This window comes from Anomaloglossus baeobatrachus, chromosome 1 (assembly GCF_048569485.1).
Source record: "Anomaloglossus baeobatrachus isolate aAnoBae1 chromosome 1, aAnoBae1.hap1, whole genome shotgun sequence".
NCBI classification, from domain to species: Eukaryota; Metazoa; Chordata; class Amphibia; order Anura; family Aromobatidae; genus Anomaloglossus; species Anomaloglossus baeobatrachus.
Genome location: NC_134353.1, coordinates 476235969 through 476380147, shown reverse-complemented (window position 1 = coordinate 476380147; position 144179 = coordinate 476235969). Strand labels below are relative to the sequence as shown.

The window sequence follows — 144179 nt, the reverse complement described above, 5'->3', positions numbered from 1 at the left end:
CTTAACGTTGCAATTAAATAAACATTTCAATCAACAAACACTTCTTAAAGGTGTCTCTACTCTGGTCATAAGTGCAGTAGGCCTCACGGCCCTCGGGCCACCAACAATGTGATCAAGTTGTAACTCTCCGGGCTGCCACCTTACACCACTCTTCTCTCACCTTTTCTGTACACTAAACTGTTACGGTTTTTCATATAAACATTATAACATATGTACATTTTATATGCAATTCCACGTTAGTCTTTATATCTTGCTGGTATCTGACCCTGAGTACTACGCTGTGACCTGCGTACTGCTGGTGTACTGGGTGTACTTAGCATAATGGTGTGGGTGGAAGTGTACCTATTTGGTGTTTCTGGTACTTGTGAGGATGGGGTACTGACTGTAGGACTGGCAAGCCCACTGGGACCAGGAATCTGTTCTTCCTCTACGGTTTCAACTTCCAGTTCTTCATGTCTTGGGACTTCTTGTGGTATGGATTCTGATGTTGGTTCCACCACTTGAGGGAAGGCGATCATTGGGACTACTACTGCTCCATGGTAATTTGGCCATGTTTTTGGGAAATCTCCTAAGACTGTATGGAATACATCTTCTTCCTTCTTGACAGGTTGTACCTGTATGGGTAAGGTGACTTCTGGTGTCTTCAGGGTTTCAGGACACGGTTTGAGTTGATCTCTTGACACGACAGCTGATGTCCTTCCTTCATCCTTACTGATGAGACACACTTTGGGATTATCCATACTGGATGGTAAGACTGTATATGGGGTGGTTTCCCACTGATTATCCAATTTGTTTGTGCGCCGTTTCCTCTTGAGAACTTGGTCACCAGGTTGCAATGGGGTTGCTAGAGCATGCTGGTTGAAGGTTCTCTCCTGTCTTCCCCTAGCTTGTTGGAGACTTTTCTCTACGCACTCTTGTACTTGGCGATACTGCTGCTGACGTAGGGTATCCCAATTGGATTCTTGAAGTTCTGCATCTGGCTTCAGAATTCCCATATCTAAATCAATTGGCAGTTTACCGGGCCTTGCACGCATGAGGTAAGCGGGGGTGCAGTTTGTAGAACTCACCGGGACATGATTGTACAAGTCCACTAAGTCTGGCAATTTCTCTGGCCATTGATTTCTTTCTGACTCTGGTAAGGTCTTCAACAGGTCAATCACAATATGGTTCATCTTCTCGCATAAGCCATTTGTTTGGGGATGGTATGCTGTTGTGCGGATCTTTTTACAGCCATACATGTTGCAGAATTCTTGGAAGATCTGTGATTCGAAAGCTGGACCTTGATCTGCAAGGACTTGTTCTGGGTAACCATGGGGTCTGCAAAAGTACGTCTGGAATGCTTTAGCTGCTGTTCTAGCTGTAAGGTCTTTCACGGGTACCACCACTAAGAAGCGTGAGTAATGGTCCACGATGGTTAAGGCATAGACATAGCCGGACCGGCTTGGTGACAACTTGACGTGGTCTAATGCGACTAGCTCGAGTGGTTGCTTGGTTACTATGGACTGGAGTGGAGCTCTCTGGTTCTGTTGATCCTTTCTTCTGAGGTTGCACGGTCCGCATTTTCTACACCAATCTTCAATTGATTTTCTCATGCCAACCCAGTAGAATCTTTCTCTTAAGAGCACTTCCAACTTTTTCCAACCAAAATGACCAGCACCGTTGTGGTAAGCTTCCAGAACCATCTTGACGTCTCTCTTGGGCACGATGATCTGCCAGACCAACTCATGTGTTTTTGGATTGGTGTGCCTTCTACAGAGCTTCCCTTGGTACAGGAACAATTTACCTCTCTCTTTCCAGAGATGTTGCGTCTCAGCTGGGGCATTCTGATTAGGGTAAGCACCTTGTTGTGTAAGCAGTTCTTTCACTAGCTTCACAGCTGGATCACTGTCTTGTGTGTCAGCCCATCCGTGGTGTGCTAATGGGTTGAGAGTTGCCTGCTGTTGTTTTTGGTAGACACTCGGTTGATACTGTCCCACCTTAGGACGGTGAAAGGCCGGCAGCTCAATTTCTTCCAGTCCCTCCGTTTCCTCTTCCACGTCCCCCGAGTGTGGCATCCGGGATAAGGCATCTGCATTCCCATTCTTGTGGCCTGCCCTGTACTTGATGACAAAGTTGTAGTTTGACAGTCGGGCTATCCATCGCTGTTCCAGCGCACCTAGTTTTGCAGAGTCCAGGTGGGTCAACGGATTGTTGTCAGTAAAGATGGTAAATTCTGCAGCTGCCAGGTAGTGTTTGAAACGCTCTGTTACAGCCCAAACTACTGCCAGTAGTTCTAACTTGAAGGAGCTGTAATTCTCTGGGTTTCTTTCTGTAGGCCGGAGCTTCCTGCTTGCAAAGGCAATAACTTTCTCCTTGCCTTCCTGCTTTTGAGACAATACTGCTCCCAGTCCTACGTTGCTGGCATCGGTGTACAAAATGAAGGGTTGATGGTAATCTGGATATGCCAGGATCTCTTCTCCTGTCAGTGCCCACTTCAACTTCTTAAAGGACTCTTCTCTCTCATCACTCCACTGGAAAGGAGGATTTCGGGCTGCAGACTTCTTTGACTGTCCTACCAGGATGTCTTGTAGGGGAGCTGCTAGCTTCGTGAACCCTTTTATAAATCTTCTATAGTAGCCTACCAGTCCCAGGAATTGCCTCACCTCTTTCACGCTGGTGGGTCTCGGCCAATCTCTGATCACGGTAACTTTTTCAGGATCTGGTGCTACCCCTTCTGAGCTCACGACATGTCCCAGGTACTGTACCCTTGGCTTTAGAAGGTGACACTTGGATGGCTTGATTTTCATGCCGTATCCGGATAAGGCTTCAAACACTTCTGCCAGGTCTTGTAGATGCTGTTCATAGGTCTTGGAGTAGACTATGACGTCATCCAGGTACAGGAGGACAGTTTCAAAGTTCTTATGTCCTAGGCAGCACTCCATCATTCGCTGGAAGGTACCAGGCGCGTTGCAGAGTCCAAACGGCATACAATTGAACTCACAGAGGCCCATCGGCGTGGTGAACGCTGTCTTCTCCTTGTCAGCCTCTGCCACAGGAACTTGCCAATACCCACTAGTCAGATCTAGGGTGGAAAAGTAAGTGGCGGATTTTAATGCAGCCAATGACTCTTCTATCCTAGGTAATGGGTATGCATCCTTGTGTGTAATGCGGTTGATCCGTCTGTAGTCTACGCACATCCTCATGGTCCCATCCTTTTTCTTAACTAGCACTAGTGGGGCTGCCCAGGGGCTACAACTGTCTCTTATTACCCCTGCTTCTTTCATTTCTTTGAGCATGTCTTTGGCGCATTGGTAGTGAGCCGGTGGTACTGGTCTATACCTCTCCTTTATGGGTGGATGGTTACAAGTGGGTATAGTATGCTCTACCCCTTTGATCTGCCCAAAGTCTAATGGGTGTTTGCTGAATATTTGTTCATATTCTTTCACTACCCTGTATACTCCATGCTTTTGATGGGAGGGTGTAGAATCGGTGCCTACATGTAGCTTTTGGCACCAATCCTCCAGCTTTCCCTCTGAGCCATTGTCTTCCGCCTGACTTGACGGCTTCAAGGGCTCAACGGTGGTGATGGCGTTGTTATCAACCGTATATAGCTTAGCCATGGTAGCATACTTTGGTAGGGTGACCTCATCTTCCCCACAATTTAGAAGGCGTATTGGCACTCTTCCCCTGTGTACCTCAACTATTCCTCTGGCCGTCAATACAGTGGGCCTACTGTCTGAGTACACAGGTTCTACCAGGGCCTGATAGTCTCGCCCTCTGATGCCTATTGCGGCTCTACACCAGACCAGCATTTCCGTTTTGGGAGGAATTACAATAGGTATTGGGTCACTTACCCTTGCACTGCCAATTTCACCTCCTGACATTTCTACCTGCTGCTTCAGCATCAAGGCTTTAATTTCCTTCTGCAGGAGTCTCTGTTGCCCAGGTTTGGCAGTCTCGACGATCTGCTGCAAGACAGTAATTACCTCTGCAAAACAATTTTCAATTACATTCATTCCTAGCAGCATAGTTGGTTCACGTTCTCGTCGGTCAACATCAACAATGATAATACCCTGATTCTGCAATTCTACTCTCCCAATCTTAATGGTCATTTCTCTGAAACCAACCTGTGGTACTAATTCACCATTGCTAGCCCATATATTCAATGCAACATTAGATGGACCACTGGTAACGTCTGAATGAGCCCAGTACCTCTTATAAAGGACATGCGGAATTGATGATATTTGGGAACCAGTGTCCAGCAAGGCGTTGAGCGGAATGCCATCCAGCACGATGGGGATGACTGGACGTCCCCCCACATACTTGTCGTGCCAGGGTGAAGGACCTTGAGAGTTCATTCCTGAGGAGCGGCCCGCCTCCCCAGGGGATCCCCATTTAAAGCACATTCACGGGCAAAGTGACCTGGCTCATTGCAACGGCGGCAAATGGGCTGTCCATCCGGCTGGTAGCGGTCGCTGGGTCGTCCTCTCGTCGCTTGGTATCTCCTAGGCCTCATCCATGGGACATCCTCCTTGCTGGTCGCCAGCTCAATCTTGGGTGCAGACTTGGATCCACGCAGCTCCTGGACGATTCTAGCCATGGAAGCAACAGTGTCTGTAAGGGCTTCAAGCTTTTGATGGAGAGCCTCATTAGTGATCGGCTCCAGGTGGTTAGCAGCAGCCGCTGACATGGCCGATGTCACCGGCACTACTGGCTGCTGGGGTGCCACTGTAAGGTGTTGAACAGAGTCTATATCCTGCGGCTCCTCCACCTGCTGGAGGCGGATGGCTCTATCCTTTAGCTGGGCAAATGTTAGCCCTGGATCCTGGATCACCATCATGCTCAGTTGTCCCCGGTGGGAAGGGGATGAGAGTCCATCCAGGAATTGGTCTATCAGCAGCTTATCTGCTCCAGGGGCTAAGGCAGGTTCTGCTAATTTAAGTGCTCTGAGCGCCTCCTGCAAGTTTAAGGCAAAGTCTCTTGCGCTCTCTCTAGGTTTTTGCTTGCATCCAAAGAACCTCATTTTAGCCCGGCTGCCAGCAGTGGATTCAAAAGCTGCTTTTAGTCCAGCTATTATATGCTCTACAGTGTCCTTTGCATCGTCCGGCCAGGATGTAGCCTCCCGCTGGGCATTGCCAGTTAACTGTCCCATAAGCATACCAACACGCTGAGCTTCTGTCAGGGGGTACATGCTGTAGTAGATTTTTAGCTTTCCGATAAAGTCATTAAGTGTGTTGGGCTCACCTGAGTACTGCGGCAGCCACACTGCACCCGGGGTGTACGGCATCAGGAACGGCATGATAGGTGCCGCTGCACCGCCGGGTACAACAGCGTCTCCCTGCTGCGACATCTTTGCGCCCCCTTAGTTAATTTCACCAGTCTTCTTGACAGCAAGCCTGGGACACTTTTCTGCGTTTTCGTTCAGGTCGCAGCACCGAGCGCACCTCCTCTGCAAGCGGTGGGCGGAGTCTTAGTCTAGGCGCGATGTTTTCCCGCGCGTAGCAGCTAATGGCGCGATTAAAGATGGCGCCTGGAAAATTTTACCAATGATGTTTTTGGATTTTTCCAGGTATCTTTGCAAAGTTTAAAGTCCGTCCTTTGTTGCAACAATTCACAGGGCAAGTCTTTTATGCGATGCAATAAGTCTTTACAGGCACACGTCACCCGGGTTGCAGCCGGGTCCAGTCCGCATCCTGTTCGTGACGCCAAAGTTGTGTCGCCAGGGGTTAAGGGGATACCCAGAACCGGGCCAAGGGGTTGCTTCTGGAAAGGGGATCACGGTGTCGTGACCCGGTCCGTGCTCCCTGGTTCCACAATAAAAGGGGGGGGGTTATGTTCGTGACGCCACCCGTGGAATGTGATCAGAGATGACCACCGCTGCTGCAGAACCTCCGGGGTGATGGAAGGCAGCTTGAGATGGGACGGCTCCCCACGGGTAGAGCCTTTTCCCCGGGGCAGTGTGTTAGTTTATGGGGGGAGTGCAGGACACGAGCACAATAAACAGGCAGACTCACGGTTTTGCAGTTTCTTTGTCCTTTACTGATGATGGTATTCAGCAGAGTACTGTCCACGGAGTCTGTGAGGGGTTCAGGGCTTCTCCCACCCAGCCGGGCCGTTTTGGCTTCCTTGCCTGCACTGTGTGTCTGTGGCCCTGCCGCTGTGTGAACTATGCAGCCGGCCCTGTGCTCCTCGGTACCGACATGACAGGCAACTCGAGTCCTTACTAGTATGTTCCTGAACTCTGCGCTTGTTGCTTGTGTCTGTGGTACAGGTGAAAGATCTGGAATCTTCACTTCTTTGGTGGTAACTGTGCAGTATGTAACTTGCAGTCTCGGATCCAGCATCCGTTCTGTGTGCTCCACTGGGGTGAGCTCTGCAATGCTCTGTCTCCCAGGAATGTTCCTCTGTGTACGCTTTCTCCTTTCCTCAGACCCTCAGCTAGGCCTGGAATTGGTCAGTGGATCCTGAGGTGAGCTAAAGCCAGCTTCCAACCTACAGATCCTGTCTCCTCAGTGCTCTGCACTGAACTACCAAACTGAAACTACTTCTGACCATTTCCTCCCCCCCAGCAGAATGTACAGGGAAGCAGCTTGGTCTCCCCCTTCTGGCCAGGAGGTCTTGGTGTTGTGTGTGGGGAGTTAACCCTTTGTGTTGTTACTGTGGCAACCCTGGGGTGCCACAAATACGTGGACCAGTAAGCATGGGCAGGATTTTATATCTCCCTAACTGTACACTGCGTAAATGTAATGGTGGCTGAGCCTAAGGCCCCCTTCACACGTCCGTGAAAATCACGCACGTGTTTCACGGACGTGTCAAAGGTGCGTTTTCCCCTCCGTGTGCCGTCTTTATGGCACTACGTGTGTTCTCCGTGTGTTAGCCGTGATAACACACGGAGAACGAGAACTTTAAATTCACCTGTCCCTGGCGTCGCTGTCCGTGGTGCTGAACTTCGGTCTCCAGCCCTGCCGACTCCCCGCTGCTGCTGCTTCCGCCGCAGTGAAGTGAATATTAAATGAGCATAATCAGCGGCGGTCGGCAGCAAGTGACAGCAGCGGCAGAGACAGCAGGGCTGGAGAAGGTGAGTAAAGATTTGTTATTTTTTTCTCTGACACGTGTGTTTCTCCGTGAAAAATATATATATATATATATATATATATACATATATATGAGAATCGGGTTTTAGCCGCGCTAAGAAACCACTGTTGCCAGGATGTAGTTTATATTAAAAATCTCTTTCTTTATTACAGCATCCAACGCGTTTCAGAGACATAAACCGTCTCCTTCTTCAGGGAAAAAGAGATTCTCATATCTCAGGCTAAAACCCGATTCTCATATATATGTATATATATATATATTTTTTTCACTAAGTCTTCACGGGGCTGCTGCTGGAACCACGCGGACACTCATATGCTTTACAAGGGGTTGTGACTGGCACAACCGCTCCAGGTGAGTGTATCTTTCTACATTCTTAGGCTATGTGCGCACGTTGCGTACAAGCCCTGCAGAAATTTCTGCAGCGATCTGAAGAGCACATGTGCGCTTTAGATCGCTGCAGAAATGTCCGTAGTGAGCGCCGATTCCATGCGCTCTGCCTGCAGCTCCTGCCATAGACCGTGCAGGAGCTGCCGGCAAAGCGCAGGAAAGAAGTGACATGTCACTTCTTTTTGCGCAGCGCTTCGGCAGTAGCCGAAGCGCTGCGCTCTTAAACGCCACGTGCGCACGGCCCCTGCACAGTCTCCATAGACTGTGCAGGGGACGCAGGACGCATGCAGTTACGCTGCGCTACAAAGCGCAGCGTAACTGCATGTTTTTACACGACGTGCGCACATAGCCTAACACGGTTAATACCGGGTAAAACCCTATTTGCGCCTTTGTTTCCCCCCCTTTTCAGCCACGTGTGTTTCTCCGGCGCATGTCACATGGGACCGCATCCACACTACACCCGTGTGGTACGTGTGCGGGCCGTGTGACACCCGTGCTGCCGGAGGAACACGGACATGCATCCGTGTGGCGCACACAGGCTCACGTCTGCTCCACTCTGAGGCACGGGCCAATGGCTAAACACGTGCGTGCACATAAACCCATTGATTTTAATGGGTTTACGTGTGCCCGTGTCTCCGGTACATGCGGGCACGGACCTAGCACGTACCGGAGACACGTGCATGTGAAGGGGGCCTAAGGCAGAAGGTGTTCTGGTGAATGTCCTACCACCACTGAGGATTGCTAGACATTTCTCTGTCCATGTTGCTGTGCCGCCCCTGCAGCAGTCAAACTGCTCAGATCCGGGGGTCGCTGTGGCTCGAGGGTCTCCGGACCCGGGGGCTTGCAGCCACTTCGAAGTATAAAGGGGGAATACTTACTAAGGAGTTTGTGCTGCCACCGTGGTTCGCGGTAAGGGGAATACCGCCGCTGCCGGTGGGAGTACCCGGGAAGCTGGAGCGTGGCAGCCAGATGATGTTCCCTCCACGGGTAGGGGAGACCCCGGGACTCTAGAGAATAAGTGGAGGATAACGTGGTGCAGGCTGCATGGGCAGACAGGACACAGGGAGAGCAGTGTACTCACTCAGGCCGTGTGGATGTTGTTGCGACCATTAAACAGACTCTGACACAGAAGTAAACCATGTCTCTGGGTGCCGCTGCCACTCTGGGAAGCTCGTCCGGGAATTCATCCCTGCTAGTATTGTTTGGTGGACTGGAGCCTGCCTCCATACACATGTAGATAGATGTTTCTGAGTGACCCCTTGGCTTGAAGCGGTTGGTGTCCCGCTTCCTATATTTAAATAGGGAAGCCTTGCTCTCGATGGCTGACACTTGGGATTTCAGTGGGCCGCATAGGCTGGAAAGCCCTACCCCCCTCGTTGTGTTGATGCCTTTGACCTCTGAGCTCTTGGGGAAGTTCATAAAGAGACTATCCTCCACAGGTAAATTACCAGGTTGCGTGAAGCTACTCCCTGATCAAGGGTCCTGTACCCCGCCGTGCTCGGTACCGGTCCAGTTACTGGACTTTCCGGTGCCAACCATTCTCCCAAACTAAATCTGGCCACCTTTCTCTAATACTCTGCGACCGGATCTACGACTCCTCCGGTCTCAGACCACCGTCTGCGACCTAACCAAAAGGGAGCTACAACTCCCTCAGCTCCTCACTCTTTGAGGGCTACTCTAAACACTCCGACTTCCTCCCTCCCACCAGTCTGCCTGACCCCTAGGCGGGTGGCCCTTTTCCAGCTAGACCACCCACTGGTGTGTCTGACAGGGTGTGGTTAGGATTTGTGTGCTGATGGAAAACAATACCAGAGTTAGAATCTCAGAACCATGGAGGATGAGTTCTGCACCATAAGAGAAAGAAGCTCCCTGTGACACCCCGATAAGATCACATTGCCACCTCCTCCTACTCCGCTGCCTCCACCACCTCATCATCCAGTTAAGCTTAACACCTTCACCCCCAACTTCAGCACAGCCAGGGGGAAACTATAGCAGGCTGTTGTGAAACTCATCTGCCTGGGGGACAAAGCCCACAACCTGCAGAAGCTGTGGAAGAGTATCAAACAGACAGATGAGTGGTTGGTGCTGCTGAACCTCAAGCCCAGCCAGGTGGTATGCAATAACAGGCGAAATCTTGTAACAGCTCTGGGCCTAGGCAGTTTGATGTACATCCCTTGGCTGGCGCATGTGCTGAATTTGGTGATGCAGAGCTTTCTTAAGAATTACCCATATATGAGAACTACTTCTGAAAGTGCGTACTGTCTGTATATGCTTTCAGCATTCTTACCCTTCTGCTGCTCTCCTGTCTGTGCTGCAGCATCACTTCTGTCTTCGCAATCAGTGCCTTATATGGGACGTACCAAGGTTTAACTCCGCCTTGCATATGTGAAGCCCCTCCAGTGTTGTGTCAGTGCATTACCTTCAGGGACTCCACGCAGCTGGATCCTGTCACAGGTAGGAAATCTTCTATCTAGGATTGTCGTGACGCCACTCTCAGAATTGCGGTCAGTGGGGACCGCCACTGCAGGTTAAGGGATGCCTGGGGCTGATGGTGGGTGCAGCCAGTTGTAATAGCCTCCTGAGAGTGAGGCAAGCCCCAGGGCCCTGTGTAGGTGTGTAGAACCACAAGGCGCAGAATAACTCCACACAAGCAGAATGTCTTTCAGGGGTTTTACTCACAGAAGGTGGCAGAGTGAGTAACCCGGGCGTAGCTGGGATGAACCAGGCTGGAACCAGGTGTCCTTCAGGCTGACTGATGAGGGTGGCTACCGACTCGCCTTCCTTAGCCCTTCTGTGGTTTGTGGTAACCCCGACTTTTAGTCCCTATGGGGGTCACCCAGGGAAGTAGCTGCTCCCCTCGTTTGTTTGCCGTTTGCTTGTCGCCTGGACCAGATCACTCCAGCTGCTTGCCTCCTGTGAACTATGGGCCCTAACTGTGGCTACGTGGCTGCGGCCTTTGGGGTGTTGTGGCGTGGGCTTTGAGGGCCCCACACCGGCAGGTTTAGCAAGGAAAGGTGGATCTATCCCCGCACCGGGATCTGCCGCCCGTTTGGGCCTGGTACTCCCTGACAGTCTCCGTACTTTCCACTACGCTGCTCTCTCTAGCTGTGTGTGGGGTTCGGGCAGCACTACCAGGTGACCGTTCTCCCCCGTCGGTAGTCACTGCGCGGACGCTGTTAGACTGCAACAGCTCCAGGGTCTGCTCCTCACGTCTGCTCTCCCTGGACTGCACACTAAACCGACTCACTGTTCCCTCCTCTCCTGTTCTTGCCTACGTCACCTAGCAACCAGGCTCTCTACCACACCCCTTGAGTGGAGATGGAGGCTTTGCACCGGCTTCACCCCCTCCTGGGATCCCCAGGGGTCCTCCCAAAGGTACATGTGTGAGACCTGATCACTATGCGCCTGTGTAGTCACACCTCGGTCAGCCTTCTGGATTACCTGTATTGTACTGTCCCCAGCATGGGTGCAGTACTCAGTGGTGCCTGACCAGGTCAGGGGCGCCACATTCCCCCTTAGTTATCACCAGCACGTCCTCGGGCTGCAAGACAACATTTTAAAATGCATAAAACATTAAAACATGGTAAAACTTTTAAAACCACCAGGTACCATACATCACCACCCTCCACCCACAAGTCCGTTAACCCACCCAAAACCCTCTCAGGAGGCAGGTCACCGGTTTCTTTTGGTAACCAGGTCTGGGCCATCCGTTTCCCCAGACCTTTCCTCCAATCTGCCTCTCCCGTTGGCCGCGCCTTCAGCCACTTCTGGCAGGATGTAGAGGCGGCTTTCATGGTCTGGTGGTCTTCAGGGCATACCTGGCCTGGTGAAGCCGCGCCTTCAGCCACTTCTGGCAGGATCCAGAGGCGGCCTTCACGGTTGGTGCTGACCAGGTACCCTCTTTGTGGTGGAGAGCCAGGCCCCATAAACAGGCGTGCTCCCTGGTTGCAGGTGAGCCAGGCCCCATAAACAGGCTGGCTCTGGTGGTGGTACCTCTGGGGTAACCATTTACACTGCGAGAGTTTGTGGCTATAGCCAGTTCATAGCCTTAAGGTTCATGGGTTTCTCACACTAGTTTATGTGGGCACATTTCTTAAACATTAACGTTGCAAACTTTTCAAAACTTGTCAAACTGGTAACTTCTGTACTTCTTTCTTTACTTTATGCAGATTCCTCCTCACCAGGGCTTGGGCCTGTAGGGCTGCGGCACCTGTTGTTTTCTTCATTTCTCTCATCATCGGAGGTAGTCTCATCAGTGGGTCCTTTATCTTTCCTTTCTTCTTCTGTATCTGTTTCTTTTTCTTGTGGTATGGAGACAACTGGGTTGCTATAGGAATCTCTGGTACATGGCGTAACGTCAAGTGCATACCATCCTCTTTCTCCTTGATGCATTGTGAATTCCACTGTATCTCCCATCTGTAAGTTCCTTCCCGGATGTCCTCTGGGCAAATGGGCTCTAACGTCTCTTCTATTAACAAAGATGCCTTCCTTCATACCAGGAGCTACTATGAAACCATATCCACTCTTCAAACTGAAATCCTCTACTACACCATGACAAAGTGGACCTCTAACCTGGGATTTGGCCCTTCTCAGGAACCGTTTCTCTTCCAAGTCTCTGGCCATGACTTCGTCTTTCTGCTCTGGAGACTGCGGTGCAGGGGAAAACCTTGTTCTGCTGCGGCGCCGTGTCCTACGGGCTGGATTCTGCTGGGCTGTTACTTCACTGCCTGCAGGCCCCCAGGTGAGGTTTCTAGGCAACTCTTCCTCTTCATCCCAGCGGGAATACGGCAGCATCTCTGGCTCTGGGCATGGATCCACTGCTGATGGTTCCGGGGTCAGCTCCTCAGCTTCCTGGCCTCCCCTCCCCCTTAGTTCTTCTGAGCACTCCTGTTGTGGCAGCGCCGGGGATGGGTGGTCATCAGCAGGCCCTGGCGGAGGGAGCAGGTACCGATCCACCATCTCCTGTGGGAACTGGGCCTCTAGGTCAGCCTTCAGCTTCCAGTATTCGGGGTCCTCTCCTATCAGGGACTTCCTAGCAGGGACTTCCTTAGACTGGGGAGCGGTGTCTGCTCTGGCCTTGCAGGCTGGGGTAAACAGAGGTACATTCTTGTCTTGGCGGGCCGCGCCTGACATGGCGGCGGCCTGGTCTTGGCGGGCCGCGCCCTGCATGGCGGCGGCCTGGTCTTGGCGGGCCGCGCCTTGCATGGCGGCGGCCTGGATCAGCGTTGCAGTTGCAATCAGGGTCGCAGCTGGAGTCTTAGCGGGCGTCGCTACTGTGGCCGGTTCTTGGCGGGCCGGGCAGGGCATCGCTGCGGCGGCCTGAATTGGCGTCGCAGCTACGATGGGATCTGTGCAGGCTGGGCTGGGCGTCGCTGCAGCGATCGGAGCTTGGCGGACCGCACCTGGCGTGGCTGCGGCCTGGTTCAGCACCTCGCCTGCGGCGTGGATGAGCGTCGCTGCTGCGGTGGGGTCTTGGCGGGCCGGGCCTAGCAAGGCGGCGGCCTGGGTCAGCGTCACACCCGCGGCATGGATGAGGGTCGCGGTGGCAGCCGGATCTTTGCGGGCCGGGCAAGGCATCGCTGCGGCGGCCTGAGCTTGGCGGGCCGGGTAGGGCATCGCTGCTGCGGCCTGGTCCAGCGTCGCCGCGCCGGGCGCCTCTTCAGGGACCGCGGGCGTGGCAGCAGGGGTCGGGGCACTCGCGCTGGCAGGGGCAACACTGGACTTACCCATCGGTGGCACCATCGGGGTCTGAGTCGTCGCCGTCCGGTCTGGCACTCGTCGCGCAGCTTTTTCCTCATAGGCCTGCACCGCGGCAGCCATCTCCAGAAGCTCCATGCGTTCCTCTCTGATCTGCTCCACGACCCGGGTCTCCAGTCGGTCGCAGAACTGGGCAAGCTCCCGATACCACCAGGCAGCGGAGCCTGGTTCTGGGTCTCTGCGTTCAGACGCCATTTCCTCTGCGCCTTCTTCTGCACGATTTCCCAGCAGTGGACTCGTCGCTGCCTCCAGTTGCAGGCTCTTCAGTTTCTGCTCTGCCTCTTCCAGCAGCAGGCTTCTGGCTCCCTTTCTGTCCCGACGTCTCTGAACGCCTCCGCTCTCATCACTTGCGAGGTCAGGACTCTGCAGGGGATCTCTGGGTAGCCACACCTCTTCGTGGGCGGTAACTTCTCCCAGCGCGGGCTGCTGTTGTTTTTCAGCGCGCTTTTCATGGTGGCAATATGGCGGCGCTTCCAATTTTCCAAGCGGACCGCCCAGGCACATGGTCACCTGTCTGAACAGGTCTAGTCCTTATCCTGTTCGTGACGCCAGATGTGAAGCCCCTCCAGTGTTGTGTCAGTGCATTACCTTCAGGGACTCCACGCAGCTGGATCCTGTCACAGGTAGGAAATCTTCTATCTAGGATTGTCGTGACGCCACTCTCAGAATTGCGGTCAGTGGGGACCGCCACTGCAGGTTAAGGGATGCCTGGGGCTGATGGTGGGTGCAGCCAGTTGTAATAGCCTCCTGAGAGTGAGGCAAGCCCCAGGGCCCTGTGTAGGTGTGTAGAACCACAAGGCGCAGAATAACTCCACACAAGCAGAATGTCTTTCAGGGGTTTTACTCACAGAAGGTGGCAGAGTGAGTAACCCGGGCGTAGCTGGGATGAACCAGGCTGGAACCAGGTGTCCTTCAGGCTGACTGATGAGGGTGGCTACCGACTCGCCTTCCTTAGCCCTTCTGTGGTTTGTGGTAACCCCGACTTTTAGTCCCTATGGGGGTCACCCAGGGAAGTAGCTGCTCCCCTCGTTTGTTTGCCGTTTGCTTGTCGCCTGGACCAGATCACTCCAGCTGCTTGCCTCCTGTGAACTATGGGCCCTAACTGTGGCTACGTGGCTGCGGCCTTTGGGGTGTTGTGGCGTGGGCTTTGAGGGCCCCACACCGGCAGGTTTAGCAAGGAAAGGTGGATCTATCCCCGCACCGGGATCTGCCGCCCGTTTGGGCCTGGTACTCCCTGACAGTCTCCGTACTTTCCACTACGCTGCTCTCTCTTGTTGTGTGTGGGGTTCGGGCAGCACTACCAGGTGACCGTTCTCCCCCGTCGGTAGTCACTGCGCGGACGCTGTTAGACTGCAACAGCTCCAGGGTCTGCTCCTCACGTCTGCTCTCCCTGGACTGCACACTAAACCGACTCACTGTTCCCTCCTCTCCTGTTCTTGCCTACGTCACCTAGCAACCAGGCTCTCTACCACACCCCTTGAGTGGAGATGGAGGCTTTGCACCGGCTTCACCCCCTCCTGGGATCCCCAGGGGTCCTCCCAAAGGTACATGTGTGAGACCTGATCACTATGCGCCTGTGTAGTCACACCTCGGTCAGCCTTCTGGATTACCTGTATTGTACTGTCCCCAGCATGGGTGCAGTACTCAGTGGTGCCTGACCAGGTCAGGGGCGCCACATTCCCCCTTAGTTATCACCAGCACGTCCTCGGGCTGCAAGACAACATTTTAAAATGCATAAAACATTAAAACATGGTAAAACTTTTAAAACCACCAGGTACCATACATCACCACCCTCCACCCACAAGTCCGTTAACCCACCCAAAACCCTCTCAGGAGGCAGGTCACCGGTTTCTTTTGGTAACCAGGTCTGGGCCATCCGTTTCCCCAGACCTTTCCTCCAATCTGCCTCTCCCGTTGGCCGCGCCTTCAGCCACTTCTGGCAGGATGTAGAGACGGCTTTCATGGTCTGGTGGTCTTCAGGGCATACCTGGCCTGGTGAAGCCGCGCCTTCAGCCACTTCTGGCAGGATCCAGAGGCGGCCTTCACGGTTGGTGCTGACCAGGTACCCTCTTTGTGGTGGAGAGCCAGGCCCCATAAACAGGCGTGCTCCCTGGTTGCAGGTGAGCCAGGCCCCATAAACAGGCTGGCTCTGGTGGTGGTACCTCTGGGGTAACCATTTACACTGCGAGAGTTTGTGGCTATAGCCAGTTCATAGCCTTAAGGTTCATGGGTTTCTCACACTAGTTTATGTGGGCACATTTCTTAAACATTAACGTTGCAAACTTTTCAAAACTTGTCAAACTGGTAACTTCTGTACTTCTTTCTTTACTTTATGCAGATTCCTCCTCACCAGGGCTTGGGCCTGTAGGGCTGCGGCACCTGTTGTTTTCTTCATTTCTCTCATCATCGGAGGTAGTCTCATCAGTGGGTCCTTTATCTTTCCTTTCTTCTTCTGTATCTGTTTCTTTTTCTTGTGGTATGGAGACAACTGGGTTGCTATAGGAATCTCTGGTACATGGCGTAACGTCAAGTGCATACCATCCTCTTTCTCCTTGATGCATTGTGAATTCCACTGTATCTCCCATCTGTAAGTTCCTTCCCGGATGTCCTCTGGGCAAATGGGCTCTAACGTCTGTTCTATTAACAAAGATGCCTTCCTTCATACCAGGAGCTACTATGAAACCATATCCACTCTTCAAACTGAAATCCTCTACTACACCATGACAAAGTGGACCTCTAACCTGGGATTTGGCCCTTCTCAGGAACCGTTTCTCTTCCAAGTCTCTGGCCATGACTTCGTCTTTCTGCTCTGGAGACTGCGGTGCAGGGGAAAACCTTGTTCTGCTGCGGCGCCGTGTCCTACGGGCTGGATTCTGCTGGGCTGTTACTTCACTGCCTGCAGGCCCCCAGGTGAGGTTTCTAGGCAACTCTTCCTCTTCATCCCAGCGGGAATACGGCAGCATCTCTGGCTCTGGGCATGGATCCACTGCTGATGGTTCCGGGGTCAGCTCCTCAGCTTCCTGGCCTCCCCTCCCCCTTAGTTCTTCTGAGCACTCCTGTTGTGGCAGCGCCGGGGATGGGTGGTCATCAGCAGGCCCTGGCGGAGGGAGCAGGTACCGATCCACCATCTCCTGTGGGAACTGGGCCTCTAGGTCAGCCTTCAGCTTCCAGTATTCGGGGTCCTCTCCTATCAGGGACTTCCTAGCAGGGACTTCCTTAGACTGGGGAGCGGTGTCTGCTCTGGCCTTGCAGGCCGGGGTAAACAGAGGTACATTCTTGTCTTGGCGGGCCGCGCCTGACATGGCGGCGGCCTGGTCTTGGCGGGCCGCGCCCTGCATGGCGGCGGCCTGGTCTTGGCGGGCCGCGCCTTGCATGGCGGCGGCCTGGATCAGCGTTGCAGTTGCAATCAGGGTCGCAGCTGGAGTCTTAGCGGGCGTCGCTACTGTGGCCGGTTCTTGGCGGGCCGGGCAGGGCATCGCTGCGGCGGCCTGAATTGGCGTCGCAGCTACGATGGGATCTGTGCAGGCTGGGCTGGGCGTCGCTGCAGCGATCGGAGCTTGGCGGACCGCACCTGGCGTGGCTGCGGCCTGGTTCAGCACCTCGCCTGCGGCGTGGATGAGCGTCGCTGCTGCGGTGGGGTCTTGGCGGGCCGGGCCTAGCAAGGCGGCGGCCTGGGTCAGCGTCACACCCGCGGCATGGATGAGGGTCGCGGTGGCAGCCGGATCTTTGCGGGCCGGGCAAGGCATCGCTGCGGCGGCCTGAGCTTGGCGGGCCGGGTAGGGCATCGCTGCTGCGGCCTGGTCCAGCGTCGCCGCGCCGGGCGCCTCTTCAGGGACCGCGGGCGTGGCAGCAGGGGTCGGGGCACTCGCGCTGGCAGGGGCAACACTGGACTTACCCATCGGTGGCACCATCGGGGTCTGAGTCGTCGCCGTCCGGTCTGGCACTCGTCGCGCAGCTTTTTCCTCATAGGCCTGCACCGCGGCAGCCATCTCCAGAAGCTCCATGCGTTCCTCTCTGATCTGCTCCACGACCCGGGTCTCCAGTCGGTCGCAGAACTGGGCAAGCTCCCGATACCACCAGGCAGCGGAGCCTGGTTCTGGGTCTCTGCGTTCAGACGCCATTTCCTCTGCGCCTTCTTCTGCACGATTTCCCAGCAGTGGACTCGTCGCTGCCTCCAGTTGCAGGCTCTTCAGTTTCTGCTCTGCCTCTTCCAGCAGCAGGCTTCTGGCTCCCTTTCTGTCCCGACGTCTCTGAACGCCTCCGCTCTCATCACTTGCGAGGTCAGGACTCTGCAGGGGATCTCTGGGTAGCCACACCTCTTCGTGGGCGGTAACTTCTCCCAGCGCGGGCTGCTGTTGTTTTTCAGCGCGCTTTTCATGGTGGCAATATGGCAGCGCTTCCAATTTTCCAAGCGGACCGCCCAGGCACATGGTCACCTGTCTGAACAGGTCTAGTCCTTATCCTGTTCGTGACGCCAGATGTGAAGCCCCTCCAGTGTTGTGTCAGTGCATTACCTTCAGGGACTCCACGCAGCTGGATCCTGTCACAGGTAGGAAATCTTCTATCTAGGATTGTCGTGACGCCACTCTCAGAATTGCGGTCAGTGGGGACCGCCACTGCAGGTTAAGGGATGCCTGGGGCTGATGGTGGGTGCAGCCAGTTGTAATAGCCTCCTGAGAGTGAGGCAAGCCCCAGGGCCCTGTGTAGGTGTGTAGAACCACAAGGCGCAGAATAACTCCACACAAGCAGAATGTCTTTCAGGGGTTTTACTCACAGAAGGTGGCAGAGTGAGTAACCCGGGCGTAGCTGGGATGAACCAGGCTGGAACCAGGTGTCCTTCAGGCTGACTGATGAGGGTGGCTACCGACTCGCCTTCCTTAGCCCTTCTGTGGTTTGTGGTAACCCCGACTTTTAGTCCCTATGGGGGTCACCCAGGGAAGTAGCTGCTCCCCTCGTTTGTTTGCCGTTTGCTTGTCGCCTGGACCAGATCACTCCAGCTGCTTGCCTCCTGTGAACTATGGGCCCTAACTGTGGCTACGTGGCTGCGGCCTTTGGGGTGTTGTGGCGTGGGCTTTGAGGGCCCCACACCGGCAGGTTTAGCAAGGAAAGGTGGATCTATCCCCGCACCGGGATCTGCCGCCCGTTTGGGCCTGGTACTCCCTGACAGTCTCCGTACTTTCCACTACGCTGCTCTCTCTAGCTGTGTGTGGGGTTCGGGCAGCACTACCAGGTGACCGTTCTCCCCCGTCGGTCGTCACTGCGCGGACGCTGTTAGACTGCAACAGCTCCAGGGTCTGCTCCTCACGTCTGCTCTCCCTGGACTGCACACTAAACCGACTCACTGTTCCCTCCTCTCCTGTTCTTGCCTACGTCACCTAGCAACCAGGCTCTCTACCACACCCCTTGAGTGGAGATGGAGGCTTTGCACCGGCTTCACCCCCTCCTGGGATCCCCAGGGGTCCTCCCAAAGGTACATGTGTGAGACCTGATCACTATGCGCCTGTGTAGTCACACCTCGGTCAGCCTTCTGGATTACCTATATTGTACTGTCCCCAGCATGGGTGCAGTACTCAGTGGTGCCTGACCAGGTCAGGGGCGCCACACATATGCTGGAGAGACTATTCAAGCATCAGCAGATGATAGTGGAGTTTCAGCTGCAGCACCCACAAGTTGGCCTCTATGCGGGATCTGTGTGCCATGTTGCGCAGCTTCAAATACTATACGAATATGGCCAGAGCGGATAACGTCATCATCAGTGTTACTATCCCACTTCTATGCATGCTTGAAAAATGCTTCAAGCGATGATGGATGAGGTGGTGGCACAGGAGCAAGAGAAGAAGGAACATGACTAGGGTATTGTAAAGTTTCCCCCATGCACAAATAACAACAAAACGCTGAGTGACGATGGAAATATACGGCCACAGCAGCCTTTATTAATAACAATTAATAACATATTAAAACTGTTAACACCATCCTAACTCTAACTTTTCCTTGAGGAGATCCTGGATGGCCTAAACCACTTAAAAAACAGCACCAGAAACCATCTCCAGTCGCACCACACCGACTCGGGGCTGACCATTGTCACAGTGCTGTCCCTTCCAACTTTTAACCTGTTCCCCGGGAACCGTCCCGGCCAGAACTTAACGAAAACCAAAAATGAAGGGTCAGCATACCTCCAATGTGAGCCCTTACCCCATTAACCAAGGCCATCCCTGACCTCCTCACCTCCACAGCGATCGGACGCGAAAACTTGTGGCCGAGAGTCCCACCACACCTTTACCGCTTTTTGCACGCCTTCCATCCGAGATCCACAAATCCATGCCTATATCATTTAGGTGGACCCCATCCTCCCATAGGAAATCCGGATCAGGAACCTCCAAATCCCTATGTCGTACGACCACTCCCCCTTGTCTTCTCACAAATTGTGAAACCGCTCTGTTGACTCTCCTTCTGGCCCTGTTGAGCCTATCAACCGAGAGAGCATACCGGCAATTAAGTCGCGCCAGTATTTCCGACCAGACGATGAGAACCTTAGGACACAACTCCCGAATCCGCAAAAGATCTAACTTGATATCCCTCACCAAGTCCCTCGATGAACGGACGCCTAGATCATTGCCCCCTCCATGTAAAATCAAAACATCCGGCAAACGATCCAACCGCTCATAATGATGAATCTGTAGTAGGACCCCGTTCCATAACATGCCCCTTATTCCGATCCAGCGGACGCTCGCCTCTCCTCTCCCAAGACCCAGAAATCTCCCGTCGGGCCTTTTGTCCGTTCGCCGTGCGCCCCTATAGACGAACGAGTGCACCAAAATCCACACTAGGCATGCGCTCGTATCTGTGAAAAAATAAAATCAGCCTTTCCTACGGATGATGCAATAAACAAAATTGAGCAAGACAACCGACTTACACTTAGACACACTACAGACGCACACATGACTTGTACCTCTTAGATTTCCATCAACGAATTTGCTTGACCACACTCTCAGTCAGTCCCCACTGGGCTGCTTCTGTAGCCGCCCCAATTCTGAATGAATGGGACGCAAATTCCGTACGATTCAATTCTAAAGCCCTTAACACCTTGCGAAAAACAGCCACAAACTGAAATCTGGAAAGAGCCTATCCATCTTGATGGATTAACAAAGATCCTTCCCTCCTATCAGGCCTTCGCGCCAAATACTTACCAACTTGTTGTACCGGACACGCCGGGGATCCCACCACTCCAAACAAGACCACTTTCTTCCCTTTTCCAGCTGGATCAGTTTTGGACTGTCGCAATGAACAAATCACCTGGTCCCCAAATAGGTCAAAGTCTCCAACTAACATCCCATCCTGTGACTGCACTGTTCTACTGATTAGCTCGCTAATTCTAAACGCCCCAAAAAATGTCAAGGAGAATGCAACCTGAAACAACTGCACCTCATACTCATCAATGCAGATCCTTGTAAGGACGTCCAACATAGAACCTAACAATTCGAACGACACTGGCTTCCTGCGATCCCTACTCAGAAAATGCCTCTTGTAGCCTCTCAAGGCCATTTGTACCAAAAAATCCTTCGAGACATCCTCCATCCGTCTCAACCTAAACCAAAACGACAAACCCGCCATCTTTTTTAACATGCTGGATCCCGATACTCCTTTACCAAAACAATGGCCAATAAAATATAACAATGCCGGCAAAAGATCACCACTCACCCCGTCTCTATCCACCGACCTAGAAAACTCCAGCCACTCCTTCCAGATGGCCTTGTAAGCTGCTCTCGTCCCTGCTCCTACCGACTGCAACATCAAATCCACAGCTACCTGGATACCAGCTTCCATAGATGCTCCGGGCAAGGGGTGGCCCGTTGCTCTGCCTAAAGGAGCCAATGAGCGAAAACGGTCCCACTGAAAACAAGAAATGGCATCCGCTAAGCAATTCCGAACACCCGGCATAGGTGTACCGCCCCGGGCTCGGCTGTGACCGAGCCGCTCGGATCCAGACTTGCTGGTGGGTGGCTCGAGCGTCTCCGGACCCGGGGGCCCCGTGGTCACTTTGATCTGAAAGGAGCTGGCGGTTTAGGGAACGTAGGTGTACGGCCAGAGCCGTGTTTGAGTTCGTGACGCCACCCACGGGTTGTGGTGAAGGTGGACACCACCACTGCTATTGCGGGACACCCGGGGGAGATGTTATGCAGCAATTTGTTAACACCTCCATGGGCAGGGATGGTGGCCCCGGGACCTGTTGGGAGTTGTTTGGTTGGGCGGTGCAGGGAGGTGCGCGGCCGGAAGGCACTGTTGTACTCACGATTAGAAACACACACAAGTCTCTGGTAAACCAAGTTGATGGTGGTCGGTGCCCTCAGCCGGCTGCATCTGGTCCCCCATCCGGTTGGTGATCTCTGCCTTTCTCCTGCATCGTGTAGTGTAGCTGTGGACTGCCTGCGCTTCTGCGACAGGGTCCGCTCCCCGGCTTTGTGAATGTCGGGAGAGCCCTTTTGCCCGCAGACGCTGGCCCGTGGGATCTCTCTGCCTATGCAGTGGCTTTCTATCCCCCACGTTGGGCTGTTGTCTTCAGTCGGGACTTTGGGTGGGAAAGGACCTATAGTCCAGACCGCAATCAGTTAATTAACACCATCCAGTGGCTTCTGGACCTCGTTTCAGGGTCTGAGTACCCCCCTTTGTGCTCTGGTTTCTGATTCGGTTCCCCGGGTCAGTACTGGCAGGCCACTACCCTGTTCCGATCCACCACGGTTCCACCGAGCCATCTTCCCGGCTCCTGCAGGCTGAGGCCACCGCTTGCCTCCTAGCCAAAGGTGCCCGGGCTCCAACCCTGGCACCTGTCAGATTGTTGCAGACCTGACACACAGGCCTGCTTCCACTTTTCTCCACCTCCTGAGCTAATCTGCATTCTGTCCCGCCTCAGGCCCCCTGAACTCCTCAGTGGGCGTGGCCAACCGCTTGGACCCCCCCCCTGGTGTGCCCATTGTGACGACATGGAGACCCAATGCCTAGCATGGGTTAAAGTTTCTTAAAATTCAGCCAGACGTATTGTTCTTCTGTGTTAACTCATGTTTGCTAAACCATTGTGTCTGCCAGGCTCCTCTGAGCATTCATTGTAATGTAGTTGTGTATTGCTAATCTAATGTAAATTACCTTAGTAGCCATTGTCTAGTCTGTGACTTGCAGATTTCATGTAAAAACCCTCAGTCTTTCATCCACATCATTTAAATGAACATTATCCATGCAGCTTGAAATTCATCCAATAAGAGAAGCAACCTTGTACAACCAATCCGATAAGGGCACAGTATAGCCAAAGGAAAGGCTATGGCTATAAAAAGGGGACTTCCTTAAGTCACCAGTTGATGGATGTGCATGATCCAGTCTAAGCTCTTAGGAGCTTGCTAGAGGATCAGGATACCTTGTGGCTTCAATCTAGGGACTCCGGTTCCGATTGGAGTCCATATCCACAGTCTAGGGATTTCGACTCCGGCTGCCAGGATTATATCATCAAACCAGAGACTACTTAAGGAGGAAACCCAGGTTGGGACAATCCAGTCACCTGGTACAGACTTTGCAGACCTCAGCCAGCTTCCTAAATCTGGTGTTATTCCTTTCTCGGTGGGTGCCCATCAAAAGCGGGGTGCTGCTGGATTGGAGTAAATAGCCCTGTAACCTCTGAGGCATGGACATTCTAAATCCCTGGTGAGCCAGAGGAAGGGTGAGACTCTGTTGCCTGTTACATTTGTGTGTTTTGCTGGTTATGTGTTATGTGTCGTTAATATTTTGGGGATCCAATAAAGTCTTAATATTGTGATTCCCTCATCCTGTATTGTCTGAGTAGTGTTCCGCCCACGGTTAAGGAGGTCGTGCGTTGAGTTGGGATGAGCCCTGAGCCACGCTGTCTTTCTAAAGGCGGCTGGGCCAGCGGACAAGAGCACCCACTGAGCCCCGTGTCTCCACACCCATCAAGCCCTGAGAGGGGTGACTAGAGTTTAATGGTTGGCTGATGACACCTTTTTAGGGGACAGGTGTTGTGCGGGGCGCTAACTGTGACTACCTGGCTAGTCCAGGGTCAGACATGCTTAGCCGACAACCATGCATTGAGCTCTAAGCCCCTCAACACAAAATGTCGCATAAGCTTCACCAAAGGTGGAGACGAAGCTGTCAAACTGTTAATCACCTGCATGACCGCCATATTGTTGCAAACAAACTTAACTCTCCTGTTGCGGAATGCCTCCCCCCACACCTCAATGGCGGAGACTATTGGGAACAATTCCAAAAGTGCCAAGTTCCGCACTAAACCGCTTTCCCTCCATGCCTCTGGCCATGCACCGGCAAACCATTTTCCCTGGAAGTACGCCCCAAAATCATACGCCCCTGAAGCATCTGTAAACAACTCCAACTCTGAGTTGCCCACCCAATCCTCCATTAACACTGATCACCCATTAAACTTTTCCAAAAAGGTAGCCCACATCTGCAGATTGGCCTTAAGGGGTACTTTGCACACTGTGACATCGCTACTGCGATATCGTCGGGGTCAAATCGAAAGTGGCGCACATCCGGCGCCGGTAATGACGTTGCAACATTTAAAGCCTAGATGCGCCGATAAACGATCGCAAAAGCGTCGAAAATCGGTGATCTGTGTAGCGTTGGTCATTTTCATAATGTCGCACCAATAGGAGATACAATGTTGTTCCTCGTTCCCGAGGCAGCACACATCGCTGTGTGTGAAGCCGCAGGAGCGAGGAATATCTCCTTACCTGCCTCCACCGGCTATGTGGAAGGAAGGAGATGGGCGGGATGTTTACATCCCACTCATCTCTGCCCCTCTGCTTCTAATGGCCGCCTGCCGTGTGACGTCGCTGTGACACTGCACGACCGCCTGCCGGCCAGAGCGACGTCGCAGGGCAGGTAAGTGCGTGTGAAGCTGCCGAAGCGATAATGTTAGCTACGGCAGCTATCACAAGATATCGCATGTGCGACGGGGACGGGTACTATCGCGTTCGGCATCGCTAGCCGATGCTAGCGATGTCGCAGCATGCAAAGTACCCCTTAGACCGGCCGACAGGCGGACAAAATGACTCGGGTGTTGCACTCCTGCGGTGGCCGCTGCTAACCGCCGACAAAATATCCGCCCCATAGGCATAATGTGACAGGCAAAATTCAATTTGCCTAGTAACGACTGGATCTGACGCAAACGCAATTTTCTTCTTAACAAAGCAGTCTGAACCTGTGAACTCAAATCTTGAATTTTAGCCTCTGGCAACTGACATTCCATGGCAATTGAATCCAATTCAATTCCCAAAAAACAGATAGTTGTAGCTGGGCCCTCCGTCTTGTTAGGTGCCAAAGGAATTCCAAACCTTTCCGCCACCTGCTCAATGGTGTGTAGTATCAACGAACAACAATCCGAACCCGCCGTACCCAAACAGAAACAATCATCTAGATAGTGTATCACTGCCTTCTGACCCGACTCCTGCTTAATCACCCATTCCACGAAAGTACTGAAGCACTCGAATAACGAACAAGAGATCGAACACCCCATTGGCAAACAACGATCTACAAAAAATGTACCGTTCCACTCACATCCTAACAAATGAAAACATTCAGGGTAGACCGGTAACAGCCAAAATGCTGGCTCTGTATCAGTTTTTGCCATTTGGGCACCTTGCCCGCAACTCCACAGCTACCCCAGAGCTTTATCAAAGGACACATAGGAAACTGCACTCACCTCGTCACTAATTCCATCATTTACCGACTGACCCGGTGGATATGATAAATGATGGATCAGCCTGAACTTATTTGGTTCTTTTTTGGGTACCACCCCCTAAAGGAGAGACCCGTAGGTGGGGCCATGTGGGCTCCTGAAATGGTCCCACCATCCTCCCCAGGGGCACTCCTTAAGAAGTTTATCCGACACCACCTCCGGGTGGAGCAGTGCAGACTTCAGGTTGGCCGGGCGAAAAACTTAAGCATCACATATGGAATTTTAAAATAAACGGAAAAACCCTTTTCTAACAACTCTGCCGCGTCCCTATCTACCCCCTTAGATAAGGTCGCATCGCCTCGATTTTCACTGGCGACACTCCCTTTTTGGTTAGCATCTCTGGCACGCCCTCTTGCTTTCTTGAAACACTTTGACTGTGCATGATTTCGACCGCAGAAAGCACATTCGTGTTTAAAACGACAGTTTACACCGTATCGGCATTGACTGTCGTTAAACTGCCTGCAACAACCTGGTCGCTGGTGGGCCGAGGACGTCAAACTAGATGCCGACCCCCTCGACCCCAGGCCGAAACGGCTGTGGGTTAGAACGTGGAGCCCCCGTAAGGCGCGTCCACAATGCGATGTCCTTATGGTCCTATCGAAGACCTGGTCTAAACGCTTTTCTTTGCCTAAACTGCTCGTCATAACGAATCCAAGCAGTGCTATCATAGACCTTATAGGCCTCCCCTATAGAATCCATGTAGCAGAATAACGCCGAACAATTCTGCGGCACTTTTTCCCCGATCACACTGGCCAAAATGGCGAACACCTGCAGCCAGTTGGAAAATGTCCGAGGTATAAAACGATACCGCCGCTTTTCTTTCTCCTCTTTCTTGCTCTCATCCGGCTTCACCTTATCTAAATTAAATTTAGCCAATGGGAGTAGTGAAAAAATTTCAACGTACTCATCCTTCCATATTTTTTCGCGCGTATCCTGCTTTAGGTGAGCCCCCAAGGGCCCATCAAAGCAAACGTACACTTACCCCCGCGCTGCATCGTCCAACCTAATACCCGGGTCTGCCGACCTGAAGTTGAACCCATCCCTGACACCGTGCCCTGCACCGCTACATTACCCATAGATTCCGCAGACCCCACCAATGACCCCGCGCCTAACACTGGAGGCCTTACTGCAGAAAACAATGCAGTACTATCCCTGTTACCCGTCCATGCACTAACTGGCGACATCTGACTAACCCCTTGTGGGGCCAGATTAGCCATAAGACCACACACACCTGCTAAGAACTGACCTACAAAGTCAACGAAACCCTGCATCTGTGCTGCACTCCCAGCACCACCCACAACCTGCCTATTCTCATTAAAGCCAGAAAACAGAGACGACACAGGAGACACACAAGACATGGACAAACATAAATGGGGGTTCTCACCAGGCTGACTCTGGACCGGTGCCGGAACAGCCGTGATGCTGGATCGGAGCTGGGGACTGTCGTCCGGGATTCCGTCCTCCTCCCCTGTAGTGTCGCCCTCATCTGCCGATCCACCCTCCTCGCGACGAAATCAATCTCTGTGTGAGGCAGAGGCCTGCGGGGGCTCCAGCCCCCCGGCCGTTGCGGGCCCTGTCCTGCTGCTCCCACAGCTGCGATTTGGCCGTTGTGCCTTGCCCTGATGACGTGCAGCCGACCCAGGGCAAGCACTGCTGTTGGCTCCCGACACTCCAGCCATGATGAAAGGGGGCGGAGCTATCTACTGGAGCTGCGACGCCGCATAGCCGCGCCTGCTGCTCCTAGGCCGCACCTGCGGCCTCACAGCCCCTGCCTCCCCTCCGCTCTGTAGTCTGTCCGCGCCCCCAGCGGTCTCGCTCGAGGCCCCGCGGGCACCGCTCCGGACTCCTCAGGGGGCCTCAGGGGTCTCCTAAGCCGAGCGGGCGCTGCTGCAGCCAGCTTAGGGGGCCTGACCGCCGACCAGCACGGAGGCCCCGCAGACGCCGCTGCAGACACCTCTGGGGACCTCACCGCTGCAGACTCCGGCTCCCTGCGCCCTCCGACTGCGGTCTCTCACCGGCCTGGTCCGGGTCCTGGACGTCCTCCCAGCCGCGCGACGCTGCGGCTCCCTCGGTGCTGGAGGAGTCACAGACGGGCTCCTCATCCTCCTCTGCTGCCTGGGGACCTCGGGGCTCAAGCACTCTGGCGGGCGCCGCCGGCGGGGAGATAGCTGCTCCGGATCCACGCTCTGTCCTAGCAGTGAGTTCAGCTGCTCCTGCAGCCACTCACGGCCTCTCTCCTCCTTCATTGTCCTCAGCACCGGCTCCATCGCGGGGTCCATCTTCCTCTGTTCCTGGCTCCACACAAAAGGATATTCAAATGGCTCCTCCTCTTCATATAAGGTACCCTTCTCTTCCTTTTCCACACCTCTTCCACAAACTTCCCTCCAATCCTATATCAGACCCCTTTACCACATGACCTATTCAATTCCTTAATACTCCCCTAACTAGATGCTGAGCCCCAACCCCCCTCCTTGCTAACCCCCGCCCCCTTCTTCTCCAAAGTCCCAATTAACCCCATATGTGCCTGGCCTTACAAACCCCTGTCATGTCCGTTCTTCCGCTAAGGCTGCGCCCTCGCTCCAGCCTTTTTCTAGAACACCATTCACACCATTATCAGGCTAGTAGTTCATACATAGATTGGAGGGTGGGTTCCTGTATCAACAGCAGCCAGGTACATATGTTTCCAGCCAGGGGACAGTTTTGGAGGATGAGGAGGGAATATCTTCACAGCAGAGTGGGACGCAAAGCAGCTCATGGGCATCACTGCAGCATGGCTAGGAGGATAAATAGGACTTAAGAAGACCATACACCTCCCACTAAGGACAGTTTGTAATTACCTCTGGGTTGCCTGGCACATATGAACTGCAGTGCCTAAGCAATGACTGGCGAGTTGCCTGAATTTTTGTAGAGCTGATTACTGGGTGGCCACCCTAGTGTATCCCTGCTACAAGGACAACATACCAACCTCACTTCTGTCACTGGAGCATGATTGGAAAATGCGGGAATACAAACGCTTGCTAGACTCACTACTGAAAGCATTCCCACCTGACAGCGGGAGGGTGGGGGTCAGTGGAAGAATAAGGCAGAGGAGGAGGACGAATAGCCAATACATCTGGGGCACCAGCACCCTCTCAAAAGGGAGGCTTAGCATGGTTGGAATGTGGAAGAACGTTATCAGCACTGCAAAACATCTGGCATTCCCATCTGTCCATATCAGCAGGAAGCAGCATTTCAACAACATGGTGGAAGAGTATGTATCACACGTCTGCACGTAATGAGTGATGGGTCTGCCCCATTTAACTTCTGGGTCCCCAAATTGGACACAAGTATACTGTTGGAACATGTGTTTAGCACGTCAGGGGCTGTGATCACAGACAGGTACATCCACCTGTCCACAGCCAACCTGGACAAGCTCACATTCATTAAAATGAACCAGGTGTGGATCACACAGGAACTGTCCTTATCTTTGGCTGACTGGAGAACTATACCAGCCACATCCAGCCATTGTTTTACTCCACTGCAGTTTGTTCATTCTATTTGCACTTGCCAATGTTTTGGAGCTTCCCCAAATGAAAAAAAAAGAAAGAAAAAAATCCCACAACATATAAATAAAGAAAATGTATTGCTACCTTCTCTTCCTCCATTCTTCTACCTACGCAACCACGTCCACTTCCTACTCCACTTGATCTTCCAACTACTGGTTCAAGACCATTATTTTTTATTCTATGTTATTCTATCCAGATTAAAGGCCACTTTACATGCAAAGACATCGCTAACGAGATGTCGTTGGGGTCACGGAATTCGTGACGCACATCCAGCCTCGTTAGCGACGTCGTTGCGTGTGAAGGTAGTCACAAATAGGCCCTCGCATAACACCTTCCCTCACTAGGAAACATACAGCCAACCAGAAACCCTAGTCACCCCCCCTAGGGAAAGATAGACACACCAGTGGGTGTGACCAGGCGATTGGCACACTCCCACCCAGGGGTCCAGACAGCCCAGGGCAGGAAAAACAGTAGTGAGTGAGAGAGTTCAGTTTGGAGAGGAGTGTGGGCTGGAGCCAAGTGTAGCTCCAGCAGGAAAGTTCAAGTTGAACGGTACCAGGGTAGGAGCCCTGGTGTCACTGGCTAGGAGACAATAAGGATAATGTTTGGAACACCATTCTAAGTCTGAACTGGGTGCAAAAACCTAAAAAAACATCACTATGGGGAGATAAGGTATGCACACCAGTGACTATGTAAGGGGAATACATGGAATAGCAGAAACTGCTGTGTGAATACTGACTTGAAAAATCCAATAGCTATATGTAAAGTGAAAATGTGAAAAATGGAATCTGCATTACTGCCATGAACATATGAATCAAGAGAAATTTAGCTACTGAATTGATCAATGCAATAGAGCCCCAACACTACGCCAAAGTATTTCTCTACGTTGGGGTCCCTAGCTTGTGTGTGTCCTCTCATGCAGTTAAAAAACTTACCGTGTATGGGAAGCTGAGACCCAGGCTATATATGCGTATGATATGGATTGGCAATAGGTGTGGTTGGGGAGGGTTCCCAAACGAAAAAATACTAACAATAAGGATAATGTTTGGAACACCATTCTAAGTCTGAACTGGGTGCAAAAACCTAAAAAAACATCACTATGGGGAGATAAGGTATGCACACCAATGACTATGTAAGGGGAATACATGGAATAGCAGAAACTGCTGTGTGAATACTGACTTGAAAAATCCAATAGCTATATGTAAAGTGAAAATGTGAAAAATGGAATCTGCATTACTGCCATGAACATATGAATCAAGAGAAATTTAGCTACTGAATTGATCAATGCAATAGAGCCCCAACACTACGCCAAAGTATTTCTCTACGTTGGGGTCCCTAGCTTGTGTGTCCTCTCATGCAGTTAAAAAACTTACCGTGTATGGGAAGCTGAGACCCAGGCTATATATGCGTATGATATGGATTGGCAATAGGTGTGGTTGGGGAGGGTTCCCAAACGAAAAAATACTAACAATAAGGATAATTTTTGGAACACCATTCTAAGTCTGAACTGGGTGCAAAAACCTAAAAAAACATCACTATGGGGAGATAAGGTATGCACACCAGTGACTATGTAAGGGGAATACATGGAATAGCAGAAACTGCTGTGTGAATACTGACTTGAAAAATCCAATAGCTATATGTAAAGTGAAAATGTGAAAAATGGAATCTGCATTACTGCCATGAACATATGAATCAAGAGAAATTTAGCTACTGAATTGATCAATGCAATAGAGCCCCAACACTACGCCAAAGTATTTCTCTACGTTGGGGTCCCTAGCTTGTGTGTGTCCTCTCATGCAGTTAAAAAACTTACCGTGTATGGGAAGCTGAGACCCAGGCTATATATGCGTATGATATGGATTGGCAATAGGTGTGGTTGGGGAGGGTTCCCAAACGAAAAAATACTAACAATAAGGATAATTTTTGGAACACCATTCTAAGTCTGAACTGGGTGCAAAAACCTAAAAAAACATCACTATGGGGAGATAAGGTATGCACACCAGTGACTATGTAAGGGGAATACATGGAATAGCAGAAACTGCTGTGTGAATACTGACTTGAAAAATCCAATAGCTATATGTAAAGTGAAAATGTGAAAAATGGAATCTGCATTACTGCCATGAACATATGAATCAAGAGAAATTTAGCTACTGAATTGATCAATGCAATAGAGCCCCAACACTACGCCAAAGTATTTCTCTACGTTGGGGTCCCTAGCTTGTGTGTGTCCTCTCATGCAGTTAAAAAACTTACCGTGTATGGGAAGCTGAGACCCAGGCTATATATGCGTATGATATGGATTGGCAATAGGTGTGGTTGGGGAGGGTTCCCAAACGAAAAAATACTAACAATAAGGATAATGTTTGGAACACCATTCTAAGTCTGAACTGGGTGCAAAAACCTAAAAAAACATCACTATGGGGAGATAAGGTATGCACACCAGTGACTATGTAAGGGGAATACATGGAATAGCAGAAACTGCTGTGTGAATACTGACTTGAAAAATCCAATAGCTATATGTAAAGTGAAAATGTGAAAAATGGAATCTGCATTACTGCCATGAACATATGAATCAAGAGAAATTTAGCTACTGAATTGATCAATGCAATAGAGCCCCAACACTACGCCAAAGTATTTCTCTACGTTGGGGTCCCTAGCTTGTGTGTGTCCTCTCATGCAGTTAAAAAACTTACCGTGTATGGGAAGCTGAGACCCAGGCTATATATGCGTATGATATGGATTGGCAATAGGTGTGGTTGGGGAGGGTTCCCAAACGAAAAAATACTAACAATAAGGATAATGTTTGGAACACCATTCTAAGTCTGAACTGGGTGCAAAAACCTAAAAAAACATCACTATGGGGAGATAAGGTATGCACACCAATGACTATGTAAGGGGAATACATGGAATAGCAGAAACTGCTGTGTGAATACTGACTTGAAAAATCCAATAGCTATATGTAAAGTGAAAATGTGAAAAATGGAATCTGCATTACTGCCATGAACATATGAATCAAGAGAAATTTAGCTACTGAATTGATCAATGCAATAGAGCCCCAACACTACGCCAAAGTAATTCTCTACGTTGGGGTCCCTAGCTTGTGTGTGTCCTCTCATGCAGTTAAAAAACTTACCGTGTATGGGAAGCTGAGACCCAGGCTATATATGCGTATGATATGGATTGGCAATAGGTGTGGTTGGGGAGGGTTCCCAAACGAAAAAATACTAACAATAAGGATAATTTTTGGAACACCATTCTAAGTCTGAACTGGGTGCAAAAACCTAAAAAAACATCACTATGGGGAGATAAGGTATGCACACCAGTGACTATGTAAGGGGAATACATGGAATAGCAGAAACTGCTGTGTGAATACTGACTTGAAAAATCCAATAGCTATATGTAAAGTGAAAATGTGAAAAATGGAATCTGCATTACTGCCATGAACATATGAATCAAGAGAAATTTAGCTACTGAATTGATCAATGCAATAGAGCCCCAACACTACGCCAAAGTATTTCTCTACGTTGGGGTCCCTAGCTTGTGTGTGTCCTCTCATGCAGTTAAAAAACTTACCGTGTATGGGAAGCTGAGACCCAGGCTATATATGCGTATGATATGGATTGGCAATAGGTGTGGTTGGGGAGGGTTCCCAAACGAAAAAATACTAACAATAAGGATAATGTTTGGAACACCATTCTAAGTCTGAACTGGGTGCAAAAACCTAAAAAAACATCACTATGGGGAGATAAGGTATGCACACCAGTGACTATGTAAGGGGAATACATGGAATAGCAGAAACTGCTGTGTGAATACTGACTTGAAAAATCCAATAGCTATATGTAAAGTGAAAATGTGAAAAATGGAATCTGCATTACTGCCATGAACATATGAATCAAGAGAAATTTAGCTACTGAATTGATCAATGCAAGTCACCCCCCCTAGGGAAAGATAGACACACCAGTGGGTGTGACCAGGCGATTGGCACACTCCCACCCAGGGGTCCAAACAGCCCAGGGCAGGAAAAACAGTAGTGAGTGAGAGAGTTCAGTTTGGAGAGGAGTGTGGGCTGGAGCCAAGTGTAGCTCCAGCAGGAAAGTTCAAGTTGAACGGTACCAGGGTAGGAGCCCTGGTGTCACTGGCTAGGAGACAGACGGTGGTCTCCGTCAGCAGGAGACGGGAAGACAGCTCGGCAGAACCGAGGTGGACCGGGACGGGGTTGTAGCCCGCCGGTACCGACACAGGGAACCAACCCGTAAACCGGAGCACAAAGGGGGGTACTCAGACCCTGAAGCCAGAACTGGAAACAAGCGGACTGGTTAATTCACCAATAGAGGCCAGGACTAGAGGTTCTGTCCCACCCAAAATCCCTCCTAGAAGACAACATCCCACCGATAGGGATAAGAGGTCACTGCCAGGGCCCATAGACCCCACGGGCCAGCGTCTGTGGGCACGGCTCCTTAGGCCACATCCAGCTGGTAGCGGTCTCCTGAGTTTCATGCTAGGAAGTCCACCTTACACAAAACTGCAGAGAAAAGGATAGAGACCACCAGCCGGCTGGGGGACCCGAATGCAACCGGCCGCGGCACCGGCCACCATCACCTTGGTTTACCAGAGACTTGTGTGGTTTATTAACTGTGAGTACACAAACACTCCCTGCGGTCGCTATCCCCTGCACAGAATCACCGGGTCCCAGGGCTACCATCCCTACCCACGGAGGGGTTAACAACTGGATGCACAACATCTCCCCCGGGTGCCCTGCAACAGCAGCGGTGGTGTCCCACTTCACCACACACCGTGGGTGGCGTCACGAAGTTACTACGGCCTAGCTCGTACATCTACGTCCCCCCCATTTATTCGGCATGTCCGCGAGACCTCCTCCCTCAAGCCACTACCCCAGCAGGCCCGGATCCGAGCAGCACCGGCTGCTGGCACGGGGGCGGCACACCCCTATTTCGGCAGCATCCAAGAACTTCCAGCTGGCACCAGCTGACCGGTCGTGTGCTGAATGTCACACCCCACCGATCAATTAGTGATGGCCTATCCTAAAGTTAGGCCATCAATAAAGAGTAGTGGCCAACCTATATGATACTAAAATTAATAATTTACTATTATTATTATGCTCACTATTACCAATTGCGACATAATCCATGGAAAGGCTGCGGTTCTAAACAGACTTCTAACACAACCTTCTTCCTTTCTGAGATTTGTGTTCTAGTTAATGGATAACTCGATATGACGTAGTGCATGCAGATAACAGTACAGGAGAGTGTGTCTCTCGTCTCTCAAAATATGATTAAAACTTTTACCAGGAAGTGAAGATATTGGCCTAAGAAGCCTAAAGAGTAAGGTAAGATTCTAATAGAGGGATATTTATATCTATTCTTAGGAGACAATGCAGAAAATGAGGTCACGAGGTTGCACTGTCTGTTCTGTGCCTTAATTGTGTGTTGTCTATCATTTATATTATGGGATGAGACTGAACATTCCTCCTTGGTTTCTGATGTATAAGGAAAGCTCTGTAGGTTTTGTTATATTGTTTACATTCTTAAACTTTTCTTGCCACCTTGAGCTTTTAAATCCTTTGTAACATGGTCCGTCAGTACATATACTAGAAAGTACTGAGTAAAGAGCACATTTCTGCGTTGTGTATGTTTCGTTTTTGTTTCCCATAACCCAAATCAAATGACTGATATGGTATTGTGGTTATCATTTTATTGTTACCCTAGTTGTTATACGAGTTAATATCATATATTTTATTTTACTAATGATTTTCATACCATGGAGCACTATGCAGCACATAATTCAGTCATTCAAAAAAGTTCTTGTAAAACTCACACCTATGTTATCTAACAACCCTAACACCTTCCCAAATAGGACATATGTATATAAACATCCTGGGCAATGGTCCACAAGTTTGAAGGGGGCTCAGGAGCTCACGTTGCTTGCACGCACCTGCTGATATCGATCCCCTACAATGTAATTGCAGGGAACAGGTGGGTTACCTAAGCAGCCAGAGCCCTCTTTCTTGGTACTTGCCGCCACATGCTGTGCTCCATATGACACCATGATTTTTCTGTATCTAAATGTTTCCAGTAATTGTTGAATAGTCTTGCACATCGGCTTGGAGAAATCTTAGCCCATTCCTCCCTACAAAACAATTTTGATTCTGTTATATTAGTAGGTTTTCTCCAAGGAACTGCTCACTCTAGGTCCTTCCATAACATTCTTATAGGAATAAGGTCATAACTTGGCCATTCAATAACTTTACCGCTATTCTGCTTTACACACTATTTAGTAGAGCGTATTTTGTTCTTTGGGTCACTGCACTGTAAGGCCCACATTCTCTTGAGAGTCAGCTCATTCTTTCAGAATTTGATGGTATAATCTTTCCATCAATGATGGCAAATCACCTAGTCCAGACGCTGCAAAATATGCACAAGGCATGAAACGGCCATCATCGTACGGTAAGAGGTACTTATTACCATAGTATACATATACAAAACATAACCCTTCTCATTTAAACCAAAATGCTCTATTTTAGTCTCATTCGTCTACAAATTAATATTCCAATAATTTTCTGGTTTGTCCAGGTGAGATTTAGCAACCTACAGTTGGATAACAATGTTCTTTTTTGAGAAGTGGCCTTCTGCTTGCAATCTTTATATGCACACCATTGTTGTTAAGTGAGCTACTGTTGGTGGACTCATAAACGTTAATATTAGCTAATGTGAGACAGGCCTGTAGGTGCTTAGAGGTTACCTTGGGTTCAGGGGCATAATGCATCAATGCGGAAGACCTAGCTGCCAAAATGGGGCCCATAAGCCACGGATCCAGTGCTGCTCAACCAAAGGCCCTTCCACTGTATCAATTTTAGCAGTCTCTGCATCCTCAGGCAGGGAATTTCAGGGCCCCATACTGGCAAAAAAAGCTCCGCCTCCACCCCTCAAACCTCCCACATTCTCACCGGCATTGTTGGAAAATTGGAAAAACGTGTTTTGTTTTATATATATATATATATGTATATATATATACTGTATGTATATATATATATATATATATATATATATATATATATACATATATGTATGTATACATATATATATATACATATATATACAGTCAGGGCCAGAAACATCCTGAGGCTGAAAGAAAAGAAAAAATCCATCAGAGAGATAGCAGACATGCTTGGAGTAGCAAAATCAACAGTCGGGTACATTCTGAGAAAAAAGGAATTCACTGGTGAGCTAGGGAACTCAAAAAGGCCTGGGCATCCACGGATGACAACAGTGGTGGATGATCGCCGCATACTTTCTTTGGTGAAGAAGAACCCGTTCACAACATCAACTGAAGTCCAGAACACTCTCAGTAAAGTAGGTATATCTGTCTCTAAGTCAACAGTAAAGAGAAGACTCCATGAAAGTAAATACAAAGGGTTCACAACTAGATGCAAACCATTCATCAATTCCAAAAATAGACAGGCCAGAGTTAAATTTGCTGAAAAACACCTCATGAAGCCAGCTTAGTTCTGGAAAAGTATTCTATGGACAGATGAGACAAAGATCAACCTGTACCAGAATGATGGGAAGAAAAAAGTTTGGAGAAGAAAGGGAACGGCACATGATCCAAGGCACACCACATCCTCTGTAAAACATGGTGGAGGCAATGTGATGGCATGTGCATGCATGGCTTTCAATGGCACTGGGTCACTTGTGTTTATTGATGACATAACAGCACACAAGAGTAGCCGGATGAATTCTGAAGTGTACCGGGATATACTTTCAGCCCAGATTCAGCCAAATGCCACAAAGTTGATCGGACAGCGCTTCATAGTACAGATGGACAATGACCCCAAGCATACAGCCAAAGCTACCCAGTAGTTCATGAGTGCAAAAAAGTGGAACATTCTGCAATGGCCAAGTCAATCACCAGATCTTAACCCAATTGAGCATGCATTTCACTTGCTCAAATCCAGACTTAAGACGGAAAGACCCACAAACAAGCAAGACCTGAAGGCTGCGGCTGTAAAGGCCTGGCAAAGCATTAAGAAGGAGGAAACCCAGCGTTTGGTGATGTCCATGGGTTCCAGACTTAAGGCAGTGGTTGCCTCCAAAGGATTCGCAACAAAATATTGAAAATAAAAATATTTTGTTTGGGTTTGGTTTATTTGTCCAATTACTTTTGACCTCCTAAAATGTGGAGTGTTTGTAAAGAAATGTGTACAATTCCTACAATTTCTATCAGATATTTTTGTTCAAACCTTCAAATTAAACGTTACAATCTGCACTTGAATTCTGTTGTAGAAGTTTCATTTCAAATCCAATGTGGTGGCATGCAGAGTCATTTCAAATCCAATGTGGTGGCATGCAGAGCCCAACTCGCGAAAATTGTGCCACTGTCCAAATATTTCTGGACCTAACTGTAGATATATTTCTCTCTGTCTCTCTCTCCTTCTCTCTCTCTCTCTCTCTCTCTCTCTATGTATATATATATATATATAGCTATATCTATATATATATATATATATATATATATATATATATATACACACACAGTCATCGTCAAAAGTGTTAGCACCCTGTGGTTCCAGAAAATGAAGTATTTGTCTCAGAAAATTAATAATACAGCCCCTACACCACTCTTCTCCATAGAACACCCTCCACACTGACCCTCTCCATAATATCTCTCCCACACTGCCCCCTATATAATATCCCACACACACACACCCCCTCTGCATAATATACCCACACAATGACCTGTGTATAATATTCACACACAAACTGCCACTCTGTATAATATCTCTCTCACACAGACTGCTCCTCTGTATAATATCCCCCCACACACACTGCTCCTCTGTATACTATCCACACACTGCTCCTCTGTATAATATCCCACACACACACTGCACCTCTGTTTAATATTACCCCACACACTGCTGCCACTCTGTATAATATCCCCACATACACTGGCCCCCGGTATAAAATTTCTCAAGTATGCTGCCCCTTTGTATACTATCCCCCCCACACAAGCTGCCCTCTTTTATATATATATACTAGCTGTACTACCCGGCTTTGCCCGGGTTAGTAACTGCTGTTAACAAAATAGAATGTATTACCATTAACCAAAGTGTATTCTGCACACAAAAACCACAAAACAAATAGATAGAAATGTAATTATTAAAAGGCTAAAACTAAGCTAATAGAAGCATTTCACAACATATATTTCAACACCACAGATATTCCACACAGATTTAACTAAATTGGCCAAGTAATCTGCTCCGTCTGTCTTTTTCCAGATCTGTCTCTTTCCAGATCTGTCTCTTTCCCCGTCTGTCTCTTTCCCCGTCTGTCTCTTTCCCTGTTTGTCTATGTCTGTCTCTTTCACCGTCTGTCTCTTTCTACGTCTGTCTCGTTCCCCGTCTGCCTGTCTCTGTCTGTCTCTTTCTTTGTCTGTCTCTATCTCTCTGTTTCTTTACCCATCTGTCTCTTTCCAGGTCTGTCTCTTTCCCAGGTCTGTCTCTTTCCCCGTCTGTCTCCCCGTCTCTTTGTCTGTGTCTTTTCCTGTCTGTCTCTTTCCCTGTCTGCCTGTCTTTGTCTGTCTCTATTTCTCTGTCTCTTTCCCCGTCTGTCTCTATCAAGGTCTGTGTCTTTCCCCATCTATCTTTGTCTGTCTCTCTGGCTGTCTCCTCCTTCCCTGTCTCTGTCCCTGTCTGCATGTCTGTCTGTCTCTTTCCCCATCTGTCTCTTTCCAGGTCTTTCTCTGTCTGTCTCTTTCACTGTCTGTCTCTGTCTGTCTTTTTCACCATCTGTCTCTTTCACCGTTTGTCACTGTCTGTCTCTTTCCCTGTCTGTCTCTGTCTGTCTCTCTCTCTCTGTCTGTCTCTCTCTGTCTCTCTCTATCTGTCTCCCCACCGACATCTTATTACCTCACATATAAGCTTCTTATACTATGAATGTCTTATGTTTCTATAGCAACCACTCACAGCTCCTACTAATAACCTGTATTTCCAGGCTCCATTTACTTTAATGAAGGGATGTTTTTTGGAGAGTAACTGTAAAGCGCAGGGTTAAATTTTCCTGTCAAAACATAGTCTACGACGTTCCCTGGGTCACATGAGGTGTCTGTGCAAAATTTTGTGATTGTAAATGTGACAGTGCGGATACATTTTTCGTTTCACTTTTTCCCCATTATGTAGATAGGGGCAAAATTGATTGGTAAATTGGAACACGCGGGGTTAAAATTTCGCCTCACAACATAGCCTATGACGCTCTCGGGATCCAGACGTGTGAGTGTACAACATTTTGTGGCTGTAGCTGCGGCGGTGCAGATGCCAATCCCGGACATACACACATACATATATACACACATTCAGCTTTATATATTAGATGTCTTCCTTCTTGTATATGTCCCCTTTCTGTGCCCCTCCTGGTGTAAATATATCCCACTTCTGGGCACATTCTGGTATAATTTCCCCATCTTGGTTTTTGCCCTCTTCCTGGTATATATGTACTCCTTCTTGTATATATGTCCTCTTCCTGGGTCCCTCCTGATGTATATATATCCCCTTCCTCGGAACATTCTGGTATAATGTCCCCATCCTGGTTTTTGTCTCCTACCTGATATATATGTCCTCCTTCTTATACAGTGTGTGCAAAATTATTAGGCAAATGAGTATTTTGATCACATGATAAGTTTTATACATGTTGTCCTACTCCAAGCTGTATAGGCTTGAGAGCTAACTACCAATTAAGTGAATCAGGTGATGTGCATCTCTGTAATGAGGAGGGGTGTGGTGTAATGACATCAACAACCTATATAAGGCGTGCTTAATTATTAGGCAAAATGGGTCAGAAGAGAGATTTGACAGGCTCTGAAAAGTCCAAAATTGTGAGATGTCTTGCAGAGGGATGCAGCAATTTTGAAATTGCCAAACTTTTGAAGCATGATCACCGAACAATCAAGTGTTTCATGGCAAATAGCCAACAGGGTCGGCAGAAGCGTGTTGGGCAAAAAGGGCGCAAAATAACTGCCCATGAATTTAGGAAAATCTAGCATGAAGCTGCCAAGATGCCATTTGCCACCAGTTTGGCCATATTTCAGAGCTGCAACGTTACTGGAGTATCAAAAAGCACAAGGTGTGCCATACTCAGGGACATGGCCAAGGTAAGGAAGGCTAAAAAATGACCACCTTTGAACAAGAAACATAAGATAAAACGTCAAGACTGGGCCAAGAAATATCTTAAGACTGATTTTTGAAAGGTTTTATAGACTGGTGAAATGAGAGTGACTCTTGATGGGCCAGATGCTGGATCAGTAAAGGGCAGAGAGCTCCATTCCGACTCAGACGCCAGCAAGGTGGAGGTGTGGTACTGGTATCGGCTAGTATCATCAAAGATGAACTTGTGGGACCTTTTCGGGTTGAAGATGGAGTGAAGCTCAACTCCCAGACCTACTGCCAGTTTCTTGAAGACAACTTCTTCAAGCAGTGGTACAGGAAGAAGTCGGTATCGTTCAAGAAAAACATGATTTTCATACAGGAAAATGCTCCATCACATGCATCCAACTACTCCACAGTGTGGCTGGCCAGTAAAGGTCTAAAAGATGAAAAAATAATGACATTGCCCCCTTGTTCACCTGATCTGAACCCCATAGAGAACCTGTGGTCCCTCATAAAATGTGAGATCTACAGGGAGGGAAAACAGTACACCTCTCGGAACAGTGTTTGGGAGGCGTGGTGGCTGCTGCACGCAATGTTGATCGTAAACAGATCAAGCAACTGACAGAATCTATGGATGGTAGGCTGTTGAGTGTCATCATAAAGAAAGATGGATATATTGGTCACTAATTTTTTGGGGTTTTGTTTTTGCATGTCAGAAATGTTTATTTCTATGTTTTGTGCAGTTACATTGGCTTACCTGGTGAAAATAAACAAGTGAGATGGGAATATATTTGATTTTTATTAAATTGCCTAATAATTCTGCACAGTAATAGTTACCTGCACAAACAGAAATCATCCTAAAATAGCCAAATCTAAAAAAAAACACTCCAACTTCCAAAAATATTAAGCTTTGATATTTATGAGTCTTTTGGGTTGATAGAGAACATAGTTGTTGATCAATAATAAAAAAAAATCCTCTAAAATACAACTTGCCTAATAATTCTGCACACGGTGTATATGTCCCCTTCCTGGGCCTCTTCTCATATATTTGTCTGCCACAAAAATAAAAAAAGCATTTTACTCACTCTTCCTGGCTCCCACATCATGCGGCATCCTCTCTGAGCCGCGACGCATTTCAGCTGGATGTGCACTGTCCGACGCACATCCAGCTGAAGCAAGGTAGGAACTGGGCACGGCAGAGCCCTACCACCACCCCCGGTGATCTTCAGCTCACGGAGTGCCTACTTTTCCCTATCAGATGATGTGTCCTCGCCACCTCCGTATAGCCTTCAGTAGCGTGATGAGGTGGCAGAGTGATGACCTCATCACGCTGCTGCATGCTGCTCTGCTCCACTCACCTTGCTTCCGGCCACATGGCTAATTTGCATGTGATGCCCTAGAAGGGCTTCACATGCAATTTAGCCATATGTGCATGGCTGAAGAGACACAGCCAGGCCCATCTGTTGCAGCTGTTACTGGAGCCCGGTGAAGAGAGGGGAGCGGCCAGGACCCGGGGCTTAATAAAGCTAAGTAATTACCTCAGGCCCCATACACCAGTCATGGTTGTAATGCCCTGATGGCGGCCATTTCTTCAGGATATGGATACCATTGAATTTAATGATGGACCAGGAAACCAACGGCTCCATTCTACGCTATTCAGCCTGCGCCTGTGAATCTGAGACTTTGTGGGTACTGCAGGTGTGATTATGTCACTTCATCATGCCTGCTGTGTGGAGCCTCCGTACGCCCACTGCCAAAAAGTAGAAAAACGTTTCCCACAAGGGTAACATTTGTTTCACTGATCTATAATTGTTGGTCTGTTAAAATACAACCTTTATTAATTAATTCTAAGAAAGAGGAGCATAGAGTTGATTTAAAATTAGTGTAAATAACATACAAGTAATGGTAGCATGTGGTTATGCCTACCAAAGGATACATTCCACTATAACATTCAGTCTGCATATATATTACAATATCTTTTTTCCTGAAAAATTTCCCTACAGGAATGAACTTACTGCTGAAAATGTTATACAGTTAGGTCCAGAAATATTTGGACAGTGACACAATGTTCGCAAGTTGGGCTCTGCATGCCACCACATTGGATTTGAAATGAAACCTCTACAACAGAATTCAAGTGCAGATTGTAACGTTTAATTTGAAGAAAAAAGCAGCAAATTTCCAGCGCCAGGAGAAGCTTAATTAAAAATCCACTTTATTATGAAAAATAAAATAAAAAACAGCAGGTACAGCATATGTCGGATGGCTTACAGAACAACGCGTTTCGACGCTCAGGTCTTAATCATGTTCTGACATTGAATGCGACCATCTTCCTTTTGTCGGATCTCTCCACCATTGATAATCCTAAACACATGTGTGGGTCGTAATAGGCAACTCCCAAAATGGTGGTGGAGAGAGTTTAATTTGAAGGTTTGAACAAAAATATCTGATAGGAATTGTACACATTTCTTTACAAACACTCCACATTTTAGGAGGTCAAAAGTAATTGGACAAATAAACCAAACCCAAACAAAATATTTTTAATTTCAATATTTTGTTGCGAATCCTTTGGAGGCAATCACTGCCTTAAGTCTGGAACCCATGGACATCACCAAACGCTGGGTTTCCTCCTTCTTAATGCTTTGCCAGGCCTTTACAGCCGCAGCCTTCAGGTCTTGCTTGTTTGTGGGTCTTTCCGTCTTAAGTCTGGATTTGAGCAAGTGAAATGCATGCTCAATTGGGTTAAGATCTGGTGATTGACTTGGCCATTGCAGAATGTTCCACTTTTTTGCACTCATGAACTCCTGGGTAGCTTTGGCTGTATGTTTGGGGTCATTGTCCATCTGTACTATGAAGCGCCGTCCGATCAACTTTGTGGCATTTGGCTGAATCTGGGCTGAAAGTATATCCCGGTACACTTCAGAATTCATCCGACTACTCTTGTCTGCTGTTATGTCATCAATAAACACAAGTGACCCAGTGCCATTGAAAGCCATGCATGCACATGCCATCATATTGCCTCCACCATGTTTTACAGAGGATGTGGTGTGCCTTGGATCATGTGCCGTTCCCTTTCTTCTCCAAACTTTTTTCTTCCCATCATTCTGGTACAGGTTGATCTTTGTCTCATCTGTCCATAGAATACTTTTCCAGAACTGAGCTGGCTTCATGAGGTGTTTTTCAGCAAATTTAACTCTGGTCTGTCTATTTTTGGAATTGATGAATGGTTTGCATCTAGATGTGAACCCTTTGTATTTACTTTCATGGAGTCTTCTCTTTACTGTTGACTTAGAGACAGATACACCTACTTCACTGAGAGTGTTCTGGACTTCAGTTGATGTTGTGAACGGGTTCTTCTTCACCAAAGAAAGTATGCGGCGATCATCCACCACTGTTGTCATCCGTGGACGCCCAGGCCTTTTTGAGTTCCCAAACTCACCAGTCAATTCCTTTTTTCTCAGAATGTACCCGACTGTTGATTTTGCTACTCCAAGCATGTCTGTTATCTCTCTGATGGATTTTTTCTTTCTTTTCAGCCTCAGGATGTTCTGCTTCACCTCAATTGAGAGTTCCTTAGACCGCATGTTGTCTGGTCACAGCAACAGCTTCCAAATGCAAAACCACACACCTGTAATCAACCCCAGACCTTTTAACTACTTCATTGATTACAGGTTAACGAGGAGACGCCTTCAGAGTTAATTGCAGCCCTTAGAGTCCCTTGTCCAATTACTTTTGGTCCCTTGAAAAAGAGGAGGCAATGCATTACAGAGCTATGATTCCTAAACCCTTTCTCCGATTTGGATGTGAAAACTCTCATATTGCAGCTGAGAGTGTGCACTTTCAGCCTATATTATATATATAATTGTATTTCTGACTTGTGTCACTGTCCAAATATTTCTGGACCTAACTGTATATTCCTAAGTAGCTTCTGCCTTCTCCCCAAATATTTCCTTGAGGAAATACTAGTAGAAAAAACAAAATAAAATAAAAAAAAACAACCCTAAAGAAAGATAGGATTGCACCTTTCCCATTTAAATAAATTTGCTAACTCTTTCATCAATAGATCCTAGGTGGTTCCAGCATCTATTAAGAGATAATGTCATGCCAATGATATAACTGCTGACAAACCTATTCATTCAGCCTCTATAGCAGACCTGAGCAAGGGGTGGCCCGCGGGCCGGATCCGGCCCACCTACTGTCTGTGACCGGCCCGCCCGTCTTAGCTCAGAATTGGAGGCATGGCCTGATCTATGCCTCAGCCCCGCTCTCACTGCCAGGAGCTATGTATTCCGTAGTGCAGTGAAAAGCCACTGAAACATCCCCGCACTCTGCCGGCCACGCCCCCTCTTGCTGCCAGTCACGCCTCCTTTGGATGCTGGCCACAGTCTCTGGATGACTTCCTTGGCATTTATGCTGCTGGCCACGACCCTTTAGCTGTCGTCCACACCCCCTCTCAATGCTGGACACACACACTCCTTGATGCCTTCCTTGTCTTCCTCTCTGCTCTCTCGATGCTGGCCATGCCCCCTCTGCATGCCCCTTCTACCCAGTAACCTCCCATGTGACAGGCTTCATCTCCACAGCGGCTGTTTCAAAAACATTTATTCTGCAATGAGGTAATAATGTGCACCAGTAGCAGCAGGGAGAATGCAGTGTGAGTGCAGGAGGGCAGAGCAGTGTGCTTGTAGGAGAGAGAGCAGTGTGAGTGCAGGAGGGGAGAGTCCAACACTTGTGTCTTCTCAGGTCCCCCTGTGCCTGCAATAAAAGAAACAGACACACACGGGACTCAGAGAAGGCAGCCAGAAGAGCCCTCAGGCTCTGCTGCTGCAATACTGCCAGCGTTCTGTCAGCCTGTGCCCCCAGCGTCCTGCCAGCCTGTGCCCCCAGCGTTCTGCCAGCCTGTGCCTCCAGCATCCTGTCAGCCTGGGCCCCCAGCATCCTGCCAGCCTTTGCCCCCAGCATCCTGCCAGCCTGTGCCCCCAGCGTCCTTCCAGCCTGTGCCCCAGCGTCCTGCCAACCTGTGCCCCCAGCGTCCTGCCAGCCTGTGCCCCAGCGTCCTGCCAGCCTGTGCCCCCAGCGTCCTGCCAGCCTGGGCCCCCAGCGTCCTGCCAGCCTGGGCCCTCAGCATCTATGCCCCACATGCCACCACTGTCAGTATGTATGCTCCACAGGCCCCAGTAATGTGTATTCCCCCTACTGACCCCAGAAATGTCTATGCCACTTACTGATCTCCGTAATGTGTATGCCCCCACTGACCCCAGTAATGTATGCCACTTAAGCTACTTTCACACATCTGGTTTTTGCAGTCAGGCACAATCCGGTTTGTGCCTGATGCAACGGATCAGTCGCAGATTGTGGTAAAACTGATGCGACGGATCCGGTAAAAAAACAAAACCGTTGTAGCAGTTTGTACCGAGAATCCAGCTGTGGCAGTGGGTAACCTGAATGACGTCCCCGCTGACAGCGCAATTCACTTCAGTTGGCCTGTGGAACTCACAGTGAGTGTCGGTGTTCTACTGCCGCTCCTGTCCGCTTCATGTAGCAGAGCTGAAGGCATCATGGGACCTCGTGTGTATTACGCCAGACCTGCAGAGTGTTTGGGGATTAATAAAGTGGTGAAAGAGGGTGTTTTTTGTCTTTTATTTCAAATAAAGGATTTTTCAGTATTTGTGTTTATTTACTTTCACTACAGTTTAGTGATGGGGGGGTGTCTCATAGAGACATGCCATCACTAAGCTAGGACTTAGTGGTAGCTATGGGCTGCTGCCATTAACTCCTTATAACCCCGATTGCCACCGCACCAGGGAAATTCGGGATGAGCCGGGTTGAGTCCCGGAACTGTCACATCTAATAAATGCGGCATTTCCGGGCGGCTGCTGGCTGATATTTTTAGGCTGGGTGGCTCCCCATAACGTGGGGCTCCCCATCCTGAGAATACCAGCCCTTTGTGACAGCCGTACAGCGCCACGCTGGTGATCAGTGAGTACTAGAGAGGGGGTGAGAGAGAGTCCAACACCGACACAGAGAGAGAGAGATTATCTAACCAGAAAGGAATTTACACATCTGAGCATGCTCAGTTAAAAAAAACCTTGATCTGTCCGTGAAATCTGTTTTTTGCTGCATTACGACGGATCCGGCACCCATAGGCTTTCATTTTACAACACGCCGGTGACAAAAAACGTTCCCTTGTGTGTCCTTTCCAGCAGCCGGACACAGAAATTTTGCTGGATCCGACGCACGCTGGATGAAACGCAAGGGCATCAGGCACTATCCGGCACTAATACAATTCAATAAGGATAAAAACACATCCGGCGCCGGATCAGTTTTATCCAGTATTCGCCGGATTGTGCCTGACGACAAAAAACGGATGTGTGAAAGCAGCCTTACTGACCTCAGCAATGTCTATGCCACTTACTGACCTCAGTAATGTGTATGCCCTCCACTGACTCCAGTAATGTGTATGATCCCCACTGATCCCAGTAATGTTTATGCCCCCCATTGACCGCAGTTATGTCTATGCCACTTACTGACCTCCATATTTTCATTGAATCTTTGTATTGTTTAACTTACTGTTTGTTTATGAAGGGATAGTATATACAGTATTGGGTAGAACTGAGTTAATTAGTCCGACTCTCTAAAACCATCCCAATTTCTCATGCGGCCCCATGGGAAAATTAATTGCCCATCCCTGCTCTATAGGTATTACACAATCCCCTAATTGGTTATCTGTAGGGATTAGTGAACCTGAACAGTAAAGTTTGGGGTTTCTGCAGAACACAGACATTTAAATGTATATCCGATTCCTGTTCAGGTTTGTCATCTGAATAAAGATTGTTAAAAGGATGCAGAGCAACCAATCAACAAGGTTTTCCAGTGTGGGCACTTCCAGCCCCATCACAGCTATGTCAACTATTGGCATAGCTGTGATTGGCCGGCACACCACTAAGAATTAAAAAAATGATGTGGGCTCCCACCCTATTTTTGATAAGCAGTGCGGGTAAAGCGGCAGCTACAGGCTGCAACCTACAGCATTCAGCTTTACCGTGGCTGGTTATCAAAAATAGAGAGGATCCCACACATTTTCGATAACAGCCCAGGTAAAGCTGAACACTGGGGGCCGGTATTATCAGAGTTGGAATAGCCATGGTTATTGGCACCTCCCAGCCTGAAAATAGCAGCCCACAGCCGTCCAGAATTGGTGCATCCATCAAAACGTCTTGCGCAACCACACGTGAACAAATAGATCACCCCCTTAGTCTTGAAATTTTCAAATTCTCATAACTCAAACTAGTGGAAGCACTACTAAAAGAGTTGGATTTGGTCAAAAAGTTACATACTTTACTATTACCACATTTAAAGGTGCCCTTGATCTGATGACTTAATCAATTACAATTTTCCAAACAAACTGACAAACTGGGTGAACCTTGTGGAGGTTAGGACCATGTCTGACCCTGGGACTTCAAACGTGCTACAGCGCAAATAATTGCAGGCTCTAGTTCCATCAAGGTTTCCTCCACCTCCTCCACTGTTTCTTGCACCCCCTCCTTCTCATCCTCCATCTCTAAATTGTCATCTTGGAGCATGTTGTCCATATCAGTCGCAAGCATATCAGTCTCAAGCTAAAAGCACTGCAGCATACACCGCCTTAGTGAAACAACAATAGGCTCTAATGAAACTAATTTGTCTAGGTGACAAACAGCATACTGCCGCAGAGTTGTGGAAAGCTGTAAAACACCAGACTGATCTGTGGCTCTCAGCGTTGAACCTACAACCAGGCAAGTTGGTGTGTGATAATGACCATAACTTGGTTGCAGTCATGAAGCTTGGCAAGTTCCCACATGCCTGGTCAACGTAGTGGTTCAGCAATTTCTGAAAACCTACCCCAATTTCCCTGAGCTTTTTGTGAAGGCATGCCATGTGTACGCCAATTTCCACAAGTCAGCTACAGCTGCCGTCAGTCTGGCAGTGCTGTAGCAGTGCTTGTGTGCCGCCCCCGTGCCAGCAGCCAGAGCTGCTCGGATCCGGATTTACGGTACGGCTCAAGGGGTTCTCCGGACCTGGGGGTCTCGCGGACACTCGGAATAAAAGGGGGACGTTTTTGTACGGGATTGGTTGTAAAATTTCTGTTACCCCACCCACGGTGTGTGGTGAGATGCGGCATCACCGCTGCCGTTGCGGGGCTCCCGGGGACATTGGGCTGGCAGCTGGATGTTAACCCCTCCATGGGTAGGGATGGATGTCCCGGGGCCCAGTGTCTCTATGCTAAGGATGGTGATTGCAGGGGCTGGCGCACCCGGCCAGGCCGGGGATGTTACTCACGGTCGAATAAAGCACACAAGTCTTGTGGTAAACCAAGGTGATGGTGGCCGGCTGCCACAGAAGGGTGTATCTGATCCCACACCCGGGCTGGTAGTCAAAGTCTCTCTCCTCTTCACTGTAGGATTTCCCAGTTTGAAACACGGGACTCCGCTCCCAGTCCTTTGGTTGGGAGCCGTGCCCATCTGACGCTGACCCTTGGGATCTACAGGCCCTGGCGGTTGCCCTATCCCTCTCGGTCGGTGGTTGTCTACTTTTCGGGACTTAGGTTGGGACAGGACCTAAAATCCTGCCCTCAATTGGTTAATTAGCTAGGCCATCGGTGCCGGTCCTGGCTGCAGGGTTCAAGTACCCCCTCTGTGCACACGGTTTCCAGGTCGGTTCTCCGGTTTCGGTACCAGCAGGCTACAACCCTGTCCCGGTCCACCGGATCTCTGGCAGCCGTCTTCCCGTCTCCTGCAGACTCTGGCTACCGTCTTCCACCAAGCCAAGGTGTCAGGGCTCCGACCCTGGCACCTGTCAGCTTGGCACCTCCACTCCAACTTGAACTTGCACGTAACTGTAACTGACTGTTTTCCTGCCCCGGGCTCTCCAGACCCCTAGGTGGGCGTTTCCTAATCGCCTGGTCCCGTACACTGGTGTGTCCGTCCTTCCCTGGGGGGGGTGACTAGGGTTTCAGGTCGGCTGATTTAACCCTTTGTGGGATAGGTGTTATGCGGGGGCCTATGTTTACATCTACCTGGTTTTCCAGGGTGTTACACTTGCAAAGTGCCAGCTCAGCGACTTCTATGCAAAGTGTCCACACCCTCGAATATCACGTTGCACATAATGGCAAGGCTTTGTGAGAAGTAGGGGGCAGTAGTTGGATACCAGCTACAACATGCTCATCGGTGTTCCATTCAGCTTCCTCACATAAGAACCAACAAGTGGCCCTGGATGTCTGACATCTGTGAGGTTCTACAAAACTTTGAGGAATCAACCAAGATGGTGAGTGGCGATGATGACAAAATCAGCATAACCATCCTGCTTCTGTGTCTACTCAAGCGCTTGTTCCTCCCAATTAAAGAGAAAGCTTTGCTCGTGGACCAGGTGGAGATGGAGGAAGAAAGTACATAGGGTTGATACAACCAACCCAGCCTCACCTAATCTAATTGTGGATGAAGTGATAATGAGGAGGAAGAGTCTGAGGAGGTGGATGAGGAATAGGAGATGGTTGCCTGCGCAACAAGGTTACTATCCACACCATCTTCATCCCCTCTGTTCAATGTGGATGGGCTGAGGAGGAGGAAGAGAGAGAGGAGTAGGAGATGGAGACTCATCCTCCTGGTAGGGACAGGGAAGTCTTGCCAGTTGAGAGTCTGACATATTTGGCTAACTTTATGTCTTTACTCTCACGCTATAATCATTTTGGCCAATAATGAATACTAGTTGTTCACCCTATTTGACCTACACTACAAGGAGAACTTTCCATTTCTTCTTTCTGCAGTGGAGAGAGCTAGTAAAATGATGCAATACCAGAAGACCCTAGTCAAAAAATCAAAAAAGTAGTACAACCCTGCTGACAGAGTTTCTAGTGCAACCAAGGAGGAGAGATGAGAAAGACACATACCAAGTGGAACAGAGGCAGGGGAACACTATCAAAGATCTGGGACATTTTCATTACACTCTCACAGCGCCCAAGCCCTAAAGCACAGGGTAGTCTAATGTAGCGTCCCTGAGACCATCAGGGTGCTACAAGGTTCTGCATCTGTGACGCCCTGGCAAAACCAGGTATTCACAAATAGGCCCCCGCATAACACCTTCCCTCACCTAGGTAACACACAGGCGACTTGAAACCCTAGTCACCCCACCTAGGAAAAGATAGGCACACCAGTGGGCGGGACCAGGCGGTTGGACACACCCACCCAGGGGTCTAGACAGCCCGGGCCGGGAAAGCAAGCAGTCTAAGAGAGAGAAGTTTCTAGTTCAAGTGGAGAGGAGTGTGGGCTGGAGCTAGGGGTAGCTCCAGCAAAGGAATTTCAAGTTGAATGGTGCCAGGGTAGGAGCCCTGGTACCTTGGCTAGGTGGCAGATGGTGGTCTCCGTCAGCAGGAGACGGGAAGATAGCTCAGCAGATCCGAGGTGGATCGGGACAGAGTTGTAGCCCGCCGGTACCGACACGGAGAACTGACCTGGAAACCGTAGCACAGAGGGGGTACTCAGACCCTGAAGCCAGGACCGAAACCAGCGGCCTAGCTAATTAACCGATTGAGAGCAGGATTATAGGTCCTGTCCCACCCAAAGTCCCTAAAGAAGACAACAGCCCACCGATAGGGATAAGGCCACACCAGGGCCTATAGATCCTATGGGCCAGCGTCTGCGGGCACGGCTCCTTAGGCCACAGCCAGCCAGGAGCGGACTCCTGTGTTCCAGACCAGGCAGTCCACCATTCACAAAACAAGTGCAGAGGGAAAAGGAAAGCGACCACCAGCTCGGGTGGGGGACCTGAATGCAACCTGCCACGGCGGCCGGCCACTAGCACCTTGGTTTAGCAAAAGACTCATGTGATTCATTTACTGTGAGTAACCAAACATCCCCCCCCACTTGTTCGGGTGCGCCGGCCCTTGCCATCGCTATACCCTGCACAAAGACACTGGGTCCCGGGGCAACCATCACTACCCATGGAGGGGTTAACATCCAGCTGCCACTACATCTCCCCCGGGTGCCCCACAACAGCAGCGGTGGTGTCCCACCTCACCACACACCGTGGCTGTCGTCACGAACTTAATGCGGCCTAGCTCATACATCTACGTGCCCCCTTTTTATTCGGCGTGCCCGCGTGACCCCCGGGTCCGGAGGATCCCTCGAGCCACAGACACACACAGCGATTCCGGACCCGAGCAGCGGCGGCTGCTGGCACGGGGGCGGCACACAACCGCACCAGGATGCAGGGCCTACTCCCTTAGGTACCCAGAACCCCAGTGCCGGTACCACCAAAAACCCTCGTAATCCCAGTTTTTCCCCACAATCCCCCATACAATAATACTTAGCTAGGGTGGGACCATGGATGGCCTAGAGGTAGAGCCACTCCAGTCCACTAGTTGACCAGGTGGGAAGGGCAGACTGTGGAGAGTAGTCAGGACACAGGTAGTCAGTTGTCAGTCTAACTAAGACAGAACATGTGTGATGGTAGTCTAGAGTTGACAGCAGAGGTGTAAAGGTGGAAGTGAAGTGACACCCTGAATCGGGTTAAGGGTGACCTGGTACCCAGGAGAGGTGGTTTCAAGTGGAGTACGATGGAGTACTCCCGGAACTACACACCGACGGGGTACAGGACCCTAGGACAGGAAAGAGCTTCAAGCCAACCTGTTTAACACCTGCACAGCAAAGGGGACCATCAAGGACCTTGCTGACCCTAAAGAATCTGAAGACTCAGTAGCAAAGAGAGAGCCGGGGACAGGACCAGAGACTCCCACCCAACAGGGTTCACGTTCACGCTACCGTCAGGCGGACAGAGGTCTACAAACCACAAACCGGGGACCCCCAGTGTTCTATACCACGGAGACCCACTTACCAGAGACAGGTGCAGGAGAAGAAGGTACAGAGAATCAGACTGGCACTGGAACGAAGGGGACCTGTAGGCGAAACCAGCCGGCCTCGGACAACCAGCTAACACCTCAAGGAATAGTGAGTAAAACCCGTTGCACTGAATACCTGTCTGGACTCCTTCCGACGCCCACTGCACCATACACCTGCTGGGGCAATATCCTACTTGCGGAGGGACTAACATACTAGTTGCTATACCATCAGCCCCAGTAGAGACATTCTACAGCGGCGGCTCCCTACACTTAGCCGCAACATCGCAAGTGGTGTCACGAATAACTTTATTCACAAATCCCCTGTAAATATCCCCATTACAAAAAGGGCCCAGGGCACGGAACCGGGTAACGGCCACCATTGTGACATTCCCAATTGAGACACTGCCCGGAACTGAGTACCCCATATCCCTGGGTGCTACACTAACATGGAAGACTTTTTTTTTTGAAGATGTAAAAGATTACCTAGCCGACCGTACCAGCATTCTCAATTATTTCTCTGTGCCGTACAACTTTTCGGATAAGTAGCATGAGCTGTCCCTCTATGCCTTGGAGGTGCTGGCCTGTCTTAGAGAGAGCGTTTTGTCAGAGCACGTTTTTAGTGCCGCAAAGGGGGCATAATAACTGATAGGCACATCGATCTGTCAACTGAAAATGCTGATAGGCTGACTCATCAAAATGAACAAGGCCTGGATTGTCCCAGAATTCTCAAGCCCATGGGATTACAGCAGCAGAGCATAAAGCCAATTCAAATGTTCCTTTTATTCTGGACTGTTTCCATGCACCCCTTCCCACCAAAAAAGGGTAAATGGTTCATGGTTTCTAATTTTTCTTGTCCTTTGCTCCAAATTTTTAGATGGTAATCAGGTGACCTTTGCTCCAAAGTTTTTTCTTGACCAAATAATTTTCTTGATCTTTGCTTGAAATTTTTAGATGGTCATCAGGCGACCCTTGCTCCAAATGTTAAGAGGGTAAACAGGAGGGCCTCAGTCAAAATCTTTAGAGGGTCATCAGGTGACCCTTGCTCAAAATCTTTTGAGGATTATCAGGAAATTCTCACTTAAAATATTTAGAGGATCATCAGGCAGCCCGTGCTCCAAATTTTTGATGGGTCATCAGACAGCCCTTATTCCAAATTTTTAGAAGATCATCAGGTGTCCCTCAATCAAACTCTTTTGAGGGTCATCAGGAAGTTTTTGCTCAAAATCTTTCAGGATTATCAGGAGGCCTGCCTCAACATTTTTGAAAGGTCATCAGGCGGCTCTCACTCAAACTGTTTTGAGGGTCATCAGGCAGTCCTCGCTTAAAATTTTTAGAGAGTCATAAGGCCATACTTGCTCCAAACTTTTAAAGGGTCATTAGATGTCCCTCCTTCCAAATTTTTAGAGGGTCATCAGGTGGCCCTTGATCAAAGTCTTTGAGGATCATCTGAAGGCGCCCTTACCCAAAATTTTTATACGGTCGTCAGGGAACCCTCACTCAAAATTTTAAGACCGTAAACAGGTGGTTCTCGCTCCAAATTTTTAGAAAGTTATCAGGCGGCCTTTGCTCCAAGTTTTTAGATGATCATCAGGAAGCCCTTGCTCCAAATTTTAAGAGGGTAAACAGGCGGATGTTGGTCAATATCTTTAAAATGTCATCAGGTGGCCCTTGCTCTAAATCTTTTGATGGTCATCAGGCAGTCAACGCTTAAAATTTTTAGAGGGTCCTCAGACAGCCGTGATTCCAAATTTTTACAGTGTCATCAGGCGGCCCTTGATCAAAATCTTTGAGGTTTATCAGGAGGCCCTTACTCAAAATTTTTAAAAGGTCATCAGGCGGCCCTCGTTCAAAATCTTTTCAGGGTCATCAGACAGTCCTGGCTTAAAATTTATAAAGAATCATTAGTCAGCATTTGCTGCAAACTTTTAGAGGGTCATCTGCCGGCCCTCGATCAAAATCTTTTGAGGGTCATCAGGAGGCCCTTACTCAAAATCTTTGAAGATCATTAGGAGGCCCTTACTTAAAATTTTTAGAAGGTGATCAGGTGGCCCTCACTCATAATTTTAAGAAGGTCATCAGGCCTATCTCTCCAATTCTCCTACATATACTGTATAGATGTACAGTATACCCTCCATGGATACATGTTTTTCAACCCTTGAAATAAGTGCATCGGGTTTACCAGTCTAGGAGTCCCACTCTTTAAAAATGGGAAAAAAAATGTTTGCTGAAGCCCTCCTCTACACATCTTCTAGGGTGTATTGCAGTCCCTAATTTTTGTCAGCCCTTGCATTTAGTCCATAGGCTTTATCACTCTAGGAGTCACATTGGCTAAGAGTTTTAACAGAAAGCCCTCCTTTATGTCTAATACAGGGTGTATCGAAGTCCCTCTTCCATCTAATATTTGGCAGTTCTTGCAGTTTCCGCAGGAACTTTGTGAGTTTCAGAGTTCCTCCTTCATAAATTAAACAGGATGTGTCTGACTATGTCACACACACTACATGCCCAGATAAGGTATTAAAATGTTAAAATTATATTTACCGGTGACTACCAGTGTGTTTAGTTATATTTCCCCCCTCTACTATGTTATCTACTGTAGTCATAGCCGATGGGAAAATACGGTGAGTTATGGCCCGACCATTAAGGGTTGGAGGAGGCTTTTTTTTATTCCAATTTAAAGTTTTATTGAATTTTTGAAAAAAGAATACATTAAGAAAACAAAGGTCCATGTTATAACAAATGATGCGAATCAAAAGTCTATGTGATGCAACATCCTCGCAGACTTCGTAGTAGTATACAGATGGTTGATACATGGGCAGTCAATTTAAGCCACAAAAAATGTACATATACATATTTGGACAGTGACAAATTTTCGCGAGTTGGGCTCTGCATGCCACCACATTGGATTTGAAATGAAACCTCTACAACAGAATTCAAGTGCAGATTGTAACGTTTAATTTGAAGGTTTGAACAAAAATATCTGATAGAAATTGTAGGAATTGTACACATTTCTTTACAAACACTCCACATTTTAGGAGGTCAAAAGTAATTGGACAAATAAACCAAACCCAAACAAAATATTTTTATTTTCAATATTTTGTTGCGAATCCTTTGGAGGCAATCACTGCCTTAAGTCTGGAACCCATGGACATCACCAAACGCTGGGTTTCCTCCTTCTTAATGCTTTGCCAGGCCTTTACAGCCGCAGCCTTCAGGTCTTGCTTGTTTGTGGGTCTTTCCGTCTTAAGTCTGGATTTGAGCAAGTGAAATGCATGCTCAATTGGGTTAAGATCTGGTGATTGACTTGGCCATTGCAGAATGTTCCACTTTTTTGCACTCATGAACTCCTGGGTAGCTTTGGCTGTATGCTTGGGGTCATTGTCCATCTGTACTATGAAGCGCCGTCCGATCAACTTTGCGGCATTTGGCTGAATCTGGGCTGAAAGTATATCCTGGTACACTTCAGAATTCATCCGGCTACTCTTGTCTGCTGTTATGTCATCAATAAACACAAGTGACCCAGTGCCATTGAAAGCCATGCATGCCCATGCCATCACGTTGCCTCCACCATGTTTTACAGAGGATGTGGTGTGCCTTGGATCATGTGCCGTTCCCTTTCTTCTCCAAACTTTTTTCTTCCCATCATTCTGGTACAGGTTGATCTTGGTCTCATCTGTCCATAGAATACTTTTCCAGAACTGAGCTGGCTTCATGAGGTGTTTTTCAGCAAATTTAACTCTGGCCTGTCTATTTTTGGAATTGATGAATGGTTTGCATCTAGATGTGAACCCTTTGTATTTACTTTCATGGAGTCTTCTCTTTACTGTTGACTTAGAGACAGATACACCTACTTCACTGAGAGTGTTCTGGACTTCAGTTGATGTTGTGAACGGGTTCTTCTTCACCAAAGAAAGTATGCGGCGATCATCCACCACTGTTGTCATCCGTGGACGCCCAGGCCTTTTTGAGTTCCCAAGCTCACCAGTCAATTCCTTTTTTTCTCAGAATGTACCCGACTGTTGATTTTGCTACTCCAAGCATGTCTGTTATCTCTCTGATGGATTTTTTCTTTTTTTTCAGCCTCAGGATGTCCTGCTTCACCTCAATTGAGAGTTCCTTAGACCGCATGTTGTCTGGTCACAGCAACAGCTTCCAAATGCAAAACCACACACCTGTAATCAACCCCAGACCTTTTAACTACTTCATTGATTACAGGTTAACGAGGGAGACGCCTTCAGAGTTAATTGCAGCCCTTAGAGTCCCTTGTCCAATTACTTTTGGTCCCTTGAAAAAGAGGAGGCTATGCATTACAGAGCTATGATTCCTAAACCCTTTCTCCGATTTGGATGTGAAAACTCTCATATTGCAGCTGGGAGTGTGCACTTTCAGCCCATATTATATATATAATTTTATTTCTGAACATGTTTTTGTAAACAGCTAAAATAACAAAACTTGTGTCACTGTCCAAATATTTCTGGACCTAACTGTACATATATATAAAAACAAAAAAGGAGAGATTGAGGAGAGTGGCTGTCAAACTATGTAGAGAAAGGAAAAAAAAAGTCAGAGAGAAAGAGAAAAGGAAAAAGAGATGAAGAATAGGACGCGTCGGCAGGGTCTGAAACAATGTCCGTTGGATCATGACGTATCGGGAAAGTGAAGTGTGTTGTCTGAGGGGGGCTAGGGCCAAGGTACCTAATTTCCGGAGAATAGATTAATTCAAGAAATTTCGTACCAGACAGGAATGATTCCCATGCGACTGGGGAGGAGGCTTTTTATTCCAAAAGAAAAAGGTCAGCTTACCCCATCAAGAAATTGTTTATCACGGAAGTGCCCAGTCTAGAGCCACTGCCTGAGGCTGCACTGTAAAAGGATTTGAAGAAGTCCAACGATAGTTCATAAAGCATCACTTTTATTTGGAAATGTTAAAAAACAGTTACAGACAAAACATTGTGGTAAGATTTACCTATGTAAATGATTAAGGATCTATGCTGAAATGCGTCGGTTAGTCTACCACGTTGTGGTGTCTGTAACTATGTTTTTTAACATTTCCAAATAAAAGTGAAGTTTTGTGGACTTTATGAACTTTATGGACTGGACTTATTTCAATCTTTTTTTTTTAACCCTAGAACGCATACCTGGGGCCTCAAAGGCCTGCTAGGTTACTTGTTTTCTATGTAGATTTCTATGGTTGCGCGTTCTAGGGTTAAACATTAAATTTTATTAGAATATAAAATCATATATTACATCCAATCTTTTTACAATTGTTTTTTCTCTTTTTAATTTTGCCTTATGTACAAGTCAATATTCAGGAAAGAATGTTTCCTAAAATGTTTTCCTGTACAATCATTTTATTTTGTTTTTATGTTTGTACAGTTTTGTGTGTTTAATTGTCAGTCCGTAAAAGTGGAGTAATACACTGACAACATTGTTCCCAGCAGTGACCTGGGAGTCAGAGATATGTCCAAATGTCTTCCCCATACTGCTCCCATTCCATTTGCGAGCTGTTTATGTGACGCCACAGGGCTGTGGGGTACTCGGTCCCGGGTGCGTGATTTGCAGTGGGGAACAGTTGTAGTCGCGGCCGATGCCCGGTTTCATGACCCTGGGGGTTGGTCTGATAAAAAGGGGATGAAAAATGGGATAAAAAAAATAATAGTTTTTCGACTATGCCACTTGCGGTGTGCGGCCAGGTTATTGAAGCCGGCGCTGCAGGGTCCTGCTGGGGCTGGTGGAGTAATGCAACTTAGGTGTTTTGGGCCCTCTGCATACAGGGCTAGGCCCCAGCAGTGGATGACGGGGGTTATAGTAAGAAACAGTCAGTGTATGTGTACGGAGGCGAGAAGGAAACAGTCCACACCGGTATTGCAGTTTCAACTTGCCTTTTTACTTTGGGCTTTGTACCTGGACCCGATGGTGCCGGTTTCAGGTGTTCCCGCTCCCTTGTTCTCCATGTCAGCTGTGACCTGGGGTAGCTGTCCTCCGTGCACTCTCATTGGTATTGCGCTCCCGTGGCTTAGGGCTTCTGGGGGAGCCCCTCTATTTCAGTCTTGGTCCTATTGCAGGCAGCCTGGACTATTTAAGGGGTTCAATCTCCAGTCCCCTCTTTGCGGCTGATGCTTCAGAGTCTTTGGTTGGTGAGGGACCTTGGACATCCCCTCACCTGGCAGATTTAACAGTTGACAATAAAGTGTCCCGCTGTCCTAGGATCTGCACCCCGCCTCGTGCTGAGTCCTGTGAGCCTAGGTTTCAGACTTCCACAGGCACCCCACGGTTCCTGGAGTATTACACTTCCACAGGTAAGCCACGGTTCCTGCAGTCTTGGTTCCTTACTCCACAGACCCTCACTCCTGTTACAGCGTTCCGTTGTTACGTCAGGTCTTTACACTTCTCCTTTCTTTACTTCATTCCTCACTCTCTTAACTCCTCTCTTCTTCCTTCTTCCACCGACTACTTCCTTCCGCCAACTTCCCAACTGACCACTCGCCCCTTCCCTTGCTGGGTCTCTCCCTACAGATTGGGTGGCAACTATCCAATCAGTACCCATCCCTTTTACCTGTTGCTAGGCAGTCTCCCAGTCTGGAATTGAGGTTATGTATGTGGCCTGAGGATGCTGGAATGTTGACTGGAATGGATATTCTGGGGTTTGAGTTTCAACATTTTGCATTTTGTGGCACTTGATCCTGCAGGGGTGCTACATTTAAATCCATTTCAGTGATTTTCCTGCTTCCCCAGCCCTTTTAGTATGGACTTCCAGAAAAATGTTGGAATTTCCATTTGACTTCCATTAATTTCATTACTCGAATCAAACCCGTCCGAGCGTCCAACCTGTTTGATTCGAGGACCAAGTACTTGAGCATTGTAATAATCGCTCATCACTACGTTACCTACAATGCATAAAGAAGGAATTCCAGGGAAACCAATCATCTCTGATTTTGGGACATTAACTGAGAATATCTGAGGCTGGGCGAGAACATTCTGAAACCCATGGTGACAGTGACAGCAGCTGAGGATCAGATAATAGCTGGGTGGGGTATTCATAGTTATTCCCTCCCCCTAGTAGAATTAGCATGAATATTATACAATTGATTTAATTTTTGACTTGCAGGACCTGTGCTGGGGTCTTACACATGTGACCAGAAGGGGCGGGGCCTCAGCCAACAAAGCTGATACAAGGAAGCAACATTTTTCTGTTGGCCGAGGCCCCACCCTTTCTGGTCACATGGGTATGACCTCAGCACAGGTCCTTCAAGTCAAAACTTAAATCAATTGTATAATACTTATGCTAATTCTAACAGGGGGAGGGGATAACTATAAATACCCCCCATGTTATTATCTGATCCTCAGCTGCTGTCACCCAAGAAGCTGATGATTTTATAAACTTTACTTTCTTGGATTTCAAAACCTAAACATCCAAACTGACCACTCATGGTATGTATAGAATCAGCCTGATAGTGTCAGTATAGCACTGGCTTTAGGTTATATACGAAAATCCTGGTGATTGGTTCCCTAAATAATTTCCTTGTCAGACATGTCCACAAATCACCATCAGAAAAAAGCATGTTTCCCTTTAACAGTAAAAAAAATGCAGAAACTGTACCTACATTTTACCAACAAATACAGTCTGCATACCCAACCCAAATCAGGACTACAAGATTGTGAATTTCTTTTCATGTATATCCTCCAATGTGGTGTACATGATACAGTGTAAAAGGTGCCCAGGAGGTACCTATATTGGGGAAACTAACCAACAACTACAAACGAGGATGAATCTTCACAGGTACACGATAAGGAAAGAACTGGATACGCCTTTGGGAAAACATTGGTCTGGACCTGGTAGATTAAAAGTCTTAATACTGACATTGTATGAATGACAGAGAGAGAAGTATCTGGGAATTCAACCTGATAAGAAAGTTCTTGTTTTTTTCAAAATGGCTTAATCTAACACCTGGATTTGTGGTCAACTACATGGACACCTCACATCTCCATATAACTGACTCCAGATCACCAAATTCCTATGCTAGCACTCCTGCCACCTCTCCATTTGTAATAAAAACCTTAGTTTTTAACCTTGGCTTATTTTAGGAGGTATCATCCATTCCATCTCAAGCACAATTGTCCTGTTTTAACATCTCTTAAATGTTGTGCCTTTGTCTCAGTAATTAATTTGTAAATTGCCTGATGAAGGAGCCTTTGTGCTCTAAGAGCTTCTTTCTGGTTAGCCAATCCTAGAATACTTTTATCTTTTTTTGGGTATAAGTATTTATATATATATTTTTTTTTGGGCTAGCATGGTAACACAATATGAGGCCGGGGCCACACGGGGCACTACTGCGATGCTCACATGACACTCGGCTCTCGCTGGCAGCACAGCGGGAGCCGAGTGTCATGTGACTGTCCCTGCGACTGAGGTCCAACTGTGCGAGCGGACCTCAGCTGTGGGGGGGCGGGCAGGCCTTGAGGAGGGGCGGGCTGGCGTTGCGGAGGGGCGAGGCGGCATGGAGGAGGGGAGGGAGGGATTTATCTCCCTCTCTCCTCCGTAGCCGGCTATTGTGATTCTCGCTCTGCACGCGCGGTACACCGGTGTACCGCGAGTGCAGTGCGATTTTTCTCTCGCCCCATTCACTTGAATGGGTGCGAGAGAAATTAGTCTTGCATTACACTGCAGCATGCTGCGATTGTTTTCTCGGTCCGATTAGGGCTGAGAAAATAATCGCTCATGTGTACTGACACACAGGCTAAAATTGGTCCGAGTGGAATGCGATGTTTTATCGCACTCCACTCGCACCGATTTTCTCGCCGTGTGGCTTAGGCCTAATAGTTTAATCTACATCATGTTCAGAGGTTGAAAACTTGTTCTGAATGGGTGATAATGTTAGGCCGGAGCCACACGGGGCACTACTGCGATGCTCGCATGAGACTCGGCTCATGCTGGCAGCACAGCAGGAGCCGACTGTCATACGAGTATGCCTGCATCTGAGGTCCGACCCTGCGAGCAGACCTCAGCTGCGGGGGGCGGGCTGGCTCTCAGGAGGGGAGGGATTTCTCTCCCTCTCTCCTCCGTAGTCTGCTATTGCCATTCTCGCTCTGCACTGGCAGTACACCGGTGTACCGCGAGTGCAGTGCGATTTTTCTCTCGCCCCATTCACTTGAATAGGTGCGAGAGAAAGAGTCTCGGCTTACAATCGCAGCATGCTGCGATTGTTTTCTCGGTCCGATTAGGGCTGAGAAAATAATCGCTCATGTGTGCTGACACACAGGCTAGAATTGGTCCGAGGGTAATGCGATGTTTTATCACATTCCACTCACACCAATTTTCTCGCCGTGTGGCTTAGGCCTAATAGTTTAATCTACATCATGTTCAGAGGTTGAAAACTTGTTCTGAATGGGTGATAATGTTATATTGAGACTGTGTTGTATTGTTTATGTCATTGTACACACAGTCTAGACATATCCTAGTGCATATGTGACGCCCTGGGCAAGCCAGGGGTCACAGGTCACAACACCACACGCACCCCACATTCCCTGTAGGTACATCAAGCTAACCCAAAAATCCTTGTTGCCTTTCTCCAGGGGCTGATGTCCACACCAGGGGGTGGGCCAGGCGGTTGGCTCCGCCCACCGAGGAGTTCACAGCCCTGGAGGCGGGAAGAACCAGGCAGATAGAGTTTGGAGGAGGAAGTGGAAGGAGTTGAAGTTGAAGTCTAGCTGAGGGCTAGAGTGGAGTGGAGTGAGGGAAGTGAAAGTAGAAGGAAGTGGTAGAGGAGCTTAGGAGAGAAGCTGAAGTAAAGTGAAAAGAAACAGTTTGTAAAGCCTGAAGTTGGTCCGGGTGTGTGCCCCGGACAGTGACAGCAAGGTCAGCAGACGGTGGTGATAGTCTGCAGGGGGACTGCTCGGAGGTTGCTGGAAGGACCGCGGATGGGTGGTGACCCGGCGGTACCGGAGCAGTATACGAAGAACAGTCAGCACCAGGGCAGGGGCCTTTCGGATCCCGGCAAGGCTAGGAGTCGCCATAATTTGCTAAATCTGTCAGTGAAGGGGACGTCTGTCTCCTAACAACCAAGTCCTGATTGAAGGCAACAGCCCGACCGTGAAGGGGAGACACCGCCACCGCCAGGGCACCAGTTTCCCAGGGCCAGCACCTGCGGGCAAGAGTAGAGCTCCTTTGGCCCAGCTTGAAGCCGAGGAGTGGGTAACCGGTGGGAACCCATCGCTACCAAGACTTTACATAGGTGCAGGGAAGAGACCGTCACCGCTAACTGCAGGGAACATCAGCACCGTGAACCGTCCGAGGGACCCGTCCAACCAGCCGTTTGTTTACCGAGAATTGTGTCGTGTTTACTGGCTGAGTACCTCCGTGCCGTGCGGCACAGCGCTGTCCCTGCGCCCCTGCACCTCCACAGGCCCCAGACCCGCCTGTCCACCATCCCAATCCCATCACCGGGCCCCGGGAGCACCACAACCCCTACCCACGGAGGGCACATCAACAACTGGCTGCTCCATACCATCACTCCCGGGCTCCCCATACAGAGCAGCGGTGGTGTTAACAAATCACCACAACCGTGAGTGGCGTCACGGACAATAAACTATCCCAAAACACCAATTCCCCTTTTCACTCACGGGCGAGGAGCGCCGCTCGAGTCCCCGGGATCTGGCCCATCGCTCGAGCCACCGAGCAGCGGCAGGCCGCAGCAGCCGCGGCGGCCGGACCCGAGCAGTGGGAGAGCGTGGCGTCCCCTCCTCCGCCCGCGACACATAAAATAGGACTGGCAAATATTTTTTCAATGGTTCCCCCATTCCTGTGTTAGTTCCTGATGGTATTCCTGGATGTCCTTCTGTAAGAGGAATAGAAGGTGTCAGGCTTGTACTATTACTGATGACCTGCTTCTTACTTTACAATAGTCGTTGTAGCAATCCTAACCATTTATAATAATTTAACACTAACTAGTTCATGTGTCAAAAGACCCAAAGGAAAAAAGAAATGTGGATTATTTAATAATATTTACTTTTCTTTTTTGTTGCAGACTTTTTTTTTTCTTTTGAAAGAAAAGTTAAATATACCACGTGGTTCATAAACTAGAGCAATTTCTCCTTCGGGACATGGGAAAAGAACTGATGCCCACAGATATCTTTTCAGCAGCGTTTAATGTGAAGTTACATGGATAGAACTGAAATGTCTTCCTCCTCTTTTCCTGTTGAGAAGAATAGAAGCCGAAAACCAGTGGTGTGGCCGACAGAGACTCCAAAGTGGGGGGATGCTCCAAGTTTCTCATTTGATTATTACGATCATGGTACACGCAAAGAACCTGGAACATCTCATTTCCATCATTTTGAGGTGAAGGAAAGAAGTGGATTAAAACCTGTTCACCATTTCATCCCTGACTCTTGGAAAAGGTTTTTTAGGAAAGGCAACGCAAAAGGAGAATGCTTAACCTTGACAAATCTAGAAGATATCCATAATTTGTCATCAACAATTTCATCGCTCAAAGATATTAGCAGGGAAACTAGTATTGGTCACAAAAGTGGAGATTTTACCAAGTCATCTTCAGCCAGCATCACTGCCATTCATAATGTTGAGGAAAAGAATACTCCAGATTCTATTGAAAGGAAGAGTCAATTGTGCACCGTTTATGGAGAAAAGGTAGCAGCATACAATTTAAAATATTCCTACATGAAGTCCTGGCCTGGATTATTAAGAATCATGGCTGTAGTACAGTTAATTTTTGGTGGTATGATATTTGCCTGTACCTGTGCCTATTTACAGAAGGATTACCAGTGGTATAATCTCTTTGGCACTGAACTTCAAAGAACAATGCCAGGCGGCTATAATTATTATGGGCCAATGACTCCATTTGTGATGCTTATTTCCAGCTTGGTTTGGTTTGTCACTTTAATCCTTTTAGGATTGGGGCTGACTCTATACTATCGGACCATTCTCCTTGACTCACACTGGTGGCCTCTCACAGAGTTTGCCATTAATATTGTCATGTGTCTCTTATACATGGCAGCAAGTATTGCTTATGTCAACGATATAAACCGTGGTGGTCTCTGCTACTCTATTTTTGCTCTAAACCCACTGATTGTAGCATTCTGTAGGGTGGAAGGAGGTCAGGTGGCTGCAATATCTTTTCTCTTCTTCAACATGCTTTTGTATATGGTCAGTTCTTTGGTGTGCCTAAAAATGTGGCGGCATGAAGAAAGTCGCAAGCAGGCTGGAAATATTCAGGTGAGGGGGATTCAAGCCATGAAATCTCACTCATGTTGTGACACCCACCCATTTCAGTATGTATGTCTTTTCACTTTACCTTTCTCTGCTTTTACTGTAGTTGAATCTGTGATTGTAATTCTTTTCTTGCTCATCTTCCTGTCTTTTCACATAGCTATTTTTTTTGTCTTAAGGTCTAATTTACTAAACATTTTGTAAATGCCTTAAAATGTTCTACGCATAGCAGTATTTCATACTGTATAAAATATGCAGTCCCAATCAGTTTGTCACGACTTAATTGCTTCATGCAACACAAAGCAGACTTTCGTCAAAGCTGATGGATGTTTGTGGACGAGATGTAGTTTTATTGGCGGCAATTTCAGTTTGCCATTTCAGAAGTTATTTTTTTTTTTCATTTTTTTTTCACATATACAGTGGATATACAAAGTCTTCACATCCCTGTTAACATTTGAGGGTTTTGTCATGTAAAAAATTCCTACCCAGAAGAATCATTTCAGAATTTTTTCCACCTTTAATGCCTAAAATATTGATGCTACCAGACCTACTTTCTTCTTGTCTTTTCATCAATGTTTGAGGTATGTCCAGTTTTAGGTAATGCTATTGTTGTGCCAAATTTAAGCCACTTCTAAATGACAGTCTTAACAGTGTTTCATGGTTTATTTAATGTTTTGAAACTTTTTTTGCACTGTTCTCCTGACTGATAAAGTTCAACAATGAGATGCCTTTGCTGTATTGTTTGCTGTTTATAGACCTTGGCTTTTGCTGCAAAATTTAACTAAGAAAATGTCAGGAAACTCCTACTGGAACAGCTAAACTTGTTATGGCATTAATCAGATTCAGTTTAAATAATGGTAGCTGTGTACTAACTAGTATTTAACATGAGTTTAAAAGTGATTGGCTAACTCTAAACCCAACCACATCCCCAATTACAAGAGGGTGTTGACACTTATGTCCCCATATTATTGTATTCTCCCACTCAAACTTACTTCAGTTTATTTGTGAAGATTATAAGTAACATTAAATATAAAAAAAGTTCTGAATTGACTCTTCTTGGTGTTATTTCTTTTACATGACAAAGAGCTAACATTTTATTCGGGGTGTGCAGACAGTTTATATCTACTTTATGCAATTTACGTGATAATAATTTTAAAGCAATTACCGTTCAGTGGAAAAATCATAAAGTTTTGTCTTTTAGTCTTGTGATGCCATTTTACAGTACATATAATCTAGTATTTGACTTTGATGAATTTTCTTTATAGAGGAAAGGAAGAAATGCTATTTATCCATTATTTTTTTGTACTTTTCATGCCACGTGTGATGTGATATATTGTTATTTTTTTTTCAACATACTATTACAACTGCATTTCCATATACAGTATCTATTTTTTTTTCAATTAAACATTACTATTTGTTTATCTCACTAAGCAAAAAAAGTGACAAAATGACTAAAAGCTGCAGTTATTTAAGTGTGGTTATAATACTTTCAAATATTTTATGCTATTCTACAGCAATATACCAGTCAGTGGTACAGTGAGAAAAAGTACTATGAAAAAATAGGACTTCACTTATAGCAGACGTGAGTGATAGTCATTAATATCCTGAAATCGCAAATACAGTGCTAATCTCCTGGGTTTAAACAGATAGGATTGGAGAAAATAACACAGCCATTACCTGGTGCTCATGTCACAAGAAGTGCTGCTGTGACCACAGCAGGCTGCTGCTGCTGGCTCTATATACAATGGTACCTGCTACTGCTGGCTGTATACAAAATAGAAGCTGCTGCTATTTGCTATATACACAATAGAGGCTACTGCTGGCTCTATACTTAATAGAGGCTGCTGGCTGAATGCATAATAGAGCCTGCTGCTGCTGGCTGTATACAGAATAGAAGCTGCTTCTGGCTATATATAGAATAGAGGCTGCTGGCTGTTTATGAAAGAAAGGCTGAGGGCTGTATATAAAACAGAGGCTAAGGGCTGTATATAAAACAGGCTGCAGGCTGTAAATAAAACAGGTTGCGGGCGGTATAGAATGTATACACAGCACTATACTGTACAGACATCCACACTATAGTAGTGTAACGTGGCACAGCGTGGTAGTCATGGGCGAGGTAATTGTCTGCCGCACCCTGACATGCTACATGGAAATGGGGGTCCTGGCTGGGTGTGTGGTGTACTACAGTAGCGATACACCTTTGCAGGCCACATGTTGCAGATGGCTTCGGCCGGCCAGGACCAGATGGGTACACAGTTCCAGAGAGGAAACCACAATTTCTTTATAAACACAAAATCTTTACTGAGCAGATGGCTGATGATAACACACGAAAGTGGGCACATTGCTTCTCGGGCATTTCATATGCATTAAAGAGTAACTCCAGACATATTCCTGCAGCGTGTTCATTCTCATATGTCCTTACACTTCCACATAAGCCTGAGCAATTCACCACCCGGCTCCACCTGACATCACAGTCCTCTAGAGTTGCTCCATCCTCTCTGCGGCTTCGCGTCATATTCCTCCCCTGTAGAGATTGTGCCAATATGGCCGGACCAGGTTAATCGCCTCCTGACGCTCCTGGATCTGCCACCCAGGATTATCTATTCGATTCGCACTCTGTTTCTTCTAGGCCTGTCCCTTCTTAAGCTATAAGCTATTAAGGGCCATACTGCTGAGCGTCTCCCTTAGAGATCAGTCTTTCGGTCACTCACTTACTCAGTGAATTCAGACTCGACTCCAATCACTCTGTATTGTAGATGGCTCTTTTCTCTGCTCAGAATCTCATTTTCGTGGCTCTTGGTCTCCTCTCCTGTTACAGGTCACCCATATCATGCGGCTCTGCTGCTCCTCAGACCTGACGTCTGTCTCTGTCACAGGCTGGGCCCTAACTGACATTCCCACAGCAACCGTTTCTCTCCCTCAGCAGTACCTCCTCCCCTATTGGCTAATCCTAGAATCCCAACTGTCACCTGTCTGTCACCGGGCAGATTTAACTTTTCACCTGCAGACCTACAGTTAGGTCCAGAAATATTTGGACAGTGACACAAGTTTTGTTATTTTAGCTGTTTACAAAAACATGTTCAGAAATACAATTATATATATAATATGGGCTGAAAGTGCACACTCCCAGCTGCAATATGAGAGTTTTCACATCCAAATCGGAGAAAGGGTTTAGGAATCATAGCTCTGTAATGCATAGCCTCCTCTTTTTCAAGGGACCAAAAGTAATTGGACAAGGGACTCTAAGGGCTGCAATTAACTCTGAAGGCGTCTCCCTCGTTAACCTGTAATCAATGAAGTAGTTAAAAGGTCTGGGGTTGATTACAGGTGTGTGGTTTTGCATTTGGAAGCTGTTGCTGTGACCAGACAACATGCGGTCTAAGGAACTCTCAATTGAGGTGAAGCAGAACATCCTGAGGCTGAAAAAAAAGAAAAAATCCATCAGAGAGATAGCAGACATGCTTGGAGTAGCAAAATCAACAGTCGGGTACATTCTGAGAAAAAAGGAATTGACTGGTGAGCTTGGGAACTCAAAAAGGCCTGGGCGTCCACGGATGACAACAGTGGTGGATGATCGCCGCATACTTTCTTTGGTGAAGAAGAACCCGTTCACAACATCAACTGAAGTCCAGAACACTCTCAGTGAAGTAGGTGTATCTGTCTCTAAGTCAACAGTAAAGAGAAGACTCCATGAAAGTAAATACAAAGGGTTCACATCTAGATGCAAACCATTCATCAATTCCAAAAATAGACAGGCCAGAGTTAAATTTGCTGAAAAACACCTCATGAAGCCAGCTCAGTTCTGGAAAAGTATTCTATGGACAGATGAGACAAAGATCAACCTGTACCAGAAAGATGGGAAGAAAAAAGTTTGGAGAAGAAAGGGAACGGCACATGATCCAAGGCACACCACATCCTCTGTAAAACATGGTGGAGGCAACGTGATGGCATGGGCATGCATGGCTTTCAATGGCACTGGGTCACTTGTGTTTATTGATGACATAACAGCAGACAAGAGTAGCCGGATGAATTCTGAAGTGTACCGGGATATACTTTCAGCCCAGATTCAGCCAAATGCCGCAAAGTTGATCGGACAGCGCTTCATAGTACAGATGGACAATGACCCCAAGCATACAGCCAAAGCTACCCAGGAGTTCATGAGTGCAAAAAAGTGGAACATTCTGCAATGGCCAAGTCAATCACCAGATCTTAACCCAATTGAGCATGCATTTCACTTGCTCAAATCCAGACTTAAGACGGAAAGACCCACAAACAAGCAAGACCTGAAGGCTGCGGCTGTAAAGGCCTGGCAAAGCATTAAGAAGGAGGAAACCCAGCGTTTGGTGATGTCCATGGGTTCCAGACTTAAGGCAGTGATTGCCCCCAAAGGATTCGCAACAAAATATTGAAATTAAAAATATTTTGTTTGGGTTTGGTTTATTTGTCCAATTACTTTTGACCTCCTAAAATGTGGAGTGTTTGTAAAGAAATGTGTACAATTCCTACAATTTCTATCAGATATTTTTGTTCAAACCTTCAAATTAAACGTTACAATCTGCACTTGAATTCTGTTGTAGAGGTTTCATTTCAAATCCAATGTGGTGGCATGCAGAGCCCAACTCGCGAAAATTGTGTCACTGTCCAAATATTTCTGGACCTAACTGTATAACACTAATAATACCTTATTAAGCATCCTACATTATATACTTCATAACACTACACCTTACACCAGTACAGTACATTACATCATCAATACCGCTACACCTCTACATAGTAACATTCTCAACTCTGCTACATCTTATACATTACAATACCTTACAATACCTTACACTATACATTCTTGCATAATATCACTTTATATCTTATCACATATATATATATTTAAGAACATATGTGGTGTCTTCAGGGGTAGGAACTCGACCATCATCTTAAAGTATATACAGACACACTGTAAAGGGTACTTTACACGCTGCGATATCGGTAGTGAACGTACCCACCCCCATCGGTTGTGCGTCACGGGCAAATCGCTGCCCATGGCGCACAACATTGCTAACACCTGTCACATGGACTTACCTTCCCTACGACGTCGCTCTGGCCGGCAAACCGCCTCCTTTCTAAGGGGTCGGTTAGTACGGCGTCACAGCGACATCACACGGCAGCCGTCCAATAGCAGAGGAGGGGGGAAAATGAGCGGTCGGAACATCCCGCCCACCTCCTTCCTTCCTCATTGCCGGTGGACGCAGGTAAGGAGATGTTCGTCGTTCCTGCGGTGTCACACATAGCAATGTGTGCTGCCGCAGGAACGCCGAACAACATCGTACCTGCAGCAGCAACGATATTTTGAAAAGGAGCGACGTGTCAACGAGCAAAGATTTTTCACGTTTTTGCGCTCGTTGATCGTCGCTCCTTGGTGTCACATGCTGCGATGTCGCTAACGGCGCCGAATGTGCGTCATTAACAACGTGACCCCGACAATATATCGTTAGTGATGTCGCAGCGTGTAAAGCACCCTTTAAACAGGATATAGTGTTGATCTTTATATACAGTATGGTGTTGTGTATGAGCCAGGAACAGAATCCAGAAGACAGACACACACTTATCATACTCACCAACTCCTGGCAGCTCTATAGCTCAAATTCTAGTGTGCTCTGTGGTGACATCTGGTTTGTATTGCACAGGGCAGCCTATTTAGCGCATGCACAGTACAAACCTCATGAGGAACAGAGGGTGGGTCGGCAGTGTTTGACATCACTGAAGATGTCAGATTTGTCTGGCCCCCTCTGCTTTGTGTGGCCACGGCAGTGGCTGGAGTGAGGTCCAGTGAAGAGGCGAGGGGTGGAGTGAGACCCAGTGAAGCAGTGGGAGAGTGGGACCCGGGCGCTAAAATAAAGTGTAAACCACTTACCCCATGGCCTGGGCCTTCATCTTTCCCAGGCCCCATACAGCAGTAAGGGTAGTAATGCTCTGATGGCTGCCCTGTGTGCCCATGCCATCCACAGGATGTCCTATTGCAGTAAGAAAACAATACTTCAATAAGAACATAACAGTACATTCATTTGTGGGGTTAGGGAGAACCTGTTAGCATTATTTTGTAGGGTAAAGTAAAGATCTTTATGCATTTTGTAGAAGCCATCCTCTTTTCAACTTTCAACAATAGTTGTTACAGGAGTTGTAGTCACACAAGGTCACTGGATCCCAGCAAGGCCCCAAATTTCCCATTGGCCCATATGAGAAGAGCAATATTATTAAAGATCAGAGATGGTAAGGGGCTCTGTAAGATATTTTGGATTGGGGCCCTGAAACTCCAAGTTACACAAGTTGCCTTGCTTTGTTCATTTTTTTTTCCTTTCTTTCCTTCTTATTTTGCATTTTAACTGGACACAGGATTTGGCAGTCACATACTGTATATCTTAAAACTGTTATAGCTGTTCTGCTCTGAACCCAACATCAGATTACGGCGGGATCACAAGTGATGTCCAAATTCAATTGGTCCTTTTAGATTACAAGCAATCGGAGGAAGGATATGCGCACTTGTGAGCAAAATCAGTTTCCTGTTCATTTACCTGTGCACGCATAACTTATACAATTTACAAACCAAGGTACCACCACATGAAATGATTCGATTGGAAGTTCACCAGTTACCCCTCTCCCCTCAGACGTGTGTCAAATATGACCAAGAAGTCTCAAAGATTGAGAGACTTGGAGTCTTGCATATGAGATAAGAAAATATTTAAACAAAAATGAAACCTTGAATATGAGACTGGTATACACTATACTAAAGGAAATGTACTAAATGTACTAATAAGGTACTAAAAATATAGAATATAGAAAAATATTAGCCCTTCTGTATCAAAAGTGAGTACACGCCTCACATTTTTGTAAATATTTTATATTTTCATGGGACACTGAAGATTGCACAGCTTGTACAACAGTGTGAACTTGGTGTGCTCCCTAAATAACTCAACACATAGCCATTAATATCTAAACCGCTGTCTACAAAAGTGAGTACACCCCTGAGTGAATATGAACAAATTATGCCCAAAGTGTGGATATTTTGTGTGGCCACCATTATTTTCAAGCACTACTTTAACTCTTTTGGGCATGGAGTTCACAAAAGCTTCACAGGAGCCACTTGAATATTCATCCACTCCTTCATGATGACATCATAGAGCTGGTGAATGTCAGAGACTTTGCGCTCCTCTGCCTTCCGTTTGAGGATGACCAAGTGAGACTCAGTAGAGTTTAGGTCTGGAGACATTCTTAGCCAGTCCAGCACCTTTACCCTCATTTTTATTTATCAAGGCAGTGGTTGTCTCGGGGGTGTTTGGGGTTGTTATCATGTTAGAATATGAAGATCATACTTTACTTCAGTATGTCACACTAGATGTTGGTATTCATTTTTCCCTCAATGAACTATAGCTTCCCACAGCTGCCAGCACTCATGCAGCCTCAAACCATGACACTCCCACCACCATGCTTCATTGTAGGCAAGACACACTTGTCTTTGTACTCCTCACTTGGTTGCCTCCACACACGCTTGACACCATCTGAACCAAATACGTTTACCTTGGTCGCATGAGACGACAGGATATGGTTCCAGTAATCCATGTCTTTAGTCTGCTTGTTTTCAGCAAACTGTTTGCACACTTTTTTATGCATCATCATTAGGAGAGGCTTCCTTCTGGGATGACAGACATGCAGACCAAGTTGATGCAGTGTGCGGTTTATGGTCTGAGCACTGACAGGCTGATCCCGAATCCTTCAACTTCTGCAGCAATGCTGGCAGCTCTCATAGGTCTGTTTGGAAAAGACAACCTCTGGATATGACTGAGCACTGAACATCTTTGGTAGACTAGGGTGAAGCCTGTTCTGAGTGGAACCTGTCTTGTTAAACTGCTATATGGTCTCTTGGCCACAGAGCTGCAGCTCATTTTCAGGGTGTTAGCAATCTTCTTAGAACCTGAGCCATCTTTATGTAGAGCAACAATGCTTCTTTTTCAGATGCTCAGAGAATTCTTTACCATGAGGTGCCATGTTGAATTTCCAGTGACCAGAATGAGAGAATGTGTGAGCAATAACACCAGATTTAGCACACCTGCTCCCAATTCACACCTAAGACCTTGTAACACTAGTGAGTTGGATGACACGTGGGAGGGAAAATGGCTGATGGGGACAAGTTGGCCATTCCCACTTAGGGGTGTACTCACTTTTGTTGCCAGTGAGACATTAATGGCTGTGTGTTGGGTTATTTAGAGGGCACCAAATTTACACAGTAATACAAACTGTACACTGACACCTCTACATTGTATTAAACTGTCATATCTTCAGTGTTGTCCCATGAAAAGATATAACAAAATATTTACACCTTCAGGATGTACTCACTTTTATGATATACTGTATAATAACCTCAGCTGTGCTGGGCATTCATTTGTATTGTATTTCTATATGGCTAAAGTAATTTCTTTAAATGTATGTAGTGGTAATTGCTCTTGTTGTGTAAGATTTCTTTTATATAGTTATTAGTAGTGTTAGTAGTGTTGAGCGGATTTGAACTGTAAAAATCCGGATCCGCGCGGTTTCAGAGTCCAATCCAGATCCGACCCGGTCGCGGGAATCCGGCTGCACGATCCGTAACCGGATTTTTTTTTTCTCCTCCCTATCTCTGTCTCTCTCTCTGTCTCTCTCTCTCTGTCTCTCTCTCTCTGTCTCTGTCTCTCTCTCTGTCTCTCTCTCTGTCTCTCTCTCTGTCTCTATCTCTCTCTCTCTGTCTCTCTCTCGTCCCGGATCCGCTTCCCATTCACATACATGGGTCCGGATTACGGATCGGATCCGGACTTATTTTCCAACCCGCGATGGATCCAACTCTAATTATTGGTTATCTTTGCTGAGTCTTCTTGTCTGAAAAATATAGATCATTATTCCACTCTGAGGCCAAAACAAACACCATATTTTATTATAGGGTACAAAATTAATGGAATTTATACTGACATAAATACTGGGATATTAAGCAATCAGTCTTGACAATGGATACTCCTTTGTCTATGTTAAATAGATTGCTCATTGTTCACCTATGCCATACTAGGAGCATTAGGGCTATTCATTTCAACATCTGTGTAAACCTCTGACACCATTTACAATGCCGTACTTCATATGTAGAAATGTAGAAAGCAGAATCCTGCAAACATGAACGCATTTAGTAAATGTACAACCCATGATATCACATCATCATGGTTAGCATGGAAATCCACCATTTTTGACTGCATATTGTAATTTGAATATTTGTTTTTTACCTCTGTACAGAGAACCACCAAACCAAAGAGGATAGTTTTTCAAGATGAAGTTCAACAATTAGAAGATGTAAAAGGGAAAGTCACCAAGACCATCCATTTCTCAGAGAAAGTCAGAGATGCTGCTGATTTAAGTCGTTCTATACCTATTGGGTACCGTCAAAAACCCTATGTTGTACCAGATTATGTTGTGTAAGTAGAAAAATATTACTGAAAAACAGTGGTGGGCTTGGCCAGGGGGCAGTGGGGCACTTGTCCCGGACTGGTCCCCAATCAGCTGCTGAGGGCCTGCTGTTTTAGTAGCCATGGGCTGGCACTGCACTTTTAAATGTGTGGCGATTCCCGGCCAACGGCATCACAGTATAACAGACACATACACCACTTGGTGCACTGCCATGTCTGCCAGACTAATATCATGAAGTGCAGGTGGCCTGCAGAACAGGATCTCAGAGCAGAAGTGTGTGCTCTACCGGAGACAAGCCACACAGAAGGTGAGCTTTTTGTGGCTGGTTACTGCAATTAATGGATTTAAAAACTTCCCTAATGTGTTTTTCCAGTGTGTCCACCCATATCCTGTCCACCGCCATTAACTTGAGAATGGCGGCAGCTATAGGAATAGAAGTGGTGTCTAGGTATAGTAAAGTAGGCATGTGCTATGCAATGAAACCACCTATAGCGCCACCAGGTGGAAAACAATGGAGTTAGCATTTCTATCTCGAAAACGGAACAAGGTAGAGAAAAAATGAATTACAAAGCTGTCGGGCATCATCAATTCAATACGAATCGACACCTTGCATACAGAAATGCTATGATTAGAATGTGTAAAATTCACAAGGCTGTGGATGGGAAGCGATACCTCATGTAGACTTTCCTACAAGTCATTTGGTATGGTGGCTGCGTGGAGTTGCCTCCACGCTCACCTGACCTGACCCCATTGGACTTCTTTCTGTGAGGTCACATCAAACAGCAGGTGTATGCGAGCCCTCCACCAACATTGCAGGACCTACGATGACGTATCACAGATGCTTGTGCAAACGTGTCACCTACCATATTGCACAACGTGCAGCAAGATACAGTATGCTGTCCAGAGTCCAGATGTGCATTGCAGCTGATGGTGGCCACTTTGGGCATCAAAGTCAAATGAGCGCCATATGCGTGATCAGCATTCAATGTTTTTGGGGGGTCATGGGTTTCATATCATAGCATTTATGTATGCAAGGTGTCGATTCGTATTGAATTGATGATGCCCTACAATTTTTTAATTCACTTTTTTTCTCTATCTTGTTCCGTTTTCGAGTTTAAAATGCTAACTCCATTGTTTTCCACCAGGTGGCTCTATAAGTGGTTTCATTGCGTAGCGAATGGCTACTTTACTATACCTAGACACCACTTTTATGCCTATAGCTGCCACCATTCTCAAGTTAATGGCGGTGGACAGGATATGGGTGGACACACTGTATGTATCTGGAAATGTGTGTATCTGTTAATGTATGTGAGTACATATGTGTGTATGTGTATAATATGGATATGTGTGTATGTATTTGTAAATGTGTGTATATTTATGTGTGTGTGTGTGTGTGTGTGTGTGTGTATATATGTATGTGAAATTGTATGTATGTGTAAATGTGTGTATTTCTCCATGTATGCAAAATTGTAAGTACATGTGTGTTTATGCATGTGGAACTGTGTGTATTGTGAGGTAGCGTGGTCGGCTGCGCAGCAGAAGACACGGGATCCAGGCATTTAGGTTCACAGCACACGGTTTAATGTCCAAACAAAAGTCCACAACAATATACATGTGCCTCTCCAGCAGAGAGCTCAGGGAGTTCTGATCACTCCCTCACACCCGGCACACCTGCCCTTGTTCCTGTTTCCATTTAACCCTTCCTTCAGCCTGTAGGGAAACAGCATTAACCCTGTAGGGAAAAACAGCATTAACCCTGGAGTGGATCTACTTTCTATCATGGAGTGAGCACAACCGGGGCGAGACATACCGGCCGTCATAGATAACCCCGGTCACAGTCTCACATACCCCCCCCCTCAGTTCAAGCGAGCGGGGTTGAACTCCCGCCATCAAACACGGGCCGCGGGACAAGGCATCGGCGTTGCCCTGCAACCTACCGGCCCGGTGTTCAACCGTAAACCGGAAGTTCTGAAGAGAAAGGAACCACCGGGTAACCCGGGCATTCCGTTCCTTGGCGTACCTCATCCAGACCAGTGGAGAGTGATCCGTCACCAAGCGAAACTGCCGTCCCAGCAGGTAATAGCGTAGGGACTCCAAGGCCCACTTGATCGCCAGGCACTCCTTCTCCACTACGCTATAATTCCGCTCGGGAGGGGTGAGCTTCCTGCTTAAGAAGGTGACGGGGTGTTCCTCCCCCTGAACCACCTGAGACAGCACTGCCCCCAGGCCGACCTCAGAGGCATCAGTCTGTACTATGAACTCCTTCCGGAAATCAGGGTTGACAAGAACGGGCTGTCCGCACAGGACCCCCTTCAGGGCCCGGAAGGAGTCCTCGGCCTGCGGAGTCCAGCGCACCATGACGGACTTCTTGCCTTTGAGAAGGTCCGTCAAGGGGGCTGATAGTCCCGCAAAATCCTTTACAAACCTCCTGTAGTACCCCACGATACCCAGGAAGGCCCTAACCTGCTTCGTGGTCAGGGGTCTAGGCCACTTCTGGATCGCCTCAACTTTGTTAATTTGGGGCTTAATCACTCCTTGGCCTATTACGTAGCCCAAGTAGCGGGCTTCCGTGAGTCCCAACGCACATTTCTTGGGATTGGCTGTCAATCCGGCTGTTCGAAGCGCGTCCACCACCGCTTGTACCTGTTCCAAGTGGGTCTGCCAATCGGAGCTGTAAATAATGATGTCGTCAAGGTACGCTGATGCATACGCCTGGTGGGGTTCCAGCACTAAGTCCATCAACCTCTGGAACGTGGCCGGAGCGCCATGTAACCCAAAAGGCAAGACAACATAGTGGAAGAGACCCTCCGGCGTAACAAAAGCGGTTTTCTCCTTGGCGGACTCCGTCAGTGGCACCTGCCAGTACCCCTTGGTCAGGTCGAGCGTGGTGAAATATCGCGCCTGTCCCAGCCTATCAATCAGCTCATCCACCCGGGGCATGGGGTAGAGATCGAACTTGGATATTTCGTTCAATCTCCTAAAGTCATTGCAGAACCTTAAGGAGCCATCGGGTTTTGGTATTAGGACAATCGGACTAGCCCATTCACTCCGGAATTTTTCGATGACCCCCAGGCGTAACATTGTCTTTACTTCCTCCGATATGGCTTGTCGTCGAGCCTCCGGTACCTGGTATGACTTCAGGTGTACCTTCAGGTGGGGCTCGGTGACAATATCATGTCGTATCAGACTGGTCCTACCGGGCAGCTCGGAGAAGACATCGGGGTTCTGCTGAACCAACCGTCTGGCCTCTCGCCTCTGAGTCTTGGTGAGGGCTTCTCCAATCCTTACTTCCGGTTCGTCCTCTCCGGAGGTCGCTGGAGCCGGAGGTGAACGACCCGAAGAGGAGGGAGATGGGGAAAAAACAGCCATCAGGCTTTCCCGTTCCTGACAAGGTTTTAATAGGTTGACATGGTATATTTGTTCAGGTTTCCGCCTACCGGGCTGCAATACTTTATAGTTGACCACCCCGACTCTTTCCTTTATCTCGTAGGGGCCTTGCCACTGAGCCAGGAATTTACTCTCCGCCGTGGGGATTAATACCAACACCCGATCCCCGGGTTTAAAGGTCCGCACGGTGGCTTGTCTATTGTAGCGGCCGCTTTGCGCGGCCTGAGCCTCCTGTAAATGCTCCTTCACAATTGGCATGACCGCGCTTATGCGGTTCTGCATACCCAAAATGTGTTCAATCACACTTTTATGGGGGGTGGGCTCTTGCTCCCATGTTTCCTTTGCCAGGTCCAACAATCCCCGGGGATGTCGCCCGTATAACAATTCAAAAGGCGAAAACCCCGTGGATGCCTGTGGCACCTCACGGATGGCAAACATCAAATAGGGAAGCATCATATCCCAATCTTTCCCGTCTTTTGAAATCACCCTTTTTAGCATGGTTTTCAGGGTTTTATTGAAACGCTCGACTAAACCGTCCGTTTGAGGATGATACACAGACGTACGCAACTGCTTGATCTGGAGTAGCCGGCATAGCTCTTTGGTCACTTTAGACATGAATGGGGTCCCCTGATCCGTAAGGATCTCCTTGGGCAACCCCACCCGGCAGAACACAGCAAACAACTCCCGAGCTATAAGCTTTGCTGCAGTATGTCTGAGAGGTATCGCCTCGGGATACCGGGTGGCATAGTCAACGATCACTAGGATGTGTTGGTGCCCTCGAGCGGACTTTACGAGGGGCCCCACCAGATCCATCCCTATCCGTTCAAAAGGGACTTCTATAATGGGTAACGGTACCAACGGACTGCGAAAATGGGTCAGGGGTGCGGTAAGCTGACACTCCGGGCAGGTTTCGCAGAACCGTTTTACCTCCCCAAAGACTCCGGGCCAATAGAACCTTTGCAATATTCGCTCCTGCGTTTTCTTGACCCCTAGGTGGCCACTCATCAGGTGTTTATGAGCCAAGTCGAGGACCCGCCGGCGATGCGGCTGGGGCACCACCAACTGCTCTACCCCCACGCCCCGTATTTCATCTACCCGGTAGAGTAAATCCTGCTTAAGAGCGAAATGGGGGTACCTTACCTGGGCACCGGGCAGCTGTGCCACCCCGTCAATTACTGTCACCCGACTCCGGGCATGTATTAATGTAGGGTCCTGGAGTTGGGCAGTCCCAAACGTATCCGGGGACTCCTCCAACTCCGGGATGGGTTCAACCGTCTCAGCCTCTCCTGCCAATACCTCTAGGGGCGACCTATCGGGTTCACATTCTGTCCCTATCATGGGGACCCCTACGGCAGGTGTCCCGGATTCAGGATTGTAGGGCTCAGGTCCCGGACTGACCAATACCTGAGGAGACTTAGGGGGTCCCTTCCATAAAGTCCAAAAATAGGGCAGATCCCTTCCTAGGATCACGTCATAGGGAAGAGTGTTAAGAAGTCCCACCTCATGTTGCACCTGACTGCAAGGTGCTGTGATGGTGACAATCCCTGTGGGATAGTTTCGGCGGTCCCCATGTATGCAAACCACCCCCACGGTACGTCCTGTGGCCTTTACTTTAGCCCTCAAGGTGGATCGCACAAGGGTCACTAAGCTTCCGGAATCCAACAATCCTGTAACCGGACATCCATTCACCTGTATTTGGCACAAGTGGGGCTCCGTCTCTGGGGAGACCAGGTCAGCGGTACACACCACCTGAGCATACATTGAACCCCGCCGGGCAACCCCACAATCCATGGGCTCCGTGGTGAGTGGACACTGGGCCTCCATATGTCCCACCCGCTGGCATCGCCAACGTCTAATGGGGACGGACACCCCCTTGACGGGTTGTCGTTTAGGGTACAGAACCTTCCGGACCTCAGGAAGGGCGGCCGCGGCCTCAGACAGGACGGTAGGGGACTCCTGCACCGTTGTCAGCGGTGGGTCCTTGGCCCTAGGCTTGGAGGGGCCGGACCGACGGGCGGTACGCAAAGTCTCAGTGTCCCGTATCAAGTCCTGCGTAGCCACATGCCGCTCTACCAGGGACACTAATTGGTCGAGGGTACTCGGGTCACCCTGTCCTACCCACCGTTGAACGGTGACGGGTAAAGTGCGCACAAAACGATCCACTACTACCCTTTCCACCATTTGCGCCGGGCTCAGAGTGTCAGGCTGCAACCACTTTTTTACAAGATGCAACAAGTCATAGGCCTGGGAGCGTACGGGTTTGGCTTCCTCATAGAACCACTGATTTACCCGCTAAGCCCGTACATAGGTATTCACCCCCAACCGAGCCAGTATTTCGGCTTTCAGGGTCACATAGTCAATGGCGTCCTTGGTACAGAGGTCCAGGTACGCTTTTTGGGGTTCCCCCGTCAGATAGGGTGACAATACCTCAGCCCACTCGGGGGTCGGCAGCTTTTCCCGCTCGGCCACCCGCTCAAACACCGCCAGGAACGCTTCCACATCATCCCCCGGGGTCATCTTTTGCAACGCTTGTCTCACCGCTTTCCGGACGCTGCCGTCGTCACCCGGTCCCGGGGTTGTTGCTGCCGGTCCGGCACGGATCGACTTGGCCAGGAGAACCATCTGTTCTTGATGTCTTTGTTCCTGCAATTGCAAGGCTTGCTGCTGACGTGCATTGGCCTGAACCAGCTGTTCTTGGTGTCTTTGTTCCTGCGATTTCAAGGATTGGAGCAGGTGTGCATTGGTCTGTTGCTGCTGTGCATTAGCCTGTTGTTGCTGTGCATTAGCCTGAGCCAAATGCTTTAGTATGTCCTCCATGGCGTCAACGGGTTTGGGCTGTAGTATAGCCGCTCGAATCCAGGACATGTGCTACCAGGTCACCAGGAATGGATACTACACTTCACCGGGCTGGCATGCCCGCCGATTCTCCACCATATGTGAGGTAGCGTGGTCGGCTGCGCAGCAGAAGACACGGGATCCAGGCATTTAGGTTCACAGCACACGGTTTAATGTCCAAACAAAAGTCTACAACAATATACATGTGCCTCTCCAGCAGAGAGCTCAGGGAGTTCTGATCACTCCCTCACACCCGGCACACCTGCCCTTGTTCCTGTTTCCATTTAACCCTTCCTTCAGCCTGTAGGGAAACAGCATTAACCCTGTAGGGAAAAGCAGCATTAACCCTGGAGTGGATCTACTTTCTATCATGGAGTGAGCACAACCGGGGCGAGACATACCGGCCGTCATAGATAACCCCGGTCACAGTCTCACAGTATTTATACATGAATGTGCAGTTGTAACTATGAGTGTATGTATTTGAGTGTGTGTGTGTGTATATATAAGTTCATGTATGTAATAGTTCATGTATGTGTAGTGTGTGTATTTGTAAAAACATTTGTTTGTTTGGGCCTCACTTAACCCCTTAAGGACATATTGCATACAAGCTGAGTCACATGGAAAATGGGAAAAAAAATCCAAGGGTGGTGAAAATGCAAAAAAAATGTAATTGCACTATTGTTTTAGGGGTTTTTTATTTACCATGTTCGCTATCTAGTAAAAGTGACATGTAAGTTTGATGCCTCAGGTCGGTAAACGTTCGTAGACACCGAACATGTGTAGTTTTACTTTTATCTAATGGATGAAAAAAAATCAGACATTTGTTAAAAAAAAAGAATTGCGGTTTTGTCGCCATTTTCCGAGACCCATAGTGTAGTCATTTTTCAGGATCTGGTGCTCCTCGACAGCTTATTTTCTGCATCTTGAATTGATGTTTTTAGGGGTAGATGCGATGTTTTGATCGCCTGTTATTGCATTTTATTTCAATATTGCTGCAATGAAAAACAATGTAATTCTGTCGTTTTAATTTTTGTCTTGCTACACCCTTTTACTGATCAGATTAATTGATTTTATATTTTGATAGATCGGGCATTTCTGAACTCAGCAATATCAAATGTGTATTTTTAAAAATATTGTTTTAATTTCATTATCTGGCGTTTATAGGAGACTGTGATTTCTTTTATATACCGCAATGCTGTGGGATGGCTGTATATAGAACAAGTGATCAAACTATTATGGTTTAAGTCCCCTGAGGGAACTATTAAAGTAAATAATAAAAAAAATGAATAAATAAATAAAAGTTTAAATTATGCCCCTTTTACCACATTTAAAAAAATGCACATTTATGGTATTGCCACATTTGTAAAAAAAATAATGTATCAAAATATAAAATAAATCCAATCTGTAAACAGTGTGAAAAAAATTCAAATTGTCAGAAGTGCAGTTTTTTGGTCACCGCAACAAAAAAATGTAATTACAAGACATTTTATATATGCCAAAAATATATCAAAACATCAGCTCAAGCCCCCCCCAAAAAAAAAATAAGCCCCCACACAACTCCCTATCCCAAAAATTGAAAATATTACGGCTCTCTGAAAGTCACATCACAAGCAAGATTTTTATTTTCAACATTCCTGAATTTTTTTTCATCACTTCATTAGCACAAAAACTATTTAAGTTTGGTATCTGCGTAATAGTACTGACCTGAAAAATCATACTGCCATGTCAGTTTTATGGTAAAATGCTATAAATAAAAAAACTGAAAAACTATTGCGGAGCTTCACTTTTTTCTATTTTGCCAAACCTGGAATTTTTTTTCCGTTTTTTCCGTTTACCATTGCATCATATAATAAAATTGATGGTGTCATTCAATAGTACAAATCATCCCACAAAAAAGAAACCCTCAGAAGCCTAAATTTAAGGAAAACTTAAAAGGTTGTGGCACTTGGAATAAGGGTGGAGGGAATAAAATGAAATGCAAAATAGCTCGGTCCTTAAGGGGTTAAGCTTGGTTCTGTTTCTGTATCTATAGTAAGTATTTAGCTCGGTTCTGTTCACGTATCTATAGTAATTTTTTTTCTGTTCCCATATACACTTGTAACGGGGTGCCAGGGGTGCCTCGGGGATTGTAGTCATGGCCCCTTTTTCTCTCAGGCTTACCCCTGGCTCCGCCGTCACTATCGGGACAGGAGATGTCTTGGTGGGGCAGAGTGTGGTGGTGCATATGTCATCCGACGTACAAACACTTTCCAGGCATGATTCGGTGCAAATAAAAGACATTCTTTATTTCACAATTCTTCACACAACCGGCAGTTACAGCTGACTTCACGTTTTCTTTAGCTGGGGAAAGCCTGTCCTGACGTCTCCTCCAGTGGGAATGTGCCCGGCTAATCTGCTTCACCTGGCTCCCACTACGGCTACCCACAGACCGGACCCACACCGGTACTGCTTCGCACTTGAGGTTCCGCCTTCTCCTCTTCTCTCCGGCTTTCCTATTCACCCAGCTCCCACACTCTGCTCCTTCTCTGCTTCTTCTCTCCCGTCCCGAACACCACTGCCTTCTAGATCTCACACTTTCCTCAACAACACTTTTCCTCCCTCCCCTTTCTGCTGCCGGCTCCTCCTCTCCTCTGTGGTGACAGCTGTCCCACCCGGCCACTAGGGGAACCCACTAAGACAATGTAATAACAATAAAAACATTTTTATTAATATCAACAACGTTCCGGGTAGACTGCGTCTTTGTAAGGGGTCTGCCCACCCCTTACATACCTCCCCTCTTTAAGCCTAAGCCTCCCGGCAAGGCATAATTCTAAAACCACATTTAAACTAAACAAAGTCATTTCAATAAAACTACGAGCATGTTCACCTTAGGGCACCCGCAAGGGGCGCACCAGTCCAGCGCCCGGAGTCCCTCCTGGAAGCTCCCGGTCTTAGTCATGCCCGGAGGCCTTAGGCAGGCACTCCCGGTCTAAGTAGAGTTTCTGCCCGGAGACTTTTGCAGCACTCCCGGTCTTAGACGGCAGGAACACACATCGGCAAAAATCTTCGTAACTACGCGGAGGAGCCCCTGGCTCAGTCCAGCATCAGGCTCTCTCCGGGCTCAGCAGCTTGAACGGTTACAAACATCAAAACTTCTTCCGACTCAAAACAATGCCGGTGTTTAACAAAAACAGGCCCGCCATCTTCCGGTCTTGAAAATTCACTCCGGATGATAGGCACGTTGCCATTCAGCTCGTTGGGCCTTCATGTACTCCGACAAGGACTGCCCGGGCAACCGGCGCAGCCTCCGGAAGGGTTCGTAATTGGCGGGTTGCTCCGCTGTCTCAGTCTCCGGCTTTGTCTCTTCCACCCCCGACAGGGGTGAGGGGGTCGCTGCCCGGGACGGCTGGGGGCTGCCCATGATGATTACCGGATGAGTAGTCAGGTTTTGGTGAATAGCCAGCACCGCCGGGGTTCCCTTCTCTGAGTCAGCGCTCGGTCCGGGCAGGACTTCCGGGGCTACTTCCAGTGTGCGTCTCGGGTGGGAGAGCTCCGCTAGTACCGGCCTTTGCTGCGCCCGCCGCCGGTATTGGCATTCCTCCCACTCCAGTTCTTGCTGCCATTGAGCAGCCTCTTGGGTAGTAGGCATCCGGGTTACTCCGACCGCAAAGAGGCCTCGGCATCCCACCTCTCTCATAAACCGCACCTTTTCCCCCGGATATAAAGTGTGCAGGCGTTGTGGCAGGCCTTCAATGTCCAGGTTCATCCGGTTATAAAAGTAGTGGTCACCGGTCTCCTCGTCCTCGATAAAGCCATACCCCTCCTTCTGGTTAAACTTTACCACAATTCCTACGGTGCACTGTTGTTCGAACTCCGCACTCCGGGGACCAGCCATCATTTCCCGGGCCACGGTCTCGGCCAGCAGCCTCTCCTGTACCGGGTACGGTTCTGGTGATGGGGACTTTTGTTGAGGCAGGGGTGACGGCTGTACTGGGTCCCAAAAGAAGCCCCAATCGTCCCTTTCTAGCTTCCAGGCGTGTGATTCTTCCGGAGCCGGAACTGGAACGTGTGTCGCAGATCCCACCGCGACTGGCGGGGGTACCTCCAGGTATGGGTATGGGGTTCCCAGGGGCCGGTTCCCCGACGGCAGCTGAGCGGTGTACGTCGCTCGGACCTCGGTCGTGGTCTCTCCGGTCACGGCGTCCCAAGTCGTAACCCAGGTCACCTTTGTGGCCCGCCCCGGTCCTCCGGGCACAGCCGGTAAGTGAGAGGGAAATCCCTCCGCAGACGCAGCCGCAATCTGCTTCTGGTGTCTTCTGTCCAGACCAGGCGCGAACAACGCAGCTTGTTGTTCCTCGGAATTCTCCATCTTGCCTGCAGTACGTGTCTCTGGTAAGGGCGTCAGGGTCGGTGGAGATGCTGGAGGAAGTGGAGGCGGGCTTACTTTTCCCGCTCTTGGGTATACTCCACCCCCAGTCTCACACATCAGGTCGACCCCTCCGCGGCGGTTCTTCTTTTTTTCTGGAACACCGCCCATTTCACATATCTTCATCCGTGCCCTGGGACCGGCACCTCCCCTCTTTGGGCGGAGTACTCCGAACTTCTTTTTCGGCACCGGCCAGCCCCAGGCTCTTCTTTTGGCGCCAATTCTTCGCGCGCTTTCTGTGTCCTTGAAGACGACGGCCATCTTGCCGCCATCTTGTGCCCGGTCCAACGCCTTAGGCACTACTTCTTCTTCCCACCAAGGGATCGGGACTCTTCTCCAATAATCCGGATCCTGTGTCCTAGGCACCACTTGATCTCCGTCTTCTTGGGTCGGGACCCCTTGCATACGATCCGCATCCTGCCGACTATGCCACATGTAACGGGGTGCCAGGGGTGCCTCGGGGATTGTAGTCATGGCCCCTTTTTCTCTCAGGCTTACCCCTGGCTCCGCCATCACTATCGGGACAGGAGATGTCTTGGTGGGGCAGAGTGTGGTGGTGCATATGTCATCCGACGTACAAACACTTTCCAGGCATGATTCGGTGCAAATAAAAGACATTCTTTATTTCACAATTCTTCACACAACCGGCAGTTACAGCTGACTTCACGTTTTCTTTAGCTGGGGAAAGCCTGTCCTGACGTCTCCTCCAGTGGGGATGTGCCCGGCTAATCTGCTTCACCTGGCTCCCACTACGGCTACCCACAGACCGGACCCACACCGGTACTGCTTCGCACTTGAGGTTCCGCCTTCTCCTCTTCTCTCCGGCTTTCCTATTCACCCAGCTCCCACACTCTGCCCCTTCTCTGCTTCTTCTCTCCTGTCCCGAACACCACTGCCTTCTAGATCTCACACTTTCCTCAACAACACTTTTCCTCCCTCCCCTTTCTGCTGCCGGCTCCTCCTCTCCTCTGTGGTGACAGCCGTTCTACCCGGCCACTAGGGGAACCCACTAAGACAATGTAATAACAATAAAAACATTTTTATTAATATCAACAACGTTCCGGGTAGACTGCTTCTTTGTAAGGGGTCTGCCCACCCCTTACACACTGATGAGCAAAAGGGTAACAATGTTTGAACTTTGACTTTCAGTCTCCATATCTCACCATCCACTACAGCTTTGAGCGTGAGACTACCTTCATTTTATAGACAATCGTCTCAGCTAGCTATTTCATACATAAATTTGACAACTATTTAGCATATGATTAGTTATGCAGATTGTTGTCACATCCCTGCATTATTACTGTTTTGCTCTTATAAAAAAAATCAAAATTTTTAATTTTATTATTTTGTTAGTATTTTGTAAATCCATCTTTATTTTTTAACACTGCCTAAATCCTTCTGGGTATGCTCTTGATCAGATTCAAGCATGTCTCTACTGAAATCTGATCGCAGGTGTCTTTTACACATTCCCAATATTAGTGCAAACTCTATCCACAAGAGTTCAAATGGGTTGAGGCCCGAGGGCTTTAGGAATCAATCCAGGGCCCCTACTTCATTGTCATTGAACCCTTTATTCGCCAATCTGGTCGTATACTTTGGGTCATTGTCTTTTTTATACTCATAGTGCTCAATTATTCATAGTAACTAGGGATGGGCAGACCCTGACTGTAAAAGTCCGGATCCACGCGGTTTCAAAGTTTCCCAGGTGGCGGACCAGGGATTCTGGGTATTTGATCCAGATCCGCCACTCAAGAAATTGAAAAAAATAAAGGAAAAATAAAGAAAATAAGAATGAAGTGAGCGCTTCATACTTAACGAGGCTCCGGCCCGGCTGTATGCTGCTCGTGCGGCCTACCTGGGCCACTCATTATCAATCATTTCATATGCACTGCTTTCTCCGCCCACCGGCTGGCCTAGTGTTGTGATAGTTTTCAGTCAGACGTGTCCCCAGCCTGTGTGACGGCGTCTGCCTGTAGTCATCACTCATCGTGGCTCATTCATTTTCTGGAGCTCAGAGCCAGCAGTCATGTTCTATTGCTACTTGCTGTGACCGAGATGTAGCAGTGCTGGAATTGTCATGGGACCTCTTGTGGATTATGTCAGATCTGCAGGGGTATGTTGGGGTTAATAAAGTGGTGAAAGAGTTCCTTTTTTGTATTTTATTTCAAATAAAGGATTTTTTGATTGTGCTTGTTTACTTTTTATTTACAGATTAGTGATGCAGATGTCTCATAGATGCCTGTGCCATCATTAATCTAGGGTTTAGTAGCAGCTGTGCTCTGTTATTAACCCCTTATTGCCCCGATTGCCACCGCACCAGGGCAATGGGAAGAGCCAGGTAGAGGACTGGGCTTGTCACATCTAATGGATTATAATAATAATAATAGTAATAATAATTTATTCATTTATATAGCGCTATTAATTACATAGCACTTTACATACATTGGCTAACAAATGCAGGTGGCTGGAGGCTGATATCTTTAGGCTGGGTCTCTCCAGCCTGAGAATACCAGCCCCAGCTGTCGGGCTTTATCTTGGCTGGTATCAAAATTGGGTGAAACTGCATGTTGTTTTTTTAAATTATTTATTTAAATAAAATTAAAAAAGCCACATGTGGTTCCTCTTAGGCCAGAGTCACACTTGCGAGGGACTCACACGAGTCTCGCATCGCATCATCTGTCATAGCCTCACACTCTCTTGACAGGAGCGGGTTGGCTGCATGTATTTCTATGCAGCTGCACACTCATGTTCGGAGAGCGTCAGGCCGTGCCGAGTGATGTGATGCGAGACTCATGAGAGTCCCTCGCAAGTGTGATGTCGACCTTATTTTGATACGCAGCCAAGATAAAGCCAGACAGATGGGGGCTGCAGACGTGGGCTTTATCTGTGCTGGTATCAGAATACGAGGGGCTCTACACCGATTGTTTTATTTTTTCATTTATTTTTATACCATGATACTGCCTTGCAGACAGCTGCACTGCTTTCACCGCCCACCGGTCATCCTGTCGCCTGTGATTAGTTGCAGTCAGCTGACACGCTGACACTCAGGGTGGGGGCATGTCTAGCTGCAACAATTACACTAGCCAGTGGGTGGGGAGAGCAGTAAATATTCAATGAGGGTTAATTGGCGGCTCTAGAAGGGAAGCAGCTTTTCGCAGATCTTTGGTAAGCACACTGCGCGCACTGCTACCCCCCTATCCCATCTACCAACATTTTTAATCTCCAGATTCTGGTCCCCATAGACTCATATGGGTACTGGATTCCGGATTTTTTTTAATTTTAGCAGGGACCCACTGGTCCCGGTTTTCTGCGAGTCCGCCCAGCTCTAGAAGTAACTCATTTTGTAGGATACTCACATATAGCTCAGCATTGAGACCACCATCAATCCTAGTCATGTATCCAATGCTTTTGGCTTTGAAACAACCCTGTATGATCAGATTTCCTCTACTGAATTGTCAGTTCCTTCAATTTCTCAATCCGTTAGCCCTCTTTTTCCCTTGTTGCTTCCAGACCAATTTACACTCATCAGAGCCTAGTCTATTGCTTTTTGTCTCATTGCTCCAAATCACTGTTTCCAATCTTCTACTGTCCTCTTTTTGTACTTTTTTCCTAACTCGAGCCGACACGTTTTTATGACAATATATGTCGAAACTTCTTGCCCTTTTTCTGGCCACTGTGGCGCCCCTGACCTGGTCAGGCACCACTGAGTACTGCACCCATGCTGGGGACAGTACAAAACAGGTAATCCAGAAGGCTGACCGAGGTGTGACTACACAGGCGCATAGTGATCAGGTCTCACACATTTACCTTTGAGAGGACCCCTGGGGATCCCAGGAGGGGGCGAAGCCTCCATCTCCACTCGAGGGGTGTGGTGGAGAGCCTGGTTGCTAGGTGACGTAGGCAAGAACAGGAGAGGAGGGAAGAGTGAGCCGAAGACAGTGGAGTGGTGAAGTTCAGGGAGGGCAGAAGCAGACCCTGTAGCTCTACACAATTCTGACAACGTACGCGCAGTGACTACCGACGGGGGAGAACGGTCACCTGGTAGTGCTGCCCGAAATCCACACACGGCTAAAGAGAGAGCAACGGAGTGGAAAGTAAGGAGACTGTCAGGGAGGTACCAGGCCCAAACGGGTAGCAGGTCCCGGGGCAGGGATAGATCCACCTGTCCTTTGCCAAACCTGCATGAGGGGGCACTTTACACCCCCAAGACAACACCACAGAGTCCGCAGCCACGTAGCAAAGTGAGGGCCCATAGCTCACAGGAGGCAAGCAGCCGGAGTGACCTGGTCCAGGCTACAAGCAAACGGGCAAAAAGAAGGGGAGAGAGGCACCAGCAACTTCCCTGGGCGACCCCAGCAGGGCTTCAAGCAGGGGTTACCCCAAAACACAACGGGCTAAGGAAGGCGAGTTGGTAGCCACCCTCATAAGTCAGCCTGAAGGACACCTGGTTCCAGCCTGGTTCATCCTAGCTACGCCCGGGTTACTCACCCTGCCACCATCAGTGAGTAAAATCCCTGAAAGACATCCTGCTTGTGCGTGTGAGTCATTCTGCGACTTGTAGTTCCACACACCTACACGGGACCCTGGGGCATGCCTCACTCTCAGGAGGCTATTACAACTGACTGCACCTACTATCAGCCCCAGGCACCCCTAACCTGCAGTGGCGGTCCCCACTGACCGCAATTCTGAGAGTGGCGTCACGACAATCAAAATAGAGGATTTCCTACCTGTGACAAGATCCAGCCGCGTGGAGTCCCTGAAGGTAATGCACCGCTGCACCGACACCGAACCTCGGGGCCCCACACATCTGACGTCACGAACAGGATAAGGACTAGACCTGTTCAGACAGGTGACCATGTGCCTGGGCGGTCCGCTTGGAAAATTGGAAGCGCCGCCATATTGCCACCATGAAAAGCGCGCTGAAAAACAACAGCAGCCCGCGCTGGGAGAAGTTACCGCCCACGAAGAGGTGTGGCTACCCAGAGATCCCCTGAAGAGTCCTGGTCTCGCAAGTGATGAGAGCGGAGGCGTTCAGAGACGTCGGGAAGGAAAGGGAGCCAGAAACCTGCTGCTGGAAAAGGCAGAGCAGAAACTGATAAGCCTGCTGTTGGGAGAAGAGTTCAAGGCAGTGAAGGAACTGGCACTGAGACTGCAAGGAAGAGTCGGAGGTCTGCTGCTGAGAAAAGATCTGCAGAGCGGCGACGGCGTGGTGAAGATGGCGTCTGAAGATAGGAGCCCAGAGCCGGGTTCCGCTGCCTGGTGGTCCTGGGAGCTTGCCCAGTTCAGTAACCGACTGGAAGCGAGGATCGTGCAGCAGATCCGAGAGGGACGTGCGGAGCTGCAGGAGATGGCTGCGGCGGTTCAGGCCTACGAGAGGGGAACCGCACGACGAGTGCCAGACCGAGCGGCGACGACTCAGGCCCCGACGATGTTACCGATGGGTGAGTCCTGTGTTGCCCCTGTCAGCGCGAGTGCCCCGACCCTTGCTGCCATGCCCGCGGTCCCTGAAGAGGCGCCCGGCGCTGCAACGCTGAATCAGGCCGCAGCCACGCCAGGTGCGGCCCGCCGAGCCCAGGCCGCCGCAACGATGCCCAGCCCGGCCCGCAAAGATCCGGCTGCCGCCGCGACCCTCCTCCACGCCGCAGGTGTGACGCTGACCCAGGCCGCCGCCATGCTAGGCCCGGCCCGCCAAGACCCCACCGCAGCAGCGACGCTCGTCCGCGCCGCAAGTGAGGTGCTGAACCAGGCCGCAGCCACGTCAGGTGCGGCCCGCCAAGGACCGGCTGCAGCTGCGACGCCAATCCAGGCCGCAGAAGCACCCAGCCCGGCCCGCACAGATCCCATCGCAGCTGCGACGCCAATCCAGGCCGCAGAAGCGCCCAGCCCGACCCGCACAGATCCCATCGCAGCTGCGACGCCAATCCAGGCCGCTGCCACGCCAGGCTCGGCCCGCCAAGACCAGGCCGCTGCCACGCCAGGCTCGGCCCGCCAAGACAAGACTGTACCATTATTTACCCCGGCCTGCAAGGCCAGAGCAGACACCGCTCCCCAGCCCAAGGAAGTCCCTGCTAGGAAGTCCCTGCTGGGGGAGGACCCCGAATACTGGAAGCTGAAGGCTGATCTAGAGGCCCACTTCCCAAAGGAGATGGTGGACCGGTATCTGCTCCCTCCGCATACTCACAGGAAGACTCCTGCAACATTCATGCAAAAGAGTCCCCCGCCCTGGCCTGCTGATGAAAATCCATCCCTAGCGCTGCCACAAGAGGAGTGCCCAGAAGAACTAAGGGGGAGGGGAGGCCAGGAAGCTGAGAAGCTGACCCCAGAGCCATCAGCAGTGGATGCAGCACCAGTCCAAGAGCCAGAGATGCTGCCGTACTCCCGCTGGGATGAAGAGGGCCCGACATCCTCCGCTGAGGAAGATCTGTCCAGTTACATCACCTGGGAGCCTGCAAGCGGTGAGATAGCAGCCAGGCAGGACCCAGCCCGCAGGACACGGCGCCGCAGCAGGACAAGGGATCCACCTGCACAGCAGTCTCCCGAGGAGAAGGACGAGGTCACGGCCAGAGACTTAGAGGAAAAGCGGTCCTTGAGAAGAGCCAAATCGCAAGTCAGAGGCCCACTTTGTCGAGGAGTTGTAGAAGACTTCAATCTAAAGTCTGGATATGGCTTTATAGTAGCACCTGGTGTAAAAGAGGGCATCTTTGTGAACAGAAGGGATGTTAGAGCACATTTACCTAGAGGACATCCAGGAAGAAACCTACAGATAGGAGATTCAGTAGAATTTACAAAGCACCAAGGAGAACGCGGATGGTACGCACTAGATGTCACACCATGCCCCAGAAATCCCTGCAGTAACCCTGCTGTCTCAACACTACAAGATAAAGAAAGAGAAAAAGAAACAGACACAGAAGAAGAGGAAAGAAAATACAAAGAACTCATTGATGAAACCACTACAGATGATGACGACAGGTGCCACAGCCCTACAGGCCCAAGCCCTGGTAAGGAGGAAGAAGGAGCAAAGTCCATGTAAAGTAAAGTAAGAAGTACAGCAAGTTAACGTACAGTTTTGCAACGTTTACAAGTTCAAGCATGTGCCCACATGAACTTATGTGAGAAACCCTTTTGCACTTTAACCCATGAACCTTAAGGCTATGAACTGGCTATAGCCACAAACTCTCGCAGTGTTTATAGTTACCCCAGAGGTACAACCACTACCAGGGAGCACGCCTGTTTATGGGGCCTGGCTCTCCACCACAAAGAGGGTACCTGGTCAGCACCAACTGTGGAGGCCGCCTCTACATCCTGCCAGAAGAGGCTGAAGGCGCGGCTCCACCAGGCCAGGTATACCCTGAAACCACCAGACCATGAAAGCCGCCTCTACATCTTGCCAGAAGTGGCTGAAGGCGCGGCCAACGGGAGAGGCAGATGGGAAGAAAGGTCTGGGGAAGCTGATGGCCCAGACCTGGTTACCAAAAGAAACCGGTGACCTGCCGCCTGAGAGGGTTTAGGGTGGGTTAACGGACTTGTGGGTGGAGGGTGGTGATGTATGGTACCTGATGGTTTTAAAACGTTTTACCATGTTTTACTGTTTTACGCATTTTAAAATGTTGTCTTGCAGCCCGAGGACGTGCTGGTGATAACTAAGGGGGAATGTGGCGCCCCTGACCTGGTCAGGCACCACTGAGTACTGCACCCATGCTGGGGACAGTACAAAACAGGTAATCCAGAAGGCTGACCGAGGTGTGACTACACAGGCGCATAGTGATCAGGTCTCACACATTTACCTTTGAGAGGACCCCTGGGGATCCCAGGAGGGGGCGAAGCCTCCATCTCCACTCGAGGGGTGTGGTGGAGAGCCTGGTTGCTAGGTGACGTAGGCAAGAACAGGAGAGGAGGGAAGAGTGAGCCGAAGACAGTGGAGTGGTGAAGTTCAGGGAGGGCAGAAGCAGACCCTGTAGCTCTACACAATTCTGACAACGTACGCGCAGTGACTACCGACGGGGGAGAACGGTCACCTGGTAGTGCTGCCCGAAATCCACACACGGCTAAAGAGAGAGCAACGGAGTGGAAAGTAAGGAGACTGTCAGGGAGGTACCAGGCCCAAACGGGTAGCAGGTCCCGGGGCAGGGATAGATCCACCTGTCCTTTGCCAAACCTGCAAGAGGGGGCACTTTACACCCCCAAGACAACACCACAGAGTCCGCAGCCACGTAGCAAAGTGAGGGCCCATAGCTCACAGGAGGCAAGCAGCCGGAGTGACCTGGTCCAGGCTACAAGCAAACGGGCAAAAAGAAGGGGAGAGAGGCACCAGCAACTTCCCTGGGCGACCCCAGCAGGGCTTCAAGCAGGGGTTACCCCAAAACACAACGGGCTAAGGAAGGCGAGTTGGTAGCCACCCTCATAAGTCAGCCTGAAGGACACCTGGTTCCAGCCTGGTTCATCCTAGCTACGCCCGGGTTACTCACCCTGCCACCATCAGTGAGTAAAATCCCTGAAAGACATCCTGCTTGTGCGTGTGAGTCATTCTGCGACTTGTAGTTCCACACACCTACACGGGACCCTGGGGCATGCCTCACTCTCAGGAGGCTATTACAACTGACTGCACCTACTATCAGCCCCAGGCACCCCTAACCTGCAGTGGCGGTCCCCACTGACCGCAATTCTGAGAGTGGCGTCACGACAATCAAAATAGAGGATTTCCTACCTGTGACAAGATCCAGCCGCGTGGAGTCCCTGAAGGTAATGCACCGCTGCACCGACACCGAACCTCGGGGCCCCACACCACCATTCCATACTTTTCTGAAGTGATTTATGACCACATCAAATTGGAATGTGCAGGGAACCGAGCAGCCTTTAAAAGACAAATGATGCAACAATTTAAATGAAACTCAATTGCAACAATTATTTTTAGCCCCAAAAACATGCATTTAAGTGAAAGAAAATGTCTTCAGTCACATATGGACAACCCCGTTAATAGCTTCTAGCTCACCAGTCTTTTTAGACGTTGTCCAGACTGTTGTGCAAAAAGTACTTTGAGAAGCTGTTCACCAAATACATCAGGAATTTTTATGTATTATGCATTTACTTGGAAATGTATTGTGACCCAGAAAGATTGCTTTAAAGGACACAACAATTAGCTAGCAGACAGTTCTCAGCTATTATCCATGCAGAATATTTGGCCAGTTTAAACAATGGCACAGATAAGCATTGTATCCAGTTCCTGACTCTTCTAGTACATTCTGTACGCTGATCTAAGAAGTAATTTGCAGGAATCTACAGTAAAAATTCAGTAGCTGCCCTCTTATACATAATATTTACAGAAAAGATGGAGGCGCGTCACAGTTTAAAATTAAACCGTTATTTCATTGACAATGTAGTTATATAATATACAAGGCATGGTTTCTATTTAATGACAATCTGGGGTCTTGAATTTGTAACAAATTGCAATAACATTTCTCATATGGAAAATGTATAACATTATAACATTAGATGAATGCCAGGTCAGGACATATGCTTTATGCTAAATGTTTCTGTGCCGCCCCCGTGCCAGCAGCCGGGCTGCTCGGATCCGGATCTGCGGTGACTCGAAGGGTCTCCGGACCCGGGGGCCGTGCGGCCACTCAGTAAAAAGGGGGATATTTACAGGGGGATTAAAAAGTTTGTGACGCCACCCATGATGCTTGGTAATGTGAGGGACCACTGCTGCCGTTGGGGAGCCCGGTGACAGTGGTGTGGCAGTCTGATGTTTGTGTCCCGGGGCCCGTCAGATGGTTGGTGATTGGGTACCGTTGGGGTATGAACAGGGGTGTTTCAGTGTACTCACTCAGTCTAGGAATAACAACACCGACAGCTTGTAAACCAGAATTCTGAGCTCCACTGCAGCTTTTAGGGAGCATGCTTGATGTTGCTGTTAGCCTGTGGCCCTGTCCTTGGAACCTCTGTCTCTGTTGGGCCTGTGGGTATAAAACTCTTCAGGTCCCGCTCACCTGTATGGCTAATGGAGTGAGCTTTCTCTCAGGGTTCACGCATAGGATTTCTTTGGACTGCATTGGGAAAGTCCTATCCCATCAGTGCCCTAATACCCCGATTTTGGAGCAGGTTGGGGATGACACTTGAAGTCTTCACCCGCGTAGGGTAAATTACCAAAACGTGTGAAGCTACTTTCCGGCCTAGGGTCCACGTACCCCGTCGTGCCCTGGCCCCTGTCCGGTGATAGCTCAAGGCCGCCGGCCGCCCTCCTCGGCAGTCCGTGCCCCTTTGCACTGTCCCCTGCAACCGGGCTTCCAGTTCCTACCAGGCCCAGACCAACGTCTGCCACCTAGTACACAGGAGCTCTGCTCCGTGACCTCTCCTCACGAGGGTCACCACTCCACCTCTCTCCTCTAGCTCAACTTCAGCTCAACTCTAAGCTCAACTGTCACTTTCCTCACTTTCCCCTTACCAACCCCCCATATGGGCGGCCCTATTCCCTTCAGGCCCCCCCGATGGTGTGTCTGGTAGGTTCAGTGTAAAGTGTTTCTAGGATTTTGATTGGCTAAGCTGTTAGCAACACCAAAGGAACAGGATTCGTAACCAAGGAGGGTGGATACTGTGCAGAAGGGCAGATTGCACAATACCCTGTGACGACCTGATAGGCCACGGCGTCACATTTCTATCTTCTTGTAGTGACATGGCTTTCATCTCAAACTCCAGTGAGTCAATTGCCTTACTGAATTAGATCCTGGTACAGTGACATGTAAAAGTTTGGACACCCCTGGTCAAAATTGCTGGTATTATGAACAGTTCAGTAAATTGAAGATGTAATGATCTCTAAAAGGCATAAAGTTAAGGATGGCACAATTCCTTTGTATTTTAGGCAAAGGAAAAAAAACCTTTTTAATTGTTTACATTTTAAAATGAACAAAAAAGGAAAATGGGCTTATACAAACGTTTGGGCACCCTTCATGGTTAGTACCTAGTAGTACCCACTTTAGCAGGTATCACAGATTGTAAATGTTTTTTGTAGCTAGACAAGAGTCCTTCAATTCTTGTTTGAGGGACTTTTACCCATTCTTCCTTGGAAAAGTCTTCTAGTTCTGTGAGAGTCCTGGCTCGTCTTCCATGCGCTACTCTTTTGAGGTCTAGCCACAGATTTTCAATGATGTTCAGATTAGGGGAATTTGAGGGCCATTGTAAAACCTTCAGCTTGCGGCTTTTGAAGTAATCTATTGTGGAGTTTGAAGTGTGATCACTATCCACTTGCAGAAGCTATCCTCTTTTCAACTTCAGCTTTTTTACCGATGGTGTAATGTTTACATCAAGAATTTGTTGAAATTTAATTGAATTCATTTTTCCCTCTACCCTTGGAATGTTCTCCATGTCATTGGCTGCTACACAACACCAAAGAATGATGTATCCAGCCCCATGCTTAATGGTTGGCGATATGTTCTTTTCCTGAAATTCTGTGCCCTTTTTTTCTCCACATATACCTTTGATCATTATTGCCAAAGAGTTCTATTTTAACCTCATGGGTCCATATGACTTGTTTCCAAAATGCATAAGGCTTGTTTAGAAGTTCTTTTGTATACCTCTGACTAGGAATTTTATAGTGAGGATGCAGCAGAGGTTTTCTTCTGATGACTCTTCTATGAAGGTTATATTTGTGCAGGTGTCTCTAAACAGTAGAACAATGTACAACAACTCCAGAGTCTGTTAACTCTTCCTGAAGGTCTTTGACAGTCCAATGGGGGTTCTGATTTGCCTCTCTAGCAATACTACGAGCAGCTCTCACAGAAATTTTGCTTGGTCTTCTAGAATTTATCTTGACCTCCACTGATCCTGATAACTGTCATTTCTTAAGCCTGCTTTACACGTTGCAATCTCGCATACGATATCGTATGCGATTTGCAACGCCCCCATCGTATGTGTGGCACGTTCAATTTGTTGAACGTGCCGCACATACGATTAACCCCCGTCACACATACTTACCTTCCATATGACCTCGATGTGGGCTGCGATTGTCCACTAACTGGAGTGGGAGGGACGTTTGGCGTCACATCGACGTCACGCGGCAGCCGGCTAATCGATGCGGAGGGGCGGAGCTGAGCGGGACGTAACATCCCGCCCACCTCTTTCCTTCCGCATTGTGAGCCGGGAGCTGCAGGATGCAGGTAAGATCTGTTCATTGTTCCCGGGGTGTCACACGCTGCGATGTGTGCTACCCCGGGTATGATGAACAATCTGACGTTAAATTCCAGAGAAAGGTACGATGTGTATGTGATGAACGTTTTACCGTTCAATCGCAATCGCACGTAGCAGTTACACACTGCAATGTAACTTACAATGCCGGATGTGAGTCACTTACGACGTGACCCCGCCGACACATTGTAAGATATATTGCAGCGTGTAAAGCGGGCTTAAATTACATTTCAAACTGAGGAAAGGGCAACTTGAAAACACTTTGCTTCTTCTTCTATTAACCTTCTCCTGCTTTGTGGGCCTACACCATTTTCATTTTCAGAGTGTTAGGCAACTGCTTAGAAGAACCCATGGCTGCTGTCTTTTAGCACCAGATTTGAGGAGGCTGTTTTTATAAAGCTGTGAACTCTAACAGGCTAGAAAGTTCTGAAACCTTGATCAAAGTTATCAGAGCACACAAATCTCAAGGGGTGCCCAAACCTTTGCATCAACGCATTTTTCTTTTTGTAATTTCTTTTTGCAGTCCTGGAAAACAGGATTTGGGCATATGCGCTGATCGGGCCACTGACTGTAATAATACAGAAAGAATCACTGTGTGTTCCGACTTTATTTGCGGCAGTATCCGCCTATTGGAAGCAGTTGCCAAGACGTGATCTAATACTCCTGAATGTAGAGTAAAACGCAATGTGAACATAGTCTTATAATTGACCCAATTATTTTCAATTCGATCTACGCGATTCCCTCCTTAGCATGTTCTTTGTATTACCAAGAATGAGACCTTTTATTGCAAGTTCTTACGACTATTTGAAATGTGATTTTGTATGATATTCTCTGTTCTGCAGCAAGTATCCAGAAATCAAGAATGCAGAGGAACGGGAGAAATATAAAGCTGTGTTTAATGATCAATATACAGAATATAAGGATCTGTATTTAGAAGTTAGAGGTGCCCTACTGAAGTTTAAAGAGCTGGATAACATGATGGAAAAGCTAATAAGCACATCCCAAAGTCACAGGGTAAGTAATTATCCTATCCCTGACAATGAAGTATTATATTTACCTGGATTTATATATGGTAGTTTACAAATTATTCTAAAAAGAACATGCACAAAACCATGTTACAGATCTGTATGGTATGGATCTGTAATTTGGCTCCCTGAGAAATTTCTGACTAATACAGTTATGAATTATCAAAACTAGGCAATATATCTGAGGGGTCCTCAGTTCAACAGAACCCACAGTGATCATGTGTACTGGAAAAGCAAAAAAAAAGAAAAAAAATTGTTTGCTAGCTTTGGGGGTAAAGCCATCCAATTTAATCTGATAAATAAGTTAAAACTCCATCATTAGGATAGGTATACAATCAAAATGAGAAACCAATACTTTAAAACACAACATGCATTTTATCCTTAAGAGTTGAAACACAGTTTTTTCCCTGTAGTTATAAATTAGGCCTTATTCACATTTAATAATGGGGAAACTTTTGACATATACACTGGGAAAACCTCTCATCTTATGCACAGGGTTTTGATGTACCCCACTATATAGGTGTATACTAGGATATATAGCAGGGGTCTCAAACACATATTTTGTGTGTGTGTGTGTGTGTGTGTGTGTGTGTGTGTAGGTGAAGAAAAGCACAACAGGTAACATTCTGCAAGATGGGACATTACTACAAGGGGAAAAGGAAAGGGGACATCACTGCTTAATGGGGACATTACAACAAGATGGGGACCAGAATGGGCACATTACTACAAGATGGGGACAAGTATAGACACATTACTACAGGATGGGGACAAAGATGGAGCACATTACTAGAGGATGGGAACCAGGATGGGACACCTTACCACATGATTGGGACCAGGATGGGGCACATTACTACATGATGGGGACCAAGGTGGAGCACATTACTACAAAATGGCAACCAGGATAGGCACATTACTACAAGAAGAGGACAAGGATGGGCACATTACTACAGGATGAAGACAAAATTTGGCACATTGCTACAAGATGAGGAGAAGAATGGGCACATTACTACAAGCAGGGGAACAAAATCAGGGATATGGTGTTAATTGTAAGATGATATTACTTACAAGGATAGGATAAAATGTAAAAAAAATGTAAAAAAAACCCCATAAATTTCAAAATAAAGCATTACCTTTTTTCCATTAGGGTATATGCCCATGCTGCAGATTAGCTGCAGACATTTTCTGCAAAAAAACGCACCTAGTGGCAGAAAAACGCACCAAAAACACATGCTTTTTGATGCATTTTTGGTGCATTTTTTCGTACATTTTTTTGCCATGCGTTTTTTGTTAAATTGATGCCTGGAAGGGCTAAAATCGCACCAACAATTGACATGCTGCTGTTTTTTTATGCACCCAAAACTGCAAGGAAAAAATGAAATGAAAAAAACCCCAAACCAAATGCTGATAATGAGAATACATTAGATAAAAATGTATACAAAAATAGAACACCAGACCATAGAGTGATACTTTTCTAAAAAGATATAAATGATCCAGGTATTATTTTCATCTGAAGGAGTTGCGTAGACACAACTCTTATAAAAGCTGTTGAATGGTTGCTGCTGCCTCGTGGCTGAGGGATAAGCTCCCGCAAGGGATTTTGACAGGAAGAGACAATTCATAGTGTTTAGGCTGCTGTACCGAATGAAATTCTTTGATCCAGAGATATAAAAATATGATTTTTATCCTATAACATGTTTTGATGATGGGCTGGCGTCTTTCTCAACTCTGTAGCTCCACCAGATCATTCCCGTTTCTTTTCTCCTGACCTCACCACTAGATCATTAGTTTACAGTCATATGAAAAAGTTTGGGCACCCCTATTAATGTTAACTTTTTTCTTTATAACAATTTGGAGTTTTGCAACAGCTATTTCAGTGTCATATATCTAATAACTGATGGACTGAGTATTATTTCTGGATTGAAATGAGGTTTATTGTACTAACAGAAAATGTGCAATCCACATTTAAACAAAATTTGACCAGTGCAAAAGTATGGGCACCCTTATCAATTTCTTGATTTGAACACCCCTAACTACTTTTTACTGACTTACTAAACCACTAAATTGGTTTTGTAACCTCATTGAGCTTTGAACTTCATAGGCAGGTGTATCCAATCATGAGAAAAGGTATTTAAGGTGGCCACTTGCAAGTTCTTCTCCTATTTGAATCTCCTATGAAGAGTGGCATCATGTGCTCCTCAAAACAACTCTCAAATGATCTGAAAACAAAGATTATTCAACATAGTTGTTCATGGGATGGATACAAAAAATTGTCTCAGAGATTTAAACTGTCAGTTTCCACTGTAAGGAACATAGTAAGGAAATGGAAGAACACAGGTACAGTTCTTGTTAAGCCCAGAAGTGGCAGGCCAAGAAAAATATCAGAAGGGCAGAGAAGAAGAATGGTGAGAACAGTCAAGGACAATCCACAGACCACCTCCAAAGACCTGCAGCTTCATCTTGCTGCAGATGGTGTCAATGTGCATCGGTCAACAATACAGCGCACGTTGCACAAGGAGAAGCTGTAGGTTAGAGTGATGCGAAAGAAGCCGTTTCTGCAAGCACACCACAATCAGAGTCGTTTGAGGTATGCAAAAGCACATTTGGACAAGCCAGTTACATTTTGGAAGAAGGTCCTGTCGACTGATGAAACAAAGATTGAGTTGTTTGGTCATACAAAAAGGCGTTGTGCATGGAGGCAAAAAAACACGGCATTCCAAGAAAAGCACTTGCTACCCACAGTAAAATTTGGTGGTGGTTCCATCATGCTTTGGGGCTGTGTGGCCAATGCCGGCACCGGGAATCTTGTTAAAGTTGAGGGTCGCATGGATTTAACTCAGTATCAGCAGATTCTTGACAATAATGTGCAAGAATCAGTGACGAAGTTTAAGTTACGCAGAGGATGGATATTTCAGCAAGACAATGATTTAAAACACCGCTCCAAATCTACTCAGGCATTCATGCAGAGGAACAATTACAATGTTCTGGAATGGCCATCCCAGTCCCCAGACCTAAATATCATTGAACATCTGTGGGATGATTTGAAGCGTGCTGTCCATGCTCGGCGACCATCAAACTTCACTGAACTGGAATTGTTTTGTAAACAGTAATGGTCAAATATACCTTCATCCAGGATCCAGGAACTCATTAAAAGCTACAGGAAGCGACTAGAGGCTGTTATTTTTTGCAAAAGGAGGATCTACAAAATATTAATGTCCCTTTTATGTTGAGGTGCCCATACTTTTGCACCGATCAAATTTTGTTTAAATGCGGATTGCACATTTTCTGTGTTCTGTTAGTACAATAAACCTCATTCCAATCCAGAAATATTACTCAGTCCATCAGTTATTAGATATATGAAACTGAAATAGCTGTTGCAAAAACCCAAATTGTTATAAAGAAAAAAGGTTAACATTAATAGGGGTGCCCAAACTTTTTCATATGACTGTACATAACTGATAATTCTCTTTTTCATATGTCCCTTTTTCTCTTGACTATCTCTTTTTCCACGTCTTTCCACATTATTTGCTACCCTCCCCATTTTTACCCTCTCCTCCCTACTTTTTCAAATTCTTTGTGAGCGTTTTTTCTTTAGTTATCCTTGGTGCCCAATTCTGGCTTTTTAAATTCCCCTTTGCCTTTGTGTGCACTGTATAGTTGGTGTTTACACTTGAGAAAGACGCAAATCGGGCATTGAAATGCGTTGTGGAATAAAAACTGTTTACCCATATCACTGTATCAAGGGTCTTCATTCCACAGAGCAGCCTAAAAACCGGGAATTGTCTCTTATTGTCAATGAGAATACATTGGCATCTGTGTGAGTTCCAAGTGGGCAGGTATGACTGAGGCAACATTTGACTGCACTGTCATAATTACTATGTCGTGCCATAAGACATCCCATCACAAACCTGCTTAGCAGTCATCTGATGGAAATGGGTCTGCCTTGTCCAACTCCCAGCCACGTAAATGAATGGCCAGCTCTGTAATGCATGGGCAGCCAGATGATGTGCTGGATCAAAGACATGGCCTTGCCTTTCCTATAAAATCCATGCTCTAATAACTCATAAATAGTCTTTATATAACAATCCCCTTATTCTAATGCTGTGAAATACTCTCTACCACTCAGAGTCACAGTGTAACCTAGAATTACCAACATTAATATCTGAATGGCTATGATAAATATTGAGTTTTATTCTTACAGGCTTCAGATAGAATCAGAGCCATCACTGAAAAATATGACAAGAAGAAAAATGTAAGTAGAAAGTAAATAAAAATGAAAATCAATTTAGGACTCCACAGAGCGGTATATCAAAAATGTTTAGGAGTAAATGGAGAAATAATACATACAAACTAAGGATGTGTTCACATGTACTGTAATCATCCATTACAACGGATCTTCCAGAGGTCCGTTAGCAAAATTATATCTGCCAGATCCATTTTTTAACCTGGGAGTCTACGGAGAACAGATCCGTTAATGGATTTATGTTTATCTTCCATTTGTAATGGATCCACTACAATCTCAATAAAAACGGATGGCTAAATACCAATCAGTTAACGGACTCATTCTCGATAGACTCCAATGTTAAAAAAATGAACAAAAAAGTTGTGTTTGCACAACTTTCCTCCCATTATATCTTTGCAGGATTTGTTCTAACTAGTGATGGGTGGACCCGGACTGTAAACGTCTGGATCCGCACGGGTTCAAAAGTACCCGAACCCAGGCATGGAGTTCTCACAGAACTCCGGGTACCTATCCAAATATGGAGACTCAGGTAATGAAAAAAAAGGAAGAATAAAGAAAACAAGGGAAATGCAGATGCATTATACTTACCAGTGTCCCGTGCGGCTGTAACGCTACTTCAGGGGCCACTCATTATCCTTCATACATATGCACTGCTTTCCCCACCCACCAACAGTCATGGTGTCCCTGATTGGTACCAGTCAGACACCCACCCTGTGTAACAGCGTGCCTAACTGCTTTTTTCAGAGACACTGTGTGCAGTACCGATAGTGCACAAATAAATAATTTAAAAAAAAACGGCATAGGGTCTCCCCATATTGTGATACCCAGCACAAATAAAGCATACTGCTTCAGGCTGCAGCCCCCAGCCCTGCATTTATCTTGGCTGTGTATCAAAATAAGAGAAACTGCATGCGGCTTTTTTAAAATTATTTAAATAAATTATTTTAAAATCGGCGTGCGGTACCCCCCAATTTTGATATGCAGCTATGATAAAGCCAGCTGGGATCTGTTTTTTTCAGGCTGGGGAGGACTCATAGTTATTGTCCTCCTCCCAACCTCAAAATAGCAACCTGCAGTCAGTAGGATTGTCGCATCCATTGGATCCATCAGATGTGACAATCCCGGAACTTTACCCAGCTCATCCTGATTGCCCTAGTGCGGTGGCAATTGTTGTAGTAAGGGGTTAATGACAGCTCACAGCTTATTTTAAATGAGCTTTGAATCAGAGAAGATAGCAGCATTTCTGGACTGTGTTGATATATGGCTTCTTCTTTCTGTTATAGAGCTTTATATTGTATTTGTGGATTGCACAGAATGTTCACAATGATCTCTGAATTATGTCTGTTTTTAATACAGCACTGCCTGAGGCCTGTAGATTAAAGCCATCCAATGCTGACCTTTGGCAGGGCCAGTGTCAGCATCCGGTGAACCCGGGCAAGTGCATGGACAGCCTGGGGGGGCCCACTAGCCACAGTCAGTTCTGAGGGGGCCGCCGTGTTCTTATCAGAAATCAGACCAGAACACTTTAATGGCTGCTGACCCTTCAAATTCGTACTTGCACCCAGCATTCACTGATGAACGCTGCGTGCAGGTGCATTGAAGTTCATCTGTGGGCAGAGCTAACAAGCGGTGTGCTGTGCTCCCATCCTAAAGATAAATAGCAGCCGCAGCGCAGCATCAACCAACATCCCCAGTACAGTGTTTGGACCCGTGTTTAATGCGAAACGGCCGTCGTCCGTGAGGGATGCTGCACCTGATTCCTTCACTGCCTTTTTAATATGCACCATTTAATTTAATAAAAAAGGAAAGTTTTTACCGGAGATTCGGTGTGCCGCTGGACTTTTTTTCTACACGGTTCCTCTTACCTACAGCTATCCTGCTTCATCAGCGAGCACTCAGGACCGGAGCCTTAATAAGGGAATACTGCTGCTAATCCGCTCCTCCCCAGGATTGTGAACAGGTCGTATATTGGTCAGTGCAGAACCACATCTAGTTTTTGCACACAGTGTATGCCCCCCAAGCTGTTTGGGCCCCTTTACCTGAGCTGCATGTTCCCACCCCCCTGAGCTGCATGTGCCCCCTGAGCTGTATGCGCCGCTCTGAACTGTATGTGCCCCCATACTGACCTCTCAGGTCTATATCAGCCACTCCTGAGCTGTATGTGCTAGCTGGAGCTGTATGGCCTCCCCCTAAGCTATGGGTCCCCCAGAGCAGTATGTGTGGCCCTCCAGAGCTGTATGTGTGGCCCCCAGAGCTGTATATGCATCCCCCAGAGCTGTATGTGCTCCCTCCAGAATTGTATGTGTCCCTACAGAGATTTATGCCCCCCAGAGCTGTATGTGTGGTGTCGCGGGCGGAGGAGGGGACGCTGCGCTCACCCACTGCTCGGGTCCGGCTACTGCTGCTGCTGCTCGGTGGTGGTTTGAGGGGTGGGCCGGATCCCGGGGACTCGAGCGGCGTTCCTCGCCCGTGAGTGAAAGGGGGGTGGTGTGTGGTTTGGGGATATTGTCCGTGATGCCACCCACGGTTGTGGTGAAGGTGTGACACCACCACTGCTCTGGACGGGGATCCCGGAAGCGATGACAGGGAGCAGCTTGGATGTTGGTTCTCCCCTCCGTGGGTAGGGGGGTTGGTTGTCCCGGGGCCCCGGGGAGGGTTAGGGATGACAGGCGGGTTACGGGGCCTGGTGAGGTGCAGGGTCGCGGGGGCAGCGCTGTGCCGCATGGCACGGTGGTACTCACTCAGCCAGTAATTTACACGGAGTCTCTGGTCAAACAAACGGCTGGATGGACGGGTCCCACAGGCGGCTGCGGTTGTTCTCCTCCCGGTAGGTTGATAGTGACTGCCTTTCCCTGCACCTGTGTTGTGTTTAGGGTTCCAGTGGCTTCCCACCGGTAACCCGCTCCCCAGCTTGGATGGATGCTGAGGGAGCCCCTTTTGCCCGCAGGCTCTGGCCCTGGGAACTGTAGCCTTGGCGGTGACCGTGTTTCCCTTTACGGTGTGAGCTGTTGCCTTCAATCGGGTCTTGACTGCTTTTATAGCCGCGGGCTACATGCGGCTAGACGCCATCAGTCCCCCTTAATCTTTTCCTGGCTCCTCCTCTACAGGGGCGGGGTTTCAGTTTTCGTGCCTCCACTACTCGGGAAGACACTCAAGCGGGGACTTTTCGCGCCCAAACTGGCGGCTTCTCAAGATTTTCTGCAATTTTCACAAGGCGCACCTCTACCAGACGGCAGAGCGGTAAGATCCTGTTCGTGACGCCGAGTTGTCGCGGGCGGAGGAGGGGACGCTGTGCTCAACCACTGCTCGGGTCCGGCTATTGCTGCTGCTGCTCGGTGGTGGCCCGAGCGGTGGGCCGGATCCCGGGGTCTCGAGCGGCGTTCCTCGCCCGTGAGTGAAAGGGGGGTGGTGTGTGGTTTGGGGATATTGTCCGTGACGCCACCCACGGTTGTGGTGAAGTTGTGACACCACCGCTGCTCTGGACGGGGATCCCGGGAGTGATGACAGAGAGCAACTTGGATGTTGGTTCTCCCCTCCGTGGGTAGGGGGGTTGGTTGTCCCGGGGCCCCGGGGAGGGTTAGGGATGACAAGCGGGTTACGGGACCTGGTGAGGTGCAGGGTCGCGGGGGCAGCGCTGTGCCGCATGGCATGGTGGTACTCACTCAGCCAGTAATTTACACGGAGTCTCTGGTCAAACAAACGGCTGGATGGACGGGTCCCACAGGCGGCTGCGGTTGTTCTCCTCCCGGTAGGTTGATGGTGACTGCCTTTCCCTGCACCTGTGTTGTGTTTACAGTTCCAGTGGCTTCCCACCGGTAACCCGCTCCCCAGCTTGGATGGATGCTGAGGGAGCCCCTTTTGCCCGCAGGCTCTGGCCCTGGGAACTGTAGCCTTGGCGGTGACCGTGTTTCCCTTTACGGTGTGAGCTGTTGCCTTCAATCGGGTCTTGACTGCTGGGAAACCCTGGAGGTTCCCTTCGCTAACGGATTTGACCGGTTTTACGGCGACTCCTAGCCTAGTCAGGGTCCGTAGGCCCTGCCGAATGGTGCTGGCTTCTCTTCGCTCCCCGATCCGGTACCGTCGGGCCACCGCCCGTCCCCGGTCCTTACGGTTCGCTCTAATCAGCCTCTCCTGCAGACGGTCACCACCGTCTGCCAACCTTGCTGTATGTGCCCGGGCCACGCACCCGGACACAGTCAGGCTGCTCCTCTACCACTTCACTTCTCTCACTCTCAAAACTAACTGACTCCTTTTCCCACCTCCAGGACTGTCGAATGGTGCTGGCTTCTCTTCGCTCCCCGATCCGGTACCGTCGGGCCACCGCCCGTCCCCGGTCCTTACGGTTCGCTCTAATCAGCCTCTCCTGCAGACGGTCACCACCGTCTGCCAACCTTGCTGTATGTGCCTGGGCCACGCACCCGGACACAGTCAGGCTGCTCCTCTACCACTTCACTTCTCTCACTCTCAAAACTAACTGACTCCTTTTCCCGCCTCCAGGACTGTGAACTCCTCGGTGAGCGGGGCCAACCACCTGGCCCACCCCCTGGTTTGGACATCAGCCCCTGGAGGGAGGCAACAAGGATTTCTGTTTGACTTCGGTGTGCCTAGCCGGGGTGTGGGGTGTGTTGTTGCAGTACCTGTGACATCCTGGCTTGTCCAGGGCACCACATGTGGCCCTTCAGACCTGTATGTGCGCACTCCCAGAAATGTATTGGTCCCCCAGAGCTGCGTGTGCGACACACAGCTGTATGAGCCCCCAGAGCTGCATGAGCCGCCCCAGAGCTATATGTGCTCCCAAAGCTGTATGTGCCTCCAGAGCTCTGTGCCACCCACCCCAGTAATGTGTGTGCCCCCAGAGCTATATGCCACCCCAGTAATATGTATGCCCCTCAGTAACATGTATGTCCCTCAGTAACATATATGCCCCCCAGTAATGTGTATGCCCCTCAGAAATATGTATACCCCCAGTAATGTGTATCCCTGTCAGTAATGTGTATGCCCGCCCAGTAATGTGTATGCCCGCCCAGTAATGTGTATGCCCCTATATGCCCCCCATTAATGTGTATGTCACCAGTAATGTCTATGCCCCAGCCCCTCCTCCTGTGATGTATATACTGTAGCCCCAGCCTCCCCTGTGATGTATACACTGTATGCCCCAGCCCCTCCTGTGATGTATATACTGTAGCCGCCAGCCTGCCCTATGATGTATGGCCTCCAGTAATGTCTATGCCCCAAGCCCCTTCTGTGATTTATATACTGTAGCCCCACGCCTACCGTGTGATGTACAGTATATTCTGTAGCCTCAGCCCCTCCTGTGATGTATACACTGTAGCCCACAGCACCCTGTGATGTATATACTGTAGCCTGCTGCCTCTGCTGTGATGAATATACTGTAGCCCCCAGCCCCTCTTGTGATGTATATACTGTAGGCCACAGCCCATCCTGGGATTTATATACTGTAGCCCCCAGCCCCTCCTGTGATGTATATACTGTAAGCCACAGCCCCTCCTGTGATGTATATATAGCAGTCTCAGTGTGCACAGTGTGCGGCCATGTCTGTTAGTGAAGGCCATAATGCAGCACGGCCCACACAGCCACATACCAAGGAGGAGCTTGATGGACACAAGCGAGGAATTGAGTGAAGCTGCTGCTGGCTTCACCATTTTAAAAATATCTCTAATATATTGGTGTGTTCATATCTATGTATGTCAGTGTTTATGGCTGTGTCTATATTTTGTGTTTTTCTATGTATTTTTGTGAATTCGTCTTCAAATATGTATATGTATGTATGCCTGTATGTGTACATATCTGTGTACGTGTCTTTGTGTGCATGGGGCCCACTGAGTCTCTTTTGGTCCAGGGCACATGAGAACCTGGAGCCGGCCTTGATATTTAGTGTACACTGTTTCTTTTTTCAAGCTGCTCACTATGCACTATAAAAAAATAGGTTAACTTTGTTTAATTTGTTACTAATGTGCAAATAACAAATACAAGTGCATCTCAATAAATTAGAATATCATCAAAAAGCTGATTTATTTCAGTAATTCAATACCAAAAGTGAAATGCATATATTATATAGAGTCATTACACACAGAGTGATCTATTTCAAGTGTTTCTTTCTGTTAATGTTGATGATTATGGCTTACAGCCAATGAAAACCCCAAAGTCATAATATCAGAAAATTAGAATAATTACCACACAAAAGACCTGCAAAGGCTTCCTAAGCATTTCAAATGGTCTCTTAGTCTGGTTCAGTAAGCAATACAATCGTGAGGAAGACTGCTGACTTGACAGATGTCCAGAAGGCAGTCATTGACACACTCCACAAGGAGGGTAAAGCCTGCTTTACACCATACGATCCAGCATACGATATCGTATGCGATCGTACCCGCCCCCATCGTATGTGCGGCACGTTCAATTTGTTGAACGTGTCGCACAAACGAGTAACTCCACGTCACACGTACTTACCCGTCCATACGACCTCGATGTGGGCGGCGAACAACCACTTCCTCGAGTGGTAGGGACGTTCGGCGTCACATTGACGTCACGCGGCAGCCGGCCAATAGAAGCGGAGGGGCGGAGCTGAGCTGGACGTAAACATCCCGCCCACCTCCTTCCTTCCGCATTGCCGGCGGGAGATGCGGGACGCAGGTAAGCTGCTGTTCATCGTTCCTGGGGTGTCACACACAGCGATGTGTGCTACCCCGGGTACGAAAAACAACCTGACGTTCAATTTTTAGGAATTGAACAACGTGCATGCGATGAACGTTTTACCATCTGTTTTCTATGGGATGAAAAAAGGACCAGTTTACATATATATTTATCTGAACCCTCTTTTTCTTGGAGACCACTGTGCCATAGACGCATCAGGTATGGTGAATATTTTATTTATTCATGTTAGGCTCTTATATAGCGCTATTAATTCCACAGCGCTTTACAGACATGATCATCGCTGCCCTCATTGGGGCTCACAATCTAAATTCCCTATCAGTATGTCTTTGGAGTGTGGGAGAAAAACATATAGCACAGAGGAAACCCACGTAAAAATGGGGAGAAGATACAAACTCCTTGCAAATGTTGTCCTTGGCGAGATTTGAACCCTGGACCCCAGTGCTGCAAGACTGTAGTGCTAACCACTGAGCTGCCATGCTACCATATAGTGATTGTTCTGTTATTTTAAAGAGATTGTCTCACGTTTTTATCATTGGAGAGCACAGCTCATCTGCCTCCCAACATCCTGCTGTCAGATTCTGAAAATTGACAGTCCAGACTGGTGGGTAGGTTGAACCTTTCACTTGATCTGTGCACTCTCCATTGTTGCTACCTGAGGCAGATTCATAGATGAAGCCCAGGGATACTGAGTAGAATTGGGCGAATATTATTATTTATTATTATAGCGCCATTTATTCCATGGCGCTTTACAAGTGAAAGAGGGTATACGTACAACAATCATTAACAGTACAAAATAGACTGGTATAGGAGGAGAGAGGACCCTGCCCGCGAGGGCTCACAGTCTATAGGGAATGGGTGATGGTACAATAGGTGAGGACAGAGCTGGTTGCGCAGTGGTGTACTGGACTGAGGGTTATTGTAGGTTGTAAGCTTGTTGGAAGAGGTGGGTCTTGAGGTTCCTCTTGAAGCTTTCCACGGTAGGGGAGAGTCTGATATGCTGAGGTAGAGCGTTCCAGAGTATGGGGCAGGCACGGGAGAAATCTTGTACGCGGTTGTGGGAAGAGGAGATAAGAGAGGAGTAGAGAAGGAGATCTTGTGAGGATCTGAGGTTGCGTGCAGGTAGGTACCGGTAGACTAGGTCACAGATGTAGGGAGGAGACAGGTTATGGATGGCTTTGTATGTCATGGTTAATGCTTTGAACTGGAGTCGTTGGGCGATGGGAAGCCAGTGGAGGGATTGGCAAAGTGGCAAGGCTGGGGAATAGCGAGGGGAAAGGTGGATTAAGCGGGCCGTAGAGTTTAGGATAGATTGGAGGGGTGCAAGAGTGTTGGAAGGGAGGCCAGAGAGCAGGAGATTGCAGTAGTCGAGGCGGGAGATGATGAGGGCATGCACTAATGTTTATGCTATTGTGAATAGTGAAATATTCAGGTTGGGATTATGATATCAGAATACCCAGTACTATTCCAGTATTCATCACGACTAATGAATCTAATGCAAGTCAATGGGGAACCCAAGCTCTTGAATATTTCACAGAAAAATGCTCAGGTTCCCCATTGAATTTCATTAGATTCATTATTCATGACAAATACTGGAATAGTACTGGGTATTCTGATAGCATAATCCAAACCCAAATATTTCACTATTCGCTCATCTCTAGTACTGAGGCTAGACATATCCAGTTATCTGAATAGATTCAGAGAAGCACTTACAAGCTAAATAGCAAAGAACTGAACAGCAAAGACCAAGGACCTTGCAAGCATGTACTCCTTGCCTATGTGACCTCGGCAATAAGCAAAATTAATAATCCTTCTTTTCTTGGGAATAAAATATATTATTATATCTATAATATTTTAATAAGAAGTAAATTGTAAAGTTACTTATTTTTACAAATACTTTGCAATTTAGATGAGATCGCTTCTATAAAAGTACTCCGACAGCAGGAATTCGAACCCAAGCCACCACTGTCTCAGAAACCATCAGGGTTTACAACAGAAACTATATTGATAAAAGCATATATTTTCAGTTGTTGAGACTATAGCAGGACCTTTGGTGATATCACAGTCATGCGGTCATGTGACCATGATGTAACTAAAGATCCTGTACCTTGCAGGAGTCTACAAGAATTGAAAAACAGGAGAGTTAAGGCTACTTTACATGCTGTGACATCGCTAGCGATCTCAGCGATGTGAAATTCTAGATCGCAAGTGCGATCTTTTGAGATCGCACCTGTGTCATTTTACGCATGTGCGATCTCGACAGATCGCACTTTGCGATCTAGAATTTCACATCGCTAATGAGATCGCTAGTGGTGTTGCAGCATGTAAAGTAGCCTTAAGCTCTCTATTGTGAATGTATGTGTGCAGACATGTATCTGTATGTATGTGCTGTGTTTATACATGTGTGTATGTGCTGTGTGTATACTTGTCTGTATGTATGTTCTTTATCTATACATGTATCTGTAGGTATGTGCTGTGCGTATACATGTCTGTGTATGTATTTTCTCTGAATATGTATGTGCCAATTTGTATGTGCTCTGTATATACATTTGTCTGTATGTATATGTAGCGCCCCACAGGGCCTAAGGGGGTTACTCATCACCAGGCCAGTGGTATTTGGGGTTGCTGCTGTGACTGGCCTGACCCAGCTCCGTGGCCCCGTCAGCTACAGGAAAAGACAAACAGGTGGGTGCAAGGTTGTCTGGTGTAGACGGGGTTGGAAGGAGGGTGAAGGGTCCCTGGGAAGCGTCACCGATGGCAGTGGTGGCTGGGGGTCTCAGCCGCTGACCCCTCCTGCGACTTCTCCTCTCCCAGGAGCGGTGTTGGATGGGGATGGGGGATGCTTTGCAGCGCCACCCGTGGTGGCATGAGGTCACGCATGAAAGCTGTGATTAAAAATCATGGTTATTCCACAAAATATCGATTTCTGAACTCTTCTTGAGGTAAAAAATTAGTATTGTTGTTTCTAAATGATTATGAACTTGTTTTCTTTGCATTATTTGAGATTTGAAAGTAATGCATTTTTTTGTTATTTTGACCATTTCTCATTTTCAGAAGTTTATAGAATAAAAGAACAATTTACATTTTACTCAAAAATAGAGTAAAAATCAGAAAAACTGAGAGTTTGAAAGTGGTCTCTTAATTTTTGTGCTCCTTGCATACATGCATCTGTATGTACGTGCTTTGTATACATATTTGACTGTATGCATATGCTCTGTGTATACATACAGTATATATCTGTATATACTGTGTATATAAATATATATATATATACTGTATATATGTATGTGTCGCGGGCAGGGAGGGTACTCTGCGCTCACCCACTGCTCGGGTCCAGCTGCTGCTGCTCGGTGGTAGCTCGAGCGGTGGGCCGGATCCCGGGGACTCGAGCGGCGCTCCTCGCCCGTGAGTGAAAGGGGGGTGGTGTGTGGTTTGGGGAAATTGTCCGTGACGCCACCCACGGTTGTGGTGAGGTTGTGACACCACCGCTCCTCTGGACGGGGATCCCGGGAGCGATGACAGGGAGCAGCTTGGATGTTGGTTCTCCCCTCCGTGGGTAGGGGGGTTGGTTGTCCCGGGGCCCGGTGAGGGGAGGAATGACAGGTGGGTTACGGGGCCTGGTGAGGTGCAGGGTCGCGGGAGCAGCGCTGTGAAGCACGGCACGGTGGTACTCACTCAGGGAATGAATAATGCAAAGTCTCCGGTAAAACAAACGGCTGGATGGACGGGTCCCACAGACGGCTGCGGTGTTTCTCCTCCCGGTAGGTTGATGGTGACTGCCTTTCCCTGCACCTGTGTTGTGTTTACGGTTCCAATGGCATCCCACCGGTAACCCGCTCCCCAGCTTGGATGGATGCTGAGGGAGCCCCTTTTGCCCGCAGGCTCTGGCCCTGGGAACTGTAGCCTTGGCGGTGACTGTGTTTCCCTTCACGGTGTGAGCTGTTGCCTTCAATCGGGTCTTGACTGCTGGGAAACCCCGGAGGTTCCCTTCGCTAACGGATTTGACCAGTTTTACGGCGACTCCTAGCCTGGTCAGGGTCCGTAGGCCCTGCCGAATGGTGCTGGCTTCTCTTCACTCCCCGATCCGATACCGGCGGGCCACCACCCGTCCCCGGTCCTTACGGTTCGCTCCAATCAGCCTCTCCTGCAGACGGTCACGACCGTCTGCCAACCTTGCTGTATGTGCCCGGGCCACGCACCCGGACACAGTCAGGCTGCTCCTCTACCACTTCACTTCTCCAACTCCAAAACTGATCTGCCTACTTTTCCCGCCTCCAGGACTGTGAACTCCTTGGTGGGCGGGACCAACCGCCTTGCCCACCCCCCTGGTGTGGACATCAGCCCCTGGAGGAAGGCAACAAGGATTTGTGTTTGACCTAGGTGTGCCTAGCTGGGGTGTGGGGTGTGTTGTTGTAGTACCTGTGATGTCCTGGCTTGTCCAGGGCGCCACATATGTGCTCTGTGAATACATATATATCTGTATGTGCTCTGAGTTTACATGTGCCTTTATGTATGTGCTCTGAGTACACATATACCTGTCTGTATGTATGTGTTGTGTGTATACAGGTATGTACAGTGCCTACAAGTAGTATTCAACCCCCTGCAGATTTAGCAGGTTTACACATTCGGAATTAACTTGGCATTGTGACATTTGGACTGTAGATCAGCCTGGAAGTGTGAAATGCACTGCAGCAAAAAAGAATGTTATTTCTTTTTTTTTTTTAAATTGTGAAAAGTTTATTCAGAGGGTCATTTATTATTCAACCCCTCAAACCACCAGAATTCTGTTTGGTTCCCCTAAAGTATTAAGAAGTATTTCAGGCACAAAGAACAATGAGCTTCACATGTTTGGATTAATTATCTCTTTTTCCACCCGTGCCGAGGCCAGGCTTGTCCGAAGAGTCAAGGCTAACCCAAGGACAACAAGGAAGGAGCTCCGGGAAGATCTCATGGCAGTGGGGACATTGGTTTCAGTCAATACCATAAGTAACGTACTCCACCGCAATGGTCTCCGTTCCAGACGAGCCCGTAAGGTACCTTTACTTTCAAAGCGTCATGTCAAGGCTCGTCTACAGTTTGCTCATGATCACTTGGAGGACTCGGAGACAGACTGGTTCAAGGTTCTCTGGTCTGATGAGACCAAGATCGAGATCTTTGGTGCCAACCACACACGTGACGTTTGGAGACTAGATGGCACTGCATACGACCCCAAGAATACCATCCCTACAGTCAACCATGGTGGTGGCAGCATCATGCTGTGGGGCTTTTTCTCAGCCAAGGGGCCTGGCCATCTGGTCCGCATCCATGGGAAGATGGATAGCACGGCCTACCTGGAGATTTTGGCCAAGAACCTCCGCTCCTCCATCAAGGATCTTAAGATGGGTCGTCATTTCATCTTCCTACAAGACAACGACCCAAAGCACACAGCCAAGAAAACCAAGGCCTGGTTCAAGAGGGAAAAAATCAAGGTGTTGCAGTGGCCTAGTCAGTCTCCTGACCTTAACCCAATTGAAAACTTGTGGAAGGACTTATAAAAGATGATTATTAGCTGTAATTGCAAACAAGGGTTATTCCACAAAATATTAAACCTAGGGGTTGAATAATAATTGACCCACACTTTTATGTTGAAAATTTATTAAAATTTAACTGAGCAACATAACTTGTTGGTTTGTAAGATTTATGCATCTGTTAATAAATCCTGCTCTTGTTTGAAGTTTGCAGGCTCTAACTTATTTGCATCTTATCAAACCTGCTAAATCTGCAGGGGGTTGAATACTACTTGTAGGCACTGTATGTGCTCTGTGAATACATTCATGTGCTCTGTATATACATATTCTCTGTGTAAATATGTATGTATATGCTCTATGTATACTTGTATGTATGTGTTATGTGTAAATGTAGCGCCCCACGGGGCAGGTGTTTTAACCTACTCGTTGCCGGGTTGGGGTGCAAATCCTCTGCGTTGTCACGGGGTGGCCTGGCCCGGTTCCGTTGCCCCGAGGCATAGAGGAAGGAGGATTGGAGGGTGGTAGGGAGGATGGAGGTGGTAGTTGGAGGTTAGGAAAGTCTATTAGGATCGTGACGCCACCTGCGGTAAGCCGCCAGGTAATGGCCGCTGCTGCTGTTGCTATCCTCTGGGGCAGATGTCACTGCAGCTGGGATGGTCTTGCTTCTCACAGGAGAAGCTAGGCCCCAGGGATATGCTGATAATTGAATGGAACAATACGTTGGGGGTGCAGGGCTGAGGGCGACGGCAAGCACTGGACGACACAGGTTGGAGTTTCTTTTTACCTTTTACTGGTATTTGGTGTAGTCCAGGATTAAGCGGTCTGGTCAGCCTGGAAGCAGCAGAGGAATTTCTCTATGCCTGGTACTTGTAAGCCTCCTTTTGTGCACAGGTGTAGGTCACTGTGGCCTGAAGCCACGCAGCGTCCCTTTTCTATTTGTGTTTGTGTTCTCCGTATGACGAGTAGCGTGAGCCGGTGCTGGAGCCCACTCTGTAGCAGTGAGCCAGGGCTCTTTCTTGCCACTTCGCCTTTTAAGTGGGCCAGAGGAGGTGAACTGTTCTGCCCTCCGGCGTTACTACTGGACCATTAGCACCCAGGAGCCAGGGACGCCGGTGTCCCGCTCGATGCGCTCGGTCCTGCAGAGCTGTGTAGCAGCTCTCAGACAGTGACCGTTCTCTTTGCTGTATATTAGTGTCTGAGGTCTCACTTCCTGTTGCTCCCTAATCCCTCCTCCAGGTCAGTATGTCCAGAGAGTCTTCCTTCAACACAGGTTATGAGCTCCCACTGCTGGTCCAGAGGAGGAAGTGGTGTTGCATGTTAGTGTGCCTGGCAGAGATATCCCCACTGCTTTCAAGCATGGCATTGGCCCCAGTGATGAGAACAACGCCACTGTGGCTCCCAGGACCACTGGGGTGCCATATATACATGTATGTTCCATGTGTATACATGTATATGAATGTATGTGCTCTGTGTATACATGTTTGTATGTCCTCTATGAATACATGTATGTACAGTACAGACGAAAAGTTTGGACACACCTTCTCATTCAAAGAGTTTTCTTTATTTTCATGACTCTGAAAATTGTAGATTTACATTCAAGGCATCAAAACTATGAATTAACACTTGTGGAATGAAATACTTAACAAAAAAGAGTGAAACAAACTGAAATTATGTCTTATATTCAAGGTTCTTCAAAGTAGCCACCTTTTGCTTTGATTACTGCTTTGCACACTCTTGGCATTCTCTTAATGAGCTTCAAGAGATAGTCACCAGAAATGGTCTTTCAACAGTCTTGAAGGAGTTCCCAGAGATGCTTAGCACGTGTTGGCCCTTTTGCCTTCACTCTGCGGTCCAGCTCACCCCAAACCATCTTGATTGGGTACAGGTCTGGCGACTGTGGAGGCCAGGTCATCACCTTCCTTCTTAGTCAAATAGCCCTTACACAGCCTGGAGGTGTGTTTGGGGTCATTGTCCTGATGAAAAATAAATGATGGTCCAACTAAACGCAAACCGGATGGAATAGCATGCCGCTGCAAGATGCTGTGGTAGCCATGCTGGTTCAGTATGCCTTCAATTTTGAAAAAATCCCCAACAGTGTAACCAGCAAAGCACCCCCACACCATCACACCTCCTGCTCCAGGGAACAAGTCTCTTCTGCTTGTTGCCTGTCCTTAGCAGTGGTTTCCTAGCAGCTATTTTACCATGTAAGCCTGCTACACAAAGTCTCCTCTTAACGGTTGTTCTAGAGATGTGTCTGCTGCTAGAACTCTGTGTGGCATTGACCTGGTCTCTAATCTGAGCTGCTGTTAACCTGCGATTTCTGAGGCTGGTGACTCGGATAAACTTATCCTCCGCAGCAGAGGTGACTCTTGGTCTTTCTTTCCTGGAGCGGTCCTCACGTGAGCCAGATTCTTTGTAGTGTTTGATGGTTTTTGCCACTGCACTTGGGGACACTTTCAAAGTTTTCCCAATTTTTCGAACTAACTGACTTTCATTTCTTAACGTAATGAAGGCCACTCGTTTTTCTTTACTTAGCTGCTTTTTTCTTGCCATAATACAAATTCTAGCAGTCTATTCAGTAGGACTATCAGCTGTGTATCCAACAGACTTCTGCACAACACAACTGATGGTCCCAGCCCTATTTATAAGGCAAGAAATCCCACTTAAACATGACAGGGCACACCTGTGAAGTGAAAACCATTTCTGGTGACTACCTCTTGAAGCTCATCAAGAGAATGCCAAGAGTGTGCAAAGTAGTAATGAAAGCAAAAGGTGGCTACTTTGAAGAACCTAGAATATAAGACATATTTTCAGTTGTTTCACACTTTTTTTGTTAAGTATTTCATTCCACATGTGTTAATTCATAGTTTTGATGCTTTCAATGTGAATCTACAATTTTCAGAGTCATGAAAATAAAGAAAATTTGAATGAGAAGGTGTGTCCAAACTTTTGGTCGGTACTGTATATGATCTATGTATAGCTGCATGTATGTATTATTTGTATACATGTATGTGCTATGTGTACACATGTGTCTATGTATGGACTCTGTGTAGTGTATTCATGTGTTTGAAAGTATTTGCTCTGTGTAGACATGTGTCTGTAGGTATTTGATTTAAATACATATAACTGTATGTATGGACTCTGTGTATACATGTATATATGTGCTCTGTGTATAGATGTATTTGCTCTGTGTATATATGAGTCTATGTATGTGCTCTGTGTATACATGTGTCCGTATGTATGGGTTCTGTATTAGTTCTGTATACATATATGTCTATGTATTTGCTCTGTATATGCATGTCTTCATGTATGTACTCTGTGTATAAATGTGTCTGTATGCCTGTGCTCTGTATACACATATGTAAACTTGCATGAATATGCTCTCTTTATATATTTATGTATGTGCTCTGTGTATACATGTGTTTGTATGTATGTGCTTTGCATACTTATATGTCTGTATGTATGTGCTCTGTCTACAGTATACATGTATGTCTGTACTTTGTGTATACATATATGTTTTTATGTGTTCTGTGTGTACATTTGCCAGTATGTACTGTATGTGCTTTGTGTATATATGTTTCTGTGTGAATGTGATTTGTGTGTACATGTGCCTGTATGTATGTGATCTGTGTATATGTGTATACATGTATCTATATTTATGTGCTCTATGTATACAGTATGTATGTCTGTATATATGTGTTCTGTGTATACATATGTTTGTATGTGTATGCTCTGTGTATACGTGTGTGTTGTGTGTGTGTGTGTTCTATGTGAATATAAATATGTGGGTATATCATACAGTGAGCATGTCATGTCACATGACATTTCCAGGAGGGATTTTCCGGTCGTTGATTCCTATATTATTCCCAATTACCCTTACCCGGTATCAATAATATCACGGACACTGCTTGCGACTTGGTAAAAAATGGCCACAGCAGCCCTTTATTGCCTATTGTTTACACACTAACACAAGGGGGTGCCGTCCAACGGGCGCCCCCAACATTTAACAATAGGTAATAGCATAATAATAATAATAATAATAATACAGTACGTAATACAATACGTAACCCTGGGTAGGCCCGGTCCAGAAACCACCTTCCACCACCAAAACATGATCCCTGGCCGCAACACACACCGGGCCGGAGATGAGGTATGAATCACCTACGGATCAATACCCCCCACCTTGCAGGACCCATGCCTGCAAGATCCTTGTAACCGGAGCCACTATATCCTACAAGTGACTCTCCAATCAAATAACATTATCCGTTAAACCGCCTCTGGACCAGACCTACCCCCGCCATAAGTCCGGTCCAGAAGCCATACTCCACCACCAGAACACTATCCCTGGCCGCAACACACCGACCCAGAGATACGAGGCATTAATCACCTACGGATCAATACCCCAACCTTGCAGGACCCCATGCCTGCAAGATCCCTGTAACCAAAGCCACTGTATTCCGCAAGTGACTCTTCAATCACACAAACCGTCAGAAAAACACGATCCCTGGCCGCAACACACCGACCCAGAGATACGAGGCATTAATCACCTACGGATCAATACCCCAACCTTGCAGGACCCCATGCCTGCAAGATCCCTGTAACCAAAGCCACTATATCCTACAAGTGACCCTTCAAATCACACAACCGTCAGAAACACGATCCCTGGCCGCAACACACCGACCCAGAGATGGGGGCATTAATCACCTACGGATTAAAACCCCCCCAAGTAGCATCAAGTATCAACCGTGTCTCAAAACCTTACATTCCTCTTTACCTCCAACTCAATATTATCCCCGGCTGCAACCTCCAGCCCAGAGATATGAGGCATCAATCACCTACGGATCAATCCCCCATGTGCATAACAGTAACTGTGACCTCAAAAACCTTAAAGCCCGTTAGCGACTTTAATCCAACAACATCCCCGGCTGCAACTAGCCCAGAGATAAGAGGTATTAATCACCTACGGATCAAAACCCCTATGCCTTGCAGAACCACGTGCTTGCACTGCACTTGGATCCAGAACCATGACCCCAACCAATGACTCCTCCTGCGATTACCATTTCACCAAAATGGATCACTGACCATAACAATGGTCCCATATTTAAATGAGGTAAAAGTCACCAAAGGAGTAATACCCTTACCCAAACCAAAAACACCCGTACTTTTCAATTACCTATCACCTGGGGCACTATAGCCACCTGTGACTCCCTGGCAACCATCAACTCCTTAATATATAATCCCTGGCAACAACCCTGACCCATATATAAGGCATTGATCACCAACGGAGCAATACCTCCTCCCTGAAGACAACCTTGTACCTGCAGGTCACCAGTAACCGGAGCCACTGTACCTTCCCCAGTGGCTCTCCATCCAAACACCAGTAACAATTAGAGCTCCTCTGGACCAGACCTACCCCCGCTGCTGTGACAAAGGACATAATCCCCATTATTTATGCTGACCATACACATATACATCATACACATCATATACATATACATATATTCCCACATTACCCCCATCTTATTCACCCACTTACAAGAATCCCAAATGACAATATACATCACAATCCACATAGAAATCTCTTTTGTTTCGTTTTTTTTTTTTTTTTTTATTTATTATTATTATTTTATACACGACACTTCCTCCAATCCTTTCTTTTCTCATTTTTTTTTTTTTGTTGTTGTAATGGCTCTAAAAATTGAATAACTATACATGCATATAAACACACCAATAATAACAATACACAATAGAAGGGAGGGTGGGTGGGAAGCTGTCATCCAGGAAATGCAAGAGGAGATAATTGACTCCCACCTCCTATTATATACACCATAAAGCTCCCTCCTTTCCTTCCACCACACTCCACCCCCTAACCAATCACCTTCTTTTCCTCATTGTTAAACGAACCAACACTGTTTAACCCCATCAACTCCCTACCCTCCGGGCTGTCATGTCGCCCCTACACCCTATGGGTTCCATGGCTTTCTTGCTGTTTGTGGTAAACATGTTTATAAATACCCGCAGCACAGACAAGAGTTCATAGGTATAAATATGTTGGCAATCATCCAATGAACAAGCAAAATGATGCTCATTGGTCTGGTCATTTAGGGCTCATTCATACGACCGTTCCATTTGTCCTGGTCAGTTCCATTTTTTTTCGGACCTACTGACAAGACCATTATTTTCAATGTGTTTTGTGTAGGAACGGATGGTACACGGAAATGCTTCTGTGTGCCCTCCGTATCCATACGTCCGTTATTATGGAACATGTCCTATTCTGTTCCGAAAAATGCAGACCGTGACCCAATACAAGTCAATGGGTCCGCAAAATAGATGGAAGCCACACGGAAGCACTTCCATGTGGCTTCCGTCCATATGTGCCCCTGCAGTCTATACAATGTTCCACTCCACTGTTCAGCCCTGCAGTGGCTCAAACAGCAGTGTGTAAGTAGCTGCGGAGATGATGACAGCTGCTGTCATGAGGTTGGCTAAGTTCATTACTTGTGGTGATGATCTCCGTTGAACTCGTGACGTCAGCACTCATCACTGACTTCCATGACTGCCACGTTCTCACATCAAGTAATGCGGAACCCGAGACTGTGACTATAGGTGACATAGGTGACATAGAGGGCTCCTATGATACTTTGCGTTAGAATGCGGCAGTCATTGAACTCAGTGACGAGCGCTGACATCACGAGTTCATCGGAGTTCATCACTGCAGGTAATGAACTGAGCTAACCTCATAACATTGGCGCCTGTCTTCCCCTGTGGTGACTTGGCCTGACCTGATGATGTTAGCTCAGGTCACTGCACTGCTCTCCCAGCCAATGTGGAACATTCTGTTCTTCATTGACTAGGACAATGAATATGGATTATTGTGGGACCCCCTTATTGGATGACGCCAGCCCCGGATTTGTTTTTTCTTTTCAATAAATTGGTGAAAGAGGAAATATGTTTGGGGAGTGTTTTTTAAAATAAAACATTTTTTGTCGTCTATTTTTTTTTATTACTTACTGAGCTAGTGATGTCAGGTATCTAATAGATGCTGTGACATCACTAGCCAGGACTTGATGCCAGCAGACATTACACAGCTGATATCAACTCCATATATTAGCCCTTTTGCCACTGCACCAGGGCAACGAGATGAGCCAAGGCGAAGCGCCAGGATTGACGTATCTAACGAATGCACCACTTCTGGGGTGGCTGCTGCCTGGTATTTTTAGGCTGGGTCCATAACCATGGACCTCCCTAGTCTTAGAATACCAGACCACACCAGTCCGCTTTACCTTGGCTGGTGATCTAATTTGGGGTGGACCCCACGTTTCTTGTTTTAAATTATTTATGTAATTTAAAATAACAGCGTGGGGAGACCGCTTTTTTGGATTACCAGCCAAGGTGAAGCTGCCAGCTGCGGTCTGCAGGCTGCTGCAGTCTGCTTCACATTACCTGGCTACAAAGAATAGGGGGGACCCCACATTGTTTTTTTGGGGAAAGTATTGAATTTGTGGCTAAAAACAAGACTAAACAGTGCCACGTGAAAAGCACTAAAGGCTGCAAGATTACAAAATGCAGGGGAGTGGGACATTGTATATGTCTTTCTTATCTATCTATCTATCTAGCTATCTATCTAGCTATCTGTCTATCTATCCTGCTATCTATCTAGCTATCTATCTAGCTTTTGACTGTATGTAACCCTCCTCCCAGTTTTTTTTTTTGCGGTCCTCAAACAATAGAAAGTACACGGATGGCACACAAACCGTATACGGAACGGATGTGGTTGTCACACGGATGTCACACGGTTGCATACCTTGAAAAACAGGACCTTTTTTTGTGGACCGCAAAAACAGGCCGGGCGTTGTGAAGTAGCCTAAATTGTTAAGCCAGGACAATTATTATTGTTCTTAGCAGCACATCACCTGGTGTAAAAAGGAGATGTGCTGCTGGTAAAATGATACTGTACGGTTACAAAGTTATGTATTAGTGATTGTTTTGTGCCCATACTTTGTCAGCCTCTGTAAAGAGGGCAGACTTTACAAGTGCAAACTGGCTTAAATATTGTCGATCACTCCTGTCTAACGGCCTGAACTCAGCCCATGTAAATGCAACCTAAGGCCCCTTTCAGACGTCCATGTTTAAACAAGCCACACGTACTGGTATGGTCATCCGTGTGACATCTGTGTGTCATATGTGTGTCATCCGTGTGATGTCCGTGTTTGCATGTGTGTGACATCCGTTTGATATCCGTGTGACTGGTACCGATAAAAAAATGCATGATACTGAAATGAATGTTTTTTTAATATGTAAAAGATGGCCAAAGCCTGAAAAAACTATAGATAGAAAAATAGATAAAACAGATAGATAATGGATTGAACAGATTAGAAAGATAGATAGATAGATAGATAGATATAGCTAGATAGCTAGATAGATAGATAGATAGATAGATAGATAGATAGATAGATAGATAGATATAGCTAGATAGATAGATAGATAGAGGGATAGCGGGATAGATAGATCAGATAAGATAGATAGATATATAGATAGATAGAGGGATAGCGGGATAGATAGATCAGATAAGATAGATAGATAGATAGATAGATAGATAGAACAGATAAAATAGATAGAACATATAAGATAGATAGAGAGATATAAAGAAAGAAAATAAGAAAGAACATATCAAATAGTCAGAAAGAAAGAACAGATAGAATAATGATTGAGATATATATATATATACAGTGCCTTGCGAAAGTATTTGGCCCCCTTGAATTTTTCAACCTTTCCCCACATTTCAGGCTTCAAACATAAAGATAAAAAATATTAATGTTATGGTGAAGAATCAACAACAAGTGGGACACAATTGTGAAGTTGAACAAAATTTATTGCTTATTTTAAACTTTTGTAAAAAAGAATAAACTGAGAATTGGGGCGTGCAATATTATTTGGCCCCTTTACTTTCAGTGCAGCAAACTCACTCCAGAAGTTCATTGAGGATCTCTGAATGATCCAATGTTGTCCTAAATGACTGATGATGATAAATATAAGCCACCTGTGTGTAATCAAGTCTCCGTATAAATGCACCTGCTCTGTGATAGTCTCAGTGTTCTGTTTAAAGCACAGATAGCATCATGAAGACCAAGGAACACAACAGACAGATCCATGATACTGTTGTGGAAAAGTTTAAAGCTAGATTTGATTACAAAAAGATTTTCACTACTTTAAACATCCCAAGAAGAACTGCAAGCGATCATATTGAAATGGAAGGAGTATTATACCACTGCAAATCTACCAAGACCCGGCTGTCCCTCAAAAATTTCATGTCAAAGAAGTAGAAGACTGATCAAAGATGCAGCCAAGAGGCCCATGATAACTCTGGATGAACTGCAGAGATCTACAGCTGAGGTGGGAGAGTCTGTCCATAGGACAACAATAAGTCGTACACTGCACAAATCTGGCCTTTATGGAAGAGTGGCAAAAAGAAAGCCATTTCTCAAAGATATCCATAAAGAATGTCGTTTAAAGCTTACCACAAGCCACCTGGGAGACACACCAAACATGTGGAAGAAGGTCCTCTGGTCAGATTAAACCAAAATCGAACTATTTGCGCACAATGCCAAACGATATGTTTGGCGTAAAAGCAACACAACTCATCACCCTGAACACACCTTCCCCACTGTCAAACATGGTGGTAGCAGCATCTTGGTTTGTGCCTGCTTTTCTTCAGCAGGGACAGGGAAGATGGTTAAACTTGATGGGAAGAAGGATGGAGCAAAATACAAGACCATTCTTGAAGAAAACCTGTTGGAGTCTGCAAAAGTCCTAAGACTGGGACAGAGATATGTCTTACAACAAGACAATGATCCAAACCATAAAGCAAAATCTACAATGGAATGGTTCACAAATAAATGTATCCAGGTGTTAGAATGGCCAAGTCAAAGTCCAGACCTGAATCCAATCGAGAATCTGTGGAAAGAGCTGAAAACTGCTGTTCACAAACGCTCTCCATCCAACCTTACTCCGCTCGAGCTGTTTGCAAAGGAAGAATGGACAAGAATTTCAGTCTCTCGATGTGCAAAACTGATAGAGACATACCCCAAGCGACTTGCAGCTGTAATCGCAGCAAAAGGTGGCGCTACAAAGTATTAACTTAAAGGGGCCGAATAATATTGCATTTTCAGTTTATTATTTTTTATAAAAGTTTAAAATAAGCAATACATTTTGTTCAACTTCACAATTGTGTCCCACTTGTAGTTGATTCTTCACCATAACATTAAAATTTGTATTTATATGTTTGAAGCCAGAAATGTGGGAAAAGGTTGAAAAATTCAAAGGGGCTGAATACAAGGCACGGCACTGTAGAGGTAGTTAGCTTGGCCAGCTGTTCTACAGCATTTTTATTTTTTAATTAAAAAACAAATGACATGGGGTCCCCCAATTTTCATATCCAGCACAGGAACTGCAGCAGCTGCATGCTACAACCCTCAGTTATCTGCTGTACCTTGGCTGGTTATTAAAAAAATGGGGATCCCACACTTATTTTTTTAATTTTTAGATAAAAAAAAAAAAATTACGTGGGGTCCCCTCCATTTTACTTAAACCAGCCATGGTACAGCAGACAACTGGGGACTGATATTATTAGGGTAGGAAGGGCCATGGTTATTTGTCCCTTTCCAGCCTAACAATAGCAGCCCATAGCCGCCCCAGAAATGACACATCCATTAGATGCGCCAATTCTGGTGCTGGACCTGGCTCTTTCTGTTGCCCTGGTGTGGTAGCAAATGGGGTAATATTTGTGGGGTTGATGCCAGCTCCAACTGGCATCAAGCCCTGGTATTAGTAATGGGTGGTGTCTAGCAGACACCACCATTACTAATCCAGTAGTTGAAAGGAGAATAACAAAGTTTATTTGAACAAAAAACCCTGACTCCAGCCCTTGTTCACCAATTTCTTAGATTTTTATAAATTAAAAAAAAAAGGTCCCCTGTAATCCATGTGAGGTCCCATGACGTTCCCCAAAAGCACCTTAAAAGACATAAAAAGAGAAAAATATTCAATAAATAAAGACAATAGACACACTCTTTTCAATTTTATTTCCCTATCAAAATATCCCTAATCCTGGTCTGCCGTAATCCAATTAGGGGGTCCATGTTGATCCCATACTGCTGTCAAATTTAATGGAGAACCAAATATTTCCCATTGATTGTGAGAGTAGCCCTGCTGGCAGGCACACACACTGCTGTGTATGCTTCCCTGTGGTGCCCTGGCCTTTGTAAGGTGAGCCCAGGTCACCGCAGGGGCACCCTCAGCAGTGTGTATGTGGCTTTTTCAGGAGGTCATTACTGCTGTGTGTGCTTCCCTGCGGGACCTGGACCTCATAAGGTGAGCCCAGGTCTGTGTGTGTATTTGCGGGGACACGCGCGATCACAAGGTCCGTGTGAAAACATGAACGTGTGAGGAACACTATAGACTGACATGGGTAGGTGTGGCATCTGTGTTAAAAATGAATGTAAAGCGTACCTGAATCACGGACGTCTGAAACCGGCCTAAATGATTGTCTGTGATGGTGTAATATGTTAGCATTTTGGGCCTTATAATTTTTGCCCAGGGCTGCTTTTTGTCTAAAACCTGGCCCTGTAGACAAGGAAAGTTGCCCTGTTGTTTCTCCCCCCCACTCCTCCTGATTGACAGGTCTCTTCCTATGTGTGTACATTAGTAGTCCCCTGCTGACTTTTAAAAGTATGCCTTTACTAAAATGTCACAGGGACCATACTCGGCTGCAAAGATGTAACCAGTGTCTGATTTCAGCTGGTAGTGGTTGGGGCACCATGAATCTTTTCAGAGTCCCTTTAATTTACAATGAACAAATTCTATAGCAGACAATATAATTTCCGGGCAGCTCTAGACTCATTATTGAAGCTACAATGATCTGAGGATTGAGCTGTGAACTTTGGTGCAGTCAAACATTCCTAGGAAGTTTTAGTCATCTGACTACGGCAGCAGCTCCTGCCTAATAGAGGCTGGGAAGGTAATGGCGGAACGTATACAAAAGTCAGAAGATGTTATGTACCATGAGAAAATTGTACTGATCCATTTGTTTCCTTTAGGACCCTGCATTCACAGAAAAAAAGGAACGCTGCATCTATTTGAAGGGGAAATTGACCCACATCAAGAAGCAGATTCAAGCATACGATCAACATGAAGGAACTGTATACTTCTGAACATTACAATGAATATATAGACATTTCACATGCACCAGAGCCATGCATTTCATTTACAGAATATTTAAAGGGGTTCTCTACTTACTTGTATTTGCTAGAAGGGTCCATTGATAATCAAGTAGCTTTTATCTGTGGAGAAACATAGCAAGGGTCCACTCAGATTCAAAGAGTTGTGTTGGTGGTTCAGGACAAGACGTGTCCTCTTTTCTAACTGCTCTTGACCAAGAGATGTTTTTCGACTATAAGAAATCCCCCTATTTTAACCCTGAATTCCCAAAGAGGGTATACAACGATGCGTTTCCTAAGCCAGAGAACTCCCTTAAGTTATGACGATGGAATTCAGAAGTATTAGTGGCCCTCAGAAAGGGATGATGTCACTACTAATTTATGATGTGTATATATAAATTTCTATATTTTGATGTACATATGCCATTATTTTTTCAACAGGCCTGTTATATAGCGCTCTGCAAAAAAATCTGCTTGTAACAAATCGACCTTCACTCATCTGCTTAATGATTTACATATAATTACTTTAGCATCTCATAAATCTCTACACATTGATGCTTTGATGGTCCCTTTGTTAAATTACTTAAATAATTTTGTTAACCGAAACTTTGTAATACCCAAACTGAGATTCGTCTTCATTACGCAAAAATAAAAACTCTGTTAGACATTTGCAGACACCACGTTTGACCAGGGGTGGACATGCCATTGGTAAAACCTGTGCAGCAGCACAGGGGACATGAGATAAAGAGCTTAACTCCACCTTCATTGGGTGTTTTTAATTAAAATTACTTTTCATTCTCCTACATTGCATGTGGTATTGTTTATTTGATGCACTGCATTTACTAGATTCTTGGCTACTTATAATTAGTTAAGGGAATCTGTCAGCAGGTTATTCATATGCTGAAGACAGCATGCTACAAATACAAGAGTTATAACAGAGAATTCAGGGATTCCTGTCTTGTTAAATATGTTGGAAATATTTATTGTGTTATGTTTGTTTAAGCAGCAGCACCCTTATCATTGCTTGGACTACAATGTCACACTCATGGCAGTCTGACACATCCCTCCTGTGATTGACATCTCACTGTAAATGTACAATCTCTATAGAGAGACAGCTCTCTGGACTCTGCTATATGGCTAAATCCAAAAATTCTGATTGTGTCAGAGTGGCTGCAGCCAGTAATCTCAGTGATACATCATTGGATTCAGCATCTCTTTGCCTACGTTATTCTACTCTCAGATGAGGTAACATAAACCCGATGACGGATTCCCTTTAAGTTTTCTGCCAGTAGGAACTATATTAACAAACCATAATAAACTTTTCTTCTGTTTTCTGACATTTGTATGTGATTATTTTAAATTATAGTTGTGACTAGATTCTAATCTTATAGTGTAGCACCCAGGAGGCAGGGGGCAAATCAGGCAAGGGGTCTCATTCCTGAGTTACTTGTCACTGGACCGGTGTGATGGCCTGCCCGGCTTTGTGCCCCAAGGTGTACACCAATAACGAGGGAGGATGATGGGGATTGTAGTAGGAAGATTGCGTGAAGCCACCTGTGGTATGCGGCCAGAGATTAGCTGCCGATGCTGTCGATGTCCTCTGGGGCGGATGGTATTAGCAGCAGAGATGGTGTCGCTCCCCACAGGTGGAGCGGGCCCCGGAGAGGATGATGAGGGGAGTAGTGATGGTGATGACCTTTGGCGCCGAGGCGGCGCCGGTATTAAGAGTCCGAGTCAGATGCTGCGGTTACAGGTGTCTTTACTCACTCTTTGTGCCGCTCGCCCGGGTAGTACTGGTCACTCGCTGTGTTTAAAAGAAGAAAGTCCTTTGATAGAGTTGCCCTTCCAGCCGTGGGGAACTCGGCTGAGTGCTCTGCTCCAAGCCACAGACCCTATGAAGAGAAGAGAAGAAAGAGGTGATGGTGTTGTGTCCCAGAACTGGTGTCCCAGGTAGACTGACTGGAGTTTGTGTGAGTTTGCTCCTACTTCTACCCCAAGTGGAACCCGCCCCCCAGGTGGCTGGCTTCAGTGACCGGGGAAGTCCCATGCATCATGATGGCCACCCACCTGCCTACCCTGAGCCATCCCCCCTGTGAGAAGGCTCCTAAGCTGTATGTAAAGTGCGAATGTGGAACACCGGTGATTAACCCCTCCTTGCCCGAGGCGAATACTGCACCTTAAATAAGGTGCAATACTCTGTGGCGGCTGGAGCCTCAGTGGCGCCACAATATCAGCAGCTCGTAAAATAAATTAGATCACTTTGTTGATCTAAGTTTAATTTGGTACATCCAAAGGAGTCTAAGTATTATATCCTGATTAAACACACAAATATGTGAACATTTTATGGAAGTCTAAAGTCAGCTTTAAAACAGCCTTAGGACTCTTTCACATGTTCGTATAAAACACACACTTGTTTCACGGTCCGTGGTGAAGGTGTGTATGTGTGTCCGTGTCTTCTACGTGTGCTGTCCCTGTGCTGTCCGTGTGACATCCGGATAGCACAGTGACAGCATGAGCTGGTATACTTACCTGTTCTCGTCGCTGCTGACTGAGGCACTGCTGTTACTCCCAGGTCCGCGGTGAGTGCAGTAAATATGCAGTGAGCATAATGAGCGGGCCCGGAAGCAATAGCAGAGGGAGAGAAAACAGTGCAGGAGACTGGTAAATATAAAAATTATTTATTTTCATGTGACATGTGTTTTCTCCGGTATGTGTCACACTGATGTCAGGAACAAGCTGTTGATATAAGGAGTGCAATAGGGTCTTACGATGTATAATATGGTGACTTTTTAAAGGAAAACCGCTCACCTGGATTAGCTGTGTTTCTCACAACCAATATAGAAACGTATAACAGCTGCAGCCGATCCCACGTGCCAAAGGCAGTAACAAAACAAAAACAGAATAATTGTGGTGTACTCCGCGCTGGTGTACAAAGAATCACTCCAACTAATAAAGCAATGTGGGTGGGTTATTCTACGCGTTTCGAAGAGATATCCCCTCTTCTTTCTCAGGAAAATCCACCAATGATTTGGTGGACACAGGAATGTGAAGTGGATTTTCCTAAGGAAGAAGAGGGGATATCTCTTCGAAACGCGTAGAATAAACCACATTCACATTTCTGTGTTCACTATTTGAATCCTTCAGCTTTTTGTCCCTCTTGCTTGAGTGCAATTGTTATTGTGATACTATACAGCATGTTATGTTCAGTATGCACCAATTCAGACCTTCAGGTTAGTAAGTTCCGGCAGTTTATCCATTATTTCATTAATGCAAGCTATAGCTATTCTATCCTTGTCTTGTGGTCTGGTTATGTTAGCCAGACTTACTGTTTTTTGTTGTACTTTATTGCTGTGAGCAGTTGTGGTGTTAATGTGGCGCCCCTGAGGCTCAGGTCACCACAGGGTATTGCACCTCAATTAAGGTGAGATATCCATTTCAGGTAAGGGGGGGTTAATCACCGGTGTTCCACATTCACACCTTACATACAGCTTAGGAGCCTTCACACGGGGGGGTGGCTCAGGGTAGGCAGGGGGGTGGCCAACACATGGGACTTCACGGCCACTGAAGCCACCTGGGGGGAAGGTTCCACTTGGGGGTGGAAGTAGGAGCAACACACTCACATGCATACAAACGAGTCAGGACCACAGTTCTGACAAGACACCTCTGGAACTCTTGGACTTTACTAGGCCCAGGGCTTGGAGCGGGAGCTCAGCTTGGGTACCTAAATGCTGAGGGGGACATCCTAAGAAAAGGACATTCTCTCTCTTTCTCTTCAAACACTGGTGGTGGCCCCCTTACTTGCTTGGGATTGACTGGAGCCCACAACGGCAGAGACCAGCACCTGGGTGCAGCTTTAAACCAGCGAGTAAAAACCGCAGTTGCCAACTCAGATTCTGATTATCGACGCCGTCGCCCCGCGCTCCGGCGCTCCCAGGGGACTGCTATTCCCCCATTATCCACCCAGGGCCTGCTATGCCTGTGGGGAGCGACACCATCCCGGCTGCCATAACACCTGCCCCTGCGAGGAATTCTGCAGCGGCGGCATACCACAGGTGGCATCATGACAAACTTTCCCAAACACCTCACTTTTCCCACCATTTACTGTACGCCTCAGGGCAACAGAACCGGGCAAGGCCACCTGTGACATCGCCTGACCAGACCCGAAATGGCCCGGCAATGAGTAGGTTAACCCCCTGCCCTGTGGGCGCTACATAAACCCTTGCTGTCATTTTGTTGCTGCCTTACTTCTCTTGCTTTTCTCCTTAGTTTCTTACGGTTTGTTGCTGTGCGTTTGTAGTGTGTCTGAGTTTTGTTTTTTCCCCTGTCTGTTTTTATCTGTGTTGCCATTACACTCCAGCAGAATAGCCAGGTAGGGGACTCAGGCATTTCTACCATAAGGGGTAACTCTGAGGTTAGGTATACTCTAGAGTCCCCTAGCGTTAAGGACAGAATACGAGCTCCTTGTACGTCACTATCATGCAGTCACATCTTGACAATAGGTCATCAATATTATACTAATGGCCAATCCCTCAAAAAAGCAAATAGAGTTTCTGAAAAAATGTTCTCATATAATAAATCAAGAAACGACTCTGAAAGTAAGATAGGATCTTATATTATTTTTTTTGCTCTGAAAGATGGGTTAGGGCTTATTTTATGGGTATGACTTATTTTTTTTCTATGAACAACAATCTGCAATTATTCTTAAACAAAAAAATCAGCTTAGTCACATGACTGTGATGTCACAAGGGTTCTTAAGCAGTCATAATCAGCATATAAATGCTGAGGCCCCCAGGAGAATGGGGGCTCTGTGAAATTGATAAGTTTTTTTCTCCCTTCCCCCTAATTCCAGTGACATCCATTTTCAGTATAATTTTCTAACTTGTACTATAAAAATGAATCCAGCTTAGATCTGATTGGCCCGGACCATGCATCAATCTCGAATTTATCTATGAAGCGGGTCATGTGGATTAACAACTCACGGTGAGGTATAAATTTTTCTTTAAAGTTACATTTTCTTTTATATATATATATATATATATATATATATATATATATATATATATATATGTGACGCACTGGCAAAACCAGGTAGTCACAAATAGTTCACATCCTCCTTGTTACCATCACAACCCACACTTAGGCATGACACACAGCCATAAAACCCTACTCACCCCCTCATGATAACTAGGACACACCAGTGGCCAGGAACAGGCGGATGATAACTTCCACCTAGGGGTCCTGAGGTGTCAGAGGCGAGAACACAGTAGATCAAGTTCAGGCTTTGAAGTGTAGACAGTGAAGTGGAAGTGGAGCACACACTGATAAGTGTAGTCAGGGGTAGTGGCCCTTGGACTACTTGGCTAGGTGGCAGATGGTGAGCAGAGCCACAGGCGATGGAGATCCGGTCGCGGGAGACCTAAAGTGGACCAGGGCAGGGTTGTAGCCCGCCGGTACCGACAGCGGGAATCCGGTCCGGAGGCCGTGCACAGTCTGGGTGCATGGACCCTAGGGCGAGGAAGGTTGCAAGCCCCTCTTCAATTAACCAGCCGGGGACAAGATTCCAGACATTGTCCCAATTTACTGCCCAGATAGAGCAAAACGGAAGCCCAACGTGGGGGATAGGGTGTCCGCCAAGAACCCACTGAAATCTCAAGGGTCAGCTTTCGCGGGCCACAGCTCCCAACACAAATAGAACTGGGAGTGGACTTCTCCGTTCCATGCGAAGTCGTCCAAAAGAGAAGGAAACACAAAGTGCAGGAGGAAGGGTTATCTTCTCATCAACCTGGGTGCGGGACCCGAATGCACCCTCCAAAGGCAGCCGGCCACTGGCAACTTGGTTTACTACTGGACTCGTGTGAAATGATTGAACTGTGAGTTATCATTGTCCCCCGGTCCGGCGCGCCTCCTCCAGCAGCCATCACTCCTGTGTTCGAATCCCGGGCCCTGGGACTACACCTCCCCTACCCATGGAGGGGATCCCATCTTGCTGCCCCCTGCTCCATCAGCCCCGGGCGCCCCATCAACAGGCAGCGGCGGTGCCAGCATCCTTCACCGCAACCCACGGGTGGCGTCACAGACAACCTCCCTTGTAAATATCCCCTTTTCCGACGGTTGTGAGGACAGGCGACCGTGCGAGCCCGGGTCCAGTCACCACTCAAGCCGCAGCAGCGAACCCGATCCGAGCAGGCCCAAGAGAGAGAAGCGACAGCGGCCCCCGCCTGCAACAACCCAAACCTGGCGTCACGAACAGGATTCTTACCCCATCAGTAGATGACGTGCGCCTTGTTTCGAATTCCATGAACTGTTTGAGAATTTTGATCTGCCGCCATCTTGCCCGCCATCTTGGGCACCAAAAATGACAGCTCCGTCATCTTCTTCCCCGAAAAAAGGCGCGAAGTTGAAGCCCCGCCCCGTGGGAACGCGGGCGGAAGCTGGTAATTCCCAAGACAGGAAGCACAAAGGACAGTGGGTCCCGCGAGACTGCTGCTGAAAAACCAGGTGGGAGGAGAGGAAGAGCAGCATGTGATCCAAGAAGATAAAAGGCAGGGACACCAGGACTTTGCCAAATCCTGTTCCTGGACACAAGAGCGACAAGATGTCTCAGCGGTCCGGCAACCAGCATGCGGAGAGTCCCATTCCCGGAACCACCAACTGGATTGAGGAGCAGACGGAGAGGATGTGCCGCCGTATCCAGGCCCAGGCACACTTCATCTTGATGGGGTGGACAACCGAAATGGAGGGCCTGGCTGCAGCCATCTGGGCACGTGAACAGGAGATGGCCTCGGAAGAGCGGGTAAGCAGTGACCCACACCCCTATGTTCTCCAGGAACCGGCAGTCCCGGCTGAGGGGTCTGGCCTGCCCCCGTCCGCCACGTCGCTGCCCTTGTCCACGGCCAGTGCCCCGATCGGACAGCTACCCCAAGCAACGGCAGCGGAACCCGTCTTGCCTGAAGAGGAGGACCCAGCAATGGGGACCTCGGGCCTCGCCTGTACCACCAACCCGGCACCTGTGGCGGACGGGGGCAGGCCGCAACCGTGATGACGTCTTCCCTGACCCCGACAGTCCACCCAGCCGCAACAGTGATGACGTTGGCTCCGGCAGTCCGGCCGGCCTCAACAGTGATGACGACGGCTCCGGCAGTCAGCCCGGCCGCAACGGAAGCGGCACCCGACTTGCTCTTAAACCAAGTTACTCTTATATCAAAGGGAATTTTACCATAGGAAATAATTGAGACACAGACAATTCGATCCACAACCCAAAAATATTTGCTGTATTTATACAAACTTATTGCAGTAATACAAAATATTGTACTGTATTTGTGACGCCCTGGACTAGCCAGGTAGTCACAGGCACAACACCGCCCACACCCCCTCCCCTGGATAGTAACAACAGTCAAACAAAAATCCTTCTTGCCTCCTCCAGGGGCTGATGTCTACACCAGGTGGGGTGGAGCCAGGCGGTTGGCCCCACCCACCGAGGAGTTCACAGTCCTGGAGGCGGGAAGAGCAGTCAGAGTGTGTTGAGAGAGTTGGAGAGTTGAGTAGTGAAGTGGAGAGGAGAGGAACTGCTGGTGTCTGGGACGGAGTCCAGGCACTGTAAGCAAGGTTGGCAGACGGTGGTGGCCGTCTGCAGGAGTGGGTGCAGGTCAGTGGAACCGTAGGAGCGGGGACGGGCGGTGGCCCGCCGGTACCGAACCGGGGAACAGATCTGCATCCAGCACAAAGGCAAGGCCATCGGACCCCGACCAGGCTAGGAGCCGCCGAAAAGGTCAAATCTGAGAGTGACCGGAACCCCAGTGGTTCCCTAACACCAAAGTCCCGACAGAAGGCAACCGTCCATACCATGAGGATAGAAAGCCACCGCCATAGGCTAGAGATCCAAGGGTCAGCGCCTGCGGGCAAAACGGGCTCCCTCGGTACATTCACGCCAGGGAGCGGACTACCGTTGGGAAACCATCACAGTCAGTACAGTTCTACAGTGGTGCAGGGAAAGACAGCCGCCATCAACCTGTCCGGGGAGAGCAAAGACACAGCAGCCGGCTGCGGGACCCGTCCATCCAGCCGTTTGGTTTACCAGTTACTCTGTGAATCTATGCCTGAGTGAGTACAACAGTGCCATCCGGCACCGCGCCGCGCTGCCTCCGCAACCCTGCACCCCAGCTACCCTGCCTCCCCGTATCACCACCGGGCCCCGGGATCACCAACCCCTACCCACGGAGGAGGAACTGACATCCTAGCTGCTCCCCACCATCGCTCCCGGGATCCCCGTCACCAGCAGCGGTGGTGCCCATAATCACCACGAACCGTGGGTGGCGTCACAAACTATCTCCTCAAACAAACCACCCCTTTTCACTCGTGGGCGAGGAGCGCTGCTTCAGTCCCCGGGTCCGGCCCACCGCTCGAGCCACCGAGCAGCAGCAGAAGCCCCGGACCCGAGTGTAGCGAGCGCGGCCCCTCCGCCCGCAACATATTCATATAACATTATTACTGTACCCTAATGCAAAATACTGTGCAGTACAGTAAAACACATAAAACAGATTAAACTGCACGTTAGCTTACAATAAAATTGTTGGTGTGCGGGAGGGACAGTATAAGTAATGAGCTGTACTGGTTAGCAGAAAGAATGTACAATACTATATCCACAAATGGAAATTGATAGACTTGCTGTATAGTATATACTGTACTGTACAATAGTATACTGTGTTCAGTATACAGCACATATGTACAGAAATTTACCTCCAGAGAAGGTCAGTGCGTGGTGAAAGGACAGAACCGGAAGTGTGCACGGTGAGTATTTGCTCTTCTTGCAAAACATTGCTCTTAAACCAAGTTACAAATTTGTAAAAAGCTTTGCTTGTCTTGCAAAACGCTCTCAAACCAAGTTACTCTTAAACCAAGGTTCCACGTACAAAGCAAATGCTATAAAATAAAAATAAAAAATCAATCTTCATCTCTTTTATTCTAGTGGCTTCTCAATTCGTGAGACAGGCTTCACCAGTGAGGTTACCCTCGTTGCTTCTGAGGCACAGATGGTGAGGGGGTTTTCACAGAAAAAACTAGAAGGTGTATAGTGCTCTAGTTAACCACCCAACTCCTTGGTAATACAGTTTTCAGGAGATAAACAAAAAGTAAACTGAGCAATATTTTTTATTTTTGGCATGTGCTTACAGTACAGATGGTAGGGCGCAAGTATGATTCTAGTCTGATAGGAATTGGCATCACCTTGGCCTGTCTGAAGAGGCCCCAGAAGAAACTTTAAGAAGCCCTACTATTCCTGACAAATGTAGGGCAGATGATCCAGTGGTCTGCATAGTCACAAGCAATACTCCATTTGATGCCTACGACTAACTGCCATCATGACAACATGCATCAGAATTCAGCATTAATCACTGTGGCAAAAGTGGTCGTATTCTGGCTGCTTCTAACGAAGACCAGAAGGACTGCCAGAGTGTATAAGCGAGATAGCTAGGGTATAGAGAGGGGTGAGCACTGTTTCTTTGTTGTTGTTTTTGTAACATTTTTAATAGAAACTGGATAACCCCTTTAATTTCCTGTTCTCCTTTGATCTCATTTGGTCTGATGTTGCAATGTTGCAATTAAAGGGGTTTTCCACTCTCGGTTAATAATACTTATTTACAGTATAAATGAAAGGTTATATGGCATTCTAAGATATTAGTTTGGATGAATGAAGACACTGTTGTTGATAAGCTAAAGCTAAAAACCCATTCTTGGTCAGTGCTGCACTCTGAAGAATTAGGTACTGTTGTATATGGATTACACAATGTTCCCTGATCTTAAAGAGGTTGTCCAGTACTTAAACATTGATGACTTATCTTTTTGAAAGGTGATCAATGCCTGTTTGGCTGAGGTCTGACACCCAGCACCCCCGTTGATCAGCTGTTCTCATTGTCGGCAACGGCAGCCTATGGCCGAAAATGTTCTGTTCCAGAGCTACTCAGTCTTCTGATAGTGACCACTGCCGGTACCTCACCGCTGGCTCCTATTCAAATCATTAGGAGGAGGACATGCAGTGACTGGCCAGGGCCAGTATCAGAAGAGGGAGCAGCTCTGGAACTGAGCATTTCTGGCCCCAGGCTGTCACCGCCAGCACCAAGATTAGCTGATTGGCGAGGGAGCCAGGATGTTGGACCAAGCCATTTAGACATTGATTGTCATTAATGTTTAAGTAGTGGACAACAGTCCCTAGTAGATTGCTACAATGTTTCATTCTTCAGTTAAGGTTGTTTAGCTCTGAGATTACAGTTTGCAGACTAGGTTACCACTCATACAGGGGTGTGAAACCTCCAGTTTGGGGGAAGATTCCCAATGGGCTGCAGTGCTTTAGTCGCAGGCCCCATTTTTCTGACCACCAGTCCTTTAATTCTTCTCTAGAGTGTGCACATGCGCAAGTGTACCGCCCCGACGTCAGCAGCCTGCCGCCGCTGCTCGGATCCAAATCCGCGGTGGCTCGAGGGGTCTCCGGACCCGGGGGTCGGGGGTCGCGCGGCCACTCAGAATAAAAGGGGGGTTATTTACAGGGAATTGTAAGGACAGTTCGTGACGCCACCCGTGGTGCGTGGTAAGGTGAAGTATCATCGCTGCAATTGGAAGTACCCAGTGGCGATGGTGTGGGCAGTCAGATGTTTAACCCCTCCACGGGTAGGGGGAATGCCCCGGGACTCGGTGTAGGTGACAGGGAGGTGCCGTTGGGATGGTCAGGGATCGTTTTAGTACTCACTCAGTCCAATAATGCTAACACCGACAAACGTGGTAAACCAAAGTTTGTAGTACTGCTGCAGCAGGGAGGGAGCACACCTGGATCCCGTGTCAGATGGTGTTGTTTGTTAGCCTGTGGTCTTTTCCGTGGCACCTTTCTCTAAATGGTCCCTCTAGCTGAGAACTATCGGGTCCCGCTCACCAGTATGGATAACTGGGTGAGCTTGCTCTCAGGGTTCATGCTTGGGATTTTCTGGACTACGTAGTGGGAAAGTCCTATCCCCCTCGTTGCGCTAGTACCCCAATTTTGGAGCGGGTGGAGAACGGATCTTGAAGGCTCCGTCCTCGTCGGGTAAATTGTCAAGACACTTGAAGCTCCTTCTCGACCTAGGGTTCACGTACCCCATCGTGCCCTGGCCCCTGCCTGGTGATGGCACAAGGCCGCCGGCTGTTCTCCTCGACAGACTGTGCCCCTTGTCACGATCTCCCTGCGACCGGGTTCCAGCTCCTACCAGGCCCAGATCAACGTCTGCCACCTAGTAACCAAGTAGCCCAGCTCCTGACCTCCTCTAACTTTCACCTCCAACACTACACTGTTCTGCTCCTAACACTCCTGACCTCCCCTTACCAACCCCCCAAGTGGGCGACCCTATTCCCTTCAGGTCAGCCACTGGTGTGTTTGGTGGGTGTGGTGCAGAGTGTACCTAGGATTTTTATTAGCTTGTTCTTAGCAACACCAAAGGCCAGGGACCTGTAACCAAGGAGGATGCGGATACTGTGCAGAATGGCAGATTGCACAATACCCTGTGACGACCTGATAGGCCAGGGCGTCACACAAGCAGGATTCCATACTGAATGCTGCACTACAGGCAATGCTGGATTATGACCTCACACTGACCAGTGCCAGCATTGGGGAGTTATTTGTGGATAGACTTAGCATGCTCTGTGCTACCATTACCCTCCTTGTGATGTATTCACCAGTCATATTCTCCTGTGTGATGTATGTACAGAGCCTCAGTGTCTCCTGTGATATATGTACATCAACCTGAGTGTCTACTGTGTGATATATACAGCTGTTTTGTTGCCTCTTGTGGGATGTATGTACACCAGTCTCATTGTCTCTTATGTGAGGTATGTAAACCATTCTCGGGGTATCCTATGTGATGTACAGGTGCATCCCAATAAATTAGAATATCATCAAAAAGTTAATTTATTTCAGTAATTCAATGCAAAAAGATAAACATATTTATTATATAGAGTCATTACACGCAGAGGGATCTATTTCAAATGTTTATTTCTGTTAATGTTGATGATTATGGCTTACAGCCAATGAAAACCCAAAAGTCATCATTATCTCAGAAAATTAGAATATTATATAAGACCAACTGAAAGAATTATTTTAAACTCAGAAATGTTGGTGTATTGAAAAGTCTGTGAATGCACTCAATACTTGGTTAGGGCTCCTTTTGCATGAATTACTGCATCAATGCGGTGTGGCATGGAGGCGAACAGCCTGTGGCCCTGCTGAGGTGTTATGGAAGCCCATGTTGCTTTGATAGCAGCCTTCAATCGTCTTAATTGTTGGCTCTGGTGTCTCTCATCTTCCACTTGACAATACCCCATAGATTGTTTATGGGATTTAGGTCAGGTGAGTTTGCTGGCCAATCAAACACAGTAATACAGTGGTTATTAAACCAGGTATTGGTACTTTTGGCAGTGTGGACAGATGCCAAGTCCTGCTGGAAAATGAAATTTCCATCTCCAAAAAGCTAGTCGGCAGAATGAAGCATGAAGTGCTCTAAAATCTCCTGGTAGACGGCTGCGCTGACTATGGTCTTGATAAAACACAGTGGGCCTACACCAGCAGATGACATGGCTGTCCAAACCGTCACCGATTGTGGAAACTTCACACTAGACCTCAAGCAGCTTGGATTGTGGCCTCTCCACTCTTCCTCCAGACTTTGGGAACTTGATTTCCAAATGAAATGCAAAATTGACTAGCCGCTGAAAACAACACTTTGGACCACTAAGGAACAGTCCAGTTCTTTTCCTCCTTGGCACAGGTAAGACGCTTCTGGTGTTGTCTATTGGTCATGAGTGGCTTGACACGAGGAATGTGACAATTGTAGCCCATGTCCTGGATACGTCTGTGAGTGGCTCTTGAAGCACTGACTCCAGCAGCAGACCACTCCTTGTGAATCTCCACCAAATGTTTGAATGTTTTTTTCTTAACAATCCTATCAAGGCTGGAGATATCTTGCTTGTCCAGCTTTTTTCACCACACTTTTTCCTTCCATTCAACTTTCCATTAATATGCTTGGATACAGCACTCTGTGAACAGCCAGCTTCTTTAGAAATGACCTTTTGTGGCTTACCCTCCCTGTGGAGTGTGTCAATGACTGCCTTCTGGAAATCCGTCAAGTCAGCAGTCTTCTCCATGACTGTGTAGCCTACTGAACCAAACTAAGGGACCATTTAAAATGCTTTGGAAGCCTCTGCAGGTGTTTTTGTGGTAATTATTCTAATTTTCTGAGATAATGTCTTTTGGGTTTTCATTGGCTGTAAGCCATAATCATCAACATTAACATAAATAAACGCTTGAAATAGATCACTCTGTATTTAATGGCTCTATGTAATATATGCGTTACACTTTTTGTATTGAATTACTGAAAAAAAATTAACTTTTTGATGATATTCTAATTTATTGAGATGCATCTGTACACAGCTTCATGGTCTCCTGTGTGATATATACAGCTGTCTTGTCTCTTGTGGGATGTACAGTATGTACTCTAGTCTCATTGTCTCCTATGTGATGTATGCACACTGGTCTCAGGATATCATATGTGATGGACAATAGCTTCATTGTCTCTTGTGTGATGTATGTACACCAGTATCAGTGTATGCTATTTGATTTTTATACAGCAGTCTCAGTATATCTTATATTGTGTATATACAGCAGTCTTATTGGAAACTAATTGTGCCATATGAGGGAAAAGATTCTTTTCCGACTCCACATACAGAAATCCGATTAGTTTTCTTTTGCACTGTCTATTTAGTCTTATACAGTCAAGTGCAAAACACAGTCTTGCTATGCAAATTAAATTATATTTTTAGGCCTGCAGGCACATAGCGAGGTGAGTGAATCACCATCCCGATTTGGGTACATCTTGTCTTGGTGGGATGGCTTTAACACTCTCTTGATCAAAATAATATAAACTACCATATGTGTTTTACATGTATTACTATTATTTACAGTATATCACAAAATATAACACACCCTTCACATTGTTGAAAATATTTTATTATACTTTATATATAACAATTTGATATAATGTAAAGTATTCATTGTACAGCTTGTCTAACAGTGTAAATTTGGTGTCTGCCCTAAATAACTCAACATATAACCATTAATGTGAAAACTGGTGGCAACAAAAATGAGTACACCTCCAAGTGAAAATGGCCAATTTGTGCCCAAAGTGTCAATATTTTTGTCCACCATTATTTCAAGCATTGCCTTAACTCTCTTGGGCATGGATTTCACTAGAGCTTCACAGGAGCTATTGGAATCCTCTTCCACTCCTTCATGAAGATATCACGGAGCTGGTGGATGTAAGAGACCTTGCATTCCTCCCCTTTCCAGTTGACAATGCCCCACAGATGCTCAATAGGTTTTACGTTTAGCATGATTACCCTCAGTTTCCTTAGCAAGGCAGTGGTCATCTTGGAGGTGTGTTTTGAGTCATTATCATGTTTGAATACTGCCCTGTTTACCAGTTTTCAAAGGGAGGGGATCATGCTCTGCTTCAGTATGTCACAGTACATTTTGTTATTCATGGTTCCTTCAATGTACTAAAGCTCCACATAGCCTGAAGCACTCATGCAGGCCCAAATCATGACACTCCCACCACCATGCTTAACTGTAGGCAAGACACACTTGTCTTTGTACTCTTCACCTGGCTGCCTCCACACACGCTTGTCACAATCTGAACAAATAAGTTTATCTTGTTCTCATCAGACCACAGGACTAGGTTCCAGTAATCCATGTCCTTATGGTGGTGTCACACACAGCGACAACGACAACGACGTCGCTGCTACGTCACCATTTTCTGTGACGTTGCAGCGACGTCCCGTCGCTGTCGCTGTGTGTGACATCCAGCAACGAGCTGGCCCCTGCTGTGAGGTCGCCGCTCGTTGCTGAATGTCCAGCTTCATTTTTTGGTCGTCGCTCTCCCGCTGTGACGCACAGATCGCTGTGTGTGACAGCGAGAGAGCGACGAAATGAAGCGAGCAGGCAGCAGGAGCCGGCATCTGGCAGCTGCGGTAAGCTGTAACCAAGGTAAACATCGGGTAACCAAGGTGGTTAGCCGATATTTACCTTCGTTACCAGCCTCCGCCACTCACGCTGCCAGCGCCGGCTCCTGCTCTCTGCACATGTAGCTACAGTACACATCGTGTAATTAACCCGATGTGTACTGTAGCTAGGAGAGCAGGGAGCCAGCGCTCAGTGTGCGCGGCTCCCTGCTCTCTGCACATGTAGCTGCAGTACACATCGTGTAATTAACCCGATGTGTACTGTAGCTAGGAGAGCAGGGAGCCAGCGCTCAGCGTGCGCGGCTCCCTGCTCTCTGCACATGTTGCAGCACAGCGACGCCTGTCGTTATGATCGCTGCTTCGGCTGCTGTGTTTGACAGCTAGGCAGCGATCATAACAGCGACTTACAAGGTCGCTGCTACGTCACCATTTTGGTGACGTAACAGCGACGTCGTTGTCGCTGTCGTTTAGTGTGACCCCAGCTTTAGTCTGCTTGTCTTCTGCAAAATGTTTGTGGATTTTCTTATGCATCATCTTTAGGAGAGGAATCTTTCTCGGATGACAGCCATGAAGACAAATTTGATTCAGTGTGCGGCATATGGTCTGAGCAGTGATAGGCTGTCCACCCAACCCCACCCCTTTAACCTCTGCAGCAATACTGGCAGCACACAAACAACTACTTTAAAAGACAAGCTCTGGATATGATTTTGAGTACAAACACTCAGCTTCTTTGGTCCACCATGGCAAGGCTTATTCTGAGTCCAACCTGTTTTGTTATATGCTGTATGGTCTTGGCCACCATGCTACATCTCCATTTCAGGGTGTCAGGAATCTTCTTATAGCCTAGTCCATCTTTATGTAGAGCAACAACTCTTTTCTTCCGATCCTCAAAGAATTGTTTGCCATGAGGGTCCATAAGAACTATCAGCAAAAGTAGTGTGGGTAATTGATTGCCACCAATGGTATCTCTGGATCAAGATTATTTATCAGCAAAGTTGAAAAGTGGAATTTAATACTTAACCTTTAATAAAGTACTAGTTAAAACGTTGCTCAGTGATGCAACTATAAAATTTGTGCAAACAAACAAACAGAAAACCCAATTCAAGTCCGTCTGGACCAAATCACAATGAACTAATGCAGGAGCTGGCACACCGATTAGGAGTGATTACTGTCAATAATGTATAAGTGTACTTCGGACAGGCTCCGTAGGTTCAAATATTCAAAAGGTATCCGAGGTTTACAGATACTCCTAATTAATATGATCTGCTTGCTAGGCCAAAGAAACCTATATCCGTTAATCTGCTAGTTCAACCAATATGCTCCAGTGGGAACAAAAAATAATAGTACTCTCCCAGACTTATATTAATGCTGCATGATGGTACATTGTTAGTATCATACAAGAGTACCCTCTCATAGTTATATAAAAATGCATTACATTAGAGTTGTTATTTCATTGTAAAAAACAACTTAAGTGTTTCACAAATATTATTCCAGGAGACTGAGATATTACCACTAACGCATGAACCCAAACAGTGGTGTACTGTGGGTTTATCCAAAGTAATCTCAGAATGGCCGAAGTAGCGTTCTTTATGCCCAATGATTATGCATACAGATCAACAAAATCCTACCAGTGTGCAATTACACAAATGATAACTTGAAAAATAGGGTTGGTCTCACCCATTTGTGGATCCGGGTCAGTCGTTGGAGGGGTCAATATTCTCATAGGGTCGGAAAGATGTCCACAGCCAGGCATATGATCTCTCCCTAGGTGGACTCAATATACCCTCAAAAACCCCATAGACTCCAACCCTTACAAGGGTAGTACCACTCTGACCCTGTTTAAGCTGGCCCTGTCATAGCTTCAACAGCCTCCCGACGCGTTTCTTCCGCTGGGATTCATCAGGGGAGATGCTTGGTTTAGGCCAAGGGCTAGTAATGCATCAGAATCGGACCCAAGTAGTGATGGTCTAGATCTGGGACCACCTGCCATCACCAATCTCTATCCTTAAATAGGCCTTCAAAATCTAATTATCTTAATTGCTCCGAAACGGAGGACACATTTCACCAATCATGTATATATAAATCACTCACCTCTCATCCTTAATGCGATTAAAACATAAAGCTGATAGCTGCCACATATCCAGCGTGGGAGAGTGGTGGGCGCCGCCATCTTGTCCCACCCCTTAGGACGCATCATCAATCCCACAGTGCTCCGGGATTCCCATGGTGCACCGGGCCCGCCCCTTAGGATGCATCATCAATCCCACAGTGCACCAGGATTGCCATGAGGGTCCATATTGAACTTCCAGTGACCAGTATGAGAGTGTGTGTGTGTGTGTGTGTGTGTGTGAACGATAACATCAAATTTAACACACCTGCTCCCCGTTCACACTTACGATCTTGTATCACTAATGAGTGACATGACACCAAGGAGTGAAAATGTCTAATTGGGCACAATTTGGCCATTTTCCCTTAGGAGTGTACTCACTTTTGTTGCCAGTGGCTTACACAATAATGACCGTGTTTTGCGTTCTTTAGTGTCACTGATGTGTCATGTCCTGTCACAAAAGTATCACGGCCAGCTGACAATCCAATGCTGGCAGCAAGTGCTAGAAGATCTCAGAGATTGGCGGCACATGTTGTTATCTGACAATTCCCTGTTTCTGCAGTCAGTGGACTTTAGGAACCTGGGGAACTGTCAGTTTCTCCTCTAAGTTGCTAACCTCTGACTTCCTTTACTAACCTCACCCTGGGGTAGTTTGGGTGTGGTTTATAATGTGCTCCTTGTTGTGGTCTGCAATAGTCATCTCCAGTTGCTCCAGAGACTTATGTTATGGCTGCCTATACCTCAGATAAGTGTTTGACTTTGCTATCTACCTGGGTTCAGGTGATATCATTCATGGTTTCCCCTGTACTGTTTCCTTGTGTCTTCCTTTAGTGTTAGTGGTGTTGACTTAGCCCTCCTACCCTGCATCCTACCTATGGCCCATTTGCCAGGGGAAGACAGAGCTCCAGGTATTCAGCTCGGCGACAGGTGTGGAGCCTGTACTGTATAGAATTCGATGAGGGCAGTGAGGGTGAGCTGCAAGTTCTTGTCAGGGGGTCACCACTTCCCTCTTTCCCTAGCTAAGGCATTCCTTCCGCCTTCTTCTGTGTATTCCTATATGGCTGGTATAGCCTCTATCCTCTACTGTGACATTTAGAGGGCACTCCAAATTTGCACTCTTATAGCAGCTGTACACTTACTACTTTACATTGTATCAAAGTGTCATATCTTCTGTTGTCTCATGAAAAGCTACAGTAAAAATTTTACAAAAAAGTGAGGGGTATATTCACTTTAAATCAAATTAATCCTATGCAGGAGCATATTTAGGGGGTGAGGCACGTGGGACATTTGCCCTGGGTGCAGCAGGCAGGGTGACCCTAATTCAGCAGTTTGGGGTGTCTCCCTGATATTGGCAATTT

General features: G+C 47.5%; 2 protein-coding genes across 4 annotated transcripts in view; both read left to right on the top strand.

The window, feature by feature from the left end:
• Positions 1-62650: 62650 nt before the first annotated feature.
• Positions 62651-126992, top strand: OCEL1 (occludin/ELL domain containing 1). Of its 2 annotated transcripts, none has more exons than XM_075338228.1 (5): positions 62651-63177; positions 73057-73235; positions 96874-97045; positions 101255-101305; positions 125568-126992. In XM_075338228.1, exons 1-5 carry the CDS (start codon positions 62695-62697, stop codon positions 125679-125681), a joined length of 999 nt encoding a protein of 332 aa, XP_075194343.1. In that variant the 5' UTR covers positions 62651-62694; the 3' UTR covers positions 125682-126992. The 2 variants fall into 2 exon arrangements, with proteins under 2 accessions (XP_075194343.1, XP_075194337.1); XM_075338222.1 differs by having other exon boundaries at positions 62651-63762.
• Positions 126993-130604: 3612 nt separating this feature from the next.
• LOC142243177 (occludin-like) overlaps positions 130605-144179 on the top strand; it is a 163782-nt gene continuing 150207 nt past the window's right edge. Inside the window, exon 1 of one of the 2 annotated variants that reach the window (XM_075314834.1) lies at positions 130605-130667. Coding sequence is in view for 1 of the 2 variants with exons in the window: in XM_075314820.1 (XP_075170935.1) it covers positions 137499-137534 (36 nt within the window). In the remaining variant the exon portion in view is untranslated. Of the gene's footprint in view, positions 130668-137460; positions 137535-144179 lie in introns of those variants that run through there. The other variant, XM_075314820.1, reaches the window with a different exon arrangement.

Bases quoted from the DNA above. Each gene is read 5' to 3' on its own strand.
- OCEL1 (XM_075338222.1), top strand. From the start codon at position 62,695: ATGGATAGAACTGAAATGTCTTCCTCCTCTTTTCCTGTTGAGAAGAAT. The intron at 63,763-73,056 runs GTGAGGGGGATT...ACCTCTGTACAG, and splicing joins AGCAGGCTGGAAATATTCAG to AGAACCACCAAACCAAAGAG. The intron at 73,236-96,873 runs GTAAGTAGAAAA...TCTGTTCTGCAG, and splicing joins GTTGTACCAGATTATGTTGT to CAAGTATCCAGAAATCAAGA.